Source organism: Humulus lupulus, chromosome 1 (genome assembly GCF_963169125.1).
Source record: "Humulus lupulus chromosome 1, drHumLupu1.1, whole genome shotgun sequence".
In the NCBI taxonomy this organism is placed as follows: domain Eukaryota; kingdom Viridiplantae; phylum Streptophyta; class Magnoliopsida; order Rosales; family Cannabaceae; genus Humulus; species Humulus lupulus.
This window is the reverse complement of record NC_084793.1, coordinates 309,778,144-309,890,530: the sequence shown is the minus strand read 5'-3', so window position 1 is coordinate 309,890,530 and position 112,387 is coordinate 309,778,144. Positions and strand designations below refer to the sequence as shown.

The window sequence follows — 112,387 nt, the reverse complement described above, 5'->3', positions numbered from 1 at the left end:
ATGTGGGATAGTATTCTGCATCCTTCTCTATAAATAGAGAGGTCATGCACCATTGTAAAGGACCGAGATTCTGAACCTTGAGAGAAAACTCTGAAGAATTCATGCTTAAGAATTTTCAGAGATAATCTTGAGTTTAATAACAAAGACTCGTGGACTAGGCAGATTTAACTGTTAAACCACGTAAAAATCATGTTTTGTATTGTCATATTTTAATCGGCCATTATTTGTTATTGTTTACGTGCTCTTCTTTCACTGTTGACGAAAAACGGCGTCAACAGTTTGGTGCTTTCATTGAGAGCCTTAAGCATTCATCCCTGAAAAAGTCATGGCCACTAACAATCAGAACATGCCTGAAGAAAATTACCCAAGACGTCCTGGAAAACAGCCAATGGAGAACCCGGATGTTGAAGAGAGAAGTGGGTCTTCTGATTCCCGGGGACCACCTCCTCCACCAAGAGATGAGGATATGTATTACAATCCTGAGCGGTATGTTCCTATTGTGGAACTTGAAAACCGACAATTGAAGCAGCTGTTGGCAGAGGCCAACAAACGGAATGAGGAGTTGACAAGGATAGCTGCAGAGGCGCAGGTGGCTCAGCCCCCGCCTCCGCTCGAAAACCAAGTCCCTCCTCAAAGGGACGTGCATGTTCCTCCCCGTAGACCCCGTGGGCGTCCACGAAAAGACGCTGCCACAAGGAGGTCGACTCAACCTCCGGCACCAGCAGAGCCATCCGCTCCACCTAGGCCCCAGAGGAATACTCGGGCTCGGGCCCCGGCTAACCCGCCTGTGGAAGTGCCTGCAGAGTCTGAGAATAATCGAACCACTGCAGAGGCTCAGACTCAGATACCTGGGAGCGCACCAAATGCGACCGACCCATCTGGGGAAAATTCTGGACCCTCTAGGCCGCGACATGGGTGGCAGCCACCGTCGCCTATACGGTTCCCTCCATCACCCATAAGATATCCTTCGCCCCCCCGCAGGAACGCTCAACCCGTTCGAGATCAGGGCGAAGGGCGTGCGGGGGGAAGACAAGGAAATTGGGAGGCTTTCCAGGAGCGGAGAGGCGCCCCATCTGAGAAAAGTCAAACGTCTCGGTCTCGCACTGCGGAGACGAGGCGACGTGGGAAGAATCCATCACAAAATAACCAAGCAACGAGTTTTACCAGTGATGATTCCGGAGATACCAGGTCGTTCAGTAAGCATGACCGAGGTCGTAAGAATACTGGAAGCCGCAAAAATCGTCCCGACCTGCGAGATCACCTGAATCAGAGTCGGGGTAATGGTGACCAAACAAATCCAGACTTGAGGAATCACTTGAATAGGCGTAGAGATCCCTTGCGGAGACGCGAGCCTGGGATTGTGATCGATGACAGCCGATTCCAGACAGTGCCTCTTGCGGACCCAGTTCAAGAAAGAATTGACCAGCTTGAAAAGGCTTTTAAGCTTTTGAAAAACGAGCAAAGGAATGATCGATATGAAGACTCTGACGAGAAGCTCGAACCATTTGCTCCTCATATTTCCAATACTCTATTTGCTCGAACCATTTGGATCCCTCACATTCCAACATTTGAAGGAAAGACCGACCCGTGTAGTCACCTGAGCACGTTCAACACCATCATGAGAGCCAGTAACGTGGGTTACGAGCTCAGGTGCATGTTGTTTCTAGCATCGTTGACAGGACCTGCCAAAAGTTGGTTCGAAAAATACAAGAGACACTCGATAACTTCTTGGGAGCAGTTGTCTAAAGACTTTAAGAAGCAGTTCAGAGCAATGATGGGGGTCAGACCAGAGGCATCCACTTTGACTAACGTCCGACAACAGCCAGGCGAAACACTAAAAAGTTACTTAACAAGGTTTAATCTGGAAGTCGCCCAAGCTCAGGACGTGGATGACAGTGGGCGCCTAATGGCTGTCCGAGCCGGCGTAATGCCAGGAAGTGCCCTTTGGGACGACATGCAAAGGAAACCAGTATGGTCCATAACCGAGTTTAACAGACGAGCGCAGAGGTTTGTCAATGTAGAGGAAGCGAGGTCAACGCTCAATGCGACTTCCCAGCCCGAAACTACAACGATAAACGTCAACTCTGCCTCAACCTCGGCGGACCCAGCAGCTCCAAAACTTGTCACGGAGAACCCCTCCAAGAGGAAAAAGAACGAAGGAAGTAACCCCGAAGCTGAGGGAGGAAAGAAAAAGAAAGGGGAGAGATATTTCTCCGTGTATAGAGTATACACCGAGCTCAATGAGTCTCGGGAGAACATATACCTGGCTAATGAAAACCAGGCCCCCTTTAGGCGTCCGGACCCAATGAGAAATCAAAAATCCAAGAGGGACTCCAGTAAGTATTGCCGATTTCACAGGGACACCGGCCATACAACCGATGAATGTCGACAACTGAAGGACGAGATCGAAGGATTGATCTCGAGAGGTTACTTCCGGCAATATGTTAAAAACCAGAGTACTAGTCAGGCAGCCACGAGCCAGAGAGTAGCCGCGCCTCCGACGACACAAAACAATAATTCCCGAGCTCGGGAAGAAGACAGGCCCCCGCCGATAGATGGAGAGGATGTAATAACCATCTCGGGAGGGCCTCATCTCGCAGGAGTGGGCAGGAACGCCCAAAAGAGATATGTTAACGAACTGAAGACCGGGGACGGGTCTCCTTATGAACCCGAACCTAGGGCCCCAAAAAGCCAGAGGATTGAGACACAACCAATAACCTTCACTGAGGAAGACGCGTCCCATGTCCAGTTGTAGAGTCCAAGAACTTTACTTAGCTAATTATTTCGTAGTATTATAGTATGTATAGTAATATCTTTGTAACTGTGGATTTTTGGTTCAGACCGGGAATTATTGGACACTCATAGTAGTACTTATAGACCTTCTAAGTTTAACCTATAGTTTAAGAATATTAATTTTAACCTAAGGTTTGATTATATAGCTGATATTAAGAATAATATTTATTATACTATAAGGTTTAGATATCAACCAATAGGATTTTAAGCACATGTTATGAATGGGTGATTAAGAATTAAGTATTTTGAGGATTTAATTTAATAAGGAGTAAAGTTTGAATGTTATAGGCTCAGTCAGCAGCTTTGAATACGTTAAGGGCTTAGTCAAGGCTGTTTACTCCATTCAAACTTAGCTAAAAATGTGTAATTTCGTGTTTAATTAATTAGCGTGTGCCGATATATCGCAGCTATAGGGACGCAGCACGCAGATACGCAAAACACGAGACAATGCACGGTCGCCTCGGGCATACTGGCCCAGGCGATATATCGCCTACAGGGGGCGATATATCGCCTCCTTCAGCATAATTCAAATGTTTTTGAATTCTTTTTCCTTTCAGCCATTCAACTTCTTCATAAGTCCAGCATCTTTTGAACGAGTCTTCAGCCTCTGCTGAACGATTATTCAAATTATTTTCACCTAAAAAGCTATTATTTTTATTCAAGTAAAATTAAGATTCCTTCATTCCCAAACTCTATAAATAGGACCTAGTACCTAGCCATTATTCACCTTTTGCTCTAAGTTCAGAAGCTGCAAGTGCTAGGAGAGTGTGAGAGTTAAACACTTGGGTGGGGAAATCATAAGCTTAAACATCATAAGCTTATCAAACACTTTGGGAAGTAAGGTTCTATAGTTTTTCGGTTGTGGTGTAGATTGATCTTACAAGTCTTTGAGGTAAACCAAAACTCTAGTTCATTTGTTTTATGTTATTTCCTTTCTCATAACCTTCTACTCAGTCTCTTAACCTCATTCTTATTTTGGTTAGGAAATCTAAGTTCTTGAGCACATAAGTTTTGGTAAGTGTGACTTTCAATGGTTTAGTCTTTCCATCCCTTTCATTTCATCTCTTTTCTTCATTAGACTCACCCTATTATATATGGTTTTAGGAGTGTTCCAAAAAGTCCCAATGCTGTCCTCTTATCCCGGTAACTTTGGTAAGGAAAATAGGATAGGATCTATATGTTTTATGCTTATGTTATCATATGTGTTATGTTATGAAATATATTATAAATATGTTATGAATATGTTGTGAATATGTATGTGTGTAGGCTTGGGCATATGACCCATATGACTAACAAGACCCCAAATGGGTTATGGGCATATGACCTACTTAGCTAGTAGGACCCCACTAATCCCATGGGCATATGACTTGTTTAGTCTATGGGACCCCAAGTAATAATGGTCATTATAATAAGTGTATGTAATAAGTGTTATGATATGTCTTTATGTTTATTATGAAATTTATGTTTATGACTATGTGTTAGATTTTCCTTGCTGGGCATTAGGCTCATTCCTTTTTGTTTTATGTGCAGGAAAATAGCTTTAAGAGGCGGTAAGATTCGTGGACGCTTAGAGAATGTTTATCGATGGTGAATGGAGTCAAGGAGCCGAGCGTTATTCGATTCGAGGATGTAGTTTTGTTTTATGTCTTTTTACATGTATTTTCCGCACTATTTATGTAATGTCTTTTTATTTTAAATCATGTTTTGTTTTTAAAGACAATGGGATCCCATATCCTTCTTGGTATTTATTTTGTAAGTAACTCTTATTTTTACAAGTTACTTAATAAAATTATGGTATTTTTAAAAATGTAAGTTCTATTAAGGATTGTATGTATAGTTTCGTTAATGGTCCAAAAGTCTAGATTAGTGGGTCATTACACCAGTTTCCTCACCATGATCCGCTAGTCATTACTCTTCAGCTGGCTAACAAAAGGGTCCACAGAGTTCTCATAGATAATGGGAGCTCAGTCAACATCCTTTACAAAGCAACCCTAGAGAAGATGGGACTCTCCCTTCGCGACCTGAAAGCGTGTGCAACTACTTTGTATGGCTTTTCAGGAGAAGGAACTGCCTGTATGGGATCCATTGAGCTCCCCGTGACCTTGGGAGACTATCCAGTCTCAGTGACAAAGACAATGGAGTTCGTGGTAGTAGACTTACCATCCGCCTACAATGTGCTGCTCGGGAGACCCGCCCTGGTCGGGCTGGGGGCAGTTTCATCAGTACGGCATCTAGCCCTTAGGTTCCCGACCCCCAGCGGAGTCGGGACATTAAAAGGAGACCAGTTGGCAGGGAGAGAATGCTATAGCATCTCCTTGAGGGGAAAGAAACAGACGAGCGCACAAGCACTTGTCATCATACAAAACAAAGACGGAACGGTCTTAGAGATTGACGAAGAGATTGATCCAAGAATTGAGGAGAAAGTTGACCTCGAACCTTTAGAGGAGCTCGAAGAAATTCAGCTCGAGGAAGCTGATCCCTCGAAAAAGGTGAAGGTCGGAAAACACCTCCAAGATGAGACAAAATAGCAATTAATTTGCTTTTTGAAGAAAAACCAGGATGTCTTCGCGTGGTCACACTCAGACATAGTGGGGATAAGCCCGAATGTAGCAAGCCACGCACTGAACATAGACAAAAGCTTCCCCCCGAAGCAACAAAAGCGAAGATAGCTGGACGAAGACAGAAAGAAAGCACTAAAGGAGGAGGTTGACAGGTTAAAGGCAAACCGATTCATTAGGGATGCCTTTTACCCTGACTGGGTAGCCAATCCGGTGTTGGTCCCAAAGCCCAATGGGACGTGGCGAACCTGTATTGACTACTCAGACCTCAACAAAGCTTGCCCAAAAGACTGTTTTCCGTTACCAAGGATTGACCAGCTCGTGGATGCCACGGCGGGGCATGGCCTGATGTCGTTCATGGATGCTTATTCTGGATATAACCAGATTCCCATGCATGCCCCCGACCAAGAACATACGAGCTTCATCACGGATAAAGGGCTATACTGTTATAATGTCATGCCATTCGGGCTCAAGAATGCTGGGGCCACATACCAGCGGCACGTAAACATGATGTTTTCAGAACAAATAGGGAACAACATGGAGGTTTATGTTGATGACATGCTTGTCAAGTCTCAACTCAACAAGAACCATGTTGATGACCTTGAAGAGTGCTTCGGCGTGCTCAGAAAGTATAACATGAAGCTAAATCCTCAGAAGTGCACTTTTGGGGTGTCTTCAGGAAAATTTCTGGGCTTTATTGTAAACTCTCGTGGAATCAAGGCTAACCCCGACAAGATCAAGGTCCTGATTGACATGCCCTCACCTCGGAGGCACAAAGATGTCCAAAGTTTGACTGGCAGGATGGCAGCCCTAAGCAGATTCATCTCGAAATCTACGGATCGTGGTCTTCCATTTTTCAACTTATTAAGAGGAGGTAAGAAATTTGAATGGACAGAGGAATGCGAGCTGGCCTTTCAGGAGCTCAAAAAGCACCTTGCAGAACCACCCATCCTGTCAAAACCTGAAACGGGAGAAATACTGTACCTATACCTTTCAACCACCGAACACGCGATAAGCGCAGTGCTCGTTCGAGAAGAAGAGAAGGTGCAAAGACCCATTTACTACATCAGTAAAAGATTACTGGAGGCAGAGTCAAGATACCCATTGATGGAGAAACTCGAGCTCAGTTTAATTCATTCATCTCGTAAACTCCGCTCTTACTTTCAGGCGCATCCCATCCATGTGCTGACTGATCAACCGCTTAGGCAAGTCTTGTCTAAACCAGAAGCTTCAGGTCGACTTCTTAAATGGGCTGTTGAGCTCGGACAGTTCGAGATCACCTACCACCCAAGAACGACCATTAAGGCACAGGCATTGGCAGACTTTATAGTGGAATGTACTGGAATAGCGGACGACGAGGTAATAACCACGACCCTCGAGCTATGGAAACTTTACGTCGACGGCTCATCAAATGAAAATGGAGCGGGGGCAGGGGTCATTTTGGTTACCCCCACAGGGAGCAGATTTCATTCTGCCTTAAGATTTGGCTTTAAAGCGTCGAATAATGAGGCCGAATACGAGGCTTTACTCGCGGGACTTCGTAGCAAAGGAGCTCAAAGCTAGAGCTATACATTGCTACAGTGACTCCCAACTCGTGGTTAATCAAATCCTAGGAGAATACCAGGCTCGTGGTACAAGAATGGCAGCTTATCTGGAGAAGGCAAAATCCGCATTGGAGTGTTTCGAGTTTTACGCAATCGAACAGGTTCCCCGAGAACGGAACTCAAATGCAGATGCCTTAGCTCGATTCGCCACATCCACCGAAAATGAAGAGCTGAATGTTGTACCCATAGAACACCTATCAGCACCTAGCATTAACGAGCCAGAAGAGGAAGATGTGTGTATGATCGAAACAGAGCCGACCTGGATGACCCCAATAGTTGATTATCTCGAAAATGGAGTCCTTCCAAAAGATCGGAACCAGGCTCGAAAGTTGATGTATCAACTTCCCCGTTACACCATTTTGGACGGGAAGCTATACAGAAGGGGATATTCCATGCCGTTACTTAGGTGCGTAACCCCTCCCGAAGCTAAGAAGATCATCGAAGAAATTCATGAAGGATTTTGCGGAGATCACACCGGGGGGCATAGCCTGTCCAAGAAGATCATACGCCAAGGATATTTCTGGCCAACCATCAAAACGGATTCTTTCGAGTACGTGAAGAAATGCGACAAATGCCAGAGATTCGCCACGATACCCCGAGCTCCACCATCCGAGCTGACCATGTTGACTTCCCCATGGCCTTTAGCGGTATGGGGGATCGACCTCATAGGCTCTCTCCTGACTGGCAAAGGCGGAGTAAAATATGCTGTGGTCGCCGTGGATTACTTCACAAAGTGGACGGAGGCTGAACCATTGGTGACTATACCTTCAAAAAAGATCATTGATTTCGTGGTAAAAAGCATCGTGTGCCGATATGGGGTACCAAAGAAGATCGTATCCGACAATGGAACCCAGTTCGATTGCGACTTGTTCACCAACTTTTGTGAAAAGAACGGCATAATAAAGAGTTTTTCGTCAGTAGCCCACCCTCAAGCAAATGGCCAGGTCGAAGCTGCAAACAAAACTCTCAAAAGCTCTCTGAAGAAAAAGTTGGAGGAAGCAAAGGGACGGTGGCCCGAAGAATTTCCCCAAGTCCTTTGGGGATATAGGACCACAGCTCGAACATCAACAGGGCATACCCCGTTCTCTCTAGCATACGGCTGCGAGGCAATGTTGCCCATCGAGGTCGAAATCCCAACGATCCGAACTCAGATTTACGATCAAAGTTCAAACCACACTCAGCTCGAGGAAACCTTAGATTTGATTGAAGAAAAGAGAGAAGAGGCTCAGCTGAGAAACGTTGCTTACCAGCAACGAACTACCAGGTATTTCAACAAGAGGGTTCGAGATCGAAAGTTTAGAATGGGAGATCTGATGTCGAGACGCGTATTCTTGGCAACACGAGATCCGGCAGCTGGGGTGCTCGGGCCGAATTGGGAAGGACCATACCAGATAGAGTCAATCATCTGTCCCGGTGTGTACAAACTTGCGAGACTGGACGGGAGCCTGGTACCACGAGCATGGAATGGCGAACACCTTAGACCTTACTATCAGTAGTGTAGGAAAAGTGTTGCCTATAACCATGATTTTCTATCTGTATTAGTTTGTTTGCTTTTGAATTCCATCAAATAAAGATCTATTTCGTTCAATATATTACCTCTTTTTATTTTTGCAATCTCTCTTAATTTAATAACCTATGGTCACACTCATAGGATATTAAGGGGGCATCATTGGTATATATACCATCAGCTTAAAAAAAAAAAAAAACGTAAAGTATTTGGATATAACCAGAAACGCGAGCTTAGATAGTTCGGACGTAACAGAATTATCAAAAACATAGAGTATTTGGATATAACCAGATACGCAAGCTTAGATAGTTCGGATGTAACCGAATTATCAAAAACATAGAGTATTTGGATATAACCAGATACGCGAGCTTAGATAGTTCGGACATAACCGAATTATCAAAAACAGAAAACGTTTGGAGTTAACCAAATGTGCAAACTTAACAGGTTTGGAACAAACCAGCCAAAAAATTAATCAACGATAAGTAGGAACCTAAACCTACCTCGGGATAAGTCGAGATCGAGGCTGGAATATCTTAAAGAAAAATAGTTTCGAACTCTTAACCTTGGAGTAAAAACCGAGGACGAGGAAAAGTAACTAAGTAAAAAATATATAACCAAACCATTCACATTACATACCATATAAGTACTTTCGGGTTCATGGTTAAAGTAATATCTGACTTTGATGAATAACGAGGTTGGAAGCGGATAATTCGAACAAACTATGCATGAATGCATCGAGTTTCGAGCCTAAATCTACACTATGTTTGTATGAATAAATAAGCATAAATGATTCATCAATATAAAGTGTGCAAAATATTTCGAGCTGAGAAATGTAAAGCATATATATAGGTCAATAATAAAAGAAATTGGATCAGCCCCGCGGGCATAAATTAAAATAATTACAAAAAAAGGGACGCAACCCCAATAAATGATTTCCCCGAGATCAGATTTAAGAAGGAGGAGTCTCCTTGGCCTTCTCGGTATCAGCAGCACCGGACTCCTCTGGCCGAATAGCATGACTATCCTTCTGGGCTCCCTCCGAAGCGGCCTCCCGAGCAGCCTCTTCCTTCTCAAGCCGAGCATTCCACCTGTCAAGAAGTGTCGCCTCGTGAGGACCTAAGAAGCTGGTATCCAGGTCTTCGTTGTTGGCCCACATTCGGTACATGGCCGAGTGAACCGCCTGGTCCTTCTTCTCTTTATACTCAGCAAGGAGACGAGCTTTTTCATCCTCCATAATATCAAAGGTGGCGGCCTTTTCATCTTCGAGCTTCTTTTTGGCCTCCTGGAGCCGAGTGATCTCCTTCTTAAGATCCGCGAGCTCAGCATTCTCCTTCTCAAGCTCCTCGAGCTTAGCCTTCAGCTTCCCGAGCTCGGAGGCCATGCCCTCGAGTTCCTTAGCTCCTGCATCAAGCTTTGCATTGGCTGCCTTCAGATCATCGCTTGCTTTGAGGTGGAGATCCTTCGCCTCCTGAGCATGAGACTTGCTCGAGTGGATCTCGTTGTTCAACTTATAGTTGAGCTGGGCAGTAAAGGCAAGAAACTGATAAAGGAAGAAATCATCATTAGCTCCAGGTCAGTGTGATTAAAACCAAGAAGTATGACTGTAGAAGGACAGTGCAGTCTTGGGTGTCGTTCAAGCATTGCCATTGGGGAGCTTTGAGACTACCAAAGCTCTGGCCGATCCGGGACATAACATCCGAGACCAGCGTAGACCCATGGGACCCAGCGGCATTGTCAACCACATATGCATCCATGTGGGTGGAAACTGACAGCTTTTGAGCTCGAGAAACAGAAGGCTTTCTAGAAGGCGGACCAAGTGTCGATCGAACCATTACGGGATGTTGGGGCTCGGTCGTGTTAGAGGCATCGACCTCCGAAGTTGATGCCACAGTTGCGGCACCGACCTGCGAAGACGGCGCCGTGATGGAGCCGGTAACAAGAGGAGCTGGGGGAGGAGGTGTCTTCTCGGTCCTTTTGGGAACTTTAGTGGGCCGGTCCACCTTTCGCGATGGTGCCCTGGGACGCTTGGTCCTTTTGGCACCACCGCTCTCGATGATATTGTCAAGGTTGGAGTCCATGGCACCTGCACAGTTCCAATCGGAGTTAGACATAATGATAATAAGCTTGGAAAATAAAAAAAATAAAAAACCAAGTAAAGAAAAGACCTAACTGGAACTCTTCCCCGAACTAGAGCTCGGGGACCATGAAATTCCCCCATCTTCAGAAGAAGCGGGGGGAGTACCTTCCCTATAGGTGAGTGTCAACCTCGAAAGGTCCCTATAATCGTTGGCCCCGTATTGGACAGCTATCCCGTTCCACACCTCGTCCGAGCCCACTATCAAACCTACGAACACAGTCGTCTACCCAACTCCATATGTAGAAGTGGTATCTATCATGCGGGCATGAAACTAACCTATTGGGCTTATGCTTTAGTAAGGTGGGGGACCACATTCTCGAGGTATGGAGGGCTTTACCTTCATCCGAATCTGAGCTCGAGGCTTCATCATTAGCCTCATTCCCCGACGGCGGACTCCTTATGCGAACTGGAAGTGAGGGCCTCACCTTTCTCCTCGGAGGGAGGACGCTTGTGGGCAAAGGCACCTGCTCCCAGTGTTCATACTTTTTATTGGACCAGTCAGAGGTGGACTGGCCCTCCCCCAAAAGTCCGCATTTTCGGAGCTTATCCTCATGTAAAAGGTACAGGAGAGACCTCCTACCATGAGGGAGTTGGAGCATGGTCTCCTTATGTCCCTTCATTGCCTCGTCAGGAGAGGGACGCTGAAAATTGGCTGAAAAGCAAGACACATTTCAACTAAGTACGGATCTAACAGCTAAAATCCCGAGCACAGAGATAACGAAAACTGGAATACTTACGAATCCGCCTGAATAAGTAGTGTCGAGACGGGGTCAGACCGTCTGTTCAGAAGAAGGCTTTTTTGAAATCAGGTGGATGATTGGGGAGGTCTTCAAAGACCTTCTTCTCTTTGGGATAGCTCGAAAGATAGTAAAAGCCATCTCCTCCCCGAGCTCGGGAGGGGTTGCTCTTCAGGCAAAAGAGATATAAAATCTCCTGAGGCGAAGGCCCTTCCCACTCCAGCTCGTGGTAAAGCGACCTCAGGGCAGACAGTACCCTGTAAGAATTGGTGTTGAGTTGGAACGGAGCCAACCCAACAAAATCCTTGAAGTCCTTGAAAAAAGACTTCAAAGGCAACAGTGCCCCCGCCCTCATGTGTTCCTGGCTCCATGCCGCGTATTTCAGCTTGGCGTCATGGTCCCGGGGGGCGAAATAGCTTTGTTCATGGGCGGCCGGAGCTCGACACTTCAAAGAACCAGACAAGCTGAGGCCATGGAGGGCCAAGATGTCAGTTATCTGACTAGTCGAGGTAACCGAGCTCCAATAGTGCTCGGCCTCGAACGTTTCTTTCCTCGGCTGCGAGGACGAAGGCTCCCCCATTAGAGAAAATTAAAGTTCTCCTGGACTGTACGCGACAGTAACCTTTAATGCGGGGTCGAGGGGGATCGGCCTAGGCCCTGAATTGGACTCTGGATAAAGGGCCTCCCGGAGAATTCTCCTGTTCTTCTCTATGACCTCGTCTATTTGGCGGTGATAATGAGCTCGAATATCCTCCTGCTCGCGCGCAAGCTTGTACTCTCGAATCCGACGTTGATTACGAGCGAACAATGATTCCGGGCTCGGGGTTTTTGGCTCGTAAGGGATTGCCAGCAACGACCCCCACCGTCTTTCCAGATTCTGTGACATCTAGCGAGAAAGAAAAAATGGTGAGGGCCATGCATGCAAGAATTACGAGCTCGATAGGACGAGCTCAGAGTTTAGTAACAAAATAAGCTCGATGTTAAGACCCTTATTAAGAACGTGTATTCTACGGGAAAAAGGAGGAGAGTGGGCATAACTTTTTGAAAATCCCGAAGTATCAGGGAAAAAAGGTGGCGGTTATTCAGGAAAGGTAACGTGGGGTATCGTGCATTCTTTAAAAACCAAGATTTTGTACCCAAATATCTTGGTGTGCAAGATACGTCTTTTAAATTTTGAAAACCCAAAAATGAAGAAACCATGTTTGGGTTTGTTCTACACAGAAAATTGGATTTGAAACCAAAGATTCAACACCTAGTATGGGAACGTAAATGTAGAAGCCTATTGATCAAAAATTTCCTAGCATATAATACTAAGGAAATATATCGGCGCATTCCCAGAAATAACAAGAACACTATGGACAGAAACTGGCATAAGGGAAAATAAAAATTGCACACTTACACAATAATGGCGATTGCAGAGAGATCGTTGACTGAAGGAGAGGCTGCAAATATGAGCTCACGGACTCGAACAAACTGGAGGTTCTTTGTTTTTTCGGCTGAGAGAACATGCGCGAGAAAGAGGTTCTCTGGGATGACCTCTGGTTTCGTCCTTTCCTTTGCTTTGTTTCTGATGCGTGTAAAATAAGAGGAAGAAGAAGACCTTGAACATATAAAGGGAGAAAGGTGATAAAGAGGATTAATCTGGGCCGATGGCCAGGATCTTCATGAAATCCGACGGTCAGGGGTCAGTGACATGATGTGGCCGAAAAGATGGCAGACGAATGATCGTGGGCATGTTTCCAAGGTACTCAATTACCAAAAATGAGCAATACCCAACTGACGCGTGTCCATTTTCAAGTGTATGACGGTACGGCTCCCGAAGAAAGTAGTTCAAAAGTTTCATTCTCTTAGGATTCGAACAAATACTTTTGAGGGGGCAAGATGTTATACCCAGATTTCGAGCCATGTTAAATGCGACCTCGAAAGTTGGATTCGCAACAAATGAACTCGTAAAGTTTGAAGTATGCTCCAGGACTAAATATCGAGCCTACAAGACTGAGACGACCTCGAATGTGGTGGCCTCGGAAGATTCACGATCTCGAAGGGTAGCTCCCGAGACGCATCTATCCTCAGGGATGACCTCGGATCAAGGGTTCCGAGCCTGACACACGTACGATCTCGAAGCCATGTGACCTCGGGAGATGTCATTACCTCGAAAGCTGATGAGAAACCTGGTAGAGTAAGGGCTTGGAGATATATGATAATGACCTTGAATATCTACAAGTGTTGTCTATAAGGGACGTGTACTGCATTTATTATTGTAAATCCCATAAAATCATGGGATATTATTTGATTAGTTATACGCCCCCTGGTCTTCAGGGGACGTTTCCTTTTATATCGGATTACAGGCATTTAAAGCCATTTAATTTATTTACACAAAAAGAGTAACTACCCAAGATATGTGGGATAGTATTCTGCATCCTTCTCTATAAATAGAGAGGTCATACACCATTGTAAAGGACCGAGATTCTGAACCTTGAGAGAAAACTCTGAAGAATTCATGCTTAAGAATTTTCAGAGATAATCTTGAGTTTAATAACAAAGACTCGTGGACTAGGCAGATTTAACTGCTGAACCACGTAAAAATCGTGTTTTGTATTGTCATATTTTAATCGGCCATTATTTATTATTGTTTACGTGCTCTTCTTTCACTGTTGACGAAAAACGGCGTCAACAATAGCTTTACTGGTCTAATAGTAATTTCCATTATGTGCATGCATGCATGCATTATTTGATGTCACAGATAATCAAGAGCTAGCAAGTAGTATCTAAAACTAACTATGATACCATTAGTACAATGAAAAGATCAAGCAAATTAAGATGAATATATTTGTGGAATAAACAAATTAAACATCTGAGTTACAGAGCAAAAAGTTTGAGATTGAAGACAACCTTAATGAATGATATGACAAAAGATAAGCAAAAAATGTAATTATTGTACATTATGAAGTACTGTTATCGAATTTTTCTCTTTACAACTTAATAATAGTAGTCTTCCAAATCCTCTTCTACCTTACAAATTCCCCCACGAATTTTTACAAATATATAATTCCAGTAACCATGTCCAGACTAACAATATACCATGCAGTGCCTATCAAATTCCAGATTTGAGTCCTATACTATATCTCCTACATACATATATAAAAAATAATAAAGTTAGATTATTTTAAGAGAATTTACTCATTTTGTATCCTATATTTTTGCATAGTATCATTTTGGTACCTTATGTTTTCAATAATGCTCATATTGTACCATGTATTTTAAAATTATACATATTTGATACCCTAGACTCAAATTTGATAGATAAAATTTTGTCAATATGATCAAACTGTCATCAGTTATATGTAATTAAATAATTAAATTAATTTAGAACTTACATAATTGACAACAGTTTGATTAAATTGGTAAAATTTAATACAGGTACCATATGAGCATTATTGAAAACAGAAGATACCAAAATGATACTTTGCAAAAACACAGGTACCAAATGTACCAAATGGTTACCTACCCTTATTTTAAACATGCCCATAATTAATATAATATAATATATAGTCATGATGAATCCTAAATCCTCCTGCCAACATCCGACATTCTTCGTGTATTTTCTTTTAGTCAGCAAGAGGAAACATTTTATCCATATCTCTTCTGTATAAAAAAAAAAAATGTGTAGATAACGGAAATTTTTTATTTTAAAGATGTTTTATTTTTTTTCGTTAACTTTAACATAATATTTTTATATTTAACAACAATGTAAGCAAGAATATTTTTTTTTTATGAAACATTAATTTAATTTATAAAAATATTAAATATTTTTAGAAATATCATGAAAATAATTTTTTTCTCACATGTTTGTTATTGTCATAAATTAAAAGTCTAAATATTTTAAGAATGATTCACCATTTATTTAGTATTTTTTATGTATTTTAAAAGAAAAATAAAATAAAACTAGTATTTAAGGACCTAAATGATACGATTTGAAAATGTTGGGGACCTAACTGACAGAAAATTAATTTTTAGGACCTAAGTGTTACAATTACCATCCAATACCTCCTTTAAACCAATTCTCTAAAATAATTTTTTTTATATTCTTCATTTTCTTCTTTATATTTATAGATTCTTAAGAGCTCCTTTAAATATTTTTTTCAAATTTTTTATTCACTTTTGAAATTTATTAGATTTTCATTATTTTAATCAATAAAATACTTAAAGATATAATATTTAAATAATATAAAAAATATATAGAGAAACTTATATATAGTATTCTGAAAAATTTTGATGTAAAATAAATAAAGTAAGATTTGAGTGATGTATTTTAAAAAATAGACCACTCAAAATTTAATTTAGGTATTAAATTAAAAAGGAATGTGCCACTTTTTAATAAATAAATAAAAAATGAATTTAAATAAGATGTAGGAGAGGAACAAGCAAGCAAACCTTTGTAATTGTTTGTTGGTACACAGAATTACGGTGTGCTGCGTATACACACAATCAATACTCTGAATGGCTTCTCCTGTAAGCCCCAAAACAAAACCCCGCCAAATCCTTCTCTCTCTCCAAACCTCTGCAACCTCCCAAACCCACCATTTTTGCTTCTCAATCTCTCACATTCTGAATCGAATCTCCTCATTTTTTAGGGTTTCCATTTGGTTTTCAAAAGCTTATTCCATGTTAACGCCTTTAACTTCCCACCTTTAGGTTTCTGCAGAATCCACAACCATGCCGAACTTCCGAGCTCTTTAGCTCCCTCCCTCCGTACCTGACCATACAGGAATTAGGGTTTTCCCGATTATTACAGGCATGGGGAAGAAGAGGAACACGGTTGTGGTTATGTCATCGGATGACGAACGTGATCGTTCATCGAGCTTGAGTCGTCCGCCGCGTACCAGGTCCAACTCCAAATTGAGCTCCACGGTTCCTCGTGCAAACCCTGCACGATCGAAGAAGCCTCGTCTTTCGGATTCTAGCGCTTTCCTGTGTAAAGATACTAGTAATTGGGCTGAGGTATTTTGATTTTGGGTGCATTGTGATATATGTATGTGCAAATGCTCATTTTGGTTTTTGATAAATGAATATACAAGCAAAATGGTTGATTTTTTGTTGTTGTTGTGTATGTTCTATACAAACAGTGGTGAAGTTCATTTCTTACTATGAGTTGTGAGAGTTGTGATGTCGTCTTTACTATGTCAGATGTCTTCATTAGATAAGTTACTGCACATTCATGCTCGTCTCGTCAGTAGGGAGATAACATGGGTCTTATTTGAATCTCATTTTCTTTTTTCCGTCTAATAGTCATTTTGGTGGGGAAAATCTAATAAGTTTATCGCACTCACGTATTGCAGATCAAAGGGTTTTGTGAAGATTTTAATGACACTCCTACTGGGTTCAAGGTATCTGACTGATGGTATGCTTTTGATTGGAATTTCTCTGCTTTTTGTGCTGACTTTTTTCATTTATGTTTTTTCGGTCGTTAAAGTGGACGATGTTCTATTTTGCTATTATTTGCCCGGGGGCTGCAGGTTTCTACAGCTCTGACTTCGGGCTTAAATTATAACTGTTATATTTTGGTTTAATATTTGGTTACTGTTTAAGCTTCTGTCTCGTTCATCTTTTATTTTTCTTATAGCCGAATGAAAATGGAAATTTGACACAGGTTCTGGAGAAAGCAACCAGAAAGAGTTATGGGCAGATAAATACAAACCTCATTCCCTTGAAGAGCTAGCTGTTCATAAAAGGAAGTTGGGCTTAATTGGCTTATTCCTTAAAGAGTTGTACCTGCATATTGATCAGCTAATTTTTGTCACTGTAATTGCAGATTGAAGAAGTAAAATTGTGGTTTGAAGAAAGATTAGGTTCTTCAAAGGTACTTATATCAAACATAACCTTTTAGAAGTAACTTTGTTCTCATTATTATTTTGAAGGTTATGACTGTCTTAATTCAGTTTGGCATCGTGTAGAAGACTAGCTTGTATTCGCTCCAGTTTGGAACCTTTTTATAATACTTTTTGTACGAAATTCACCTATTTTCTGAGCATTTTCTTCATTATTCACAGGATGAAAACAATAGTAAGGTTATCGTCATCACTGGACAAGCTGGAGTTGGAAAATCGGCAAGTGTACATGTTTCATTTTCACTGGACAAGCTGGAGTTGGAGTTAGATATATGTTTTCACATTTTGATTTGTGGTGGCTCCTGTTTTTTGTTATGACAATGTTACTTAGGTAACATTTAAATTTTGCTTATCAAATTGATAAGCAACTTTTCTCTTGGTAAAGTACTTGTACTATGCTTAAAATTATTAAATATAAAGTTTTTTGCTGTAGAAGGCTAGGCTAGACTCGTTGTGAAGGTCCTGTTACATTATGCACTAAAGCCAAACTTATACTTGCTCTGTTGATGCTCATTCCTGCCATGTTTTTTTCTCATATTATAGGCAACTGTTCATGCGATAGCATGTCACTTTGAAGCCAGATTGTGTGAATGGAACACGCCTACGCCAATAATTTGGCAAGAACATCTACATAACTCCAGTACAGGTATTTAAAGAAAGTTTATTTAAGTGACAACTTGAATAGGAAACTTCACATGAAATATGTAGGAAGTTGATGCTTATACAAATTTCTGGATATTTTTTAATTTGGTCAACTTCCAGGGTTGCGTTACATGTCGAAATTGGATGAGTTTGAATACTTTGTGGAGAGAGTAAGGAAGTAAGGATTGATACCTCCAACTGAGAATATGGAGTCAAAAGAATCAGTCATTCTCTTAATCGATGATCTTCCTGTCACAAATGGTAAAGTAGCTTTTGGAAGACTTAGAAACAGTCTCTATCTTCTTGTGCATTCAATTCAGATACCTACTGCCATATTAGTCACCAATTATGGCGAAGCTGATTCAGGAGACCACACAACACAATACCTGGAAGAACTTCAATTATCTCTTGAAAATGCTGGGGCTTGTAAGGTTACTTCCTTCCACAACATCATTTTCTTTTTCGTACAGCACCATTATTTATTGATTCTTACTGAGTGCTTACACGAACTATTCTGGAAATCTGAAGGTTGCTTTCAATCCTATTACACATAATTCAACCAAGAAGATTCTTTCTAACATATGCAGACTAGAGCAGTGTAAAGTTTCTGTGGACCAGATTGATCTCATAGCAAAAGCAAGTGGAGGCGACACCAGACATGCAATTACTTCTTTACAGTTTTTCTGTGTGAAACCAAGTCTAATGCGTCCATTGTCGTGGAATTGGGTATGTTATGGCTATGTAATTCCTGTCTTCCGGGCTTGTAATCAATTTCTAAACCATCTTCTTGTTTTGTAGTTGGAGATGAGTTTTCTGTACAAGAAAGATTGGCTAGATTACCACCAAAAATGGATGCTCCAGAAAAGATTCTCTATCAAGCTCACGGGCAAGCTAGGCCTATTGCCGACTTTCTTAATGAAAATGGTGATTCAACACTTACATTGTTGCTTCTAGTTCTAGAATAATTTTTACCACGGCTTCTTACACTCATATGGGCACATAAATATTTACACACATGATGGAATAGATTGGTGTTTCTTGTGGTAGTTTTAGTCTCTTGTCATGTCAAACTATGGTAACTCAATTTTTGCATGCAATTTCTGTATGCAGTTCTAGATTTCCTGAGCGATGATGCATGGACCGTGGCTTCGTATTTAGGAGATGTTGATTTGCTTCTAGGTACTTTTCGTGGAATGCTTGCCAGACGCAATGAGGCGGAGAATGTTCTGCAATCAGCTGCAGCTTCAGGTGCTGTTTGTGGGGTCCTATTTGGAAATCATCATCCAGTGCCTTCCAGGTACTGTTTTTTTACAGTTGATCGAGTACTGCATTACAGACGAAACTAATAAAACCGAGTTTAATCACCCACTTTTGCAAGTCTGCAGGTGGCATGCTATTCGGCGGCCAAAGCTCTGGCAGGTTGAACAATTATCATTGTCCAACAAGGTATGTTTTAGTTTTAATTTGCCTATATTGCTTTGTGGTATGCTTAGGTCAGCTGTAACTAATGACTTTTGTTTATGTTGATTCATTCTTTCTTTATTATTGCAGAAAGAGATGGTAAAACGTAGATATGATACTTGTTGCGGAATGAGTTCATCGGATTTTTCGGTTATAGCCACAGAATACACACCTGTGTTCAAATGGCTTGGGAGTGGTACACATGAAAGTCTAGACCAGAGAATTGATATGATGAGTTTGGATGATCAAGAAAGTGTAGTTTCTGAGGATGAAATAGAAGATTGGTAAAATGTAGGCACTTTTACTTGTGTAAATTGGTCGATCTGAAACAACTCACTTTTTAGGCAATTTATCATGGAAATCAAGTAGTTTAGTGGTACATGTAAGTATGTGTGTACATAAACAGACGTATATCTATTTATATATATATATATATAATGTTTTATCTTTGTTTTATCGTAGCTGTAGGCAAATTAAGGCTATGTATGGAAGAAAAGGAAGGAGACTTAGAAAGATGGCGATCGAGAGAGTATAAAAAGGATGGAGAGGAAAATAAATTTCATCTTGAGAGGAAAAATGATAAGAATGAATATAAAGTTTAAATGTAAAATTATTATACTACCTATTATAAAATATTATTGTTTAGGCAGGTAAGCCAAAACCCAGTAAATATCTATGTCTTCATGCAGTAAACATTATTCTCATGCACCCTTCGGTTCTCCTTTGATAAACAATCTAAAAGTTCACATAGAAGTATTCACCACATTAAGAAAAGCCTTCTGAATGGTCTTCAAACTTTCATGCACAGCCCCACAAAGAATGATAGGTTGATTCAAATGGGTAGGGATCCATTTAAGTGAATATCATCTCTGTTTTTTCATTTGTATTAACCAAAACAAACTTATAATCAATCCTTGTTACATTTTCGCCAGTCTAGTTCACTTCAGACCCTTACACTTGAGGATCTTATTTCATGGTACTATGCATGTTAGTCTTGAGGAAAATAATTTTCATGTCAAGACAAGTTCAATTAAAAAGCAAAAAAATCACACTGATCATGTTACATCTACATGTACCAAACTAATAACACATTCATTTAGCTCCACAATTCAAACAACTCATTAGAGACTAAGAGACAAAAAAATTATATATAAATAAGAAAGTTAGGCTACGAGACCATCTAAAGTGATATTTATTAATCTTACATAAAAAAATTCAGATATGAAGTAAAAATCCTAAATAATAAATGACTTATAATCATATTTCGTTTGTACTAATGGCACATCAATCAACTCGAACAATGCTGCTGTTGACACACAAGCATTTTTTGAATTCTTCTAGGATACCCGAAATGGTCAAATCTTGTAGAATCTTCGTTTTCATGTCATACAGAACAAGTTTCTCTTTGTTTACAAATAAGAGAACCTGATCACTAGTCTTATAATATGTCAGAGGAACCAAACTGTAATAATTGATCCCATTAGGTGGTACCACTGAGAACAACTTCACCCAACTAGTACCACTAGTCATTTTCCATATGTGATAATTATAAGCATAATAATTGTTTTTATAGCAAATGTCTTTAACTGTGTACCAGGAAACCAGGCAAAGACACCCTCCTAACTCCACTGGTGTGTGGTGTGAAGGTCTCCGTTCCGAACTTGGCAACAAAATCTTATGGTGTTGTTCAGTCACAAGATCAAACTTGAATAAGATAAATTGATCTGCTTTCTTGCTGGAACACTTTTCTTCAAGTATTGGGGTCACAACCCAATACAAAGCATTGCAAACAAGTGCATGACCAAACCGATAATAACCAAAATTGTCTTGAAAAGCTCTTCCAAGTTCTCTCCAAGTCTTGGTTTTTACACTGTAAATATGGAAACGGTACACATCACAATATGCAAAACCACAAAGATATTTAGGTGGACTTTCAATTCTGGCCAACGCAGTGGATGTTAACAACTTATAGTCGTCATTAACAGGGTCGTGCCCAAATCCAATTACAGTTGTGGTACGGTTATAGCCAAAAGTATAGGAAACTTTGAGGTAACAGCTTGGAATGGAGGGGTTCCAAATAACTACTTCTTTGTAGACAAGCATCTTCTTCATAACAAGTAAGCCATTACAGGTAGCAATAGCAGAATAGCTTCGAAACATGGTCTTTGCGTCTTCAAATAGAGGCAACAAGTTTGAAGTTGATAGGTGGAGCCACTGGAATCTGTGTGAGTATAAGGAGGAGTTTGAACCATTAGCATCGTCCATGATGAAAAAGAGGCCTACGTTAGAGTTGAGGTGATTGTGCATGATATCACGGCTGTTGATTCGAGAGCACAACTCCTTACATACCGACCTGCAACGTAGCAGATCCTTCACGGGCAGTCCGCAAAGTATTTGATCAACCAATTCCCAAGGAAACTTGGTCATTGCCCCAATGGGATCTATGGTGTTTTTGCCTGCATAGAACGACAGAGAATAGATCAATTATGATTAGTTTCTGAGTTATGATCATAAAGAGAAATGCTAAAGAGCACCCGAGGGCGCTCCAACACCTTATGTGGGACCCAACACCCTAGTTTTCTATCACAAAGATAAATGCTAAAGAGCACCCGAGGGTGCTCCAACACTTTACGTGGGATTTGCACCAATGGCAATATGTCATGTTCTTGACACTTTTGAGGTGACTTAGCTAGATTGTAAAACAACAAGTAAATGGTTAGAAATTAAAATGTTGAAAGCATAATCAATAAAATTCAGTCCTCACTTGGCATAGGATAGTGCTTAGCAAGCCTCAAAAAATCCAATTTATTGGAAAGAGTTTGGTGGTTGGGAGGACTTAGATAAACTTTGGCTTCATAAAAAGTCCCATCTGTTGCTTCCAATGTTAGAAAAATCCAAAATCCTTGCACCAACATGATCCCATTGGCTTTCACAATTTTCTTGAGCTCAATGGCCTCAATCTCAAGCCTATCTTTGTTGTGTTCTTCCATTGCAAACATTGCTGCATCTTTTGCCAGTGATGTAGTTTCATATCCTGGTCTGATCGTACCATTCTCATTTGGGACAATATCCAAATCATCAACAACATGAAAACCCTATTATTAATCATTCAAAACCAACCATTAAATCACACACATATATATAACCCAGTATAAATAAGAAAACTTAAAAAATTATACCTCCCATTTATCGAGTTCCTCCCAATTATAGGTATCGAATTCCTGGGATTGATAAGCAATTCAGTAGGTTTTTTCACTTCAATATAAATATATATATATATATTCGAATATCTGAAGAAAAAAAAAAAGTAATAGAATAAGGAATATGATACCTCAAGAGAATATAGAATGGTCTCCAAATTATACATCATGTAATCTCTTTGTTGGAGTTTTCGTATTACTGTGGTTGTGATAACAAGAACAACAATTATCTATTAATAGAGGGAAATATATATATGTATTACAATAAAGCTTGCAAAGCTTAATCGTAAGATGAAAACTTTAAATCTAAATTTGGGTAAATCAATGACGAAATTAAATTAAAACTATTGAAAAATATACATGTTTAAAAGACCATCAAGTAAATATATATATATTAGTAAATGAATTTTCCGTTTTCCATATACAATTCAATAACATTTAATTTAAAATCGTATAAACTAAGATATTTCTAATGGATATTTAATATTATTTGTTAAAAATTTTAATTCAGTTAGTATTAAACCATAATTAATTCGTCAGATTGAATATGGTTGCTTTTATAGAATATTATAATTATAATTATTAAATGGTAATTAACTATGGTTTATATTCGGTTATTTGATTTATTTTTGGTAAATACGAATTTTAGTAATTTCCTTTTCTCGTAGTTTCTTTTTTTTTTGAAAGAAAATTTTATTAAACAAAACAAGCAAATCAGCTTTAGCAGCTGTGAGAAGGAAAATCTGCTTTCCAAACAGAATAATGCCCTTTTGTTTTTGGTAATTTCCTTTTCTTGTAGTTTCCCAAACAATCCTTTTCATTTTTTTTCTTCGTTATTATATAAATCCCATGTTTTATTGTACAACAAAACTATCTCCTCTTCATTTAAAATTCACAAATAGTCTTCTGTTTCATCAATAGAATATGGTTGGTTTTATAAAATATTATAATTATTATTTTCATCTATAGACAAGTAATTCATCAAATAGTTTATTAAGGATATGAACATGAAAACTGATGGGAAGCAGAGGATACAACATAATGAATAGAAACTCTAGGACTTTTAGCTACAACATATATTATTGTCCATCCAATCAAGATCCAATCAAGGGTTTATATTTTTTCAGACCTGTATTTTGTCTAATTAGTTTAGACCTTATGTTTTGACAAATGACTTTTTGAACTATGTATTTTATGAAATAGTTCAAATCGAACCCTAAACTCAATTTTAGCTAAAATTTTCTGAACTAAAATTACAAATAATTCACTAAACTAACAATTTAAAACAAAAACAAAATCATTTTACCTAACAATGCAGTTAATGATAAGGATTCTCCAATACTTTAAAACCACTAATTAAAACTACGAACAAGTCATTCATGTGCACCCAAAATATACATCAAAACATTACACGGTGATGTTAGAGTTTAACTTAGTTAATCATATTTATTAAAATTGAAACCCATTATATTAAAAAACAATAACACGCCACTGTATTTGTAATGTTTGAATGCATATTTTAAGTACAAACTTTAAATAAAATCACATACATGCAAACTCATCTCTCTACTTGCTCTAAAATTGCCCTCTTTTTCTTTTATACAGAGTGGAGTGGAGTATGGGTTCCTTTTGAAATTTATTTCTTAAAAATTGAAACAATTAGAAACATACGAAAATAAACTGATAATTTAAGACACGCTAAAATGTCACACAATGGATGTGGCAAATAACCGCAATGCATACACATATAAACTTCCTATAAAAGATCTAAAATTGGTTTCACGTAGAAACAGTCGATAGAAAGAAAAGAAAAGAAAAGAAAAAGATCCATCTTGAACTTCAAAACAGGAAAAGAAACTGAACATGTCATCAAGCAATTGAAGAAGCTTTAATTGGCTCGTATTTATCTCCCATGGCACCGCCTTTCTGTTTCTGAAACTCAATGTACCGCAATGTGCTTGTGAAGAACGCATCGGTAGCCTCATCTGGCGTGCTAGAGTCGCTCTGCATTTCAGTCGTAATCAACTCCATCAGGCTTTGGATCGAAGCAACAGTTATCTGCGGGTTTCCCTTTTCGAAGAAATAGAGATACCTGCCCATACACACTCAAAACGGTTAGCCTAATCAAGATCGCCACCGAAAAAAGGGTAAGAGATACGAAGTTCGTGATTTGAAGAGGTTACTTGTTCAATATCTCAACAAAAAGTGTTACTGAACCAGCGCTACCGCGGGCTGCACTTGACATTTGCTGAGCAGCATTTGCAATCCTCAGAGCCCGTTTCAGGCATATTAAAACCCTGGTTAAAGTTAACAGAAAAAAAAAATTAAAAGTAATTCTAAATGGTTAGGCCCTTAACTTTTCAGATATGTATGGTAACACTCACCTCTCCCCATCCTTCATGTTTTCCTGATCATCAACCCAAAAGAGATGTGCACAAGAATAAACAGCTCTGCACTGATCGGGCTTCTTTAAAAGCTTTGCAGAATACTGCACGGTTTGGTTTACAAGACACAAAAGAAATCAGTAGCAAAGACTGGGAGTTATCCCCAAAAAAGATAGGGAGAAATCTATAAATCTCAGTAGTTACCCCTGTAGCCTTGTGTGTTAAAGTATCCCTGTTCTCAACACCAAAGACGTGCATCCTTTGAAGGGTCCCGATTATTAAATGTAATGCGGTTATTTGTGCTTTTGAATCCTATCACAGCAACACAATGCAAAATAATAATAACAATAATAAATAAATAAATAAAACCTTCCGTACAACAAACAAAAGGAAATGGAAGTAGATTTCTGGGTTGCAAAAACACTTACCGAGATTTCCTCTTCGTACAAAATATACGCTTGGGTGAAAAATTCATACGCAACAGGTTCTAGCTCACAGTCATTTGCAGCCTAATTAAGAAATATGGGAGGTTAAACTAATACTATCAGCTAGGAATTCAAATGTAAATTAGACTAAACGTTTCCATTTACCTCAGCACATTGCAAGTACAACCTTAAAGCCAGTTCTGGTGCTGGAATGATTGATAGAGCCTCAATGGTCTGAAACAGATGGATATCGAATTTGTATATAATAAATAATGAAACTGTAAAGACTTTACCAACATCATACAGATACATGAGAAAGTAAAGGTATCCACCCCCATCTCGTAAAGCAATACAAAAATTACTAAATGATATTGACATACTGTTTTCCCATTGTACAAATATGTACCTGATTTAAAAGCTGAAATATTTTCTTTGGTGAAGTTGCTGTGTCATCTCCAAAAGGGTTTTCCTCCTGGCCTTGCAATTGCCTAACCAACTGCACATTCAAGATAAAATAATTCACGTCAATGCCAAATACAGTTTCCCTAAATAAAAAATGTGAATATAGAATGTTCAACATTCTCACTCAATTTTGATAGAGATTTGGTTACATATACAAGGAAGCCTTTTGTCACCTATATTACAACTTCACACACACACTCATTTAGAAGTTTCTGTAACATATCTGAAAACACTACCTAAAGTCTAACCAGCTACTTAGAAATTTGAAAGGATTTAAATGTAGGATCAGAATATAACACATACATACGCATTTATCCCAGGGAGTCAAACAAGTAGAAGCAAACCTTTAGGGAAGAGAAAAATAAGGGAGGAACTGTAAAAACTAAACGCTTCGGCCCTCCAGTAAGTATGTGCTCCCTCACAGTACATATAATCTGCAATCCAGAGCAAGGATTATAAACAACATTATCAAGAGGTGTAAAATTCAATCAAGACCCAAAATGTATGTCGCAGCAAAAGAAAATGAACCGAATTCTTAGATGCAAACCACATACTTGATATATATTATTTATAACATAGAATTCAAGATGCAGGTAAAACTGTCATTTAGCCAATACCTTGAACATCTCTTCTGGATCATCATTAGTGAGCATCTGAATAAGTCGAGCAACAGAATTTTGCTCCTCATTGAAATCATCTTCATCAATCTATAGATGAACCAAAAATATAAATTCATAACCATTTATTACACTAAATAGCAACAGATCATAAGGTTATGCAGCATATTTAATAAAGTCAAGAAAATGACTAGGGCAGATTACAAATCAAAAATCACCTCATCATCAGAATTTCCTTCCAAGTCCTTAATAAGCCCTTTTATTAGTTCAAACAAAGCTTCCACCTACATACAGAGTAGTAAATCATCCAGTTATATGAAAAATCCCACTTGGAAAAAAGGACAAAGAATGAGTCATTACATACCTTGTCAGCAGTTGATACATGAGTCTTATTTTTCATAACGCTTGAAATAATAACTGTAGCCATGACTTTATTTGTTTCGTTATCAAGATATTCCATCACATGGGGATAATTTGAAAGCTTCAAGGTAGTGACAATATCATTATATTTCTCAAGTGGAGCACTTAGAAGTGCAACAATCTGTTTTGTTGCCCTGTTGTCTTCAATCTTCCCTTTGCCAGAAAGTTTTTTAACACATGCTCCCTGACCAAAATAGACAAAAGATTAAAAAAAACCTATCGGTAAAAGGAAAACTTGCATCTACCATTATACTATAACTCAACTGAAAGAACATACCAATACTTGATCTGCATAATCAAGTCTATCAGGGTGTACATGAAGAGTAAATTTAAGAAGCGACGAATACAATGTTACAACTCCAACAGTAGGCATCTCAACTTGAGCTTCTATCACCTGCACCAACATACATCAAATTCATTGTTGACTATTTAGTCAAATGTCCCAATACAACAAGTCTGACAAAAGATACAAAGTAGCTATTGATGATAGGAGACAAAAGGAACTTTGTCAATATGAAACTACACCACACCCATCCTTGACAAGGTTTACATATTTGATAGCAACTTATAGTAGCTTCGAAGCTACCCAAGATCCTACCTAGGTTAACATATTAATACCCACATCTAATTTTAAACTTCAAGGCTACACAAGATTTTACCTTCCCAATGGCATTGCTCAATTTGGAAAAAGCTTCTACTTGCAAGAACTCAGGCAACACTTCTGAACTTGAAGCAGCATAGTTTGAAAGCCTTTCCATCAACTGGGATAGCACTGTCTTGATATCAACAGATGGCTGGGAGACATTAAGTTACACAAGTCAATACCAAAATGTAAATCAAATACATAGGAAAGTTGGTCCCATAATTCTTTATAACATAATAGACTTTACTGTGCATAGTTTCGGTGTAAAGGCAGTATCATGTACCATTCAACGCTTAACATTCAAATAATTGTCTCTTTGTTCAATATAGACTTCATGCATATAACAATATTTTTATTTTGTGCGTGATAAAATACATTTACAGAAACTTGAACCCTACACCACTCGCACATTCACTCATCCACCCAACCACTTGAGCTAGCCTGAAGTGGCACCAATTACAAATTTTTTATTAAGAAATTCTTCTCATAATTCATATTAGTTTCTGTTTATGTTTGATAAGACTGATTAAAAAAAGCTTAGTTAAACCAAAGAAGCAGGCATCTAGATTCATAAATGTAACTTTAAATATGCCAAAGTAACAAACAAATTGGAGGCAATTTCTCAGCTGTAGATTTTTTTGTAAAAGAAAAACAAACAAACAACAAGGGCCAAGGGTGAGTGAATTGAAAGTCCCCAATATGCTTATGAATAAGAGTAAGAATCTTCAATTTTAAAGTGTTTGCAAAAGATACTGCAAATTAAAGGGGAAAAAATACCTAGAATTAATCAAAATGGAAATAATGTCACCTACCTGAAGCTGGGGGCAAGCACCCAACAATACATCAAGAGTTTGTAAGTGATACTCATCAGGGAATACTTGAATTATGCAATCCATCAGATAGAATTGTGCAATCTCATCTTTACAATTGACAACCTGTCAAAGTGGCAGTTTACAGTAAATGTAAGCATCCAAAATGGAATTAAAAAAAAGACAATAAAACTGAATAGGTTAACCTGCTCAAGGACTCTAGGAAGAACAGATTCTTTGTACATCTCGAGATCAATTCCCTCTATCTGACTGAGGACATGCAAGTTCTTCCCAACCTATAAAAGTAAAGAGGAACAAGAGACAATCCTTCTGTAAGTGCACGCCCAACATGTAGAGAGTACAATTGCAGCAAAACCAACCAGCTATCAGTTACTGATATTTACAAGATCACGTAGCTCGCTCCGCTCTTTCTCCCGTTTCTCCTTTTCCCGGGCAGGTCCCTGCAGACCAGAAAGCCCGATAGCAACCCTCAACTCAGGATCAGCTAAGAGTATGAATGATTCACAAGCACTACAACACCTGCATGACCAGAAATCATGCCCTCATGATAAATTTACCTTCAAGACATGCAAGCATTGTGGTACCTATGCATGTCCAAACATGAGAGCACCATAATAGTATCAACCAACCTGATGTTGCATCCGCACCCAAAGTTTGTTCATCTCCGTGAAATTTTGAAGTACAAACTCCACAGCATCCACAACGGTGTCTGCATCACTACAGAAGTCAAGGCAGAGATCAGGTCAGGTTTGGTCCGTATAATATTTTTGTAAAGTATCTACCAGCAGAATTACGGGAAAGAGCTAAATTTCCTTACCCTTCATATTCAGAACCTATATCAGGCAATTTGTCCCTGCTGACTTGAGAGAGGTAACTCCTTAAGAAAAGCCCGCGTACAGGATGCTGGATTCCCCGGCACATTTCCACCAGATCTTTAAGAACATCCTTGGCAGGAGCTTCCTTAGATCTGATATAAACGGATCCAACTGTACAGAGGAGGTACCTGATTGAATCAGGTAACAAACCGTAAGATGGGTAAAATCTTAATGCTACAACTGAAAGTTTAAGGTCGCATGGGGGCAATAAGAATCGGGCAACAATTTAAGAGAATACCTTCCACATTCGATTACAAAAATTACAGTAAAAATAACTTAAAACTAAAGTAAAGAAAACGAAGGAAAGAACTATTTTATACAGAACACATCCTTTATGACTGATTATAGAACAATGCATACAGTTTAGTGCCACACTCGATGACTTCACACAATTCTTGGTTTCAGTGTTCTCCTTACATACTTTGATTTCTTTAATAAGTTTAGAGTTCTTCGTTTAAAGTATATAGACCATACATATTATGCATTTAAATGATTAGAACAGAGACTTAACTTCCAAACTCTTAAAACCAAATGTCAGGTTTCGACAGTATTTATGTCTTAAAGATCATACAATAAACAAAAGGACCAGGTGGGTTTGAAGGCAAATATCACTTACAATCTGGGCAATATGTTACCCGCGTGCTGCACAAGTTCATACAGATCAATAACAGAGCAACCTCGTCGAGCCTCCTCCTTAAAGAACATCTCCAACTTCCTCAACTCGTCAAATGCTCGCATATCTGAAGCACCAAACAGAAACGAGGAAGCAGAATCAATTGTCATCCCAAATAATTTTCTCAAAATTGGTAACAAAAAACTACCAATTGCAACAAAATTCACACGTTAGGAAACCAGATCGTTGATCTAGAGACTCACAGAGCGCGTAGTACTTGTGAGGAGAAAGCTTCGAAGTTCGAAGCTCAGAGAGCATCTGAGCAGAATATTTTAGGGCATCACGGAGATTGTTCGAATCCTAGCACAAAACAAAAATTCCAAATAAATCAGAAGACAATTATCGTCTTGCCGATCGAAAATTAGGGTTTCTCCAAAATTTTCTCGAGAATCAAACAAAGTGCGAGGATTTAAAGCTTTACCAGAGCGCGATGCATGTAGAAAGCGTTCTGCTGGAGGCCAGCAATCCCGGCGGACAGCCATTTCTCTTCGTCTTCGGCTCCGTCTGTGATCATTTTCTCTCTCTAAGAGTGATGATGGTAGCGTATCGATTGACTCGTCTCCGTTTCGGCCTCAACTGCCTAACAGTCCTCCTAAGTCTTCGTTTTTTGGATGGAGCGATCGATCGATCGATCCTAGAGCTTCAAGTCCTCCTTCGGATCGATGATCTCGGAGCCAGACCGTTTCAGTGGGCCATTATCCCAGCTGGGCTGACATCGGTCTAAAACATCATATGGGCCTTAAGCCCAATTTAGTATGCCCGACTTACAATAATATTTTATGAGGAAATTACACTTGAAAAATATGGGCAGTTTTTTTTTTTTAAAGATTTTTATAGTATATTTTATTTGTTTACCAGTAGTTTTTTTTTCATATATTTGTAAAATTTTATTTGCATATTTTATCTTTTATACTTTTTTTAGTATCAATTTTTTATTATTTTTATAATTTTTATTATTTATATTTGATAAAATATTTTAATCTATTTCTTCCTTGACCTGCCACACAGAGAGAGACTAACAAAGGACCACTCAGACCCCATGACAACTTAATAAAACAATTTAATTAAACTTAAAGCCTAAAATGAAAATCAATTTGTGATTCATTTTCCACGTTTCTTTCTTGTACGCCTTTTCCTCCTCATCTTCTTCTTCTTCTTCTTCTTCTTCTTGCATCGTCAATATTGCAGCAAGCTCCAAGGCAGATGTCGATTTCCGTCGACGGGCAAGCAAAGGCGCTCAGGCATGGTCATGGTATCGTGATGCTCGCGATGCAAAAATCTGGGGAGGTTGGCGAAGGGCAAGGCTAGATCTGGGAAGAATGACAACACTGTATCTTCGCGAGGTCGGCAAACGGCAGAAACAAGGTCGGCGAACAACTGGGTCTGTCCACTAAAAATAATATCTTTTGATTGCTTTTAACTAAACATTTGAAAGAATTACTACTGTAATCAACAATTTTGATTTTTTTATGATAATAATCGTAAACCACTGTCAATTTTTTTTAATGATATGTGGTAACCAGTTACAACTATAAAAATCAGTTTTATTATTTAAGAGGTGTTGTAGTAACTGGTTACAACTATACAAATAATTTTTATTTTTTTAAGTAATATACCGTTATCAAAATATCAATTGAATTGTAACTAGTTACTTAGTGAGATTTGGAAGAAAAAAAACTGATATGAAAAAAATTAACTAAATTGATCTTGAAGGTAACTGGTTACAACTAGGTATGAAAAAAAAATCTAAATTAATCATAATCGTAACTGGTTACAGCGAGGTTTGAAAAAAAAACAAAATCTAAAAAAAATAATCAATTGCTATGGTACCTGGTTACTTAGTCAAGTGTGAAAACAAAATCAAATATAAACAAAAGAATTTAAATTAATCGTTATTGTAACTGGTTACACTAGGTCAAAAAAAAAAATGATATGAATAAAATGAATCAAGCGTTATGGTACCTGGTTACTTAAACAGATTTGGAAAAAAAAAACCCAGAAAAATCAAAAGTTTTGTTTGCTTGTTTTTTTATTTCTTGTACTTGTATTCTGAATAAATTTTGTAAACCTATCGATACATTTTTTGAGCAAACGTTCTAATTCTATTTCTTTAAATAATTAATAAACACATAAATATTTATTTGATGAACGTTTGGCTGCTAAACCTATATCCAATTGATCTAAACATCACAGGGAATAACCTTTTGACAACTTTTGCCATTTTCAACCAAAAAAACTAATCAGCTAACCTAAGCTTTCATATGTTAAAAGTACCCTAAAATATTAAACTACATAGCTTCTTATACTACCTTAGTCTACATTAAATAATAGCAGTCAACTTTTCTTAAGTACATTTCTTAAATCAAATCAAATATAAAATCAAGTACCTGGTTACTTAAACAGATTTAGAAAAAAAAATCCAGAAAAATCAAATATGAAGTCAAGTACCTGGTTACTTAAACAGATTTAGAAGAAAAAAAACCCAGAAAAATCAAATATGAAGTTCAAAATTAGATGTGAAAAATAATAAAACTAGATTTGAAGAAAGAAAAAGAAGAATAAGAAAGACCAAATAAGAAAGAAGAAGAAGAAAAAGAAGAAAGAAAGAAAGAAGAAGAATAAGAATAAGAAAAACCAGTTCGTCGTCGGAGGTAGCGGCGGAGGTAGCATCGCTGGAAGAAATCTGAGAAGAGATCGTGAGAAAGAAAATAAGAAATGAGGAAAAAATGGGGGAGAAGAAAGAAAAAAATGAGAAGAAGAGAAAGAGATCGTGAGGAGAGAAGAGAATTAAGTTGATGGTAATTTATTTACCATATTTTAAACTTTTTTTCCAAAACTTACCATATTTTGTACAATTATTTTTTTTCCCATCAATTTAGAAACTATATATATTTTTCTCATATTTATGTAAACATCTCATATTTTATTTACTGTAGAATTTACCCCATAACGACTACAACGTATCACATTTTTTTGCAACACCGGTGCATTCTTTTTATATTTTGGCACCTGAATAGTTATAATCCCAAAAAAAAGTATATGGCGGTGTACATTGTAGGTATTTAAAATATCTTGCAAATTTTTAAGAAATTCTGAATAGTTTACGAAACCGAAAACAGAGTTCAAACTGTCAAATTTTACACGCGTACACAAAAAACAGGCACGGGTGCAACAATCAGTTTAGACCCTGTTTTGGTACTATAATCTATTCAGAATTTCTTGAAAATTTGTAGGATGTTCTATACAGCTATAATGTGCACCATCATATAAAAAAATTTGGGATTATAACTATTTAGGTACCGAAATAGAAAAATGATGTACTGGTGTTGCAAAAAAAAAATGCGTTATAGTCGCTCTTTATATATATATATTTTTCATATTTTGGTTAATATATGAATTTCAATTTTGTTAATAGGAATTCTTCGGCCTGCCTGTGACCACTGGGGCTCATAGAAAATTTTGATATTTTTACAATATTTATAGATAAAATGGTATTTTTGTAAAACTATATGGTTTTTTTGTAGGAAAAAATAGCATTTTTATAAAATGAGGTGTTTTTTTATGTACAAATTAGACTCTATGTTCAGTTTACGTAATCTCCTTAAATTTTTAGCCTCATTTTAAAATGTTTGAATATATACCCAATATTTTAACAAACTTCCTGCTATATCCTTACCTAAACCATGAAATTGGCTTTTGAACTATAATAAGAAGAGGATGGTTTGGTGAGTTTACCTCTAAAAGTGGGTAAAAATTAATTAAATGAATTTTGTAGCTATTTTTGATTAATTACTATTAAAAATGGACCATTATCAAGATTTCCCTATTTTTATTGAGAATTTATAACAAATGGCCCAAATTAAGTGCATTTGAAGCTCAATGTCCTCATTTTAAAAATTGTAGAAAAATGGCCTTTTAGATCATTAATGTACTAAATTACCCTTATTATATCATTTCTATCATATTTCTTAGCAAAACAATGTGAATGAGATTGATAGTACCAAATAATTTCTTAGCAAAAAAAAAAAAAAACAACGAGAAGGAGAGGAAGAAGTCGATTATTTACTTCTGTGGTCGCCGGTAATTGAATTTCAATCTACTTTTCTCTATTTTTTTCAGTAAAGAGGGAAGGGCACATATGGAATTTCACTGTATTAGTTTTTTGAAATGGGCCATTTATTGATTATTTTGGAAAGAGAGACATTTATCTAAATAATGTATGATTTGGGGGCTAATTTGCTTGTTAGCCCATTTTTATTTGGAACCATAGGCATAGGGTCGGCCCACCTATGCCTAGGGTTGGCCCTGCCTACTCCCGCCTAATCCTCAACAAGGGTGGAGATAGAAATAAAGGAGTTAAATAGGGACCGAAGATAGTAGCGGAAGTGCATTTTCTACCCCCGCCACCACTCTCGATCGCTTGTACATCACTACTAATTTACTTATAATTAAATATTTAATTTTTACTAATTCGTGTGAATCGAAATGATTAAATTAGATTGAATTTGGATTTTGAAAACCATTCCAGTTGAGCTACTAAAACAAACGTGCTCTTTAAATTATGGAAATCAAAAAGCTACCATAAGTTAATGAGGCTAACAAGTTTTTAATTGTCACGTGGTAATCTTTATTTTAAAAAATAGGGATTACTTGATAAGTGCCTGGTTTTAGGATTAGTTAATTAAAATTAGCTATTAAATAAATTCAGTTAAATTTTACCATTATTATAATGATATTTCTCATAGTACCATTGCTTATATACATATAACTTAGGTATGATTGAAGGGTATAATTGGTAGATTCAAATAAATATTAGGTATAAAATTAATTTTTTTTAAAAGTGACTAAAAATTAAATGACATTTCTAAAAATGGACGCTCCGTGTAATTTGTACTAAAAAATAGCATGCTGGTGAAAATAAATAAACAATAACAAAAAAGAGAGACAAATTATTAACAAAAGTACAACTTTAATTGTTGTGTGTTACAAATTATAACATATACTTACTGGTAACTAATGTTCACTTGAGTGGCTTTAGAAAGTTAATGAAAAAAAATTAGTTTTGAAAAATATCAACTTAGAAATTATAAAAATACCACAAATTTTAATTAAGTTTTGAAAAATATCATAGATATTTAGATAAATTGTTAGTTTTGTAAAAGTTAAAAAATAAAATAATGTAGAGATTTTTTCTTAAATACACATTTTTTTTGTTTTTTACTTTTTAACGGTTCATAATTTTAAAAAAAAAATAAGCACTCAAATTTTTTAAAATACGATTTTCAAAGTTTCATAATTACTAAAATACAGTTTTTAAGAAAAAAAACTAAAAACCAACTTAAAAACAAACCACTTGATCAACATAAAAAAAAAACTAAAAAAAAACTAAAAGAACAATATATATAACATAACAACTAAACATCAAAAAAAAAAAATAACATGAAAACAATATAAAAAAAGACAAAACCGTAAAAATGTAAAAATTTCCTTAAAACTGTAAAATTGAAAGAAAAAAAAATGTTGTTTAACTGTAAAAACGTAATACTTTAGCGAAAATTAGTACTTTATGTAAAAACCTCAATAATGTATGAATGAAAAATAAGTTGGAGAAACATGTGTTTAGTCATGTAAAGACATTGAATTATTTTTGTATATTTTCAAAGCACATGTAAATTTTATGCCGGTTTGAGTTGCTTTATTTAGAGTGTAAAGTATTTTTTCTAGGCAAAACAACTAAATATTACTAAAACAGTACTATTTTCTATTACACTAATCAAACAATTTTCTAAAATAACTAAATTAGTTTTTCATTTTAATAAAATAAATAATTTATATTTAAAAATTCATTAACAAAAACCTAAATCTAAGTCACAATCAAACTTTTCAATACAACCTTAACAAAAACTCAAGTCTTATTCAAAACCTCTAATCCCAAAATCTAAAGCAATGTTTCTTTATTCATATTCCTTGTTACTTGGTAATTTTAGGTTGTTATAATGAATGACTAGGGAAGAAATGAAAGAGATGATGTGGAAGAAGCAAAAAAGACAAGACAAATTCTTACTACTATATTATTATGTGATTTCATAGATTTTTTTTTTATTTTCCTATATTTAAAACTAATTACTTTTTTGAAATATAAAATAATTATTTTGTGAAATATATTTTCAGAGAATATAATTATTTTTAACTTTTATTTATAAAAAATAAATTAATAAAAATAAAAATGATTACTTATAATGACATTCAATGTATTTTTTTTTCCAATAACGGTGCATCATTTTTCTATTTTTGGTACTGGATAGATATAATCCAAAATTTGTTTATATGACGGTGTACATTGTAGATATTTAGAATATTGTAATATCCAACATTTTCATTATACATTTTTTTATTATAAATCAGAGTTTTAATACATAAAATGTACAAGTTTACAAATTTAAGAAATAGTAATGGAAAAATAGTGTTTAAAATATCATTTTATGTTTTAATGAGATTAAAGAGAGAGAAACTTGAGTAGTCAGGTATTGGACCCAAATGTCATATAATTTTAATTGGGGATTTTTATAAAATTAAGAAAGTTTTGCTAAATGGCTTATTTGAAAAGAATTTTAGTATTTTGGGTCCAAGTGTAATTTTAAAAAAATAAAAAATAAATAAAAAATAAAAAAAAAAGAAAAGAAAAGGCTTCAGCCTTTCTTTTTACCCGAGCCCCTCTCTCTCTCTCTCCTCATAAACTCTCTCTCTCTCTCTCTCTCTCTCTCTCTCTCTCTCTCTCTCTCTCTCTCTCTCTCTCTCTCTCTCTCTTCTCTGCGTGTTACTGTCGCCGACGACGTAGGAGTACTTTCCGGCCACCACTTTTAGCCACGCGCCGGACCGTTGGATTCAGAGGCCTCCGAACTATCGACCCACGCGAGAATCTAGAGCTCACTCGCCGATTAAACGCCTCAACCACTCGATTTAAGTTCGGCCACCCCGCGACTTCAAAGTTGCGATTCGGCCACCTCGGGCATCCGTTTGCCGATCCGTCACCACCATCGTGCTCCTCGTGTTGTGGGCTTCAAAACCCAATAACTTCTTCCTACATCTACCATAGTTGGGTGGTGGGCCCACCACGAGCCACCGTAGACCGACGGTCGAAACTTAGTGTTCGAGGTTCCGAAGTACGTTTTGAGTTTCAGAAAATCACCGTTTGACTTATTGTGGAACCCGATCATTGTGGTATAATTTCTTTGACCTATATTGTGATTTAATTGTGATTGATTAGAGTAATTGTTATTATGTGTATTTATAGTATATAAATATATATTATTGATATATGGAATATTTTCTGTAATTTACTGGCTGTCTGGGATTATATGTATTTTTTATACAGGTTTTGATTTTGGGATTGTCCACTTTATAGCCGTTGTGCTGTCCAATTTTCTAGAAAATATTAGATATTAAATAAAGTATAAAAATACATACTTAATTGATTTAATATTAATATGGAAATTTTTATGATTAAGTAATTTTAATTATTATTGTTATTATTTTGTTAAGTAAATCAAGAATATAGTTTCATATATATATATATATATGAAAAGTGTGATTTATAGTAAACCTATTATTTAACAATTATTCTTATATATTAATATTTTGTTAATATTTGAATATCAAAATAATATCAGTATTAGTTTCTTACAGTTATTGATATTTGTAAGACCAGTAAATTTTGGATAAAGTATATTTATTATATCACTGGAATTGATATTATGACTAATTAATAATAATATAAATATTTATATTTATATTATTATCATTATATCGATTATTACAACTTTATGTTAAAAATATGATTTCTTTTATAAAATGACTATTTGAATATATACATTCATATATGTATTGTTATTGAAGTATTTTTGTTATTAATATTGAAGTAAGTTTGTTTATAAACGATAATTATTATTCTTATTATTATTATCATAAGAGTACATTATCTTATGAGCAAGGTTTAAAGCATGGTTTTATATGAAGGGTTATTTGTATTACGTTGATAATAATTATTATTATCATTCATATAGTTTATGGTATTGTTAATATACACTATCAATAGTGTATATTTACGATTTTGATAGAATTTAATAAATGATGTGTCTTGAATATGATTTGTATGGATTTGATTGATTGACTCTTGCTGAGCAATTTTAAAATGAGCTAAGGACCTAAGGTAAGTAAATCTCACATTTTTGTGCGTAAGTGTAAGATGCATGACTACATTGATTGTGTACATCTAATGAGTTAAGTATGGTATGATGATGATGCATATGATAAGTATGTGAAGAATGGTTATATGAACACCATAAGGGTGTTGTGTGATATGTAATTGATGAATTCCGTGATATGTGAAAGATGTCTTACTTGGTTAAGAATGATATGAATTATGTGCAAGTATGTGTTCTTCTGTTGATGGATATGTGGATTACTTTATGTTCATGATTTGTTATATGTTATGATATATGAAGCGTTTAAGTTTTTAGGCTGGAAACCTTAGACCTGAGCCATAGCTTTACGTTAAGGTATAACAACGCCACCAACCCAAAGCTTCATGTATTATTACTAAAGATGTTTTGAGTTATATGAGATGTGATACAATGCCTTTATTGAATACCATCAAACATGAATCATGAACATGAACATTGACATTTCAGCATCAGCATGTATGCATGGCATGTACAGTTATGTGATACATTATTATGTGATATAAGACCATGCATATAAATATGAGGAAAATTGTGAAATGCATTGAAATGTCTCATGTGAAGTGAACATTTTAATGACATAAGGCTTAAGCAAAGTGATAATAAGATGTTTAAAAAGGGTGCCACTGTTTTGATGAAGCAATCAAGTAAGTTCAGTAAAGAAGACGGAAGTCTACAAGACTTATAGTGGCTGCCTACTGGTGTGGGCTAGGTCAGAGTTGACCATTCAGATATGTTTGCCATGTTTCCGTCTTTCTCCTCCATATGTGTAATAAGTATAGCAGCTATGGCAACGATGAAATGAGTGTCATGATGAGCCTAGCTGAGATGATGGCTAGCCGGAGGAGAACCCATGGGATTCTATATGATATGTGTAACAAGCCCTGCAGGCATTGACTGAATCAAACAGTGTGCACAAGTAATATTGGGCCCATAAAATTGTGAAACTAAAAGAAATAGCATAAAAGTAAAGTTTGAAAGTGCTTGAGCAATAAATGAAATGCATAAGTATATAAGTCAGCATATTAGTATATGTGCACTACAAACTCACGACATTCATGTGTATGTGTATGCATGAGATTTGCTTACTGAGCGTTAGCTCATTATGTTATTTTCCAACATTTTTCCAGATGTGGCTTTAGCTGTTGAGCAACTTGTGGAGCACGGACTCAGTAGCAATGCAATAATGGTTTAGAGTTTTCATATGGCTGCCTTAAATTTAAAGTATTCATACGTGTAATAATTTCTACTAATAAGTTTATATAAAAGTTTTAAATTTTTCTGTATTTCTTCGTATCATTTTATTTAATTCTTTTGGTCAAGTGCCTTACATACTCGTAAACCCTAGAATTACGAGTATGTGGCAGACGTACCCTACCTTAGGGACGTTACAAATATCCTACAAATTTTCAAGAAATTTTTAATAGTTTATGAAGCCGAAAATATGGTTCAAACTGTCAAATTTTACACGCGTACTAAGATTGAGCATAAAATCTGAAAAACCGAAAAAACCATATACACCAACCTTCCGAACACCGAAAAAACCGAAACCGATTAACCCAAATACTGAAAAAACCGTGCAACAGCGCAAACCGCCACTGTTCGCTCGGTTTGAAAATTTTGTCCAGACCTACCGACAAAACCGAAACCGACCGAACAATATAATATATTAATAATATAATATTATATAATTATTAATTATTAAATAAAAAAAATATTAAATTATGTTCTATATATTTATGTTTTAAAAATACACACAAATAGATTCCAACAATCCAAAAATTTTAGTTTATTAACTAAAACTTTAAAAAATAAAAATAAAAAAAATTTAAAAAAATAAGAAATTCGGTTTGGTCGGTTTAACCGACCAAACCGCAGTCTAAAACGGTCAGTTTTTGGATTGCACCAATCCGGACCGAAAACCGAGTTCAGGATTTTATGTTATGAAAAAACCGTCCGAACCGACCGATGCTCACCCCTAACGCGTACACAAAAAACAGGTATGCATGCAATATACAGTTTAGACCTTATTTTCAATATCATAATTTATTTAAAATTTCTTACAAATTTGTAAAATGTTCTATATAGCTATAATGTACACTGATATATAAAACAAAATTTAAATTATATCTATAGAAAAAAAAAAAAAAAAAAGCATAGATGTTGCAAATTGTAGTCGCTCCCTATAATCTTTATATAATCAAAGAAAGAAACATTATTATTTTTTTCCACTTGTCCCACAATATTTTTTTTATTCTTTATTTTAATAAAGACATGAATGTAAATCAGTACCTCATATATTTGGCTATAATTTACCGTAATTAGATGTGTTCTATGCTTCTACATCGGAATTAGAATAAGTAATAAGAATGCGACTTAAAAATAAAAAATTAACCTACAAACTAAGAAAATCCCTTTATGTGGTAGTATATAAGCCACGCATAAAAAAGGAAAAAAAAATGTGGTAGCATCACTTTAAATATACTTTTAAACATCATTCATTAAAAATTAAGAAAAAACATTCTATTTCCACTAAAAAAAATTGAACATTCTAGGATTCGACCAACTTTTTTACATAATCGTACAATAATCATGTTATGAAATCAACATAATAGTTATCAAATTGTTAATTTACTACAAAACCATATAATATACAAAATAAATATAATGTCACACACAATATTTATTATTATCTATAGAAAATATAAGGTTAATCTATATTTTCAATAATATTTATGTGTTATTTTATAATTTAAAATTATAAATATTTGATATTTGAACTCAAATTTAAACAATAAAATTTTATCATTACAACTAAATTGTCTTAAATTATATATACTTAAATTTAAATTTAAAACTTAAATTAATTTAATCATTCTGATAAAATTTAAGTTCAATGTACTAATTATCATAGTATTATTAAAAACATTACTAAATATATATTTTGATAAAACAAGTTATCAAACGGTCACTTACCCTTATTTATAAACTAATTTTTCACACTATAACATAAATAAACTAATTTTTCACATTATAACACAAGCATTAGGGTTGTCGTCGCTAAAGACAGTGGTATATTTAACCTCAGTGGAGCTGGCACGTGCGAGAGGAGCCTCCTCCGGTTCCACCAGCACGTTCCGGACATACCCAGGCGGAGCCTTCTTATCGTAAGCACCCGGTGCGTACGGGTGCGGAACGACGTCGTATGGAACGTAGGGCCAGAACTCAGCCTTCTTACCCGTCCGATGTCTGACACGTGTCAAGACTTTATCAGGGTCCACGTAACCAATCACCGTCAGCTTGCTCTGTTTCGGATCCACCTCGACTTGAGTCACTCCTTTCATGCCTTCCACCGATCTCTTCACCATTCTCTCGCACCCTTCGCAGTCCATTTTCACTTTTATCTCCACATTCTAAGAATTCAAAAACAGTTTTCGAAATCCATTTTCAAAAACAGAAAAAACGACACTATACATTACTGAATTACTGCGCAACTTTACGTACCTGTAGTTCTTTGCGTTTACTGAGCTTTTTACTGTCACCGTAACTACGACACCAGCCACAGAAGTCCGAAACATAGTCCAGAAATCCCATATCTGAAAACAAGAATTTAAAAATTCAGAATAAGTGCATATATTACTTTGATTCAACTGGGTCGGTCGATAGTTAAACTGCTATTGGGGTGACACGTGTGAGATTGGTGACGTGGAGGAGTGTAGAAGTTACACGTCAGCAGCAGTGATGTTTTTCGGTGGAATTTTTCCCTAAACTGAAAAAATGATGAAACATTATTGTTTTTAATAGAGGCGGTAATGGTGGCACCTGATAACTTTCAGTAGTTTTAGCTGGATTGTTCTAGTAATAGTTAGGTTGTTCTATACGTATGTGGAATCAATATATAATGATAATAATAATAATGGGGTGACTTGACTACTTTGAAAGCACAAAATTGCTAATTGTTGTGGATTTATTTTTATTAAAAAAATAATAATAAGAATCATAATCATGGAAATTTTGATAGTAGGGTTTCAAAAAGAGCAAAATTAGTTGAGTTCTTTTGTGTTCTTAATCTGTGAATATTTTTTCGCGTAATTTTTTTTATGAGCATGTATATTGTAGTTATTTAGAGCTTCAATTTCGAATAATTTACAGTACCGAAAACTAGTTTAAAAATAGGTTGTTGCCCCCGTCACTAATTTTTTTATGTGCGTGGAAAATAACATGTTTAAATCTAGTTTTCGACACTGTAAATTATTCGGAATATTCTGAAAATTTACAGAATGCTCTAAATAATTACAATATACACCATCATAAAAAAAATCGCACTGACAATTATTCATGGGTCGGAAATTTTGAAGCCCCTACTATAAAATACTCCCATAATTATAATTAAGATTACATTATTTTGTGAATTGCATCGAGAAAACATTAATTGCGGATAGATTTCTCTTCTATTACTATGAGAAAAACATTATTGGGCATTGGTTTAGAATCGAAGCTAATGTTTTAGTGTTGGTTTAGAATTGATGCTTATTGTAGCGAGCATTTGTTATAGTTACAGGTGACAATTTAAAATCAATAGCGTTGATTTTAAATTATTACTAAAAATATATATATAAAATATTAACCTAAAAATTATCAATAATAACAAAATTAATATCAAAATGATACAAATATCTCAAAAGTATAAACCTAAAAATTACCATTAACAACATAAATAATACAAACAATAACAACAACAACCCAAAATATATTACATACACAAGAAGTGAAGAACAAAAGAAAAAATCTATACAACAACACAAAACTACCACCACAAATCCCAATTTCGACCTCGAGCCACTATTGCAACAAGTCGTCCTCCACTGCGAGCTCAAACCCAACAATTTTGAGTGTTAATTGTTCGGTTTTATGCCTTTGTAAAATCTTGATGGACCCAAAACGGGTATGTTTTAAATATTTATACTCGCAAGCGCACGAATCGTATTGATAGAATAGTTTTCGTGTAAGCACGAGGTCGAACCCAAAGGAGTTGTCTAAAATCAAAAAGAAAACTATTTTAAATCAAAAGTAATAAATTCTAACCTAGCTCCAAAGATTGATGAATTTTAATATTATGAACATAAAATAAAAGATTGAAAATAAAGCTATTTAAGAGAATAAAAATAAAGCAATAATGAGTTGACAATAAGTGTTAAAAGAAAAGATTATTAAGATAATAGAATCCACAAAATGTAAGTTTAATAATATTTATTAGTATATTGATTCCCAAGTTTTAGTGATAGTTAAAATAATTTAAACTATCATTTTCCAAAAATATTTATAATTTTAAACACAAATTTCTTATAAAAAGATAGGATTTTTCTTCACTTTTCAAAATTATAATTTCAAAGCATTTAGTGTAAATCAAACTAATGAAATAACAAATAAATCAATGAACATTATTTATAAGGCAAAACATAATATTTTTGTTCTAAGCATGGATGTGTACAATTTAATGACACATCTTACACAAAGAATATTATGTTTATGCACTAATGAAGAACAAAGTGTAAATATGTTCTAACAATCTAAAATACAAGATATTTAAGATGAAAGAAATAGAAGAAAAATCCATAAACTTTGTTGTATTACAAGGGAAATCAACATACAACATAAATATTACCTAGTTACAAGTTGCTTCATCATGATCTTAATAATCTTATGAAAAAGATTAGAAGCACATAACTAGAGTAGAAATTACAAAATAAAAGACATACATACTTGCAAAATGCTCTTGAAAAACCCAAATGGAAGAGAGAATGGTAGAGAGAAAATGAGAGAAAAAGATGGTAACCAAAACATTAAGCACCCTAAAATGGTCTTGAAAGTCCATATTTATAGCCAAAGTGAGATTATTAAAATAATCAATTTAAATTAATTAAATTGATTAGATTAATTAAATAAAATAAATATGGTATGTAGAGGTAAATTATAGGGTGTAATGATGATATAGTGGTAAAAATGTGTAGACAAAATGGTAAAAAGTTGACATTTTTGTCATAGGGGACAAATGAGCAAATTGATGGGCTCAAGAGGATGGTGTACGGCACACCAGGCGGCTGGGCAGTGAGACTCGGCTGGAACACTGCTGGGCCGAAGGACAGGCCCACGGTTGGAGGCTTCATGTGATGATGGGCCAAATTGCTTGGGCCAGGAGTGAAGGGAGCCTTGCTATGATGATGAGATGGGAGTCCCACGTGGAGGCATCAATTGGTAATGCTGAGAAGTATTGACTTGGCTTGGAGAAGGCAAGAAAATTGGCAGGCGTTGGAGGCAAGCATATGAGGAGATGCTTGGGATTGATGGTGGTGTGAGCTTGTGGTGGGCTTGAGGCAGGCGTGGGCCTGAGTGACAGATGGGCTAGGATTTGAAAAATGCCAAACTTCCTTGCTAATCTCTTTAAAAATGCCATTTTTTTTTCTTTCTTTTCCTTCTTTTTCAAGCATACAACATAATTCCTACAAGATGAAAATAAATTAAATAACAATCAAATATTTTCAATTATAAATAAATCATATTAATTATTTGAAAATATTGATTATAACTTAATTTAATATAGCATTTAAGTTCAAAAGAATTACACTTTTAACTTCTAACTTAACAATACAAATTTCATATAATTAAATTACAACATAGTATAATAAAATATCTATAAAAACATATAAAAATATATAAAATCAAAATAAACCTAATAAATTCAAAATTACTTAAAAACTTAATAAATCAATTAAAAACTCAAGAATTAAGCAACAATTAGCACATAAAAAGTGGTAAAATAACTCTATTTTGTAGAGTTATCAGTAAAATCATATTTTTTATGTAACACGTTTGATCATATATTAATAAAAAATATAAATTATTTTGTTTATCAATACATTGTTCACGTGTTTTATTACGTGATTATTTATTTAATACAAATGTCCATAAAAACTTGAATATGTGTAACTAGTTACAATTATAGTAACTAGGTCATAGTAGATTATAATTGTACTTATATGTTCAAAATCATATTGTACTTATATGTGCTAGACCAGAGAAGTGTCATGCTAGACTAGAGATGTGTCATGTTAGACCACATATGTGTCATGTTAGATCAGAGGTGTGCTAGAGGAGTGCTTTTGCCTATGCCAATCGGTAAGTTGTCTTGTCCGACCAGTCACTTTGGGGATGGATTTGGTCGGTGCACGGATCAGAATCTTAGAAGTTACTGTCTACTTCAATAAAGCCTCAGTAACAACTTCAACCCGCATCATTCTCAACTGCCGCGGGAATCTCTCAGATATCCCGGAATAATAGCTATATTATTGTAATTTAGATTTATTTATATTTTATTAATTAAAGTCTGTTGGAAGAACCAGTGACCCGATCAAAGGGAATATCTGATGTACGATCCATGAGCCTATAAATAAATGGTTCATGGCATCATTTTGGGGATCTGATCTTTTTAGACTGATAAAAACTCTCTAGTTTGGAGACTTTGAGACTGTTACTTGGGGTATTCTTGGGACATTTTCTAAGAGAGTTTAGAGAGAGAAACTATGTGTTTTTCTGCTTACACTTAAGAAACTCAGTTGGCTCACGTTCATCTAATCTTTAGTGTAGGATATAAATCACAACTCCAAGTGGATTAGGCTATTACCAATAAATTGGGGCTGAACTGTAATGCTCCAAATTTCCTAATAATATTTAGGACCTTGATTAGGAGGTCGGGAGGGTCATAATTGATTTACTAAGGTATTTAATGATTATATGCATGTTTATGTGAATTATATTATTATATGATGGTGAATGCATGCATATGGGCTTATATTTTAAAAGCAAGGGCATTTTGGTAATTTGGCCGTTGGGGGCGTGATTGTGTAATTTTATGCATATGGGTGAATTATAATTTTACCACATTATATGTGGATTGGTTCGAGCCATTCGGCATGAGACGATCATGAGATGCAAGTTTTCGGTCTAGTCATAACGGGATTAAGTTCGAGGCTCGGGGTGAGTCTCGGGGTCATTTTAATGATTAGAACATTACCGGGAATTAAAGGGTAATGGGGTATGATTTATTGGCATTTGAGAATGTTGAGATTAGCGGGAATTGGATAGCGTTAATTATAATTAACGGTATAGGTTGGAAATGACGAATTTACCCTTGGGAGTGTTTAGAAGCTTTTAAATTGGCCTAGGGGCATTATGGTCTTTTGACCTTAAGGATTTATATCAGCTTTGGGGTTTAGAAGGCTGTAGAAACAAAGCCAAAACAGAGATATCCCTCCTCCTTCCCGTACGTTACTTCTCTCCATTTTCTTCTTTGGTGTTCTTGAGCTCAAGGTGGGATATTAAGCTAGGGAACTTGAAGGCTGAGGTTGTGGACTTAGTTCAGCTGTTGAGGGAGGTTCAAAACTGGTTTTAAGGTGAGTTCTAGTCACAAAATTCAAGCTGTGCTCTGTTTTCCTTTTGGTTTTCAGCTTATGGTTTTTGATGTAGAAAGTGGGAATCAAGGGGAGTTTTTGTGTATGTGTTGGTTGGGTTTTGGTGAGGGGGAGTTATGGGTGATGTTTGGAGGTTTAAATGAGTGTTTGGAAGAGGTTTTGGGTTGATATGAAGGGCTGGTTTGAGAGGAAAAACACAGGGGAAAAGTTGAGTTCGTGTGCTGAGTTATGGCTGGTTTGGGCTGAGCATCGCGGCGCAGCTGTGGAGCGCCGCGGCCCTTGGCGTCTGGCAGGGAAGCCCTTTCTGTCTGGAGGGCGCGCTGCGGCGCAGCAGGGGAGGGCCGCGGCCCTTTAGGTCATTTTAGCCCAAAATGGTGTTTTTGACTTGGGGATGCTAGCCTTAGGCCTTAGGGTTGAACCTAGTACCCGGTTGGGTAGTGTTTGATGTCTCAGAGGCTGGATTTTGGTTTGGAAACCTTTGCTTTCATTTTCATTGATGGTATCCTATATTTTTGGTTATGACTAGGTGACCGTTAAAGGACTGATCGTTCTCAAAGGTCGTTTCTTTTATTAATTCTCGCTCGAACCCAAGGTAAGAAAACTGCACCCCATATGTGACATGCATGGCTATGATTGATGCATGTTGGATGTTTAAATGTAAACATGGATAGCATAATGAATGCTTGGAAATCTTGCCCATTTGCATATGATTATTGTTGAGGTATGCTGGATGATTAAGTGCGATGCATGTGATGCACGAGAAACATGTGATTAGGGCATGCCATGAATGATGAATATGAGATTTGTCAGAGCTTGAGTCTCTGTGTTTGTGCACGATTATAATTATGCTAGTAACTGTTTAGTAAGCATGTTGAATGCCCTGTTCTTGGATAATTGGCATATGATACACATTGATAGCATTGCTTACTTGTGCATGGTACTGACTAATTAGTCAGGTTTGGCAAAGGTGCTAGTATCAACTGTGAAGCTGTGACTCACTAGTCAGGTTCGGCAGTGGTACTGGGCACTGGTCACACAGGGCTGACTCGTTAGTCAGATTTGGCAAAGGTGTTAGTATCAACTGTGAAGCTGTGACTCACTAGTCAGGTTCGGCAGTGGTACTGGGCACTGGTCACGTTGTGCTAACTCACTAGTCATGACAACCCTAATGTGTTTAGTGCAAGCTATGTCGATTGGACCTAATCGACCCTCTGCATTGAATGACTCAAAGAGCATTAATGCAGGACCGACCTTAAGTTCGATGAATATAAACAAGCATTTATCTAGCCAAAGGCTAGTCATTTAGAGCCATTGCAGGAAAGCCTAGGTAACGGTGTTGTTACACGGCTATGGCCACTGGGCCCTTAGTGACTTGGTTGTCAGTCACTCAGTATGGTTTACCAGAACCTCAAAGTGATATTCACTCATCTGATCAGAGCTCTGTATGATCATTTTGATCATCATATGCATGGCTTTGGGCACTGAGGCCCCAGTGACTTGCTTGTTGGTCACTCAGTATGGTTTACCAGAACCTGTTGAAGGTTAGAGGCTTACCCAACAGCCAGCCTTCCATTTGAATTAGTGACTTGCTTGTCAGTCACTCAGTCTGGTTTACCAGAACCTGTTGAAGGTTAGAGGCTTACCCAACAACCACCCTTCCACTTGAATTAGTGACTCGCTTGTCGGTCACTTAGTATGGTTTACCAGAACCTCAAGTGTTGCGACACTCATCTGATTAGGATTGACTTGATAGTCCTCCAATCAGAAGGCCAGGACTTCTTATCCTGGATACCCCAGCATCTGTTTGAATTCATTTGCATGCTGAATAGAGATGTGAGTGCTAGGCATGCTAGATATGATTTGATATCATGATATGATTGTTTATGAGCATATGAGTTTTCTTGCTGGGCTTCAGCTCACGGGTGCTTTGTGGTGCAGGTAAAGGCAAAAGAAAGCTGGACCATCCTTGAGTTGGAGAGCTTAGGTGATGACGTGTACATATGCAGTTGCTCGACCAATACTTGGGCGAGGTTTGAAAGTGGAACTAGGGCTGAACCCTGTTTTGCCGCTTAGAACGGCCTGTTGTAAACACTTTCTTGTAATAAACTCTTTGGGATCCCAATGTATACAGTAAACGTTATAGTGAAACGTTATATCTTTACCAAAGTTTTAAACCCCTAAACCGCTAATCATACTTAGTTACACGTTTATGGCCAAACGACTCGATTAGCGAGTTTAGCACTGTTTGCAATGTGCACTGTAGCGGTCCCTGGAGTTGGGGCGTTACATGAACCACTATAAAATTATCAGTGTCGTATTTTTTCTCTTGAAGGTTTATTGTAGTTTTGACGTCTACTTGTCGTTGGGAAAAATCGTGGTCAACATTAACCAGGTAGATAAGATCAGATATATCTAGTTACATCAGAAACATTAATTATTGATAGATAAATAAGTATCATTATTATCAAATCTAACCAGTGTCACAACGTTGACCATATGTCAAGTCGATCTCAATTCTGAGTGATAATATTTCTATTCATTATATTATCTGAATCTTATGACTTATTCGTTAAAAGCTTACCCTATGACATAGCCTATACTTACATCTTAGAGATTCAACGGTGTAATTGAATGAGAGTATTTATCATAGATATGAAATTTATAGCTCTCGTAATATAAGTGAAAAAAATTATTTCCTTAATATTTTAATTCAAATGGTTAAATGATTGACTCATTTATGTAATTAACTTTGCGAAATTATCATTTACAAGGAACGTAGTGGAAGTTAAGGATAAAATATCAATAAGGGATAAAATGGTAAAATTCACCGGACTCATGAGTAGGTCATCGATAGAGGATTGACTAACGGTAATAGTTATAACAATGGATAATGTATTTACAGTAGTGGAATTACATTCTATGAATTCAAGAGTCAAATTCTGAGTCTATAGCGGAGTCACACGGAATTAATAAGTTGTGTGATAATTTATTCTATAAATAAACTCACAATAAACTTATTGTAGCTTGTATTCATGGATTCATGGTCCTCATGTTGTCTTTAATTAAATCAAGTCTGAATATCTCAAATAATTGATTTAATTATTAAATTAGAATATCGAATTGACTAGGTCAATTTTGTGACATTTACATGAATTATATGAAATACAGAAAAAAAAAATAGTTATTGTAAAATATTTAGCATATTTATTAATAATAAAAAATTAGTGTTAATATTAAATCAAGTTTCAAATTACAAATAGTTATTAAGGATTTAATTAATTAATTATAAAATGTATAAATAAAAGGGTCTTGAATTTGAGTCAATCGGCCTTAAATTTAAGACACACATTATGAACCCAACTCACTCGGTGTGGGGCAACCATGATAAGACTTTATTTACATTTTATTATTCAATTAATTTAATCAAGAAAATAAGCCTAAGAATGTATCCATAAATAGAATGTTATAGCTAGGATTTTCATAGAGACATTTTTGGTTAAATGCTCAGTTAAAGAAAACCATATAGATTACACTTTTCTAGCGACTCTTTCTTATTTTTTTCTAAATCTCTATCTCACGTGTTGAGAAAATTGCCCACAATAACTAAACTTGATCAAAGATTAGCGAGGAAGATTCTGGTTGTATTCTGAGAAGTGTTTTAGTTATCGATAATTCCTAGCAATCAAGAAAATGACAAAATGATAGAGAACTGAAAGAGTGGAGTCTCATTAATTCTGCTGCAGATAAGTAAGTAATTTACCTTTTCTCTATTTTATTGTGTTAATTTCAATAGATACATATTGTAGGATTTCTATTTATGTTTTGATTAAATGAGAAATCTCATCACAATAAACAATATCATGTATATGTTTTTCTTACATTAATGGGATTCTACCCATGTCTTGTTTTTTTATTATATACCCATTAGAGCCACTGCATTGATGTGAGAATTACAAACAGTTATATATTGATGCTGAATGTCAAAATTAATCAACAAAGTTGATATTAGTGCAAAACCGACGCTAAATCTCGTTTTTGTTGTAGTGCATACATGTTTGTTTTATTATTAAAATGATTCACAGGATAATAAAGTTCTAATATTAAAAAAATATAATTTTTAAATACTCAGATAGTGTCAAAATCAAAATTAAAAAAAATTGTTTTCTATGCTTATTAAAAAAATAAGCACGTGTGCAACAAACTATTTGAATCATGATTTTAGCACCGTAAATTATTCTGAGTTTCCAAAAAATTTGCAGAAGGCTTGCTATAACTACAATGAATACTGTCATAAAAAAAACGAAATTATAATTGATTTGCATGCCTAAAACATGATCGTATTATTTCAGTAAGATATAGAAAAGCGTCATAATATTGAAATGTTATAACTAAATAGATGTAATGGTAAAAAAAAAAAAATTAAACATCTAAAAATATCAACTTTAATAACAACAACAGTAAAATTATCTTAATAACTATTATTCGAAAAATATTTTATGCAACATTCTTTGATACGTTATTTACTCTTTACAATTGTTATTACCTTTTTATGTATAATCAATTTCATAATATTGTATATATAATTATAATCATAGTTACATGTAAATTAATACTTAAATGAATCTAGTGAATTAAATATAAAGACATTATTTTAAAAGTTACCTTTTCCAGTCATTTTTGCCAAAATCTTAAGTTTTTGATTGGATATGATTAAGAATAATTATGAGAGATTCTTTTTCCCTGAAATTATTATAATAGTTTCCAAAGTATTAGTTGAATTCAAACTGAAGAAAATAGAATTGTTTGAAATTTAAATTTCAAACAAAGGGATAATAAATAGAGAAGTAAAAGTAACCCCAGTAGGCAATAACATTGAAACACTCAAAACTTATAATAATTATTCATATACTTAGTATTTTTTTAACCATCATTTTTTTTCTTCTTTCAAAATGGTTAAAAATATGATGTTGTTTGGTAACATTTAAAAAATTAATTTTTTATTTAATTAATTAAAATTTTGACAATTCAACATAAAATATTATTTGGTAATACTATTTTTATTTATTATTTTTAAAAATTTTAATTAAAATTCAATAAATTTTGAAAATATAATTTTTTTCACTTTCAAAATTTTGTTAAACAGTTTTCGACTTTTCGTTTATTTTTTTTCTTCTTTTTTTCAAATCAACACATCATTTTATATTATTAAACAAAAAAAAGTTATCAAACACATTTTTTATTTTTATTTTTAAAAACAAAAAATAAAAATAGTTACCGAATATATTTTTATTTTTTAAAAATAAAAAATAAAAAATAAAAATAAAAATAATATTTCTATTTTTGTATTTAAAAATTTTAAAAACAAAAATTTTACCAAACACAACTTATATTATTGTGATTTTAAATTTTGGGTTACTATTATCTCATAAATAAGTTTAGACTGGTTTCAATGTTTTGAAAATTCAACTATAATCAAATCAAAAACTACCAATGTGCTGGTAAGGGACCATATTTAGATGTAACAGTGTAATATTATTTAAAGATAATAATATGATGTGACAACAAATAAATAAACACTAAATTTTCTTATGATATTAATAATAATATGATGTGACAGCAATTAAATTAATTAATACATTATAGTTTCTTAAGATGCAATTCATTTAAAAAAGATTTTTTAGAACTATCAAATCAATTCTTCATTTGCTCATTCCTATCAAATCATATTTATTATCATTTATAATAAATTAAATATTAAAAAACAAACTACTTTTAACTTGTAATATAATATTTTTTATACACGGAATTATGGATATAGTTAAACCTACTTTCTTAAGTATATTTAAATTGTAATATAATATTAATTTCTTACAAACTTGTATTGTCTGTATAAAATACATTTATAAAAAAAAATTAAACCTAGTTTTCCTTAAACAAAACTGTAGTGTCAATTTGAACTATTTTTTTCTAAATTGAAACCAAATAATGTTAGGAAAATTAAGAATGAAAAAAAATATATACTAAAATAAAATATGCCCCATACCTTAATAAAAAATTATAATATATATGTGGTGGTTAACTGATTATATTTCGAAAATATGAAAAGTTATTTATATTAATTAATTTCATATATTGGGCTGGTATTTTTAGTGAATAAAATCAAATGTAAATATCTATGAATAAATATTTAGTATATTTTTTTGTGGCAATATTTAATATAATTATAGATTTTAAAAAAACTTATTTATTAGAGATTTTTTCTTTGTTGATGAATTGTTTTCTCCAATAATTATCAACAAATTGGCACCATATTTATACATATAAAGTTTTTTAAATGATTGTGTTTAAGATTTTCTCGTTTTGCTTTTGGCTATTGATTTGAGATGAAATAGATTTTGCTATAGCCTTTCATTTTTGAAAGGAGTATTAATTTATTCCAATCCATTAATAAAGTTCTTTTTTTAAAAAAAAAAAAGAAAGCAGAAAAGAAAGAAAAGAAAAAATAATCATTTTATAAGGATGAAATTATTATTATCTCGTACACTATGTTATTGAGTAAAATTGGAGATAAATAAATTTTGAAACTCAATATAATTAACTTGTAAGTATTTTGGAGATGATTTTCCAAACAACAAATTTAGTGGATAATTTTTAGTTATTGATACATTATCATAGTATTTTTAGTTTCTATTTAGAAAATAGTATTATATTGGATATACTTTAAATTATTTATATCATATGATTTTTATATATAATAAGACAAGATGTTTAAAAAATTAATCAACTATGATCGAACCAATCTCATTCTTTTCTTCATTATTGCAACGCGCCAACTGAAGCAGAAAGCTATCGCTCCTACTTAATGCTTTCTCTATGATTTACTTAAAATTAAACAGATCTCGGTGATTTATTACATCGCTTGCTATGCAACTATAATTAGTTGATAGCGGAACCTAGCTAAGACAACATATATTAAAAAGAAAGAACCGACAACTCCTACTCCTCCATGGGCTTCTCTTGCTTTAGCGCAAAAGAACGGTGGATATTGCACTTTAGCTATAACTTTCATGGCTTATCACGCCTATTGTCTAACTAAAATAAAAGTACTCGTCAATGGCTCAAGCGTGAACTTCACTTATGCATCTAGCCAGCAAAAGAAGATTCAAGGCAAGGTCTAGGCAGCTTTATTATAACATTAGAGCAGCGAAAGATAACTTATTTTATATCGTAGATATTTATAGAAACAATAAAAATAAAAACTCTTAGAAAATTTTAATTTTTAATTTTTTTAATAATTAACTTCATTCACAACAAATTTTAATAGTAAAATTTGAATTCTAAACAAAGCTTCATTGAAAATGATAAAAAAGTGGGTTTAATGGTTCCAAAATACAAATGATAGATAAAAAACTCTTTTTTTTCGTACATAAATAAAAGCAAAAGTAAATAACGATGATAAATAAAATAATGAGGCTCTTATGTTGTTTGCTTAAGAGAATTATTAAGGAGTATCACTAAGTTAATATATTGTTATTAGTGAAATATAATATTAGATCTTATACATTTTAATTTAATAATTATTATTCGTATTACTAGTTAATTATAAAATGTGACATCTTGTAGTGTCGGACAACTTATCGTGCCAAGTTTAAAGTGTTAGTTATTAGGTGTTATTGAAGTGTTACATTTGGCAACATCCCAAGTATGAAAATGAATCAATAATATCAATTCTCCACAAATGAGAAAGAGAGCATTTAATATTGTTTCTTACATATCATTAAATTCAGTGATGTTTCTATTCATGTTCTGTTCAATCTGCCATTCTTTGTGAAATTAAAGGCTTTTGTCTCTATTTTCTTCTCATCTCCAATATATAATATAATACAACATAATATATAATATATAGCATCAAAATAAAAATAATTCTATTTACAAAATGATATTTAAAAAAAAATAAAATTGATTACCGACAGAGTGAGTGTCGAAAGTAATGTTATAAATCATTATAAAAAAATATTTTACCAAACAGTTAACAGAGCCAGAACACTAAAATATAGAATGACTAATTATTTTAATAAAGATTATACTAAAATTTATACAAAATATATTTATAATATTTTTTTGCTCAACCTGAGTACCTTCTGATTTTGTCATTGTCTACAACAATAATTAGTTATATGAGCTTTATTTATTATTGGGGTTTATATTTTTTTAACTCTGTGTTTTGTCCTATTATTTGTTTGGATTATGAATTTTAATAAATTATTTTTTGGATTTTATACTTTGTAAAATGGTTAAAATAGAATCTTAAACCCGATTTTGGTCAATGTTTTTTCAACTGAAATTACAAATAATTTACCAAACTAACAATTCAGAACAAAAATAAAATCATTCTGCTTAAAAACTGTGTTGTTATATTTAATTTTTTCTTCATCAAAATTGAGTTTAGGGTTTTATTTTAACAATTTTACAAAACATAGGGTCCAAAAAATAATTTGTCAAAACACATGGTTAAAACAGGTAATGAGACAAAACACATGGTCAAAAAATATATAAACTCTTATTATTATTATACACAATATAATAAAAAAATTATTTACTTCCCTAGCTGAGAAATGCTAAAGGCACTACTGGTACCTAATACCATAATGACGTGGCACATTGTTATTGGTGGAATCCAATATCGAGTTTCATTCTTATTAAATATCGCTAACCAACCATAAGGTGACACTTCATATGGTGTTGGACATCTTAAGGTACAAAATAACTATACTTTCCCAAGCCATACGATGATGAGAAGAAGAAAAATAATTATATTTATTTATTATGAGAAATGAGAATAGTTGAGCATTGTTTAAATATAGTATAATGTAAGAGTAATAGTGTTTTGATACCTAAATTTCATGAATGCTCTCATATTAAACATAATAATAAGTGTTGTAGTACTTTTGGTTGTCAGCTTTAGACTTTTTGTACTTAATTAGCTAAACAGCATTGAACACATTATCTCACTCTCTAAAGAAAAACTACTCTAATCTTTAAGCTAATGATGTCTTATATATGTAACTTGTTAAAATGACACTTTACCACAAAGTTGACTGCATATGAATTTAGATTATTTATATATAGGAATAAAAGTAGCTTGTTATTTGCCTTAGAACCCACTTAGTATTTTATTGTTTAATTAATATTATTTTAATACTTTGTATGTGGTAAATTAGAAAACATAAATGCGCGAAGCGCAGTATTTTGTAATAATTAAAAAATATAAATTTTTTGTGAGATTTTGTGGTAGGGAGTCTTTTTTACCCTAGCAATACAACACACTCTTTATATGAACACGTTTGGGGCATCTTAACCCTATTTTTTTTCTTCATGACGGTGCGCATTGTACAACGAACGTCCTGCAGTTTTTCAAGAAATTTCGAATAATTCACAATACTGGAAATATATTTCAAACAACTTGTTACTTACGTGTTTTTTTAGTACGTTTCGCATGATTCTTTCAAAAAAATATAAATTATGTATAAATAAGTATATGTTTTGTGTAATAGTTATTTTTGCTAATTAACCGTTTTGACTATTTATTTTTGTTCAATGTTTTACTAAAAGGAAAGAGTGTTGAAAATTAAGTTAGTATTTTATTGTTCAACTAATATTATTTTAATACTTTGTACATGGTAAATTAGTAAAAAATTATATATTTTTACCCTTTTTTTTGTAAATATATTTTTTCTATAAAAATTTCACAATCTAAAACACATTTGTATAGAATGTCTAAACTATGATTTTGATATTAATATTGTAAATTATTCAGAATTTCTCAAAATTTTGCAAAAGTAATGCTATGACTATAATGAACACCGCCATAAAAAAAAAACTAAGGCCATAGTTTATTTACGTGCTTAAAATAGGGTTGTGCCCTATCGGTATAGATACAAAGACGTACCACCTAATTGTAAATTCTTCCTATAATAATAAACTCTAAAATTAAACAAGTAAGAAATTTTAAGAAACGAAATAGTAATGACGTTTTTAGTATGTCTAAGTATGATCAATTATGGGCTAAGCATGTCCAAAGACTCAACATTTTACTTAAAAAATAAATTTATAATATTTTATTCTAAATTAAAAATTATTAAAAGAATTATGAAGCTCTAATTAAAAGGCCACCTTAATTTTAAGACAAGTTCTTAACTTGTTGCATAATATCTTCGATTTCTTTCACTTTCTATCCATGTCCAAGTACCAACAAACTCTAAAATTTCCTAAGCAATAGTGGCCCATTCTATTAATTTTAGTTTAAGTAATCCAATTTCTTTCACTTTCTATAAAAAAAAAACTCTAAACATTACTAAATAATAAGATTAGTGACTCAACATATCATTAGTTCAAGTAGTTGCCCATTTTACCAACCCTTATCTGAGACAGCTGTGTGGTAGCTCAATTTTTTATACCACGTGTACTTCAATTTTTTTTTAATAATCACGTGTGGTGGTCTGGTAGTGCATGTTAAATTAATGTACGAGTTAATCGAATATGAGCCATGATTAATCAAAGAGTATATCATAAGATATCACCCCTTTAAATAATTAGTAATATTAAATAACCAAAAGTATTATTAAAGAGAAAACTATATACTTTTTTCAAGCTAATGTCACATTCAACAATAGAATTTTTTTTAGAAATTGAATTTAAAAAAGAAAATAGGTCCACAAGTCGGCTAAATCATCATTATTAGGAACATAATTAGTACATTACTTTCATATTAAAGAAGTTGGGGAAGACTAGGCAAGATAAACAAAATAAGTATTATTTGACTTATATTATATGTTGAGTGCTAACAAAAAGTAGTGTATTTATATGATATACCATATATATTATATATAAAAAGTACACCACTCATGCCACTAATTTTGTTGTTTTTAATCATTGTAATTTAGATAATTGTAATTATATATATTATATATAATAGTGTATAATGTGGTTGTAGGGGTTGGCAAAATTTTTTTTAGAAAATTTAAGATAATTTAAAATGTGGAAATAAGTATTCAAACAAGTACAACAGACTGTTTAAATTAGGGGTGAACATTTGACCTGCAAACCCCACAAAACCTACTTGACTCGAACCCCGAGAACCCAAATTTTTGAAAAACCCGTTCATTTCGGGCTTAATCCGACCCGAACCCGAAATATGTCAGGTCAGGTTCGAGTTTAATATACAGCAATTTCGGGTTCGGGTGAACTCGACCGAAATTTAAAAAAAAAAAAATCTAAAAAATCGTATTTTTGTAAAATTGGGCTTTTCAGCCCAAAACCCAGCAGGCCTAGCTCAACCCGAACCCAACCCGAAAAAACCCAAAACTCGAAAAAAATTAGATCGGTTTCGGTACTATTTTTCTCCACCCGAAATTCGCAAAACTCGAACCCGATAAACCCGAAAATCCGACCCGTGTGTACCCCTAGGTCAAATCTTAAATTCTGCATCTTAAATTATCGAGAATTTTTTTGAAAATTTGTGAAACATCTTATAAATATATTATACATCATTATATATATACAAAAATAGAGTTTCAATGTATCAAAAATAATAAAAATATCTATTGATATGGATTAAAAATCCAACAAATTTTCTATATATATATTTTTAAAAAGTACACATGGTCTTTATATGGAAAATGTGCTTAAATGTTGTATAGCTTATTATAGAATTTTATTAATAATTCTACAAAGTTGGAAGTTCACCTATTTGATCGGCTACTTTATTACCATCCACACCATATATAGAAATATAAATGTACACCATGAAAATAGAAAAGTCTTACATAATTTTGCATAGTAAAATGTCTGGTCTAGAATTTAATAAATGTATAAAAATTTAATAATGTAAACATTTTAATTATTATATTTTAATGAAATTATTTGATTCCAAAAGTGATTATGTTGTTTTGAAAAAAAAAAAAAATAGAAAAGAAAAAGAAAAATTGATTATATTGTTTGGCATGATACATTAGGGAATATGCTATATGTATTTAGAGATCTTTATTTTTGTCTCTTTTTAAAAAGAAAAAAAATAAAAATATTTAACTCTTCTGGTTTAAATTTAGAAGAAAATTTGGAATAAAGAGTATATAAAAATATAGCAGATACAGAGTTACTAATGTAAGTTGGGATTATATGAAATTTATTAGATATTTTAAGTAAAATCCACATTTTTTTAGTTTTTTTTTACTTTTGTACGGTTTTTATTTATTTTCTTAAAAAATATGCACTCAAGTTTTTAAAAATATGATTTTTAAAGTTTCATAATTACGAAAATATAATTTTTAAGAAAAATAACTTAAAAGCAACACACTGGACTAATTAAACATCAACAAAAAAACTTAAAAACAATGTGAAAAAAAAACGTGAAAAAAATCGTAAAAATGTATAAAATTTACCGTAAAATTGAAAAAAATAAATATTTGACCATAAAAATATAATTTTCCCAAAAATTAATATTTGACTATTTTATGTAATTTTCCGAAAAATTAATAATTTTTTTTTCTGTATTTCTCTTCAAGAAAACTTTTATTAAATTAGAGAATTACCTTAAAAGATTAGAGTATTACCTTAAAAGATATAACTTAATGCGTAGATGTAACAAGACTTAATATATATTAGACTTGATTTAAAAGGTAACTACAATTTATGGTTGAAGGAATATGCTCTAGCAAATAGTAATAATAATTATCAAAGTAAATGAAAATATTTATTAAAATTGATTTATTTATGTAATTCTGACGTGCCATTTATTATTTGGGTCCATTATGTCATATTTTAAAATTAAAAAAAAAACTCAAATCTCAATACAAAACAACCCCCAGCACATACCGAACAGAAATAATTTTATTTCGTATTTATTATTTTTACTAAGAGTTTATTCTTTTTTCGACACTTTATTTTTTTTTATTATTTATTTGAATTTTATATTTTGATAAATTATTTTTTAGATTTTATATTTTATAAAATAGAATCCTAAACCTGATTTTGGTCAATATTTTATCAACTAAAATTACAAATAATTTACCAAACTAATACTTCAAAACAAAAATAAAATCATTCTCATTACTGTGTTGTTATATTCAATTTTTTTTCATCAAAATTGGGTTTAAGATTCTATTTTAACTATTTTTCAAAACATAAAGTTCATAAAATAATTTATCAAAATATAAGAGCAAAGGTAACGAGACAAAACATATATTCCAAAAAATTATAAACCCATCTACTATTTATCTAATTATCGTATAAAAATAATTAAAAATATTAGAAATAAGAAAATTAAATTTGCTGTACCCGAAAACGACGACGTATTAAACAAAATACTACGCGAAACCAGGCAAGTCACGTCAGTATTTTTTTTTAGGGGACACGAATATCAAAGACTGCTTGTGCCTGGGCTTTGGTTAAGATATACATCTGACAATCTGACAGGACGTCCGCTCTTTCTCACCGTCCGATCTAAGCAAAAGCGACAAGAGCCCGTCAACACCGTCAACACCGTCAACTTCCCACTCTCTACACTCGCGCGTGGAACCTACGCACACCGTCCTCTTCTTCGTAATTCACTTCTTCTGTCACTCACTCAGTCAGATCCCAACTACACATTACTCATTTTCCTTTTCTTTTTTCGCCACCAAATTCTCTCTCATCTTTCTCTTTCTCACTTTACTTTTCCTTCATTTTACTTTTTCTCGTTTACCAAACACTCTATTTTCCTATTCTCTCTCCTTCCTCTCGTCATCTCTAAAAAGCTCTGGTAAAATTTCTGGTTCTGGCTGCGAATGTGAGTCGCGGAGAGATCGGAGACTGCCACATTAGTGCCTTCAATGAGGTATTCACCAGCTTCTTCTTCTCTCTATTTGCTTTTGTGCATATGTATGTATATGATCGATAGTTTATGGTTTTAATTTCTTGCCATGGAAGCTCTCTCCTCTGCTCTGCCGATCGTTCATGCACCGACACAATGACTCAGATTGTGTTTGGCTCAATATATCTGTTGTTAATGGCATTGTCACTATTTTTTTTCCCTGAGAAATTTTAGCGATTGTTTTCTTAATCGACGATGATGATCGGTATTAGCTGAAAATTCAGAGTGTGAAGCAGTAACTTTTTTTTTTCTTTTTTTGTGCAGTTTTTTTGGTTAGTTTAGTGTTGAAGCTGCGTATATTATTACTAAAACAATGGATACTAACAAGGCATGGCTTTGGAAAAAGAAATCCACAGAGAAGAGCACTGTTGCGACTGATAAACCTTTGAAAGGGAACGATGAGGTAACTTAATACCTTTTACTTCTATTTTATTTTAATTTTATTTAAATAGTTATTAATTTAACAGTAAAAGCATGCATATTTACGTATTATTATTATTTTTCTATTTTTATTTTTCTCTATAACCTCTCCTATTAATATTGAGTGAGTTCCTGTTGCACTATTTTTTAGTTGGATTCATTTTTTTGGACTTACGTACATCATAATTTATAAATAATTGATCATTCTCACAATCATATGCATAACTTTTTTTTTTTAATTATTATTTTATTTGCAACTCCAAGTCCAATTTCGTGTTCATTTGGGTAACAATGGAGGTTGACAATTAGTTATTGATTAAATAATCATGTTTAAATGAATCTCAGGGGTATGAAAATGAAACCCATAAATAAGACTATAATTAATTAGCAAGAGAAATATTAAATTGGAACGGAATCTGGATTCAATTTCTGAATTTTCCACGGTCATGGTACTAATTACCAAGATTAAGCTGCCTTAATGCAATTCAAATGATTTGGTTATTGTTTTTTTATTTAATTTTGCTGAGATTATACAATAATCTGATTCTAATTAGTGTACTGCAAAAAATATTGCCTAATAACGAAGTGAATGGTTGGTTCTTCGTTGTGGTTTCTAACTGCTTTCCCAAGTAATTTGTTATTTCATTTAAGTATGTTGATTGGTCCTAAGGTTGCTCAAAAATTTGATTGCAACTTTTATAATATTATGTAAGAGCTTGAGTTATAATATTCATTGGTTCTCAATTTTCTTAGATACAGGCACTTCTGGATGAGAAAGTGGAATTGGAGCAGAACTTGAAAACTTTAAACGACAAACTTTCATCTGCTCTCTCAGAATGCAACTCTAAAGATGAACTTGTAGAGAAACATGCAAAAGTGGCACAGGAAGCTATGAGGGGTAATTCACTGCCAATTTTTGCAACCGTCGTCTGTTTGTAGTAATACCTATTATTTGGAATTGCCAAATATTATATCTTTATGTACCGTTTTTCTTGCAAATGTTTGTATAGGCTGGGAGAAGGCAGAAGAAGGTGCAGCATCTCTGAAGATGCAACTGGAAGAAGCTTTGCAGCAGAGAGTTGCTAGGGAAGAAAGAGTAGGTCATTTAGATGCAGCCCTCAAGGAATGTATGCAGCAGCTGCGATTTGTTCGAGATGAGCAACAACAAAGGATTCATGATGCTGTAGTGAAGACTTCAAGGGAATTCGAGAAAACCCAGAAGGTTTTAGAGGAGAAGTTAGCTGAAACAAACAAAAGGCTTGCCAAGATAATTGCTGAGAATGCTCATCGTGGCAAGACGCTTGTGCTGAAGGAAAAATTGATAGAAGAATTGAATAGACAGTTGAGTCAGGTGGAAGCAGATTTCAGCTCACTAATGAATAGGTTAGAATCCACTGAAAAAGATAACGCTGCTTTGAAATATGAGGTTAGAGTGCTGGAGAAAGAGCTTGAGATCCGTAACGAGGAGAGGGAATTCAATCGTCGAACTGCTGATGCATCACACAGGCAGCACTTGGAGAGTGTGAAGAAAATTGCAAAGTTAGAATCAGAGTGCCAGAGGCTCCGCCTCCTGGTCCGGAAGCGACTTCCAGGTCCTGCTGCCTTGTTGAAAATGAAAAATGAAGTTGAATTGCTGGGAAGGGATTCTATTGAAATGAGAAGAAAATCAAATCCATCTGGCTTAATGTTCGACTCCATGGGAAGCAACTCCTTAGAAACACACAGCAAAAGGATTAGCATACTTACTGAGCAGTTATGTGCTATGGAAGAAGAAAACAAAGCTCTCCGAGATGTGCTCATTAAAAAGACAAATGAACTCCAATCCTCAAGAAACATGTCCCCCCGAACAGCTTCCCAACTTTCACAAGCTGAGTTCGAAGAATCTTCGAAAGGTCTAATGTTAACAGAGCCAAGAAGAAATAGTTTTGTGTCACACGAGTTCTCTCTTGCATCAATGTCTGAGATTGACAGTGATGATAAGGCTAGCTGTGCTGAATCGTGGGCTTCTGCTTTAATTTCAGAATTGGAACACTTTCGAAATGAAAAACAGAAAGGATCACTGTCAAAAAGAGTTGGAGCCTTAGACATAAATTTGATGGATGACTTTGTTGAAATGGAAAAACTAGCTGTAGATTCTGTCAACAAAACAGCCAGTGAGAATTCCTCAGAAGTAGTGGGTAGTCAAATAGTTCCAGTTTCGGACAGTGAATCAGGATTCAGCATGTCAAATCAAGAAATTAAACACTCTTTCAATGGGGATTTCCCTGTTTGGCTTCAAGACGCTTTAAAACTGGTATTGGAGCAAAACCGTGTGACAGGAAGAAACTTCGAAGAGATTATTGAGGATATTAGATTAGCTTTGGTGCATAGGACGCTTCCAAAGCCTGGTGAACTTGCTCTTACAAGGGAAGACTCAAATAATTTTGATGAATCTAATCTCTCTCATGTTAGAGGCAATGATACATTATTAGATTCAAAGAAATCATTAGAAATGGATTCATCCAGTGGAGGGATTGATGTGAGCATCTCACAATCAGATAAGGGCAATCAGCAGGTCCAGCCAGATATGAGTAAATTCATCTGCAAAATGATTGAGCTTATTGAAGGGATCAGTGTACCGTCTGACTTGAAGAATTCAGAATCGCCCACAGGCTACATGGTCCGTGTCCTCCAGTGGAAATCTTCTGAACTCAGTGAAGTTCTACAGCAATACGTGCATGCTTGTTATGATCTATTGAATGGAAAGGCTGATGTTGGAAAATTTGTGGAAGCCTTGACTTCGTCTCTGGAATGGATCATAAATCACTGCTTTTCTCTTCAAGATGTTTCAAGCATGAGGGATGCCATTATAAAGCAATGTGATTGGGATGAATCAAGGAGTGAAACTGAAGCAGAAGCCGGATTTATTGGTCACTTCACAGAAGCAGAAAGAGCACACATTCTGAGACAACAGTTGTTACATTTGCCATCGGCTGCTGTTGATTCGAGTGGCCATAGTATTCAAGCAGAAGAACTAAAGTCTGCTATGGTAGAAGAAAGCAGAATATTGAAGGATGAAAAGAAAGAATTGGAAGGGAGACTTCAGTCGGCTACCGAGATGAGAGAAAACCTAATGAAGCAACTTCAGGAATCTAGGAAGGTCATTGAAAGCCTGCAAACAGAATTGCAAGATTTCAAAAAATCAAAGGAGATGATTGCGGATCAAATTGAAACTCAAAAGATGATGAATGAAGATCTTGACACACAGTTGAATGCGGTAAGAGGAGAGCTGATCGAAGCTCGCCAGAACTTTTCGTCTCTAGAGGTTGAGCTGGATAACAAAAACCACTCTTTTGAAGAATTGCAGGCTACATGTGTCGAGCTACAACTTCAGCTTGAAAGGTACCAATAAATACAAGATACACACTATGCCTCATTGCATTAGTTTTATTCTCAGTCATTCTTATTTATTTTGCATTTATGAGAGCCCTCATTATCTGACATATGTGATTCATCAGTTTTAAAAAGGAAAGCTCAGACGCCGATCTTAACGAGGAACAAAAGCAAATTCGAAGTGTAAGTTAATTATATTCGAGCAAATACGAATACTTCAAACGTATATACAAATTTTGTTCAAATCTCTAGCTTTCATGAAGAATTGAATATGAATATGTTATAGCTTTCTCGTCCCAACTATTAAAATTACCAAGATTAATACGACTCGACTTTGAGAAAAGTCAGAATTGTCTCATTTTTTCTGGTTGATAAATCTTGTAGGATCAGGAGATAACAGCTGCATCAGAAAAGTTAGCAGAGTGCCAAGAGACTATCATAAGCCTTGGGAAGCAGTTGAAGGCATTGTCTACACCAAAAGAAGCTGTCCTCTTCGATAAAGTCGTCGTTAATCCAAGTAACACTAAAACCGTCACTAACACCAAAACTCCAACCCTAAATGAAGATAAGAACACCAATCATAGAACGTCCCTACTAGATCGAATGCTAGCAGAAGACGGCGCTGCAACCAAGACTACTAAATCGCCGGAAACCAAAGAAATTGACAACAACTCCACTACTACCGCCACTACTAAATTAGGCTCTCACAAGGTAATAGAGCCATTAGAGAACATCATTTTTCCTAACGGCAAAGAACAAGATAAGAATAATGTTGCAGTTGATATGTTAGCTATTGTGCCTTCCAAAAAACATGGTGGTGGGAGTTTGTTGAAGAAGCTACTTTGGAGAAAGAAGAAAGGTAGTAATAGCAAGAAAACTCCTATTCCTTTTCCTTCATAATGGAAATTATTATAAAGCAAGTGATGTCAATGTGTGCTGATCATGTTCGTGTTCCTACAGCTGTGGTTTGGTTTGTAACTAGTTCGAAAGTTGAAGAAATAAAATAATAAAACAAAAAAAAGCTTAATTTTGTTACAATTTTGTGTATTACGTTTGTATATATGCTATGTATTTTAAAGGGTATATTTAGGTAATATAATATCTTTTATATATTAAAAATATTTAAATGTTTATATTATTTTTTTTATATATATTTATATATTTTTTTACACAAGATTGAAAAATGGATTACATGAGATGGGTGGAGTGAATACTTCCATCCGACAAGTGCTAGAAATACACAAAAATTAGTCACTCGGTGATATTTGTGCAATTTATGTGTCTCAATTTACATTAGAAAAAATAACACTCATTTGGGAGAGAGTACTTGAGTCCAATTAAGTCCAACCGCAAAAGCAATTCTATAAAATAAGTACACAAGATTTATAAGAGTATTCCTTTGGATGATCTACTCCATCTTTTAAAATATCTCTCCAAAAATAGAAAATTTTATTTTGTATATATTTTAAATTTTACATTATACTATATATCAGCTTCTGTATATATTTCTCTGCATCATTTAAATATTATATCTTTAAACATATTTTATTAATTAAAGTAAAATAAAATAATTGAAAAAAAAAGAAATAATAAATATGTATACTAAATGGGAGAGAGAAAGCTTATAAAGAAAAATAATAATATTAAAATATTATATAAAGGATATGTAAATGTAGATATAAAATAATTGGAGTTTGTGCATAGCTATTATAAATATATGTATAAAGGAACTGATGGAAGATATTTTTGTGAGTTTTAGCTAAATATTACAGAGAAAGTGTATTACAAAATACACCACCAAATCATATTTTTTTTTATAATTTACCTCAAACTTTTACATTATACCATACATCAACTTCTCTATTTTTTCTCTACATCATTTAAATATTATATTTAAAAAATATATTTTATTCATTTTAAGAAATAAAATAATTAAATATAATAGTATCACACTCATATATATACAAAAGTTTATAAAAAAAATAATAAAATTTTTATAGCTTGATGAATATTGTTTCACTACATATATACAGAAATACTATTCATTTAGGTAAAAAAAATATAACTTTACATCACCTATTGGAAGACTATTTAACAATTTTTTCTCTATATTATAAATAATTAGACATTTTATCTCCTCTATTGGGAGTGCTCTAAGTTAAGTACAAAAGTAATTGATTTGGCCTGATTGATCTATAAGATGTTTTCTCATAGGAAAATAGATAAAAAAAAAAATTTCGTTACATGTTACATATAATGTATACATCATTGTAGCTCAAAATATGTTAATAATCTTCAACTTTTATTTACAAATCCCAACCTAACATAGCACACCATAAGACGTACATGTACACCCTTAAAGGAAGAAGTGTCGAACCTCGCCACGAGAAGGGACAACAACACCACAATTACTACCACATTGGGGGACTTGCAACACCACCTTAAGGGGTACAAATCAATACATATTATATAATATGTACAAATTAAGGGTACGGGGGTTTGAACCCCAACCTTGTTACAAAGCTCAAGGCCCAACCACCCCTCCAAGAGGTGAACGGCGAAAGACACATAAAGTTGATAAGCTCATGGAGGACACTTGTTTTTAAAACAAGGGCACTAATCAAATTAAGATTTTGTTAATAAATAAAAATAGCTTAGGCGATCAAATTAGTTTCACATATAAATTAAATACAAAGAGCAAAGAACATTCATCTCTTACGTTATGTTAATAAAAATGAAATCTTATCAATTGGTTTATCTTAAAAATCAGAAAAACAAAAACAACATTGTTACAAAAACAACATTGTTAGTTATAATACAATCATATACCACTCACAATTGCAACAAAGCGACACTAAACTGAGAAAATATGCCCTTTATAGTTTATTGTGGTTATTGGTTAGTATAGAAAAAAGTGGATATAGCCATGAGTTGAAGTAGTTTCATATAATTAATATCTAAGGAGCATATTCAATATATATAAATATATCAACATATTATATAGATAAAACTAAATTAATGATGTGGGATTTATCATCAAATAGGAAATGTCTTTTTACAACCAACAATTCATATAACCTAGCTGGATTAGACAAAATTACTTACTATAGATACAATAACTTATTATTTTAAATAATATATAAAAATATCATGCATTCAGTTGTACAAATATATTATTTTAAATAACGTATAAAAATATCATGCATTCAGTTGTACAAATATAGAGAGAAAATAAGGTTTATACTTTTTTGGACCTCGTATTTTGTCTCATACCTATTTTTGGATCCTGTATTTGAACAAATTATTTTTTAGACTCTATGTTTTGTAAAATGGTTCAAATAGAACCCTAAACTCAATTTTGATCAAAATTTTCTCAACTGAAATCACAAATAATTTACCAAACTAACAATTCAGAACAAAAATAAAATCATTCTACTTAAAAACTGTGTTGTTATATTTAATTTTTTCTTCATCAAAAATGAATTTAAGGGTCTATTTGAGTCATTTTACAAAATATAAGGTCCAAATGTGAATTTTTTAAAACAGAAAGTTCAAACAGGTAATAGGAAAAATACAAGGTCCAAAAAAATATAAACCCGAAAAAATATAAGAATGTCCTTTATTTGTTTATTTGTAGCTCGGGACAAAATTTTCAACCTCAAATAAACTATAAAGTAAGTAAAAGAAGAGAAAAAAATAACTCAAAATTGTAGCCACATGAATGTTTTAGTGTGGTTACAACTTACAAGAATTCAAAATAAATTTTTTTATAAAAAAATATGTTATACTCATAACACTCAATCTCTGTACTGTACGAATCTGGCAACATCATCAAGACCAGCCTCTTTATAGCATTCAGCAATACGCTCAACAGACTCATCCCAAGTCCCCTCCACAGAAGCTAGATCCAACAAGAAAGCTGCTTCATCCAATGCAACCTGGTCCAAACAAAATCACATTTAATACATAACATTTATTATTTTTTCTTTTTCTAAACATAAAGAGTGATCCAATTCATTCCCTAGCTATAGGAGTCTAAATTGGATCTTCTCAATCAAGTTGATGTTGTTGTTGCCAAACAACAAAAGATCTCAAATCGGATGACACAAGGCGAAAACTGACAACGGAAGTTGCTGACAAACCGACTTTGACTTCGACTTCGCTTTCTTACCTTGCCCACCAAAAGATCTCATTCCGAGGTTCAGGACTGACCTAACCAGATATCCCAATGAATTTAGCTTTGTTCACTCCCAGGACTGACCTTTCTTCATGGAGACCTCCCCCAGGTTTTCGAGCTCGGGGGAGGAAGGGAAAGTTTTCAGGTGAAAAAAAAGGCGATATATGGTCTCCTTTCACTCCTCTCACATTCGTTCGAGGAGCGAAGACCCTCGGGCAACCGGCAATGCGAGTTCGTATAGATCATTTCTTGTTAGCAAGGATTTGGAGGCTACCCACAATTAAAATAAGGACTTAGGGGGATTCAAACCCGAGATGCCTAAAAAAAAGTATCCCAAATGGCTTGTGGTGTTTATTAGTGTAAGTATTGATATATGCACACAAAGTATGCACCGAAACATTATATACAATGATGTGATAATACTTTTAATATAATGAGACTAATCTTAGATATTTTGGATTGAAATAACCTTCCTAGTTCTGGTGTGTAATGTTTCAGTGTATAATTTGTGTACATATCATTACTCTATTAGTGTCATTACTATTATCCATTTCACTTGTAAGTTTGAAGCTATATAATATAACTTAGTACAATAGTAGTAACCTGAGCAGGAGCCTTTCCTTTCTTAAGATCTTCTTGCTTTCCTTCTTCACTGACTTTCTCCTTAAAATACTCAATTTGCTCATCATCCCATTGAGCTATATTAGCAACTTCCTGAATAGCATAATAACAAAACAACAACAACAACAACACATATGGTGGTGAGGAGAGGATTCAAATGAGAAGGGAGAAACCGAAAACGATTACAAGAACGGATTGTTAATAGGTTCTTACCTCATACTTGCAACCTAGTGTCCACCATGGTGATTTTAAAGCTCCCCTTGCAGCATCTTTAGCTTCTACAGTCCGACCAACTCTATACAATGTAAAGAAAGAGCTACTTAGAAAATGAGCTATGCACTCGGTTGGCAGTTGAGAACAGACTAAAACTAAAAGTAAAAGGAAAAAGAGTGGAGGAGTTTCCTACGAACTTCAGCAAAACCTCTGCGTTGAACACAAAGGGCCGTGCAAATCCTGGAAAATGCTCCTTTTTAGTGTAGAATTCTCCAGTTACCAATGCTGAAACCTTCAGATAAAACATGAAGACAAAATTTAGGATTTCCCCACCTTGTCAAGACTCCAGAACTACTTGGAAAAATGGTGACCATAGTCAAGCAAGCATAACCTGGTCTCCTTTCTCAAAATGTTGCTTTACTTTACGCTCTAAAACATCAGGGAACAAACCAACCTGAAAATGATCTATTTGTTATGGCATTTTATTAAATTTCCCACCTTGTCTTAGGATTGAATTGCAGTAAAAACAATAAAAAAGTATGTCTATACTTGTTTTAGAAGGTAGACATCTAGGTTTGAAATCTGAGACTTGGCAAAGTCACCCTTTGTATAAAGTTTTTCCCCCACATCAGCTGAAGCATGAAACAGCTCTTTGCTATCATCACTAGAGTTTTCGGCATCTGCTTCAACTAGAATTCTGTGAATCAATTGGTCTACCTGTATAAGAAATAAGGGTACAATACAAGCAGTTATTTTGGACTACTTTGGAGAAAAATTAAATCTTGAACATGTATATATATATATATATTTTTTTTTTGAAAAAGAGACAGAGGTCAAAGGATGAGCTCCTCCCAATAACATTGAGATTCCTCACTTATGGTGGAGGAAAACCGTGGTTACAAAAAACAGATAAGAACGTTAAACCAAACACTCATAAGAAAACTCCCAGCGACTCACTCTCCTAAAACTATTACAGCCACAAACGACTCCACTCCCTACAAAGATCCAAGAAAGAAACTCTCTCAAAACCTTTTGACCTAAAAACCCACGAGGCCACCCAGAACTTGATCTTATCCCAGATACTTTCTACTGAGGAAGAAGCATCTTCAAAAATCCTACTATTCCTTTCCAGCCAAATTGTCCAAAAAGTCGCCAAAACAGTACTCTGCCACAAATGAACCACCCGCCCCCCCTCTAAATGGCAAAGGAATAATTGAGAACAAGAGAAAGGCATACATCAAGAAACCCCAAACTCATCCAACACTTTAAACCACACCTCCCCACTCCATATATTTATATATATGCATTTTCACTGAAATCAAATTAAACTTTTGCATGTTATAGAGCTTACATTCTTGGCCAAAAGCCAAACTCCATGCTTTTTGACCTCCACTACTGGCATCTCCATGCTGTAGGTATTAAGGAAGATCCATTAAGTGAGGACTAGTAACCAAGAAAAGAAAATGCAAAGTTTTCTCCTAGTGCTTACCCAGGTGGAGCTGTAGGCCATCGCAGCAGAGCAGTTATAGCACCTAGTAATATGGATAGAGTAAAATTTTCAACTCAAATCGAGAAACCCATAAATTGATAAATGAATAATTATTCCAAATGAATCATAAAAATGCTTATACCAGAGTTGTTTCTAGCAAGTGGAATGGCAATGGGGATTAACCCTTGTTTAGCTCCCGGAGACATAATAGTATCACCTAATATACACAGCAAAATATTTGGAAATAAGCAACAACATACATGTGATTAGTACCTAAGAATAAGGCATTGACTCCTCATATACACCGTAAGATTGGAAGGCATTGGATTAAGAAATATTAGAGAAAATATAGAAGAGTAAATGAATTCATTATTTGCCAGCAATATATATATATATATAGAGGAGAATTCTTCTATAGAGCTTCACTTTAAGCCCTACTAGTGGGCTCTCAGTATTCTCGACTCGTGAACAATTTTCAGGGCAATTTTTTCTATGACTGTGCATCCTGCAAATTTTCAGAAAATTCCGAATACTTTACAGTAACGAAAATTAAGTTTGAACATGTTGTTGCACGCGTGACTAATTTTTTTTTATGCGAGTAGAAAGAACATATTTGAACCTAGTTTTCAATACTGTAAACTATTCAGATTTTTTTTTTAAATTTGCAAGATGCTCTAAATAGTTACAATATACACGGTCATAAAAAAAATAACGCCGAAAACTATTCATGGATTGAGAATACTGAGAGCCCCACCGGTAGGATTTAAAGTGAAGCCCCTATATAAAAAAATTGTACTATATATATCTATATATTTAAAAAAGTTGGATATAAAGTTATATATATATTTTTTTTTCTTTCCATTGATATACAAATTGAATAGGATAAATTATCACAAAATTTTCATTAGGACTAAGTTATCTAATAGTAAGTGAAATAATTAAATTGTTGGATTAATTTTTTCAATATCCTCTCTAATCACATAGCAAGAACATGTGGCAAAAATTATTCAATACTATGATGACCCAAAAATTATAAAGGAGTAGGCAGGCAATCATGCTCTAGACTTGGTCACTTTTACTAACTACCTAAGTATAAAGAAAACAGCTACTTTTGGAAGTTCTGAGCTAATAAAGCTACAATTTTCAATGTCATACATGAATGATTTCAGTGTTTAAGCAATAACCCACCTCTTATTTTGAGCATTTTCATCAACTGAGACAAATTCTCAGGGGGATGACTAGCAGCTACATCTTTTATGAAACTCACATGATCTGCAATTTGTACCAAAAGTTAACTGAAAAATGAAGAAGCCCATATACTCATTCAAAGTCACCAGACTTTCCCATTTGGCCATATGCATTAATACAAAAAGAAAAATTATTAAACACTCCATCTCCATTAATGTAAAAAAAAAAAAAAAAGAGCACATATTATGGGGTTACCAGCTGATGATGATGATGATGAAGAAGAAGAAGAGGAAGAAGCAAAGCAGCGAAGTCTATTGCTGCCATGGCCGAGTAGTAGTTTGGGTAGAGCGGTGGCGCGTGGGGCTCCGTACACCACTCCTCCGCCAACCTTCATTATTTTGTAAAGCTCTTAATTACCGAGTCCCGGCACTGCTTTGAGCTCTGGTTCACATTTCATCTCCATTCTCGTCTGCCTCAAATTTGCACCAAAAACCTCAGCCACATTAGTTTGGGCTTAATATTCTATCCAGCCCAATACTCGAATCTGGCCTTTTCGGCCCAATTTATATTTGGGCTTAATATCATCTCATACCAAGCCCAACACTTTAAGAAGGTTTTGTTAGCCCAATTTAGATTGGGCTGAATTACATCTAGGGCTGTTTACACATGTATACTAATATAAGTAAATAATAACAACTTTGTTTGAAATAAAATAATATACCCACAACATATTAATTATTATTATATATAACTGATTTTATTTAATTTAATAAATAATTAAATTTTTCCAAATTACTTAAAACTATAACAACTTTCCTTAAATAACTTTTTTTTTAATCTAATTCCTTAAATGATTTAATTTTTTATTATACTTTAATGACATATTAACAAATCATTAATTTTATTACGAAATTTACCCTAGTCTAAATGTGAATAGCAAGAGGTTACCATTAAATGGTTTGACTATTATCAATATATCACCATTCAATGATTTGGGAAAAATGGAATATACACAATTTACTACCAATATATGAAAATGAAAATGCATACTCATTGGTAGTCAACACAATAATTTAGATAATTATTGGTAATTGATGCAATTGTTTAGATACTCATTTGTAGTGGAGGACGTTTTTTTTTTTCCGTTCAATTTTTGGATACCAATCTATAGAACAATAAATTGAAAGAGTATAAAATAGATTTTATAATTAGTAGAACAACAAGAATTCATTTATATAAAAAAATAGTAAAAATCACAAGTTAGTAAAAAAATAGACAAAAATCAATCAATGTGTTTTGAATACTAATTCGTAGAAAGAAAAAAAAACTCATTATAAAACTTTAACACCAAAAAGTATGCCAAAAGAGTAAACAATTAAACTAAAAGGTGAATACTATGCTTTATATACTAATTAGTAGAAAAAATCTCATTAAGTATCAAACCCAAAAACATCTCAATACAAACAAAGAGTAGAAAAATGGGCCAAAAAAGCTATGTTTATAAATACCATAATTTTTTGATACCATTAGTAGAAAAAATTTGACAATATAAACTTATAAATACCACAAAATAAAGAATGCAAAATAAAATACACACGATTATTGTCCTACCAAACATTTTGAAGCAAAAACATATATATAGTATAAAACATGTCCTAACTTAAAAACTTGCCAAATAAAAACTAGAATCAATCCAAAGTGTTGGTTTCCTAAATAAATAGTATGTTGGATACTAGTTAGTGGAATAAAAATTTTGGTATAACACAAATGATACTATATACAGTATAAAGATACCATACAGTATATATTCTCAATCAAGTAATTTGAATACGAAATAATAATCAATAAATAGTGTGTAATAAAAACTATTGGATATACACTCGAAAGTTACATCAAACACTACTAATCATGTTATTATTATTATAATAAGGCAATAAAAATAATCATTTATTCCTTTTTCTTTGATTCAACCACAATTTCCTTTTTTAATTATGTAATTGCTTTTGAGTTGATATTACAAATATGGTATTGGAGTATTTAAGAGAATTGTATTTTAACTAAAATATAATGGGTATAATTAATTAAAAATAAATTAATAATGTTAGTTATTTATGTTATTTAATATTAATATCTCGGTATATATAAAAATAACTAACAGAGTTATATTATTTTGTTATATATGTGTTAGGATGTAAATGTTCCTTACATCTAAGCAGACTCATCAGTGTACTTGTGTCTTGTGCTTTGTGGAAATGCCATATTTTGTGTACTTTATCAAAATGCCAAAAGAAAATTTGATCGATATATAGAGAATATAATACTATTTTCAATAGAAAAGTATAATGAGTATTTTAAATTTAGAAGATTTATTCACTAAAAAAAATTGGGATATAAGAGTAACACTTTAATAAAAAGGCATTTTCCTTGAAAAATATATATTTTCTACTTTTATACAACCAATTAGTTAGCATTGAGGAACCAACGATTATATTTATTTAATTTAATGACGGCAATGAATTTTATAAGAAAAATAAAAAATATTAAGTATAATTTTGAAGAGTAAATTTCCATGAGAATAAAAATACTATAAATTATTTTTTTAATTTTGCCAAAAAATAATCAACAAATAATTACTAGTCTTTTATTTTAATTCAACCAAACATTATTAGCCAACAATAATATTCCACCTTAAGTTGATGTGGCATTATATAATTTGTAGCGTACTATGATCAAATTTCTAATTATATTAGAACTTTTTTTTAAATATATTAATTGCATTATCTAATTATATTCGAGATATTTCGACCATATTATAAATAAATATGACTAAATCTATTCTGTAAAACAATAGTGAAGTGTAATAACAATTAGCATGATCATGTTAATGGTATGTGATCACGTTAATGATCACATTATAATTCTCGAATGAAATGATATTACTTTATTATAATTTTTATATATATAAATATAGTAATATTGGCGGCGATAATACTCAATTTTTTTTGTGGTAATAATATATAAATCTATAATTTTGATGCATCTGTTAGTACTTATCATTAACTGCACTGATAAATATCCACGAGACACATTTTTATTAATTTAATTAGCAACGATAATACTCAAATCTTTTCAAAAGTTACACTTTAATACAAATTTTTTTGCGATAATACCTAAATTTATAATTTTGATGCAACCGTTAGTACTCACCGTTAACTGCCTAATAAGTATCCATGTGACACATATGAATTTTGGGATGATTTTAGACTAAATTATTTAAAGATTATAAAAATAATAATAAATTGTAAAAAATCTAAAACATTATTAAAAACTAATTAATAATAAGAATTTTGGAATGTTTTTTAGTATTAATTTTAATTTGGGTTGTTTCGAATTTGTAAATTTTAGTTTTATTAATTAGTTTCTAATAATTTAAAAAAAAAATTAAATTTTAAAATGATTTTTATAGTATTTAAAGAATTTAGGGATATTGGCGGCAATAATACCTAGATCATTTATAAAAGAAAAATGCTTTGCATTCCGATTGAATTTTCACCCAAGCTGATTTCGCAGCTTTTCATTAGTACAATGGATTAAAAAGCTGCATATCGTCATAATTTTTTTCAAAATATCCAATTATAAGGGGCCCGTTGGCCTGTGATTGTGCTCGTTGCCGGAACGTATAACACATCATTTACAAGTATAAAAATGTGTCACGTGAATACTTAACAGTAGTTAACAATTAATACTAACGGTTACACATAAATATATTATGTGACTAAAATAAAAATGTTTGTTCATATTAAATAAATTTGACTAAAATTATACTTAAAAAAACTGTTTTTATAGTGATTTAAGAAATACTAAAATATATAATAAATTTTAGTGATATATGTTCTAGATTTCTTTACGAGTCTTTAGTGACGAAAAAAAAGAACTTTGAATTGGTACATAGAGAGAATTATGAATGTGAATAGCTGTAAAAGCTGTATTATTATGATTAATGCTAAATAGTTCTTAAGCTATCTAGTATTTTATGTGACATATGGTTAGAATGTTCAATACTACATTAATTCAATTCTAAACTTTACTAAACTTATTAATGTGAAATTATATATATAGAATATAATAAATAAATAAATAGTAAAAAATCACTAGCTAATTCCCATCTTAAAAATAATAAATATATTGATTATTTTGTAGTATTATGTCTCTCAATTTTGTCTATTTTTTTTTTAGTTAAAAAAAATTAATATACAGAGTATTCAGTTTCTTTGAAAAGAAAAATTAAGTATAAAAAAATTGGGGGCTTGACCAACTATGGTCGGGCTCTACTTAACATAGTCGTGATTTCAAAAACTATGTGAACCTTTGATTTGAAGCTTGAGTAAAGCTCGACTAAGTCTAGTTGAGCTCTACAAACATCTTACTTAAGTTGATTTTGACTCAACTAGTAATAGTGTCTTGTTGAGAAAAATTTGAAAATGTGGCCTTTTCGTTTTTCCTTTTAAATTAAATAATAATAAAAATTTAATATTTCAATTATAGAAACAATTTCAATTACATGGAGTTGAACTGCCTTACCAATCGAGATAGTGATGCTTCATTTTAAGTCCTATTAGTTAGGTTCTTTTTATTTCTCGACTCGTGAACTGTTTTCGGTGCGATTTTTTTTATGATCATATATATTGTAGCTATTTATAGCATTTTACAAAGTTTAAAAAAATTCCGAATAATTTACATTACCGAAAACTAGGTTCAAACATGTTGCTTTCCACGTACATAAAAAAAATTAGTCACGATGCAACAATATGTTTGAGCTTAGTTCTCGGTACTGTAAACTATTCGGAATTTTCTGAAACTTTGCAGGATGCTCTAAATAGCTACAATATATACGGTCGTAAAAAAAAATTGTGCCGAAAACTGTTCATAGGTCGAGAACACTGAGAGTCCCACAGGTAAGACTTTAAGTGAAGCCCCTATAGAAAAATTCTTTTATATATATATATATATATATTTAAATAGAGAGAAAGAATTGCTAAGAGGCACCGCTGTTGCCCAATACCACAAGTAAATGACATATTATTATTGGTGTAATCTAATATTGGATCCTACTTATTTGAATTTAATAAGTATTATGCGGTATCGCTGACCAATCATGGGTACCACCTCATGTGGTGTTGGGTACCTTAAGGTACCAAATAACAACACTCATATATATAGTAATATTGTCGTCATAAACACCTAATTTCTTTTTTTGGTGGTGTAAATACATTCCGTTTACATTTTGTTGCAACAATTTGTTTCAGCTATTATTCACAGCACATAATCTACTTATAAGTTTTTAATTAGGTTTAATTACAAACATGACATTTTAAATAAATAATTTTAAAAAGCAAAGTAATTAATAACAAACTAATTATTTTAAAAAATATTCTGGCACTTCTAATCTGTTTTTACCTAGAAACAAACACGTAGCTCTATTTTCAAGAAACATAAGAAATCTAGGGCTGAATCGAACATGGCGTGAATGTACCTGAGTTTGGGAGAGGAGATGAGAAATCAAACATGGTGATACCAGCCACCAAAAGCTATAGTGGTTAGGACATCTTGGACAACAAAGAACCCTAGGACCACACTCTTCATCTCCATTCCATTAATTCCTAACATGAACATGAACTTAAAGTCATCAAAACTTAGACTTTATTCGATTAAAATCTTTCTTTGTGTTTTTGGGACCACACCTTCATTTCCACTCAAAAGAAAAAAAAATCTGTTGTCCCTAATTTTTCCGTCCTCTCCATGTCCAACAAATTATTCCCCATGTCCAACAAATTATTTTAAGACACATAATTTATTTATTTAACATATATATTTGAATTAATTTACAACTTTTTCATTTCCTAATTATATTAACACTATAAATAAATATTGTTTGTATCTTCATTTGGTTGCCAAGTAAATAAATTTATATTAAGACAAAATAGCTGAATGGTTGAACCAACTTCTTCTATAAATCAATAGATATGTGTGTGTGTGCACATTGTATGTAATCATGGCTTTTGAGCTTGAAAATGATCAGTTAAGAGTCTTCTTTCTCCCTTACTTCCTAGCAGGCCACATGATCCCAATGGTAGACATAGCCAGACTATTCGCCGCTCACGGCGGCGCCGACGTAACCATCGTCACCACCGCCGCCAACGCCGCCACTTTCCAAAACTCCATCGACCGCGACACCGAAGCCGGTCACCGAATCAGAACACACCTCCTCCCTTTCCCTTCATCCCAACTCGGCCTCCCCGACGGCGTCGAGAATAAAAACGTCGCCGTTTCAGCGCACATGTGTAGCCAAATCTCCCAAGGCATCGCACTGCTCAAAGAACCAATGGGACAGTTGCTCCGCCAAGCCCGGCCGGACTGCATAGTCAGCGACATGTTCCACCCTTGGACCGCCGACGTGGCGCTCGAGCTCGGAATTCCCAGGCTGGTTTTTGACGGCAGCAGCTATTTCCAATTCTGCGCTGCTTCGGCGGCTACCGTAAGTGGTGAAAACGACGTCGTTTCGCTACAGGGTTTGCCGCACAAGGTTGAGTTGCTTAAATCGAAGATACCGGATTGGAGTGGATTTGGGTCTTCTTTCATGGAAGCATTGGCAGATTCGAGGAAGAAATCTTATGGAGCTATCGTGAACAGCTTCTCCGAGCTCGAATCTGATTACGAAGACCATTTTCGAAACAAGCTTGGCTCAAAAGCATGGAGTTTAGGACCGGTTTCTTTCTGGGTTAACAAAGATTTCTCAGACAAAATAGAAAGAGGCAACAACAAGAAGAAGAACAACGTTAACAACCAAGATTTGATAAACTGGTTGGATTCGAAAGAAGAAAACTCAGTTCTTTACGTTAGTTTCGGGAGTCTCACGAGGCTCCCGACGACACAGCTCGTGGAAATCGCTCATGGTCTCGAAGCTTCGGGTCACCAGTTCATCTGGGTAATCAACGAGAAAGAGACCCAAGAAGAAGAAATAGATCGAAGCGGAGCACTGTTTCTGGAGAGTTTCGAGGAAAGAATGAAGAGAAACCAAAAGGGTTTGATAATAAGAAAGTGGGCACCGCAGTTGCTGATTCTAGACCACCCGGCGATCGGAGCTACGGTGACTCATTGCGGTTGGAACTCGATCCTCGAAGCAGTGACGGCGGGCTTGCCGATGGTGACGTGGCCGCTGTTCGCAGAGCAGTTTTACAACGAGAAGCTTTTGACGGAGGTGGTGAGGATTGGAGTGGGCGTGGGAGTCGAGCGGTGGAGCTTTGACTGGTGGCGTGTGAGTGAAGAGACGGCGGCGGCGGTTGGGAGAGAGAAGGTGGAGAAGGCGGTGAGGTTTGTGATGAGCGATGAGGAAGAAGAGGCTTTGGAGATGAGAAAGAGAGCGAAGAAGCTTTCGGTGGCTGCGAAAATGGCGGTGGAGAGTGGCGGTTCGTCTTGGTCAAACTTGGTGGCTTTGGTTGATGAGCTTAAGTCTTTGAAGATTCAGCCATAGTTAACTAGTTAATTTGCTAATCCATGATTAATTTCAGCTTTTGATAATCAAATTTTTTTTTGGTTTTTTAATAAATATATTTAGTTATTGTGGGCATGATATTCAACTTTTTATTTAGCTTTCGACCATGCATGATTCAATTCAACTTATGTGTTAAATATTCATTTTTAAATAAAATATGAGATATTTGTGAAAATTATTATTTTTAAGTAATTTTGTCTATTTTTGATAATTTTTTACAAAATAATCTCTGTCTAAAATTCGATTAGTTTTTAAAAAATTTCAATTATCTGTTTAAAATTTTCGATTTGAATTTTTTGACCACCCGCCTTAGTTTTCGACTACTTATCTAAATTATATTATTTTACAAAAAAATTATTAAAACTAAAATAACTTTAAAAAATAAATCATTTTAGCAAGGGACCCTAAAATATAATATAATTATATGATTTATACATAGGACGCCTTTACATACACCTATTTTTTTTTAATAAATCTCAGAAAAAAAATCTGCTATCCCCAATTTCCTGTCTCCTCCATGTCCCACCAATTATTTTAAGACACCTCATTCATTTATTTAACATATATTTAAATTGATTTACATATTTCTCTCTTCCCAACTATACTAATACTATAAATTAATAAGGTGTCTTATAATAATTGGTGGGACATGGAGGAGACAGGAAATTGGGGACAGCAGATTTTTTTTAATAAATCTCATAAATTTTTTGTTTTTTTTCCTTTCAAATACCTTCTAGTACAAAATTGTAAGAGTTGGGTATCTAAGTGCCAAAGGTGGTTGAGGTTGAGGTTTTCTGCTGCAAACAAGTCTTTAAAAAAAAATGAAAGTGTGTATATTCACAAAAAAGAAAATGAAACAATTGGAAGAAAAAAAACAAGTTTTTGAAGATTAAGAGCTAGCTAGGTCTTTCACCATTGATTGTTTCTATTTGACACAATTAATATCAACACACTCTCTATAATGAGTTAGAGGTATCTAATATTAATTATTTATAGGACTCGATATTATTAGATTACACCGATAGTTAAAAGTATTCAATATTAATTACTTATGGGACTCGATATTATTAAATTACACCAATAACAATATAATATTTCTTTATAGTGTTGGACCCCACTCATCTCACGAAACCAACCATTCATGTTCGAGACTAATATTATTTCTTTTCAACCATAAAATATGGACATAATAATAATAGTACCCCCACACCAAAACACAAAAGTAATAAATGATTTTTAATGCTAAAATATATATATATTTTTTTAAAAATAATAAAACTAGACTAGACAAGGGCAATAATTTATACATATTTATAAATAAATGTATCAATTTTCATTTTATGCAAAAAAGTTTATGTACATCCATAATAAAGTGGGTGTAGCAAGCAAAATCATGCAAGTCTAAAATAATAACTAATAATTCATAAGTGATGACATAGGTGAATTTGCAGATATTATATATGTCAAAATATTAAATAAAAATAATAATTGAGCTCATCAATCTCATCCTTAGCTCTAAATTTCATCATGTGCTGTTAACATCTTCAACTTCTGCATATAACAAAGCAAAGCAATATCTTATTATATCACCATGTTGGTTACCTGGTTGGTTACCAATACTAATATGTTATTATGGCATATTTTGTGTTGCACCACCAAATCTTTATTCTATTTCTAGAAGTTTTATGAAGAAGGACCATCTTAGTGATTAAATAATATTTACTATACCCTTTTTTTATTAATTTTTATCACATGGAGAATATCAATATTCAGAGAATTAATTATCAAAGAAAGAAAAGAGAAAAAGTATACCATAATAAATTCTAAAGGATCATCAAGACTTGTAGAGCCTAGGACAACTTCTCTTTTCAGCTTACTTGTAAGCTTATGGCAAACCCTTAGCTGAGAATGAATAACAAAACACTTCATTAGGATGGTTGGCAAAATAGACATATTTTTTACGTCATTTTGAAAAATAACATTTTTTTCTACCCCATAAATAATAATAAAAAAAATTGTTGAAAAATGAATCAAAATTTTCTTGTACCTCTGATCTAGTAGCTCCACCAATCATGAATACAAAAATTCGTTGCCCCATCTTCTTGGAATCACTATATAAAAGAATCAAGATAGTGAATAATAGGTTTGGCTATAATATGATTCAAAGGATAAAACAAAAAACAGAATATAAAGAGAAAGAACTAAACTTTGAATACTTGTCATGAAAGGACTGACATCGAGCCCATGTTGGTGTACGTTTTGATCTCACTAAATTAGCAGCTGGGGTTTGATGATGTATTGGTGGTGAAGTTGGACTTGGTTTATTCAACCATGGATAATCTATTTCTGAGAGTTCACCTTTGTTAAGTTTTTCAATAAGTTCCTGATAAAAAAGGAAGAGTCTTTAGCCTAGTTGTATACATGGCATTTTTCAAAATAGATCTTTTCTAAATGTCATTTTTGTAAACTTGCATTCTTTAATCTTCCCAAAATACTCGAAACCATACCATACCCGAAATGTTACTTTGCAAAAAATTATCAAAAGAATGTCAACTAGACGTACCTCTATAATGGGATAGAAGCGCGAGAATCGCCATGTTTTTTCTTCTTCACCTTCGCGATCTTTTCGAGCTGCTCGATTCTTCTGAATCATTTTGAGTTAGTTATGTCAGTTGGGTACAAGACTTGGAGAACAAAGAGAGAAAGTATTCAACTATACAAAGACTTATCAATCGACCTTGTCATAGGTCAGAGAAAAAGGACTTGTTGGGCTTTGTTTTGAATGTGATGATGATCCCACAAGAAACCTCAAATTAGTCACAGCACTCCAATCTTGGGGTGGTAACTGTGCCAACTGAACAGAACAGAAATATATTAGTAAGGAAAAAGATCAGGTAAAAATCAAAAAGAAAAAGAAAAAGTTGGTAATATTGAAAACAACTAAACAAACCTTCATCAACCTCACACCCTTATCACCCTCAAATTTTTCAGGGTATATTGCTGCAAGAATCATCAACAAGCGCAGCTTGTTCTCCCTTGTGCACCCAACAAAACCAGTAATGTCCTACATTTAGTGAATCAATGTGTACACTATTAGTGGTTTGATTTTGAATCATAACATTATTTTGACCAAATAGTTTGGTTTCTTACATATTTCTTGGTCAAATATTTTAATACATCTTTCAATCCAGCCTCTCCAAAAACAAGATTCTGCTCTAGCTGCCCTAGCTCTTTAAGCCCAAGGTCCCTGATACTTCTGTCAATTTTCCCTGCAATCTGTAAAAAAAAAAAAGAAACCTTAAGGAAATGAACACCAAGCTATTTGTTATGGTCTTAAACATGACATAGTACCTCTATATGAAGAGAAAGCTTGTCAATTTCTTTGCTATATTGTGGCAATGTTTGAGCCATATTTTTCATGTCCCATGTGGATAGTTCCTCATGATTTCTACACACCAATTGATATTTGATGTGAGACAACATACAAATTAGACGAGTATAAGAGTGTCCCACATCGAATAGATAGAATCTATAGATCTTAAAACGAGCATTAAGTTTCACTAATCGTACACTACCTCGAACCAAGTTGGATCTGTGCGGCCTTGTTCTTTGATATGAAACCGGTCATTTTCTCATGCAACCTTTCACCAACCTGTGAAGTCATTATGATCAAAATTTCGCCATGAGTTTCATGCTGCGAAAAATCACTGAACTCGGAAGGAATTTAATTTCGAGATTTAAAAAAGTATTAGCACCAGATACATACTTCTGCAATGTGTGCATGGCGAAGCTCGAGCCAAACATGATCATGATCATCTAAAATAACTTCCTTCTCCTCAGTAGGACAGTCATTTTCGCTAGAAACCTGACATATTGTACCTTCAACTTAATCAGGGCGTGTTACAGATAATTATGCAAAGATTACACAATCTGTAAAACTCGAAGAGAAAGCAAAAGGCAAAGAGATAGATGAAGATAGAAATAGAGGAGCTAAGTATATTGCAAAAAAAGAGCAAAATGTTATCTTACCATAAAATAATTAGCCAAGCCTTATAAAAGGCAAAAGTTAATAAAATAACATAAAAGACTAAAATAACCTTAAGATAATAACTCTAATGGTCACAACTTCCCATGTTGCAAAATTTTCAACTAACAAAACTAACCTCTTTCACATATTTGTTTCCTTCCAAGTTTAGTAAATCATGGCACATTGCATCATATGTCCATTCATGTATTATAGGAGCAATCTGAAAATTTAAAAACACAAGTGACATAGGAGGTAACATAAACCAGAATGAAAATCAACTAATTATAGTGCATTTGGCAGAATTTTTTGTAAATGTTATTTTGCAAAATTGTCTTCTTTTGATAATTTTTTTACAAAGTAGCATTCTCAATAGACTCGAATACTCGACACCCTATTGGGAAGACTACTCTGCAAAAAATTATGAAAAGATAACTACTTTGCAAAGCGACATTTAAAAGAAGAAAAAAAAACTATTTTCACCAATGGCTCTTAAATTATTATAACTATATCAGTAGAAACATGTAAAAACCTGGTCTAAAGATCTGTCAAGGATTAGCAATTGGCATGTTTCTGTTTGTGGGAATTTATCAGGAATTGTTTTCTTGTATTTCATAAGACAGTCCAACACACCAGCAGCAAGTTTCGCAGGTATTAAATCGCGAAAACTCGTAGTTGTAGTTGCATCAAGAGACTTTGCAGCTCGGTAGCGCACACAAGGAAATTCCTAAACATATGAACATGAAAAACACTTGATTAATTATCAAGCATGATATAATGATACAATTACAAAACAAGATTCTATGTCTAATTTTGGTATCTCGATTTATGTTTAACCAAAAATATTTGTCTTGTATTCAATAGTTAGACATGAATTGCAATACCAAAATCAGACAGAGAATCTTGGTTCTATAATTACCCTCAAAGAAGCGAAAACTGTGGCGATTCGAGTGGCTATGACATTCAGACATGTTGTCCCTTCATTCGTTTCTTTATCATCTCCTCCATAGAGTTCCTCTAAGGACCTCTCATTGTTGGTAACAAAACCCTTTTGAGAAAAAGTAAGAAATAAATGAAGACAGTAAAACATTTTTGGAAATTTCTATAATAGGATTTATATCATGGCATACCTGGCTGTCTATAGGAATGTACTCCAAGTTCATCTAGTTTCACCATATGAATCTCTATCAATTATTTTTGAAAAAAAAAAGTTGAAAAGGTAAGATAATTTTGTACTCTAAAAAACAGGTCTTTTTTTTTTTACCTCTCTTATTGCACCAATGCGGCTGTATAAGACAGGTTTATCCTTGGAAATGATTCTTGAAACATATTCTTTTGGAACAGGTGAACTAAAAAAGACAAATGCCCTTTACAAAAACAAAGGTCAAAAAGGTCAAAACACCATTGGAATAATGAGATTTAAGCTTATGAGAAATAATGTCTTCACATGTACTTACTTTCTGTACAAAGGTTCATATCCATCCATGTCTGATATGAGCAAGTTGACACTGCAGAGTATAATGTATGAGCATATTAAAGAAAATCAATTTGAATATAAATAAAGAAAGAGAAATATGCTTATAATGACAAGCGAATCGCTGAGACTTGACATTTGAAGTAGGAGACAATGACTAATTGAAGCTACAGCGCTCTTTGCCAAACATGACAATAAGAATTTGGTCCTGTAGATTCCATAATCGTCCATTTTCTCATTGACCAAAAAGTTAGAAGCATAGCTTACTAACTACCACCCCATTTTCCAGCCTCCCAATTGCGAAAGGTCATTGGAAACCACCCTGCAACTACCAAGATCCCATCTGCTTCGACTCGAGACATGGAACTCCTAGTGGAACCCTAGCAAGATCTCGACGTGTGCAACAATCTACACGCCATGATTACAATAGAACTGAAGTTCTCATACATTGGAAAGATAAACCTTCATTTTTTAAGACTCATGGGAAAGATTTGAGGTGATGAACACACAATATCCTCATTTCAACATTGAGAACAAGGTTCCTAATACACAACACTTAGTCTAGAAAAAATAAATAAAACTAAATAAACAAGTATTCTCCACTTGACCTATATTTGTCTCTCATTGCCTCAAAGTTCTGTTCATAATTTCCTATGAAGATTTCAGGTTCTCTTATGTTTGGGATTGTTTTTTTTTTATTATCTGTAAATCCCAAATGTACCATTGGCACGGTTTGATTTCAGAGTACATAAACCATTAATAATTAGTCTAGTATTTAGATTGGAAAACAAAAAACAAAAGAAAGTAGTTTACTTTTTTTCGGTTGGTTGGATGAAGTAGATTGCATCTGAGGATGTGAATGAGCTCCTTCTTTTGTAAAGATGTTCCAATACTGAAAACAAATATATATAACAAGTTCTTGATGTCACCAAACATGAAATGTAAACAATAGTATTATAATGTTTGTCTATTTATATATATATAGTGACTACAACGCATACGCAAGTGAATGGCAATATATATTGTATTTATTCATAAAATGTTACAAAATTTCAAGAAATTCTAAATAATTTACGAAGCCAAAAACAGGTTGATACTGTCAAATTTTATAAGCACACACAAAAACTAGGCACGCGTGCAACATCTAGTTTAAACTCGGTTTTCGGTATCATAATTTATTCAGAATTCCTTAAAAATTTATAGAATGTTCTAGATATCTATAATGTACACCATCATATAAAAAAATTTGAATTATATTTATTCAGGTGACGAAAATAGCAAAAGTAGATGCATTGTAGTCGCACTTGTGTATTATCTGCCACTTACATAAGCCTTCTTGATCAACCTCGCTCACCTTGTACGAGCGAGACAGTATTTTCACAGTGAGATCATCTGTGATCAGTATCTGTATTGAAGCAAATAGAATACATTAAAAGACTCAAAATTTGATTTCACATAATTATTATATCATCTTATATATACATATACGTACCCTCTGTTCCCATGAAGATTTTCTTGACTTAGTGTCTGATCTAAGAATTTCATGCAACAGCCCTAAGAATCATTATATCACGAAATTGGATATAAATCAGTCAAACATATATATCATCATATATATATATATAGATAACAACAAGATTATATATGTATTTCAAGCATATAGATACTTCTTACGATTAAGAGTGATTTGCTTGAAATTCTTATGGTATTCCTCATTAGAATGAGATGATGTTACAGAAGGCATAATAGTTGTTTAGGGAAAAATAAATCTATGGGAAAGAGTGGTGAAGAAAACAAAAAATCAGTGAAAAGTAGTTGTGTGTTGTGTTTTATTTTTTTCAAAAAATATTATTAAAGTTTTCTTATTTAGTTTAAATTTAAATTTGAAATATGTGTTATAAATATCTATCCTATCAAATTTAATTTGTTTATAAATTTGAACACTATCTACCAATAAAAAAAATTATAAGCATAAATTTTTATTCTTATTTACTTCAAATGTAATCATAACTTATAATAATGGCAATGTGGGACTATCAACTCAATATTGGTTATATAGAAATAAATATATTTTAGTTTGATGATTACACGTGTCCCTTTATAGACTTATAGTTATAACTCTAATGGTTATTTAATTTATATACAACTCGAGACTTGTTTACTGATATGTAACTGAAGTTTTTTCAAATTTATTTAGAGAAATTATAGGAAATGACCCCAAAAAAATAACACCAAGAAAATAATGTCTTCATTTTTAAAATTGTAGATAATTTATATTGGTTAATTTATATAGAACTCCAGACTTGTTTACTGAAATGGAACTGAAGTTTTTTCAAATTTATTTATTTAGAGAAATTATAGGGAATGACCCAAAAAAATACCACCAAGAAGTTAATGCTTTTATTTTTTAAATTGTAGATAAATTACCATTTTACAATTACCTAAATTGCAATTTTCTATAATTTTATTTATTTATTTAAGAGCGTATGACTTTAATATATTGGTATATGTATATTAGTTTTGTTTAATTATTTTTTATTTTAAATTTATATTAATTTTCTAATTTTTTTTATGGGTTGTTGGTATATTATTTTCCAACTAGTGTATATATTTTTTATGGTATGGTATATTTTCTTTTTTATGATATTTAGTTTCTATCTTATTATAGATAATGGTAGAGTAGTTGTGTTTTATTTTTTTCAACAAATATTATTAAAGTTTTCTTATTTAGTTTAAATTTAAATTTTAAATTTGGGTTATAAATATCTATCCTATCAAATTTAATTTGTTTATCCATTAATATAAACACTTTCTACCAATATAAAAAATTATAAGCATAAATTTTTATTCTTATTTACTTGAAATGTAATCATAACTTATAATAACGGCAATGTGGGATTATCAATATAGATCTGAATCAATAACGGCAATGTGGGATTATCAATATAGATCTGAATCCTCATAAATTACTAGTTTTAATTTTAATTTTTTCAATAATATCTTAAACTTAGATAAATAAATATATTTTAGTTTGATGATTACACGTGTCCCTTTATAGACTTATAGTTACAACACTAATTGTTAATGAAATAGAGTTTTTCAAAAATAAAAATAAAAGAAATATTTTTCAATTTATATAGAACTCGAGACTTGTTTACTGATATGGAACTGAAGTTTTTTCAAATTTATTTAATAATTTATTTTATGTTATAATTATTGTCCACCAATAATCATATTCAACCATTAGCCTATAAATTTTCAAACTTCATCTCAACTCATGGTTTAAAAAAATCATTTTTTTGTATATAGTGGAGAATTTAACTCATGTCCTATTTTTACACACACACCTATCTACCTGAGTTAGCCTCAAATATCAAAAAAATTGTTTTGATGGGCAACATCATTTGTCAGCAGCAAGGGTGTTAGAAATTGTAAGTTTATAATAATAAAGGAAAAATACTATTTTGACTCCGGTGTCTTTTCAAGCTACGTGATTGAATTCTATGTTTTGTTAAATGATAATTTAGACAATTTATTTTGCAAAATAGATCAAAATGTTACTCTAGACTTGATTTTGTTCAAAATATTTTCAATTATAAGATTGAGAATATTCTCGTTAGAGATGCGATAGGTTCAAAGAAGCAAAGAAGGTAATCGATGGACTGAGAAATAAATATTTATTTGAAAATATTTTGACAAAAATCAGGTTTAGAGTACTATTTTGATCTATTTTGTAAAACACAAAATCTGAATTGTTATTTAACAAAACAACCGACCATACATTTAGAAAAAATACAGGAGTCAAACTAGTATTTTTCCTAATAATAATAATTCAATGTTACGCACCTTAGAGTTGCCCAACACATGATTTTCTTCTCATGGTTGATTGTTAATGTTGGCCTAGAAACATTATTTTCATCAACTCTCACCCTTTTTTATTTACTAGATAATTTTATTTATAGAATTTATTAATTATTTATATTAATGTTATATAAATTTTGAAATAAATATCATATTTTAATTAAATAATTTATTTATTTTTGTTTATGTTTATGTTTGTTCTAGTTTTTGTATTTGGGAGTAACAACAAGATATTATATATTATATGTTTAATGTAATATTAAATATTATATATGGATTTTAAATTTAATTTTATTGCTAGTTTGTTAAAAAAAAAATTGTTGCTAATTCACAGTATATTATATTATATGTTTAATATGATATTATTAAATTAAGTTTAATTAAATTTTATTTAAGTTATAAAAAGTATAATTTTATTATTTTTAAATAATTATCATTGTAAAATATCTCACAAATATTATATTTTAATTTGTTTAATTATTTATTATTTTAAAATAATTATCATGGTAAAATATTTCAAAAATATCATATTTTAATTTGTTTAATTATTTATTATTTTTAAATAATTATCATTGTAAAATATCTCAAAAATATCACATTTTAATTTTTTTAATCATTTATTTTATTTAAGTTTAAGTGTTTAGAAACTACAGTTAAATATAAAAATATATTCTGTTAAATATAAGAATATTCCGTTAAAATTAACTTTGAAAAAATAAAAAACCGTTAAAATAAAAAAATTTCGTTATCTACACACTTATTATATAGAAGAGATTAGATCAAATATATTTTACTTCTCTTCTTAACACATTAATAATTAATAAGTAAGAAGAAAGATATTATTTTTTTTTTTAAAATAGATGAATGATAATGTCTTATTTTTATTGTCGATTTTAACTCTAATAATTTTTGTTTATGTGCCATTAAATTGCTCCTAGTGGTAAATGGTAATACATGTTTGTTTGTTTTTTTTTTTTGAAAATGAAAAACTTAAAAATAAATGGGATGATTAAAAAAAAAAGAGATATTTTATGAGTTTTGAATTCTAATACAATTTATTCGGATTATTGATTTTAAATAGAGTTGAAACACAGAATATTTTTTTAAATTTCCTAACAAGTCTAACAAATCTTAAAGAATAAGAGTTACTTATTTGACCGATTTAAAATAAAATATCTAAAAACAATACAACTAAATTAAAAATATAAATTCACGCGAAGTCCTAAAGCAATATTTGACAATATACTTATCCTCATACAAAAGAGATTTAAGTTAAAAAGAAAGAGAAGAGAATATAAATAGAAGTACTAACACTTTTTTTTAAAGGTTAATAATTGACATGTGCATATTTTCAAATGGTGATCTTAGAAAGAGTGTATATTATTAATGAATAATTTTAGGGATCATTTACACTATATTTGGTATAAAGGAAAGAAATTAAAAGCGATAGAAAAATTTGGAAACAAAAAAATGTGAAGGAAGGAAAAGAAACTACTTTTCAACTATCTTGTTTGGTGAAGAAGAAAAGAAAACATCTGATCAAAAAAAGAAAGAAAACTTTCTTACATAAAAATTAGTAATTTTTTATATTTTTAATTTTAAAAATATCAAATAAACATTAATGTAAGATTGATTTTTTCATCAACTTTTACAATCGTGCATTAAAACATAGTGTTAAAAATTATGTCGAATATAACACATATTAATTTTTTGTACCAAATATAACATAATATTTACATATGATATCTCTCTCATTGGAGATAGTCTAATGGGTAGCTGAATTTGCAGATGTTATATATGTCAAAATAATAATATTATTATTAATTGAGCTCATCAACCTCATTCTTGGGTCATCTTCTAGCTCTAGATTTCATCATGTGCTCTCAACATTTTCAACTTCTGCATATAGTAAAACAAAGCAATATCATATCATCATCATTTATATTGTTGGTTACCAATACTAATATTTTAGTAAGATTTACATGTGGCACCATATTTTGCATCTTATTTACAAAAATATCGTAACTCATTTAATTTTCACAAATACTATTTTTTGTTTACCGATTTTTCCAGATTTTGGTTGAATTTTGTTTTCACGTTTACCGATTTCTCTCTTTCTCTCTCTTCTTCTTAACTTCAAAAATATTTTTCAGCCACACCGCTAGTCGATTGGGCTAAAGAGTAGCACCATTGCGACATACTCTACAAAGTGGTTATTTTGATATGTGGGAAGACCATAATTAAAACCAACCTTTTTCTTTTTATATTTTGTTAACAAAAAAGCGACTAAATTGTATATTAAGATGTCTACAAATAAGTTTAGAGATGACCAAAAGGTATTTGAAATAATATGATCTAAAAATAAAATAAAAACTATATAAATAAAATGCTCTATCAGTTTGTGATAGTATCGTAAGCAACCAAAATATAACTTTTTATAATCCAGAAAAAAAATTAAAAAAATTAGAAAGTGGGATTTCCCAATTTTTTTTTCAAAAATCCAGTATATTATGTTGACGTGGCACAATATGTGTGTAAATAAATTGTTTTAAGGTATTTTTGACATAAATTTGTATTTTTAAAGTATTTGTATAAATTTCCCAAATTTTATGTGGGAGTGGTTATACTAAGGAGGGGGAGTAGGATCGATGGGGAGTTTAGGTAGGATCGAGATTATGATGGGTGAAGAGTATAGTAGCTTTCCTTTACACTTTGTTTGGTTGGAGGGAGAAAAGGGTGGATGGAGAAGAGGGAGGGAGATGAGAGGAGATTATAAATGTTATTGTTTGGTAAGAGGGATTGACGAGATGAGAGGATAGTAAATCCTCTTTAACCTCCCATTTGGAATGGAAGGATTCATACTCTCCCTCATAATTTGTTTAAAATTACAATTATAACCTCTGAAGATATTATTAAAAAATAATTATAATGCTAAAAAAATAATTTCATAAATATACACTTATCTATCCTTCCACTACTCCATCCCTCATACCAAACAAACACCATAAAAGAATTATCACTCTCTTCTCCATCCATCAAAGCAAAGCAATATCTTATTATATCACCATGTTGGTTACCATTACTAATATTTTATTATGGCATATTTTATGTTGCACCACCAAATCTTTATTCTAGTTCTAGTAGATTTATGCAGAAGGACCATCTTAGTGATGAAATTATATTTAATCTACCTTTTTTTATTCATTTTTATCACATGGAAGATATCAATATTCAGAGAATTAATTATCAAAGAAAGAAAAGAGAAAAAGTACCATTATAAATTCTAAAGGATCATCAAGACTTGTAGAGCCTAGGACAACTTCTCTTTTTAGCTTACTTGTAAGCTTATGGCAAACCCTAAGCTGAGAATGAATAACAAAACACTTCATTAGCAGTGAGATCAAAATTTGACCATTAGTACAAGGATAGTTGGCAATATAGACATTTTTTATGTCATTTTGAAAAATAGCATTTTTTTTTTGCAAAATAATCTTTCTGATACACTTGACATAAGTCTATTTTTACCTTACACTTACCCCATATATAATAATAATAATAATTGTTGAAAAATAAATCAAAATTTTCTTTTACCTCTGATCTAGTAGCTCCACCAACAATGAATACAAAAATTCGTTGCCCCATCTTCTTGGAATCGCTATATAAAAGAATCAAGATTGTGAATAATAGGGTTTTCCATAATATGATTCAAAGGATAAAACAAAAAACAGAATATAAAGAGAAAGAACTAAACTTTGAATATTTGTCATGAAAGGGCTGACATCGAGCCCATGTTGGAGTACGTTTTGATCTCACTAAATTAGCAGCTGGGGTTTGATGATGTTTTGGTGGTGAAGTTGGACTTGGTTTACTCAACAATGGATAATCTATTTCTGAAAGTTCACCTTTGCTAAGTTTTTCAATAAGTTCCTGAAAAAAAGGAAGAGACTTTAGCCTAGTTGTATACATGGCATTTTGCAAAATAGATCTTTTTTAACTGTCAATTTTGTAAAATTACATACTTTTGATAATTGTCCCGACGTACTTGAAACCATATCAGAAATGTTACTCTGAAAAGAATTGTCAAAAGAATGTCAACTAGGTGTACCTCTATAATGGGATAGAAACGTGACAATTGCCATGTTTTTTCTTCTTCACCTTCGCGATCTTTTCGAGTTGCATGATTCTTCTGTATCAAATTTTGAGTTAGTTATGTCAGTTAGGTATAAGATTTTAAGAACAATAAGAGAAATTATTCAACTATACAAAAACTTATCAATCAACCTTCTCAAAGGTCAGAGAAAAAGGACTTGTTGGGCTTTGTTTTGAATGTGATGATGATCCCTCAAGAAGCCTCAGATTATTCACAGCACTCCAATCTTGGAGTGGTAGCTGTGCCAACTGAACAGGACGATATTAGTAAGGAATAAGATAAGATAGAAATCAAAAAGAAAAAGAAAAAGTTGGTAATATTGAAAACAACTAAACAAACCTTCATCAACCTCAAACCCTTATCACCCTCAAATTTTTCAGGGTATATTGCTGCAAGAATCATCAATAAGCGCAGCTTGTTCTCCCTTGTGCACCCAACAAAACCAGTAGTGTCCTACATTTAGTGAATCAGTGTGTACACTATTAGTGGTTTGATTTTGACTATTCATAACATTATTTTGACCTTATAGTTTGGTTTCTTACATCTTTTTTGGTCAAATATTTTAATACATCTTTCAATCCAGCCTCTCCAAAAACAAGGTTCTGCTCTAGCTGTCCTAGCTCTTTAAGCCCAAGGTCCCTGATACTTCTGTCAATTTTCCCTGCAATCTGGAAAAAACAAAAAATGAAACCTTGGGGAAATGAACACCAAGCTATTTGTTATGGTCTTGAACATTATATAGTACCTCTATATGAAGGGTAAGCTTGTCAATTTCTTTGCTATATTGTGGCAATGTTTGAACCATATTTTGCATGTCCCATGTAGATAGTTCTTCATGATTTCTACAAACCAATTGATCTTTGATGTGAGACAACATACAAATTAGACAAACTAGAAACACTCACGCATATAAGAGCTTTCTACATTGAATAGATTTGAGGATATCGGCTGCTCCAGTTATTGTCAATTGATTCTGAAATAGAATCTAATCTATAGATCTTAAAATGGTATCAAAGTTTAGTTTCTTAAATGAGCATCCGGTTTCACTAATTGTACACTACCTTGAACCAAGTTGGATCTGTGCAGCCTTGTTCTTTGATATGAAATTGGTCATTTGCTCATGCAACCTTTCACCAACCTGCGAAGTCATTAAGATCGAACTACTAAGAGTTTATGCTGCCAAAAATCACTGAACTTGGAGGGAATTTAGTTTCAAATGTTAAAAAAGTATCAGCACCAGATACATACTTCTGCAATGTGTGCATGACGAAGCTCTAGCCAAACATGATCATATTCATCCAAAAGAACTTCTTTCTCCTCAGTAGGACAGTCAGTTTTACTAGAAACCTGACATATTGTTCCTTTAATGTGTGTATCACAACTTCCCAAGTTGCAAAATTTTCAACTAACAAAACTAACCTCTTTCACATATTTGTTTCCTTCCAAATTTAGTAAATCATGGCACATTGCATCATATGTCCATTCATGTATTATAGGAGCAATCTGAAAATTAAAAAAACAAGTAATATATGAGGTAACAGAAAGCAGAATGTAAATCAATTAATTATAGTGTGTTTGGTAGAATTTTTGTTAATGTTATTTTGTAAAATTGTCTTCTTTTTTTATAATTTTTCTTACAAAACAGCATTCTCAATAGACTCAAATACTTGACACCCTGTTGGGAAGGCTACTTTGCAAAGTGACATTTAAAAAAAAAAAAAAAAAACTATTTTCACCAATTGCTCTTAAATTATTATAACTATATCAGCAGAAACATGTAAAAACCTGGTCTAAAGATCTGTCAAGGATTAGCAATTGGCATGTTTCTGTTTGTGGGAATTTATCAGGAATTGTTTTCTTATATTCCATAAGACAGTCCAGCACACCAGCAGCAAGTTTTGCAGGCACTAAATCGCGAAAACTCCTAGTTGCAGTTGCATCAAGAGACTTTGCAGCTCGGTAGCGCACACAAGGAAATTCCTAAACAAAGAAAAATGAACATGATTAAAAAAAAGTTGTCACTTGATTAAATATCAAGCATGATATAATCATACAATTATGAATCAAGATTCTTTGTCTAATTTTGGTCTCTCAGTTCATGTTTAACCAATCAATGTATGCATATCATTTAAAATATTTAAATAAAATTAATAAACTTGAAAAACCAAGTTGATAATTACTAATGTTAAATAATTTGTTTTGTATTCATTAGTTTGCCATAAATTACAATGCCAAAATCAGACAAAAATCTTGATACTAAAATTACCCTTAAAGAAGCGAAAACTGTGGCAATTCGAGTAGCTATGACATTCAGACATGTTGTCCCTTCATCTGTTTCTTCATCATCTCCTCCATAGAGTTCCTCTAAGGACTTCTCATTGTTGGTAAGAAAACCCTTTTGAGAAAAAGTAAGAAATTAATGAAGACAGTAAAAAAAGAATAATTATTTTTGAGAAAAAGTAAGAAATTAATGAAGACAGAAATTAATGGCATACCTGGCTGTCTATGGGAACGTACTCCAAATTCATCTAGTTTCACCATATGAATCTCTTAGTTATTTTTGAAAAAAAAAAGTTGAAAAGGTAAGATAATTTTGTACTCTAGAAAATAGGACTTTTTTTTACCTCTCTTATTGCACCAATGCGGCTGTATAAGGCAGGTTTATCCTTGGAAATGATTCTTGAAACATATTCTTTTGGAATAGGTGAACTAAAAAAGACAAATGCCCTTTACAAAAACAAAGGTCAAAAAGGTCAAAACACCATTGGAATAATAAGATTTAAGATTATGAGATATAATTTCTTCACATATACCTACTTTCTGTACAAAGGTTCATATCCATCCATGTCTGATATGAGCAAGTTGACACTGCAGATTATAAAGTACGAGCATATAAAAGAAAATTAAATGGATCAATTATATAAATATATATACAAGTAAAGAAAGAGAAATATGTTTATAATGGACAATAATAAGGGAGAGGAGACAGACAAAACTTAAAAGGTCTACTGCTCATAAAGAGTGAAAAACAGAAATTCACTCCATTAATCATCAATTTTGTTGTTTGAAAATCAAGCAGCGGATTTTCTCACTAGAAGAGGCCGGGAGAGTCATAATAATACTTTTACTGAATTTAATTTGTTGCCTCATAATTTTTCATGTCTCCCAATTGCGCAAGATCATTGGAAGCCATCCTAGTGGAACCCCAATACACACCATGATTATAATGGAACCGAAGTTCTCATAAATTGGAAAGATCAACCGTCATTTAAAGATTCATGGAAAATACTTATTTCAACCTCGAGGACACAACACTTATTTAAGAAGAAATAAATAAAACTAAACTTGTGGTTGATTCTCTAATTCTAAGCTATTATTCTATTATGATAGTTAGTAGCTGATCCTTAAGTCTATTATGTTAGTGTATCTGTAAATCCCAAATGTCCATTAGCACGGTTTGATTTCAGTGTGCATAATCATCCATGAAGTATCGAAAAACATATTTCTCAACAAGTATTTAGATTGGAGAACAAAAAACAAAAGAAAAGTATTTTACTTTTTTTCAATTGGTTGGATGAAGTAGATTGCATCCAAGGATGTGAATGAGCTCCTTCTCTTGTAAAGATGTTCTACCAAAACTGAAAACAAATATACGTATATATATACAATCAGTTCTTACTGTCACCAAAGATCGAATGTAAACAATAGTATTATAATGTGTGTATTATATATATATACATATAAATTATGTTACATATGTGTGTGTTATCTGCCACTTACATATGCCTTCTTGATAAACCTCGCTCACCTTGTATGAGTGAGACAGTATTTTCACAGTGAGATCATCTGTGATTAGTATCTGCATTGAATTAAATAGAATACATTAGAAGACTCAAAATTTAATTTGATTTGATATAATAATGCTTTTAAGAATGTAAAACATACCAAAAATCTTCATGATTAAAATCAAAGATAGTTCATTGACATAGAAATTATATATTGGTATACCTTCTGTTCCCATGATTTTCTTGACTTGGTGTCTGTTCTTAGAATTTCATGCAACAGCCCTAACAATTATTATATCACCGAGTTGGATATAAATCAGTGAAACATATAATCATAACATATATAAGAACAACATTATATACATATATATTATTACGGTCAAGGGTGATTTGCTTGAAATTCTTATGGTAGCCGCCATGGGACTGAGATGATGTTACAGAGGCCATAATAGTTGTTTGAAAAGAAAAAATCTGTAACAGAGAGTGAAAGAAATAAAAAAAAAATCAGTAAAATGTAGTTTTTTTCTATTTAGATTTTAAATATGTGTTACAACTATCTATTAGTCCCTGAGCTTTTGTTTTGGAGCAACAATGGTTGAATTTGCTAAATTGGGTTCAGTAGCAAAGAAGACAGAACAGACAAAAAGAAAGATAACGATTACCTCAGCGACTAGTCCAGTATGGGTGCTGCATCCATTTTTAGAAAGAAACCCAGTGGAGCATTTTAGTGAACAGATCATGAACTAAAAATCCAAGCTCAATAAAAGTCATAGTTACAGAGTACTTACTGACTAGAGATAGAGATTCCAATGGTGCAGTAAAACTAGGACGAAGATCAAACCCATATATACATGTACATATACATATATATATATATATATGACTGAAGAATCTTAAGGATCAGTGGGCGCACAGGTACCCACTGAATTTTCTTAGAAAAAATTACCATCTTAACTATACATGCATGGGCAATAGATTTTTCTATTAATTGGGAAACTACATGGAAATGTCCAAGCCAATTATCTCAAACAATGAGAATGAGCAATGAACAAACACTAAGAAACAAGTAATTGAAAAGTAACAATATCGTGCCCAAGTTTGCCAAGTTATGGTCAAAGGCTTCAACTTGATACACAATTAATAGTCTGTCTGCAAGTGGTTTGGGTCGAGGAAAGCACCCAAAGCTAGTGTTGTCTTCACTTCAGTGTAAAGTAAGTTTTTTCCTTCTTTTTTTTTATTTTTTTCAATTTTGTTTGTTTTGATTTTCACCCATGCTTGTATTTAGATTTTTATATTCATTTTTTTGTAAAAAAAATTATATCTTGTCAACTGAATTCAATTAGTGGTAATTAGACAGTAAATATATAATTAGTGGTAATTGAAGGACTGAATTACACTCTTAGTTCCCAGTGAGAATTAGATTTGGTATAATTACTAAGTACTATTAAGTCAAATCTTCTCAATGAGGTGACCCTTAATATTTGAATTTTATATATTTATATTTTATAAATATTATAAATTGTTAATTAAAAAAGGGGAGGGGGGGCTCTTACGAAGTGCAAGTATTAATGGATAATTTTAGGGACCAGCCATGCGTTTCATTTTCAAATCCTCAATTTTGACATTTTTTAATTTGAGGCAATAGACACTTACTTCTCCCTCCTACCAAAAAAATATATATAGATAACTATATTTTATACCATAGAGAACAAAATAATACAAGGAAATCCCACAAGTCATATTTCTTCCTATTTTCTTTACCAAAAGGTTCCTTAGAAAAATTACCCAAACACCCATCAACATTAATTTAAATAAAAAAAAAAATGGGCAACATCAGCTAATATCAATTCCCAAAAAACAAATTCTATGGATTAAAAAGGGCCCATAACCACTCATAACAAGACTGAGATGGGACACTTACATAAACAACCAAAAACTATATTCACAGATCACCTCATTGAAGACACTGATGCCCATAGTGCAGCAGAAGATGCATAATCAGATATTGACAAGAAAAAAATATTCACACAATTGTTGTAATTCCCTATTTAAGAGCATGTTTCTGATAAATATGAAGACCAATGAGTATCATTGGAAGACTAGTATATCGATGATATTAACACATAAGTTAATCCAACACTGAAAGTTAAAATAGATCACCACGCCGCCGCAGTCTATACTTGACGCTGGCAATCACAAATTCCCAAGTAAAAAAAAAAAAAACAATCCTTAATGAAAGTGTTCTTAGCAATAAAAAAAGTGGTGACACGGCTTGGCCTGCTGTCTCTTTAAAAACCTTCTTTTACATTAGACCAGAGGAGGATATTGCTTGGCCTGCTGTCGGACCCTTTTCTTATACTCTGCAGCATCCTGAAAAAAAGCAAGTAATGGGGAATCAAAACTTAATATATTAAGACCGGAGTCACCACAAGGAGTGTTCAGATGCTAAAGATTGGTTGGAGTGTCTCAATGACGAGTAAGGCTGCCAATATAATTTTGGCACTTTATAATACAGTAAAAGATTTTTTAAAAAAACTTCAACCTTAGTAAACCAATGGAACAGTTTCACATCTTAAAAAATGTGAACATAACATAACATCTTTGAAACTAAGTCAAAGATGGTAAAAGAAAACTTGCTAGAGTTCGAATTACATGAAGACTCGTTCATTGTTGAAAAATGTGCTATGATGATGATGATATGATTCAAATCTTTACATCATTAACAAAAGGGTCTTCCAATTTTTCATTTCCTCTTTTTTTTTTTTTTTTTTAATTCTAAGCGTGAATACCGATTACAAGCGTAAATTCTAAGGAGGCAAAAGTACCTGAATAAAGAGGTGGTAACCTTCTGTTTGTGCAGGATCAGCAGGATTTGGCTGATCCAGCAAGTCTTGGATGCCCACCAGTATTTGCTTAACTGTTATAGCTGGTCTCCATCCCTGAATAAAGTACCAACATTCTATCAGCCCTAACCCAATATGTTCGACTGAATTCAACCAAATTCCATCACTAAAGGCAACAAAAAGTACTTACACTATCCTCATTAAGAATTGATAGGCAAACAGTTCCAGAAGGGTAGACATTTGGGTGGAAGAAACCTTGTGGAAACTTGCATTTTGGAGGCTTGCTAGGGTAGTCTTCACTGAAGTGAAGTGTAAGTGGGAAATAACCTCCTTCCCAGTCAGTCTGCAAATATACACAGGTAAGAAAAATGTTTTCTAGAAAAGTAATCATTGAACAATCAAGAAAAACAACAAAAAAAAAATGATCTGCATAGTTTATCCATATATTAATATATTTAACGACTAGGAATATGAACCTTTCACAGCATTTGTCCTGCTGCTAAAATCTCCCTTTAAAATTGACGCAAAGCTACTTGCATTACGATGCATAATGTTAGAAGCTAAAAAATCATACAAAAAGCATCAAAATGCTAAATTTTGTAAATTAAATAACCAAATCCTAAAAATAAAACATTAGTTATATATTTTCATGCAACACATGAGCTCTGGGTATTTATCAATTCTAAATAAAGTAACCCCAAGTTATAGGTACCACATAAAGAGATTCCATCTGCAATACACATAAAGAGACCTCACAGCCTGCAAAGAGTAGTAATAACAGAAGGTTAAAGAACATATGCCAACCCATGAGTACATAGTCCCTTATTGCTTCTGACTCCTAATTTCCAATATATTATTATCATGGTTAAGCCTACTTTTTCTTCAATATCATTTAAGTTTCTGCGTTCAGAATTGAAATTTCATATTGGGTTGCAAACACAAATGATGAGATGAGGCCCAATACCGATTACAACCACAGTAGTTGAATCAATACATGAAGAATCATTCCACAATGACTGAGCTCGATCATAAAACAAAACATAGAGCACTAATAAAATCAAGCTTATAATTCAAGAAAGGCCTATGAATCAAGGATCGCAAAACAAAAAGAACGCCAAAAATACCCTAATCAAACAAAAAGAACTAAATGAAATTAATTTAACAGTACAGTAAACACAACAAAAACCCATTTAACAATACTCAAACACAAATTAGGTGTTCAATCATAGAACTGAATAGAACAATATAACATGTATATAATACACGAATACTTACACCAGCCTTGCCAGGAATAGTGCAATGCCACACCATCAAATTGACCATACCATCGGGCAAAGTCTCCGGCTTCGCAACGAAACCCTAAACCCCCACCCAAAAAAACACAAACAAAGAATCAAATTAGGGCAAAACAAAACGAAGATCATATGTAAGTATTGAGATCAAACAGAGAGAAAAGAGATGTACGGACATGAGGATGGTTCTTACGCCATGACTTGCGCTCCTCAGCGAGACGACCACGAGCAATACCACCCGACATGGCTTCTTCTCTTTGTTTCTCTCTCTAGTTCTTTCTCACTCTAAAAATCTCTCTCTAGCACTATAGGGAGTTTTTCGGCGACCTAAATTTATAGGAGGCGGAGGCTTTTATTCTCCGATTCCGATTCTGCCCCTAGAGGGGTGCCTTTAAGGCGGAGAAGAGAAGATGGACGGTCCAGATTTAATCTGAGGTTGGTGCGGAGCAGCTCATTGGACAAATGACATGATGTCGTTTTTATGTTTTTGGGGATTATAATATTGGCCCCTCGTAAAGTCAATGAATTTGCAAAGTCATCCTTTTTTAATTATTTCTTTGCAGAATTATTCTTTTTCTCGCGTGAGAACCACGCCACAGGAGCACTAAAGTCTACACACACACTCTCTCTCACGTGACCCAACCGACACGGCCCATGGGCCTCTCTCCCGATGTTCATTGTATTGGGCTTCGTACTCTACGTAGGCATTCTCATGGGCTTCATTTCGACTTCTCAAATGAATGGGCTCAATATTCAAAAGCAATATATTTGAGGGAATTTTTCATTCAGAAAATTATATTTTATATGGAATTTTTAATAGAATGTTTGGTTTTTTTTTCAAAAAAAAGTTAATATATGTTTTTTTTTTTAAGAATTTTCACTTTTATAGGTTTATTTTCCCATATTTTTGTATAAAAGTTAGTTCATGTCATAGTTTTACTCTTAATCAAGTTTTATTAATTTGAAAGGGTGTGTTTGTAATTTGATTATTATTTTTTTAGTTTATTTGTTTTTTAAAATTATTTTTATATTAAATTTTATATCAAGGAATGGTACTATGATAACTAACATAGCAAAAACTCATTAGCTGAAGCTTGAGTCGATCAAAAGTATCTCCACAATCGTGTCTTCAGCCAAGGCACCAAAACTCTGACAACACCTTCCATCTCTGGCAACAACTTCAAAACTCTGACGAGATCTTAAAGATATGATCAAGAACAATCAAATCAATTCTAGCAGCAAATCCGCAACCTCCAGCCAGCTTCGATCGGCAAACCTCCAGCAACAATCAGCAACCTCCGATCAGTTCTATTATAATCTGATTTTTTTTTCTAGGTCTAAATTTTTTTTTTTTAGATTTGGAACTAACTTGTAAAAAAATTAATGTTTAGGTAAATCAATTTTCATATTATTATAGATATATATATCTTCTTCTTCTTGAGTTGCAGATCAAAACTCGTTTGTTTCTTTGGATCTATACATTTTTTTTATCTTTAGGTCTACAATATGTAACTCGTTACTTTCACGTTATGTTATGTGTATATTTCTGAGTTCTTTATGGTCACCGGTTACCTTCACGTTCTGGTATGTGTATATATTTCAGGGTTTTTTTATCTATCTTCATGTATGCAGTAGATAACTGGTTACCGTAACATTCCGATATGTGTATATTTCTGGGTTCTTTATAGTAACCAGTTATCTTCACGTTCTAGCATGGATGTATATTTATGGGTTCTTTATGGTAACCGATTACCTCCACGTTCTGATATGTGTGTATATTTTTGGGTCTTAAGATCAGATCATGTATTTTTTTTCCTTCAAATTCAATGTTTCTTTTCATATTTATATAAGTAACTCATCACCTCTCGTATGGTAATTAGTTACCCCTCTTATGACAGAAGGTTACTCATTTCAGGGTAACTGGTTACCCATCCTCATACATGTTATTAACTTAGCTCTATGATTTTTTTTACATAACTGTGAAAAATCAATCAAGTAACTGGATACCTTACCCAGGCTTTAAAAAAAAACGTACAGTCTAAAAAAAAGGAAAAAATGTTATAATAAATAAAAAAAATGATGAACACAATTCATATTACAAAAAAAATATTGCAAAACAACCAAAAAAAAAATTAATATAAAAATAGTTATATAAAATTAATATAAAAAATTAAATAAACTAAAAAAATAATAATCAAATTGCAAACATATTCTTCCAAATTAATAACACTTAATTAAGAGTAAAATTATGGCATAAACCAACTTTTATACAAAAATTTGGGAAAATAACCCTACAAAAGTAAAAATTCTTAAAAAAAAAGTTATAGATTAACTTTTTTTTTTTTTTTTTAAATCATACTTTTGCAAACTCTATAAAAAATCCCATATAATTGTAATTTCCTCTATATTTAAATTGTTTGTTTGATTTGGGAAAAGAAAATAATATTTTGAGTTTCTAAATTTTCAATTGGATTGTGATTTTGTATTTGAAATAGAGGGATTTTTCTTCATATTTATGGTTTTTTAGGTGGACATTTAACTTTTCTAATTTTTTCATGGTTTTTTTTATTTGGAAGTTCATAATTATGAGATTTAAAAAATATATAAATATGTTATAGTTCTAATCATAATTAATTTTATTTGATTTTGATGGTAATTTTAGTTTTTATTTTTTTTCAATTTTTTTATTTTTTTCCTTCATTTTTAAAAAAAATTTCCAGCTTTTCTTTTCTTTTTTTTTTCCTTACTTTTTTTTTTATTTCTATTTTTCCTTTTTTTTCTTACCATTTTTTCATTTGTTTCTCTTTTTTTTTTCCTTAATCTCTTATTTTATTATTTCATCATTTTTTGTATTTATTCCGTTTTCTTTCCTTTTTTTTTTCTTTCATCATTTTTTTTATAATTTTTCAATTTTCTTGGCTCCTTTTTCCTTCCATTTTCTACTTATTATTTTCTTCTTCAATTTTCTTTTTTCTTCATTTTATTTTTATTTTTTTCACGTATAATTTATTATTAAATAATTATTTTACTATTTTATTATTGTTTATTATTGTACTTTTTTTAGCATTTTTTTTCGTATATATAGAAAAATTCAAATCAATATTTCAGTCTTTTATTTTTAAAGTAATTTTGATAGGATCATCTAAATTTGGAAATTAAAAAAAATGAGATGTGGAAACGTGAATGAGTAGTTAGTTCCCTTGATGAGAACATTCAAATCTGAAAAGAAAAAAAATATATAAAAATGTAAATGAGTAATTGGTTACCTTAGTTGGAACATCCAAATATTGAAGAAGAGAAAAATAGATATAAAAACTTGAATGGATAACCAATAACTCTGATAAGAACACCCACAATTGGAAAGAAAAAAAATATGAAAACGTGAATGAGTAACTAGTTACCCTGATGAGAACATTAAATCTGGAAGAAAAAAAAATATGATGAAAACGCGAATGGATAACTGGTTACTATAGTAGTAACATACAAATATGAAAAACAAAATGAAAACTTGAATGGGTAACGAGTAACCCTGATAGGAACATCTAATTTTGGAAATAACAAAAATAAATATGAAAACGTGAATGAGTAACTAGTTACCCTGATGAGAACATTCAATTATGAAAAGAAAAAATTCTGACATGAAAACGTGAATGGGTAACCAATTACCTGATGAGAACATTCAAAGCTTGAAAAAAAAGCATATATGAAAATGTAAAAGTAATCAGTTACTTAACCTAGATGAAGAAAAAAAATAGTCATGATCAAAGCTGGAACAAAAAAAATTGATTTGATTTTTTTTTAATATAGTGAAAAAAATAAGTACAATAATAAAAAATATGATAGTAAATAATGAAATAATTTGAGTTGAAGGCGAGGTAACTGAATAGGAGACTCTCTCCAAATAAGGTTCGACGAAAGAAGGAGGAGAAAAAAAACGTTACAGAGAAGAGATGAAAACTAAAAATGTATTTGTGTTTTTTTGTAGCAATGTATTTACTATTTTGAATTGTAACATTAAATTACGAAAAAAGAGATGAAATAATATAAAAATAATAAAATAGATTAAGTTCCCTTTTTAAAATGCTAAACTAATATTGTATAATAAAACTGACATAAAAATAATCAAATAAAAAACACTAAAATGACTCAAATAACTGCCTAATTTAAATAAACTCAATTAAGAGTAAATTTATGGTATAAACCAACTATAAATTTGAAAAATATTTATAAAAAAAAAGCCATAAAATAAGTTTTATGGAAGAAAAAAAACCATATTTTTGTAAACTTGTTAAAAAGACCATAAAATATGTAATTTCCTGAATAAATGTAGGTTTCATTTGCTTTAGTCTAAAACTTGATAAGACGAACAACAATATGGGTCATGTGGCAACTTCTAATTAGTCAGCAGCTTGTAAAAGTTACAAACAAATTTGAAGGGAGATACCTTGGTTGACGATAGTCTTTCAAATAGGTTGTCCAAAATTTTCGACGTCTTTATGATGTGGTCCTTTATATTTTAAGTATTAAAAAATATAAAACTGTATTTAGATTGTGAAATTGTTTATAGGGTTTTAGTTATGTAATTCTATTTTGAGAAGGAAAAAAATTGTAATCAAGCCATTAATTTCTATAACTAGTGGCAATGAAATTCTTCTTATTTATTTATTTTACAAAATTTTAAGATTTTAAATTAAAATTTTTGAATTTTTTACACTATGTTGCATAAAAAAAGTTTAGAAGTGTACATATAATATATAGAACTATACTAATTTTATCCATAAAAAAATACTTCTTTTGTTTAATTCATCAAAACTCAAGAACTTGATTATCACAAATATTTTTTCAATGATAAGTGTCATAGAGTAATAAACCTTATGTGGTGTTTGTACTAAAAACACTTGTTTTTCTATTGAGTAATGATACACACTCAAACCTTACAATAATTTTTATACTTATTGACATGATATATATTTTGTAACATAATGAGTTTCACTTTAAACAAATATTATAAGAAAGTATAGAAATTAGTATTACTTTAAACAAATATAATTAGTAAGTATACAAATTAGTATAACTTCTCACAGAATAGAGATTAGAGAGTATGTATCATTACTCCTTTATATTAAAGGAGCCTAGTCATCATTTAATACAAAATATGATTGTATAAAATCTTTATATTAAAGTAGCATAATCATTATATAATATAAATAATAAATAATGTTTTTGCCCTTCGAACTATAACTATTATATGATTGTGCTCCGTGAATGATTTGCGATATTAAAAATTTCATTCGAACTATACACGTTACTAAAATATGAGATTTATGTTAGATTTTGTTATAGGTGGCTAACGAATTTATAATATGACATTTTGTTTGTTGATGTGACACTGTCTTATGTAGAATAATTAGCCCAAAACTTTAATCACTGTCAAATTTTTCCATTTTTATTAAGACTATTTTTTTTTTAAGAAAACCTCATTGTTTTCTTAAAAATAATAATAATTATATCCTTAAAAATAAAAAAAATCATTTTAAAATATTAAGAAAATAAACAATACTAAAAGTTTCAAATTAATTAAATACTCAAATATTAAAAAATCTAATTAATAACAAATAACTTTTTGTTTTACTTTTTCATTTCTTTTACAATATAACATAAAAATATCTTTAAATAAAAATTAAAAATAAATCATAAAACAAAGTTTGTTCCCCTTCGTCCTCCTTCTCTTAATTTTTTTTATTTTATTTAAGTCATTCGTCCTCATCTTTAATTAAATGTTTTTTCTTTGTTTTAGTATTTATTTTAAAATTTCATTATAAAATAGATTTATTTTATATTGTAAAAGAAAAAAAAAGGTAAAATTAAACAGAGTTATTTTTTTATTAATTAAATTTATAATTTTTAAGGATTTAATTATTACTTTTACAAGAAAAAATTAATTTTTTTAATAAAATGAGTATTATTTGGTAGCAGTCAAAGTTTGGGGGGTGAAATTACTAATTATTCTACACATGGCAGTGCCACATCAACAGACAAAATGTCATATCATCATTCTGTTAGCCACCTAGGACGAAATCTAACAGAAATATCATATTTCAGTAACATGCATAGTTTGAGGGAATTTTTAACATCACGAATCATTCGGGAGGCACGATCATATAGTGGTCCTAGTTCAGGAAGCAAAAATGTAATTTATTCTAATATAAAATATATGACATTAAAAATGGAATTTTTTTTTAGTGATATTAAGAATTTGTAAATATTTATATAATTAATTGTAAAATAACATTAAAAATTATCTATTTTCATCCCCTTACTTTAAATTATAATATATTCAATTTAAAATTTGCATCACTTATACTATAGTTTAGTTTAACTAGAAAAATAAATATTATATAAATTGACATATCTAATTAACACGTATTTTTTCATAAAATATATATTGAAGATAAAACTATACATTTTTTATTGAAATATGTAGCTACCAGAATTGAGGAAGAAAATTAGGGGATATGATCTTATTGACTTGTTGGTAATTTTGAATTATTGATTTTATAATATTATGCCTTTTTCTTTGTACACTAAAAGTATAAATAGGTCATCTAATAAACTATCATTCTTTAAAAATTTGTGTATTAGGAGATCACAATTTGTAATATTATATTAAATGATTTTAAACTTAAGGTTGAACCAACCACATTTCTTATTAATCAATGGTCTAAAATGGGCAATAAATGAACACAATATTAATGTGGTAGAAACTAGTTTGAAGATCATTAAGATAAGCCTTCAACCAAAATTATTTCATATTTAGTAAATTTTGTCTATGGTAGGGGCTAGAAAAAGAGGTCCATCGGTGCACCTCTTTCATGTTCTCCTACGGTAAATAATTTTTGACATGATTTTTTTAGGGAAATTTTAATATGTATGCTTGATAAAAGTTATAATTACAAAAAAATACTAGGCATATTAAAATTTACAAAATAATGCTAATTTTTTGCACATTACCCAAAATGCCCTTTTCACTTCTTCCTCATTCTCATTTCTCTCTTCTCTCTTCTCTCTTCTCTCTTCTCTCTTCCCTCTCTCTCTCTCTTATTTCACTCTCTCTCACCTCACAACACCACCACCACACTAAATATTATATTTCGAACAGATTTTGACATGATTTTTAGGTTTTTTTTGCGATTTTTTTTCAGATCTGAAACTCTGAAATCTGCAAAAAATCGACATTGCTCGATGGTGGTTCGATGGTGCTCGATGCCAGCTCGATGAGACCTTCAAAATCATGGTTTTTCATGAAAAAATGACTTTGCTCGATGGTGGTTCGATAGTAGTTCGATAGTGGCTCGATGGTGCTCGATGCCAGCTCGATGAGACCTTCAAAATCATGATTTTTCATGAAAAAATGACTTAGCTCGATGGTGGTTCGATGGTAGCTCGATAGTGGTTCGATAGTGCTCGATGGTGCTCAATGCAATTCTTGTAAGAGACATAATTTTTCACTCGGGTGTCCGTTTGGGGTGATTTTTTTTTTAATTTTGGGTATTTTTTCAAGATCTACACGTTTGACATGTTAATATGCACATTTGGGAAGTGTAACACTTGTAAAAAATAGAAAAGTGCAAACATACCTCATGTTTAAGACATTTTTTGGTATATTTTTAAGTTTTAAACTTCCCAAATGTGCATATTAACATGTCAAACGTGTAGATCTTAAAAAAATACCCAAAATCAAAAAAAAAATCACCCCAAACGGACACCCGAGTGAAAAATTATGTCTCTTACAAAAATTGCATTGAGCACCATCGAGCCATTATCGAGCTACCATCGAACCACCATCGAGCTAAGTCATTTTTTCATGAAAATCTTGATCTTGAAGGCCCCAGCGAATGGTGGCTCGATGCCAGCTCGATGAGACCTTCAAAATCATGATTTTTCATGAAAAAATGACTTAGCTCGATGATGATTCGATGGTAGCTCGATAGTGGTTCGATAGTGCTCGATGGTGCTCGATGCAATTCTTGTAAGAGACATAATTTTTCACTCGGGTGTCCGTTTGGGGTGATTTTTTTTTTGATTTTGGGTATTTTTTCAAGATCTACACGTTTGACATGTTAATATGCACATTTGAGAAGTTTAAAACTTAAAAATATACTAAAAGATGTCTTAAACATGAGGTATGTTTGCACTTTTCTATTTTTTACAAGTGTTACACTTCCCAAATGTGCATATTAACATGTCAAACGTGTAGATCTTGAAAAAATACCCAAAATAAAAAAAAAAATCACCCCAAACGGACACCCGAGTGAAAAATTATGTCTCTTACAAGAATTGCATTGAGCACCATCGAGCACTATCGAACCACTATCGAGCTACCATCGAACCACCATCGAGCTAAGTCATTTTTTCATGAAAAATCATGATTTTGAAGGTCTCATCGAGCTGGCATCGAGCACCATCGAGCCACTATCGAACTACTATCGAACCACCATCGAGCAAAGTCATTTTTTCATGAAAAATCATGATTTTGAAGGTCTCATCGAGCTGGCATCGAGCACCATCGAACCACCATCGAGCAATGTCGATTTTTTGCAGATTTCAGAGTTTCAGATCTGAAAAAAATCGCAAAAAAAATCCAAAAATCATGTCCAAATCTGTTCGAAATATAATATTTAGTGTGGTGGTGGTGTTGTGAGGTGAGAGAGAGTGAAATAAGAGAGAGAGAGAGAGGGAAGAGAGAAGAGAGAAGAGAGAAGAGAGAAGAGAGAAATGAGAATGAGGAAGAAGTGAAAATGGCATTTTGGGTAATGTGCAAAAAATTAGCATTATTTTGTAAATTTTAATATGCCTAGTATTTTTTTGTAATTATAACTCTTATCAAGCATACATATTAAAATTTCCCTTTTTTTATGACCATGTATATTGTAATTATTTTGAACATTCTGTAAATTTTTAGAAAATTATGAATAATTTATAGTATCGAAAACTAGATTTAAATAGGTTGTATTCCACGAGTGTAAAAAAAAAATAGTCACACGTGCAACGACTTGTTTGAACTTTATTTTCAGCCCTGTAAACTATTCAGAATTTATCGAAAATTTACAGAATGTTATAAATAACTAGAATAAGCACGATAATTAAAAAAAATCACACCGAAAATTATTCACAGTAAGAAAACACAAAAGAGACGCACGGGTGCACTTCCTTTTTAGCCACTAGCTAAGAAAGATCCTAAAATTTTACCCATAAGTGAAAAAATTGAAGTGATAGTTGATCAGTTCCATGCAAGGCCAATTTTGTCGTTTTTAATAAAAGTAGTTGGATGTTGGATATGAACAACATTAAAACTTATCATAATAATTATTGCCAACTGAGAGTGAGACCCACTAACCTAATTATTATTAATCCTAATTAGCTTAGTGCCTTTTGGATTATTAATGTGATGATATATATATATATATATGGACCAATAATGTCTTAGTCAAAAGGTTTATGCTTTTATGGATTAATCACTACTACCATGTTTTTTATGTCTATAGCCAAGTGCACTTAACATCTTTCAAAACACTTGTTGTGCCGTTTTTAAAAAAACAAGAAGACATTTGTTGTGACTTAAAAAATTCAACCTTGGTTGATTGAAATGAACTTGCTTGTAAACAAAGAACTCTTTGAAATACCCAAGTGATTGTGACTTAGAGTTCGATTATCAATATCTTTACAATTGTTTTATTTTTTTGGAATAATTAGCATTTTTCCCACTTTATGACCCTATCTAATCGCGATTCTTAAAATATACGTTATGTTAAAAATTCTTCCTGAACTTTTCCATTTGCAAAAAAATAGTCCTTCTGTTTGCTTCCATTCCATTTTTTCGGTTAAACTCTTATGTGGCATTGCCACTTCAATCTGGTGTGTAGAAATTTTGTATTTTTGACCACTGAACTTTGATTACTATAAAATATTGCCTATTTTATTGAAGAAAATAATTTAAAACTAAAAAAAAAAAATCTATTTTTTGATTAATTCTTATAAAGATAATTCAAATATTAATTGAAATCTTAAAATATTAAATAAAAGTCATCTAGACTCTAATAAAATCTTTCAAATTCACTCTAGATTAAAAAAAAAACCAAATATCTATCAAATATGAGTGAAATAAAAAATCAAATATCAATTTAAAATTCACTCTAGATATTAAAAAAATCAAATATGAATGAAATAAATAAATAAACTTATTTAATTCAATAGACTCATATTAGAAACCTATTTATTTTTGCTATAAAGAAGATTCCTTCATGCTGGATTTTGAGTTGCACGGCTCCAATCGTTTTATTTTCTTATATTTTTATTTTATTTTGTTTTTTAAAAAAGAAAGAAGATACGTATAACGTGATTTTAATTTGAATGTATATTTAGTTTGATATTTAGGATATAATTTCATTTAACTTTGGATTTTTATAAATTAAATTATTATAAATTTGAACTAATACTATGAATTTTTTTTTCAAGATTTAACGTTTTTCTTTTTAATGTTACTGTGTTTAATTTTATTTTGATTTTGATTTTTTTTAAATTATTAGGATTGATTTAATTTTTAAATAATTAATACAAAAAAGTAGATTTTTTTAATTTTTTAATTAATTTTTCTAATAAAAAGGGGCACGATTTGGTAATGGTCAAAGTTCGGGGGACAAAAATACTAATTTATCTAAATTTATAATGCCACACCAGCGTTTAAACAGCAAAATGGAATGGAACCTAACTGAAGAACTAGGTTTCTATAAATGATATATTCCAGGAGAAGTTTTTAACAGGCCGTATATTTTAGAAGACATGATCTAGTAGTGTCATAAGTTCAGGGAGCAAAAATACTAATTATTTCTTTTTTATATTAAGATTTAAAATTGAGTAAACAACTCTTGATAAGTCAAGAAAGTTGATCAAAATGAAAACTTGAAAAAGTTACTCTTGCATTTACTAATTTAGAAGCGTTTTCTATGTTCGTCACCCTTGATTGATTTTTTTAGTCGAATAATAATGTTTCAATTCAATTCATGTCTAATCAATAAATCGATCGATATAATATCATGTAAATAATGTAATATTAATTAATTAATTATATATTAATTAAGACACTAAATTAAACCAAAAAAATTATGTTTAAAAGCACAAAAACAAGAGGGAATATAACTTTCCCCTAAAAAAAAAGATGACATATAACTATAGGCATAAAATCTAACAAAAGCACAATAACAAAATAACATATAACTATAGGCTTTATCTAACAAAAGCACAATGACATAATGACACATAACTATGGCTCTCTTTGTTTTGTCCCTAAAAAAAAATACACATAAATGAATCCATAAACTTAGTAGCTATGCCTATCTTTTGCTAACTTTCTCAACAACAAAACAATAGGGTTAAGAGTAAGGCCCTACCTCATC

General features: G+C 32.5%; 9 protein-coding genes and 1 pseudogene across 16 annotated transcripts; 3 read left to right on the top strand and 7 right to left on the bottom strand.

The window, feature by feature from the left end:
• The first annotated feature begins 15,821 nt into the window (after positions 1 to 15,821).
• Positions 15,822 to 19,781, top strand: LOC133812863 (cell cycle checkpoint protein RAD17-like; annotated as a pseudogene).
• A 675-nt stretch (positions 19,782 to 20,456) lies between these two features.
• Positions 20,457 to 22,819, bottom strand: LOC133812861 (putative F-box protein At3g16210). The gene is made up of 4 exons (XM_062246688.1): positions 22,659 to 22,819; positions 22,507 to 22,548; positions 22,092 to 22,422; positions 20,457 to 21,783 (listed from the first exon to the last, which is right to left on the bottom strand). Exons 1-4 carry the CDS (start codon positions 22,695 to 22,697, stop codon positions 20,612 to 20,614), a joined length of 1,584 nt encoding a protein of 527 aa, XP_062102672.1. The 5' UTR covers positions 22,698 to 22,819; the 3' UTR covers positions 20,457 to 20,611.
• A 1,376-nt stretch (positions 22,820 to 24,195) lies between these two features.
• LOC133812866 (vacuolar protein sorting-associated protein 35A-like) lies at positions 24,196 to 30,488 on the bottom strand. Its single transcript, XM_062246693.1, has 21 exons — positions 30,278 to 30,488; positions 30,060 to 30,156; positions 29,800 to 29,923; positions 29,126 to 29,311; positions 28,938 to 29,025; positions 28,692 to 28,748; positions 28,494 to 28,583; positions 28,291 to 28,413; positions 27,495 to 27,629; positions 27,113 to 27,229; positions 26,780 to 27,019; positions 26,634 to 26,699; positions 26,416 to 26,505; positions 26,143 to 26,232; positions 25,743 to 25,832; positions 25,502 to 25,570; positions 25,340 to 25,420; positions 25,116 to 25,223; positions 24,912 to 25,015; positions 24,711 to 24,824; positions 24,196 to 24,619 (listed from the first exon to the last, which is right to left on the bottom strand). Exons 1-21 carry the CDS (start codon positions 30,368 to 30,370, stop codon positions 24,397 to 24,399), a joined length of 2,385 nt encoding a protein of 794 aa, XP_062102677.1. The 5' UTR covers positions 30,371 to 30,488; the 3' UTR covers positions 24,196 to 24,396.
• Positions 30,489 to 41,072: 10,584 nt separating this feature from the next.
• LOC133782260 (heavy metal-associated isoprenylated plant protein 27) lies at positions 41,073 to 41,690 on the bottom strand. Its single transcript, XM_062221501.1, has 2 exons — positions 41,601 to 41,690; positions 41,073 to 41,509 (listed from the first exon to the last, which is right to left on the bottom strand). The coding sequence occupies exons 1-2, from the start codon at positions 41,688 to 41,690 to the stop codon at positions 41,123 to 41,125; spliced, it is 477 nt and encodes a 158-aa protein (XP_062077485.1). The 3' UTR covers positions 41,073 to 41,122.
• An 18,525-nt stretch (positions 41,691 to 60,215) lies between these two features.
• Positions 60,216 to 65,303, top strand: LOC133812860 (filament-like plant protein 7). 2 transcript variants are annotated; one of them, XM_062246687.1, is made up of 6 exons: positions 60,216 to 60,437; positions 60,738 to 60,876; positions 61,653 to 61,791; positions 61,904 to 64,274; positions 64,391 to 64,448; positions 64,650 to 65,303. In XM_062246687.1, the coding sequence occupies exons 2-6, from the start codon at positions 60,787 to 60,789 to the stop codon at positions 65,163 to 65,165; spliced, it is 3,174 nt and encodes a 1,057-aa protein (XP_062102671.1). In that variant the 5' UTR covers positions 60,216 to 60,437; positions 60,738 to 60,786; the 3' UTR covers positions 65,166 to 65,303. The 2 variants fall into 2 exon arrangements, with proteins under 2 accessions (XP_062102671.1, XP_062102670.1); XM_062246686.1 differs by having other exon boundaries at positions 60,217 to 60,437; positions 61,647 to 61,791.
• Positions 65,304 to 67,867: 2,564 nt separating this feature from the next.
• LOC133812859 (protein IN CHLOROPLAST ATPASE BIOGENESIS, chloroplastic-like) lies at positions 67,868 to 72,438 on the bottom strand. The gene is made up of 11 exons (XM_062246685.1): positions 72,209 to 72,438; positions 71,954 to 72,037; positions 70,908 to 70,982; positions 70,766 to 70,808; positions 70,628 to 70,685; positions 69,826 to 69,993; positions 69,668 to 69,730; positions 69,474 to 69,568; positions 69,277 to 69,358; positions 69,046 to 69,156; positions 67,868 to 68,203 (listed from the first exon to the last, which is right to left on the bottom strand). Exons 1-11 carry the CDS (start codon positions 72,345 to 72,347, stop codon positions 68,063 to 68,065), a joined length of 1,059 nt encoding a protein of 352 aa, XP_062102669.1. The 5' UTR covers positions 72,348 to 72,438; the 3' UTR covers positions 67,868 to 68,062.
• Positions 72,439 to 78,005: 5,567 nt separating this feature from the next.
• Positions 78,006 to 79,484, top strand: LOC133782031 (soyasapogenol B glucuronide galactosyltransferase-like). The gene has a single exon (XM_062221174.1). It carries the CDS (start codon positions 78,006 to 78,008, stop codon positions 79,482 to 79,484), a length of 1,479 nt encoding a protein of 492 aa, XP_062077158.1.
• Positions 79,485 to 81,020: 1,536 nt separating this feature from the next.
• LOC133782025 (SNARE-interacting protein KEULE-like) lies at positions 81,021 to 86,747 on the bottom strand. Its single transcript, XM_062221170.1, has 21 exons — positions 86,678 to 86,747; positions 86,496 to 86,557; positions 86,330 to 86,408; positions 85,817 to 85,895; positions 84,987 to 85,037; positions 84,794 to 84,896; positions 84,660 to 84,692; positions 84,449 to 84,577; positions 84,062 to 84,256; positions 83,669 to 83,752; positions 83,272 to 83,370; positions 83,081 to 83,157; positions 82,857 to 82,953; positions 82,656 to 82,781; positions 82,456 to 82,569; positions 82,243 to 82,359; positions 82,069 to 82,149; positions 81,713 to 81,888; positions 81,553 to 81,616; positions 81,318 to 81,407; positions 81,021 to 81,056 (listed from the first exon to the last, which is right to left on the bottom strand). The coding sequence occupies exons 1-21, from the start codon at positions 86,745 to 86,747 to the stop codon at positions 81,021 to 81,023; spliced, it is 1,962 nt and encodes a 653-aa protein (XP_062077154.1).
• A 3,690-nt stretch (positions 86,748 to 90,437) lies between these two features.
• LOC133812857 (SNARE-interacting protein KEULE-like) lies at positions 90,438 to 98,661 on the bottom strand. 7 transcript variants are annotated; one of them, XM_062246678.1, is made up of 22 exons: positions 97,462 to 97,575; positions 97,177 to 97,270; positions 97,023 to 97,081; positions 96,795 to 96,873; positions 96,571 to 96,652; positions 95,832 to 95,882; positions 95,639 to 95,741; positions 95,510 to 95,542; positions 95,281 to 95,409; positions 94,800 to 94,994; positions 94,434 to 94,517; positions 94,263 to 94,361; positions 94,076 to 94,152; positions 93,760 to 93,856; positions 93,557 to 93,682; positions 93,354 to 93,467; positions 93,146 to 93,262; positions 92,970 to 93,050; positions 92,616 to 92,791; positions 92,456 to 92,519; positions 92,137 to 92,226; positions 90,438 to 90,763 (listed from the first exon to the last, which is right to left on the bottom strand). In XM_062246678.1, exons 1-22 carry the CDS (start codon positions 97,537 to 97,539, stop codon positions 90,728 to 90,730), a joined length of 2,064 nt encoding a protein of 687 aa, XP_062102662.1. In that variant the 5' UTR covers positions 97,540 to 97,575; the 3' UTR covers positions 90,438 to 90,727. The 7 variants fall into 7 exon arrangements, 6 of the variants coding, with proteins under 6 accessions (XP_062102662.1, XP_062102663.1, XP_062102667.1 ...); XM_062246679.1 differs by having other exon boundaries at positions 92,970 to 93,047; XM_062246683.1 differs by lacking the exons at positions 97,023 to 97,081; positions 97,177 to 97,270 and adding an exon at positions 97,588 to 98,661 and having other exon boundaries at positions 96,823 to 96,873; positions 97,462 to 97,486.
• A 160-nt stretch (positions 98,662 to 98,821) lies between these two features.
• On the bottom strand, positions 98,822 to 101,401 carry LOC133812858 (SUMO-conjugating enzyme SCE1). Its single transcript, XM_062246684.1, has 5 exons — positions 101,111 to 101,401; positions 100,918 to 101,001; positions 99,833 to 99,985; positions 99,625 to 99,738; positions 98,822 to 99,169 (listed from the first exon to the last, which is right to left on the bottom strand). Exons 1-5 carry the CDS (start codon positions 101,177 to 101,179, stop codon positions 99,107 to 99,109), a joined length of 483 nt encoding a protein of 160 aa, XP_062102668.1. The 5' UTR covers positions 101,180 to 101,401; the 3' UTR covers positions 98,822 to 99,106.
• Between the last annotated feature and the right edge of the window lie 10,986 nt (positions 101,402 to 112,387).

Excerpts from the sequence above, each read along its gene's own strand:
- LOC133812866 (XM_062246693.1), bottom strand. The coding sequence starts at position 30,370 with ATGATCACAGACGGAGCCGAAGACGAAGAGAAATGGCTGTCCGCCGGG. Across the intron at positions 29,924-30,059 it reads TCACAAGTACTACGCGCTCT|ATATGCGAGCATTTGACGAG; the intron begins GTGAGTCTCTAG and ends TTGGTGCTTCAG. Across the intron at positions 25,421-25,501 it reads TGTACTTGCAATGTGCTGAG|GCTGCAAATGACTGTGAGCT; the intron begins GTAAATGGAAAC and ends TTTCTTAATTAG.
- LOC133782031 (XM_062221174.1), top strand. The coding sequence starts at position 78,006 with ATGGCTTTTGAGCTTGAAAATGATCAGTTAAGAGTCTTCTTTCTCCCT.
- LOC133812859 (XM_062246685.1), bottom strand. The coding sequence starts at position 72,347 with ATGAAGGTTGGCGGAGGAGTGGTGTACGGAGCCCCACGCGCCACCGCT. Across the intron at positions 72,038-72,208 it reads ATCATCATCATCATCAGCTG|ATCATGTGAGTTTCATAAAA; the intron begins GTAACCCCATAA and ends TACAAATTGCAG. Across the intron at positions 68,204-69,045 it reads AAGGAAAGGCTCCTGCTCAG|GTTGCATTGGATGAAGCAGC; the intron begins GTTACTACTATT and ends TGTTTGGACCAG.
- LOC133812858 (XM_062246684.1), bottom strand. The coding sequence starts at position 101,179 with ATGTCGGGTGGTATTGCTCGTGGTCGTCTCGCTGAGGAGCGCAAGTCA. Across the intron at positions 99,986-100,917 it reads CTATTCCTGGCAAGGCTGGT|ACTGACTGGGAAGGAGGTTA; the intron begins GTAAGTATTCGT and ends GTATATTTGCAG. Across the intron at positions 99,170-99,624 it reads GTTACCACCTCTTTATTCAG|GATGCTGCAGAGTATAAGAA; the intron begins GTACTTTTGCCT and ends GCTTTTTTTCAG.
- LOC133812857 (XM_062246678.1), bottom strand. The coding sequence starts at position 97,539 with ATGATCTGTTCACTAAAATGCTCCACTGGGTTTCTTTCTAAAAATGGA. Across the intron at positions 96,653-96,794 it reads GGTTTATCAAGAAGGCATAT|TTTTGGTAGAACATCTTTAC; the intron begins GTAAGTGGCAGA and ends ATTTGTTTTCAG. Across the intron at positions 95,543-95,638 it reads GCATTGGTGCAATAAGAGAG|ATGAATTTGGAGTACGTTCC; the intron begins GTAAAAAAAAGT and ends TGGTGAAACTAG.
- LOC133812860 (XM_062246686.1), top strand. The coding sequence starts at position 60,787 with ATGGATACTAACAAGGCATGGCTTTGGAAAAAGAAATCCACAGAGAAG. Across the intron at positions 61,792-61,903 it reads GGCACAGGAAGCTATGAGGG|GCTGGGAGAAGGCAGAAGAA; the intron begins GTAATTCACTGC and ends ATGTTTGTATAG. Across the intron at positions 64,449-64,649 it reads AACAAAAGCAAATTCGAAGT|GATCAGGAGATAACAGCTGC; the intron begins GTAAGTTAATTA and ends TAAATCTTGTAG.
- LOC133782025 (XM_062221170.1), bottom strand. The coding sequence starts at position 86,747 with ATGCCTTCTGTAACATCATCTCATTCTAATGAGGAATACCATAAGAAT. Across the intron at positions 86,558-86,677 it reads CAAGCAAATCACTCTTAATC|GGCTGTTGCATGAAATTCTT; the intron begins GTAAGAAGTATC and ends AATGATTCTTAG. Across the intron at positions 83,753-84,061 it reads TTGACAGATCTTTAGACCAG|ATTGCTCCTATAATACATGA; the intron begins GTTTTTACATGT and ends TTAAATTTTCAG.
- LOC133812861 (XM_062246688.1), bottom strand. The coding sequence starts at position 22,697 with ATGATGTATAATTTGGAGACCATTCTATATTCTCTTGAG. Across the intron at positions 22,549-22,658 it reads CCATTCTATATTCTCTTGAG|GAATTCGATACCTATAATTG; the intron begins GTATCATATTCC and ends TATCAATCCCAG. Across the intron at positions 22,423-22,506 it reads AGGAACTCGATAAATGGGAG|GGTTTTCATGTTGTTGATGA; the intron begins GTATAATTTTTT and ends GATTAATAATAG.
- LOC133782260 (XM_062221501.1), bottom strand. The coding sequence starts at position 41,690 with ATGGGATTTCTGGACTATGTTTCGGACTTCTGTGGCTGGTGTCGTAGT. Across the intron at positions 41,510-41,600 it reads GTAAACGCAAAGAACTACAG|AATGTGGAGATAAAAGTGAA; the intron begins GTACGTAAAGTT and ends TTGAATTCTTAG.